Source organism: Dendrobates tinctorius, unplaced genomic scaffold (genome assembly GCF_039654945.1).
Source record: "Dendrobates tinctorius isolate UK_male_01 unplaced genomic scaffold, ASM3965494v1 ptg000095l, whole genome shotgun sequence".
Lineage (NCBI taxonomy): Eukaryota > Metazoa > Chordata > Amphibia > Anura > Dendrobatidae > Dendrobates > Dendrobates tinctorius.
In genome coordinates, this window is record NW_027361763.1 from 22,239,654 (window position 1) to 22,383,832 (window position 144,179).

Sequence of the window (144,179 nt, forward strand, 5' to 3'; positions counted from 1 at the left end):
GACGAGTATGGTCTAATATGACCCTTCTCCAACTACTCCTTAACATAGGATCGCATAGCATCATGTTCGGGTACAGATAAGTTAAAAAGCCGACCCTTGGGAAATTTACACCCAGGCATCAACTCAATTGCACAGTCATAACTCCTATGAGGGGGCAAAGACGCAGACTTACTCTAACTAAATACATCAGAGAATTCAGCCAGATAATCAGGAATATCATGAGACTGAGGAGAGATGGAGAAAACAGGAGCGTCCTTAAGAAAACACTGACAACCCCAACTCACCACAGACACAGATTTCCAATCAAAAACTGGGTTATGATTTTGAAACCAGGGGAACCCCAGAACAATAGTGTCATGCAAATTATGCAGCACCAAAAATTTACAATTTTCCTGGTGGTCAGGGGCAACTCGCATTATCACCTGGGTCCAAAACTGAGGGTTATTCTCCGCCAACGGAGTGGCATCAATACCCCTCAAAGGAATAGGTGTCTGCAGAGGTGTCATGGACAAACCACAACATTTAGCAAAGTCCAAATCCATCAGATTCAGAGCTGCTCCTGAATCCACAAAAGCCTTGGTGGAAAATGTGGACAAGGAGCAGATCAGAGTAATTGCCAAAAGGAACTTAGGTTGTATACTGCCCACAACAAATGTGTGTGCAAAACGTTGCACTCGTTTAGGGCAGACAGAAATGGTATGAGAGGAGTTTCCACAGAAAAAACACAGCTTATTACGCCTTCTAAACTCCCGACATTGCGCCCTAGACAAAACCCCATCACATTGCATAGGTTCAGACATTTGTTCAAAAGGTGGCAGCGCCTCCCGTGTATTTTTATGTTCACGTAAACGCCGATCAACTTGAATGGCTAATGCCATAGAGCCATCCAGACCAGAGGGAACAGGAAATCCCACCATAACATCTTTTATGGTCTCTGATAAACCTTTCCGAAAGAGGGCTGCCAATGCACTAACATTCCATGTAGTAAGGACCGCCCACTTTCGGAATTTTTGACAATATAACTGCAGGATCCTGACCCTGGTTTAATGCCAACAGCGTTCTCTCAGCTTGATCAACGAAATTAGGTTCATCATACAACAACCCCAAGGCCTGAAAAAATGCATCCACATTAGTCAGAATAGGATTTTCAGGTGTCAGTGAAAACGCCCAATCCTGGGGATCACCGCGCAGCAAGGAGATGACAATTTTAACCTGCTGCGCAGAGCTTCCCGATGAGTTAGGCTTCAAGGCAAGAAATAATTTACAATTATTCTTAAAATTTAAAAATTTAGACCGATCCCCAGAAAACACATCAGGAGTGGGGATTTTGGGTTCAACAGCATGTGATTGAGCGAGATAGGCGGTAATTCCCTGAACTTCAGCAAAGAGCTGCTCCACACGATCAGACAATTGCTTAATCTCCACTGAGGAAAAAATCCTCCTACGGCCCCAGAGAAAAAGAGGAAAAAATGCATATTAAAAAAAAAATTCTGACACTTTTTTTTTATTTTTTCCTTTTTTTTCCTGCTTTTGAGTACCCTAGAATCTGCGATATGACTGGTGATTCTGTTATGAACGGATAGCCAAGGAGAAAATAAAAAACAACAAAAGCTAAGTCTCAGGAAACCAAAGAGGTTGGTAACTATGCAGACTGCAGATCCCTGATTCTAACCACACAACTAGTAGCAGTCGTGGAGCGTTCCTACGTTGGTCCTAGACGCCTCGTCACAACCAGAGAGCTACATAAGCCTAAAGCAGGAAAAGAGGAAAACTAACTGCCCCAGAGCAGACCCCAAAGGAAAGACAGTCCCTCACATGTATTGATGGTGAAACAAGATGAAAACACACACAAAGGCAAGAAAATAGGCTGAGGGAACGATGGGGCCCGACTAACTAGAAAGGGCAGGAAAGGAATGACACTGTCTGCAGTCTGCCAAAAAACCCTACAAAATTTCCAACACAACTGAGAGCAAAATTAACCCTGAGGTCACTAGACTTCTCCCATTATATCAGCACTCTGAAATATTCTGAGACAGAGCAAAAAGAGGCCAATCTAACAAGGGACAAAAAAAGGCAATTTGGCAAATAAGAGTGGAAATTCAGCACAGCCCAGCCAGGCTGGCTGACCACACAAAAAACTGAAAAGACCAACAAGAGCAAGTGTGAACATTAGCAAAAAAACAAACTTATCTTGAAAGACTGGAACAGAGCTGAGTACTAGAGCTGAGAAGCAGACTGAATCACCAGCAACAGGATAGGGCGTCAGCTGTCTTATATCCAGTCTGATACTCCAGAGATCCAATCATTATCTTCCTCACCAGGTGGCAGATCACTACCACTTAAACCAACCTCACTACCTCCGGTCACCACCAGAGAGAGAACGGAAGGGGAACTCTCAACTGGTGGAGCAGAAAATGAGCTCATAACAGCGGTGTACGTGCACGCTCCTCTCTCAGTACCATGTAATGGCTGTTATCACTGCCAAATTGAAGTGTGTGACTCTGTAAGGAAAAGCCGAGGAGTTTGTCCATTCTTACAGAGTAACACTCTAGGGAGATTCCAATTCTGCCCAATTCTATATACACCTTGTAGTTTGTCATACACTAGGCAATTTCTGCCAGTCACATTGCGGTGTTATAGACACAGGGCCTTACAGAATCCAACTGTGTCCTGAAGTATAGAGAGATTCCAATTCTCCACAGTCCTCTATCCACCTTTCTTACAACATCCAGAATCTGCCTGTCACATTGCGGTGTAAAATAAACAGGGCTGGACAGAATCCAACTGTGTCCTGAAGTCTACAGAGATTCCAATTCTCCTCACTACTATATACACCTTGTACCTTGTTTTACAGTACCATACAGTTGGTGGTTTTTTGGGTACACTTTCACCAAAAATGAGGAAGTGTGGTGGAAGAGTCCGTGGAAGTGGGCGGGGGTTGGCAGCTGGTAATAATGGTGTTGGTGTTGGTGGTGGATCTGCTGGTAGTTGCAAAAGCAAAATAGCACCTAATGCAGGAGGTATTGAGCCTGCGTCATCGTCTGGCTCCACAAGGCCCCGAAGGCTCCCTTTTCTGGGAGTAGGTAAACCGCTTTTAAAGCCGGAGCTTCAAGAACAAGTTTTGGCTCACATTGCTGACTCAGCCTCCAGCTCTATCGCCTCCTCTTCTGAAGTTTTAAAAAATAAAAGCACTGAGTCACCATTGGAGGCTCATGTTCATGAACCACACCTTTCCTTGTGCCCTTCACCCCAACCAAAATTGAAGGATGCGGCAGGTCACACTACAGATTACTCCATGGAGCTGTTTTCACATACCATGCCTGGGTTATCAAGTCAAATCGTGAATTACCCAGGCAAAGATGAATCTGACATGGAGTGTACTGATGCACAGCCACTGATAGATGATTCTGCTGGTACATTCACTCAGAGCACTACATTGTCATCACAGTGTACTGAGCCAGAATCAGACGCAGATGAAACTCAGGTGCCCCTTCCAGCAAACTATTCCACCATACACGGTGACACAGAGGAAGGTGCACATGACATTGAAGAGGAGGTGATGAATGTCCCAGTTGTTGACCCAGATTGGCATCCATTGGGTGTAGAGGGTGCCGCTGCCAATAGCTCAGAAGAGGAGGAGGAGCATCCGCAGCGGGCATCGACATCACAACAGCTGTTATCTGGCAGGCCCGGAGCAGTCCAAAAACAGATTACAAAAACCAAAAGAGTTGCAGGACAGCTTGGCCAGACAGTCAAAATAGCACAGCGTGCAAGGCCTCAAAATGTCTTCCATAGTAGGAAGAGTGCAGTGTGGCACTTTTTTGAAAAAAATCCTAATGATCAGGCAAAGGTTATCTGTAAGAAGTGCGCAAAGACCTTTAGCCGAGGGAAAAATCTGAGAAATTTGAATACCAGTTGCATGCTAAGACATTTAACCACCATGCTCTTGCAAGCGTGGAAGGACTACCAAAACTCACGTACCATATGTGCTACTGGTCCCAAAGAAGGTAGTCAGCAACGCTACATTGTTTCCCCAACAGTAAGTCCACCGGTTAGCACACCACCAGCAGCAAATGTTGAGTTGTCGTCGCAAGGGCAAATCAGTCAGGGAATCACACTGTTATTGCAACGAAAGACTGAATCTAGGCCATCAGAAAGAACACCAACTCCATCACCATCATCAACCCTCTCTCAGTCCGCCATGTCCACCGCTAGTTCCACCATATGCAGCTCTCAAGTCCAGTTCACCCTACCAGAGACTATGAGTAGGATAAAAAAGTACTCATTATCTCATCCGTGTACACTGGGTTTGAACGCCCACATTGCCAAACTAATCTCTTTAGAGATGATGCCCTATCGGTTGGTTGAAAGCGCAGCTTTCCGCGAACTCATGGCCTGCGCAGTACCACGCTATGACCTACCCAGTCACCACTTCTTTTATCGCAAAGCCATCCCAGCCCTCTACCTTCATGGGAAAGACCGCATTGTCCATGCACTCAAGCAATCAGTGAGTGGAAAGGTGCACCTCACAACTGATGCACCGTCCAGTAGGCATGGCCAGGGCCGTTTACGTGTCCATCACTGCACACTCGGTTAATGTGGTGGATGCAGGGTCCACAGGGGACAGCTGTGATGGCACAGTGCTGCCTAGCCCACGGTATAGGAAACAGTTGGCTGTAGGCGTTCGACCCTCTTCCTCCAGAAGCGAAAACTCGTCCACAGAGCACAGTCATACGAGCACTGCATCCGCAGCTGACAGTGATGCACACGATGTGTCCCACTATTGATCAGCTAGTGCAAAGCATCAGCAGTCTGTGTTGCAGATGATGTGTTTGGGTGACAGACACACGGCGGAGGTACTGGCCGAATACTTTCAGCGACAAACTGAGTCATGGCTGGGCAGTCTACATCTTGATGCAGGCAAGGTAGTTAGTGATATCGCCGGAATTTTGTGGCAGCCATAGCCCTTTCAAAACTCAGACACATACCTTGCTTGGCTCACACCTTGAACCTGGTGGTGCAGTGCTTCTTCACTAATTATCCAGAGTTAACAGGCCTGCTCCATAAGGTTCGAAGACTGTGCTCACACATCCGCCGGTCGCCGGTACACTCCAGTCGTATGCAGAAGATGCAGCGATTGCTCCACCTTCCCAATCACCGCCTAATTATCGACGTTGCAACAAGGTGGAACTCCACCCTGCTCATGGTTGAGCGGCTGTGCGAACAGAGGCAGGCCGTAATGCATTTGTGGGAGGATACACGGGCAGGCACTTTGAGGGCAGACATGGAGTTGACAAGTGTGCAGTGGTCGAAGCTGAAAGACCTCTCTAAAGTCCGTCAATGTTTTGAGGAATGCACATGGCTGGTAAGCGTAGACGACGCAATCATAAGCATGAGCATCCCACTTATGCGCATGTTCATACAAACTTTGACGCACATCAAGGAGCAGGTGTCTGCAGCCGAGGATGATGAGGAAGAGGAGGAGGGAAGCCTTGATGACAGTCAGCCATTGTCTGTTCAGGGAACTGTCGTGGACGAGGTGGAGGAAGAAGAGGAGGAGGAGGATGATGATGGGGATGATTATTTAGGGGAGGAGGATACTTCTCGTAGGGCAAGAGAAAATGTTGGCGTGGCAAGGTCTGGTACTGGGTTTGTGCGTGACTGGAGGGATGTGGATTTGCCTGAAAGTGCTCCTCCACCCAGCACTCGCAGTGCATCATTGTCACCGGGAACATTGGCCCACATGTCAGATTATGCCTTGCAGATCCTAAAAAGGGACCCCCGCATTGCCAAAATGATGAACGATGATGACTACTGGTTGGCCAGCATCCTGGATCCACGCTATAAAGGCAAATTCCAAAACATCATGCCACAGGAGAACCTTGACCTAATATTGGCTAACAAACAAGCAACTCTGGTAAACCGGTTGGTTGAGGCATTCCCAGCACACAGCAGCGGTGATGGTTCTCACACGAGCCGTAGGGGCCGGGGGCAACTTGGAAGAGGTGTTGGTGGTGCACACATCAGAAGTGGCGTTGGAGACAGGGGTTTCATGACCATGTTGTGGACTGATTTTTCAAGTCCCGCTCACACGACTGGTAATACTGCATCAATTAAAAGTGACAGGAGACAGCACTATGGTTACAAACTACTTTTCCTCCCATATCGATGTTCTCCCTCACAGGTCATTCCCATTTGACTATTGGGCTGCTAAACTGGACACCTGGCCTGAATTGGCACAATATGCCTTACAGGAGCTCGCTTGCCAAGCTGCATGTGTGCTATCGGAAAGAGTCTTCAGTGCTGCTGTATCAATCCTGACAGAAAAAAGGACCCGTCTGTCGACCCAAAATGTGGATGATCTAACCTTCATTAAAATGAACCATGCATGGGTTTCCAAGGATTTTGTCACACCTTACCCTGATGACACATAGGTTGACAGAAAAATGACTTTCTTTGGTCTGCCTCTTCCTGGGACTTGACCAATTTCGCCTTTAGCAGCAGGTGAATGTCCCACATCAACATATGCCATTTTGTAAACCTCCCTTTCTGGGCTGCCTCCTCCCCCATGGCCGGGGTCACCACCTAGCGCACGCAACCGTGCGAGTGCCGTTTCCCTGGACAGGTGGGTGGGCCGACTCTTGGGCGCGGGCACTGGCACATGGTTCCTCATAGTGCAATCAAGTGTCTCTGACAGTGGGGGTGCACACCCGCCGTCAGACACACCGCCGTACTATGAGGGGCCCAGTGCCAGTACCGATGCCCACGAGTGGGCCCCCCTTGTTTGGGCAGGACCCCAGCATTTGCAATGTTTACCTCTCCCTGCTCCTCCGCTGTGTAGTCTGGGCTGTCAAATCCTTCACTGGGACTGCCACTACAAATTTGGTGAACTGATAGAAGATGATGGTTAAGACGTAGCTATGCCCTGTCCCGCTGGCCGGGATCTAGCTTCAGATGATCAATGGCTTCCATTTCTTATGGACGTCGACTCACAATGAGATGCAGTGGTGGTTTGTCATCAGCTTTCACAGTTTTCCTACCCACAGACGTGTGACATTCCAGCGCACATTTTTAAATGTGCCCTCTCATGCCAATCCAAATGAATTGCATACGGCCTGTGGCTTCTGTCTTTTGCACTCCAAAGTTACGTGACAGAGCATGATAGGCAGTGAGCACCATGTTTACATCTCTCCCTGTGATCAAAATTATATGGATATGAGTAATGGCGATGGGATCAATGGTACTGCGATACAGCAACACTTTCTTCACAAAGAAAGGTTTTCGCTGTCTCCACACACTAATTAATTGAGGGTCTGCATCGCCTCTGAGAATTGTGACGGAAGTTTATCCCATGAATAGGAATTCCTAGATTTCTGCAATAACTAGAATTTATGTCAGTAATTGTATGCATCTCATTTCCTATTGGGGAGAGTCTGGACTGTCTTACTGAGACAAAATATATATGAAGATTTAAAAATACCACCAAAAGTGTATACTGGTGTACGCTTCAAATACATTTCCTTTTTTCTACTTTTTAGATTGTTGTCTAATCCATACTGAGAACATGGAGATTTTAAATCTTTAAACTATGCTATATATACCTGCTATCCAGTGATAATGTACCCTTTCTCAACTTTGTACAAGCTGGTCAAATCCATACTGGGCCTGAGACCGTCTGAGCCTGCCTCCTGATCTATAGACATAGGTTTTTAATGTGTAAACTATGCTATACATACCTGTAATCAGGTGATACGTTACCCTTTCTCACCTTTGTCCAATCATGTCTAATCCATACTGGGCCTGAGACCGTCTGAGCCTGCCTCCTGTTATATAGACCTACGTTTTTAATGTGTAAACTATGCTATACATACCTGTTATCCAGTGATACGGTACCCTTTCTCACCTTTGTCCAATCACATCTAATCCATACTGAGCCTGAGACCGTCTGAGCCTGCCTCCTGTTATATGGACATAGGTTTTTAATGTGTAAACTATGCTACATATATACGTGTTACCCGGTGAAACTGTACCCTTTATCAACTTTCCAGAATCTTGTCGAATCCATACTGGGCCTGAGAACGGCTGCCGAGCTGTTAAGCACGCTACAGCAACTGTGGTTTGGACACATAATTTTTTGCTTTTTTTCACGAATGCCGGTTAGGCCTAATTCAGGAATTGCGGTTGACCTGCACTTACTGGGAAATCATCGTTCGCGGGGAAGAATTGGAATCACAGATCCCCATCACTAATGGTGTTCTGCTGGCTATCTGCACCTGTAAGCGACAAAAGCTGGTCCTTTCAGTGTAGCGCGCATGCAGCCCCGGACATGTAACGCCATGATAGACCATGATAGTGCCAGAGCCTCGCGTATCCCTCTAGTAAGCTTGACACGTACCACGGGGGCATGCCGGAGTCTCGGTCGTTAACGGACTAAACCTGACAAATTGCTAGCACAACTACAAACGGACATACCACACCACACACACAATCGACAAAGCTTTCAATATGTGCATATTTTCTTGAGGTGGCATGGTTGTGGTTTCCCGGGTGGAGTCCAATTAAGCCGCAGGCTCCTCTCCTGGTGGTGCCCTTTTGGACATTCCTTTAAGGTTCAGCTTTGCAGTCATACTGCCCCCGGAAAGCAAACACTTTGCCTTCATGGACGCTGTTTGGGGGTTCATGGGAATAACGCCGTCCGATCGCCAGTTGGCTTAATTTATTGGTGGGAAGTCCGACGGTATATGATCGTGTTCGATTTCAGAATTTTTTTTTTTGGTTGGTATTTTACATTTTTATTCCAGCCTTTCTCGACTTAAAAAGGGAATGACAAGCCTATATCTGTGTCTCCTCCACCTCCTCCTTTTACTCCTCCACCTCTTTTCTAAATGTAGTTGCCCTTTTCGATATGTAATTTTTGTCTTCTGAGCATTTTCTCTGCTTTGGGACACCTTTTAAGGTGTTTTGTAATTGTTTTCTATGTGTTTGTATGTGTTTGCCTGCCATTGTTTTCAATGGGGTTCGACGAACATTCGACGAACTTGCCTCCTGTGTCACGAGCCAAAACACTAGCGTGGTGGCTCAACACTACTCCTGATATATAGACGTACATTGTTAATGTTTCAACTATGCTATATATACCTGCTATCTGATGATACTGTACATTTTGTCTACTTTTTATATTCTTGTCTAATCCATACTGAACCTGTGAGCGTCTCTGTGTGACTGATGGAATATATATGGAGATTGACAATTATAATTATCCTTTGACTGAATAGAGCTGTACATTTCTGATACAGTGCCATATATCTGATGCTATTTTGTGTCTATTTTGTGCAAAATTTTGAAGTTTGGTGGAAGAGGCCGTGAATGTGGGCACGGGGGGGCCAGCTGGTGATGATGGTGGTGGTGCATCTACTGGTAGTGGCAAAAGCACAATAGCAGCTAAGGCAGGAGGTGTTGAGCCTGCGTCATGGTCTGGCTCCGGAATGCCTGGAATGATACCTTTTCTGGGAGTAGGTTAACCGCTTTTAAAGGCGGAGCATGAGGAACTGGTTTTGGCTTACATTGCCGAAACAGACCCCATCAAATATGCCCGCCTCTTCTGAAGTTTCAAAAAATGCAAGCACTGAGTGGTCAAGTGCTGGCTCCTGGTCAGGAAGAACCCCTTTCCTTTTGTCCTGCACCCCCACCCAAACTGAATGAAGCAGCAGGCCACACTTCACATTAGTCCACATAGCTCTTTCTATCATACCATACCTGGGTTATCAAGTCAAATCGTGAATTCCCCAGTCCAAGATGAATCTGACATGGAGTGTGGGTGGCCAGCCAGGGCAGTGGGGTTAATCGGTACCCGGTCAGTGTCTCACAGGGATGTGTCACGGTGGTGGTGACCCATTCCGTGGCCCTGGGCTTCCATGCAAAGGGGTGAATTATGTTTATAGGTGAATGATACGTGATGTCACCTGTGGTTTCTGACTAGAATGACCAGCTGTTATGATTGAGTCACCGTAGGAGGCAGACACAAAAATAGAAGCTACGTCCAGAAAACCAGAGAAGTTGGCAACTATCAGATTGCAGACCCCTGAACCTATCAACACAACTAGCAGTAGCCGTGGGGGGTTCCTACGGTGCCCTAGACCCCTCGATCACAGCCGGAGAGCTAAATAGCCTAAAGACAGAAAAGGAAATCTAAACTGCCCCAGAGCAGACCCCAAAGTAAAAGGCAGCCCCCAACATATAATGACGGTGAAGAAAGATGAAAAAACACTCACACAGATAGAAAGATAGGCTGAGCAAACGATGGGGCCCAAGCTAACTAAACAGAACAGGAAAGGAAGGTTGCTGTCTGCAATCTGTCAAAACCCTATCAAAGACATAAGCCAACAAGCTGATATGGAAAAAGACCCTGAAGCAGCTAGGCTTCAAAAACTAAATCAGCACTCAGGTATTTTCAGAAGACAGAGCTAAAGGAATTCAGCTCACCCCAGCAGGGAATGGCAGAAATCCAGAAAAACAAAGCAAAACAAAGTTAAAGCACAAATGCAAAAAGCCGAGCAGAAAACTTAGCTTTAGAAGAGCAGGAATTCAGACTGGTCTCCAAGGATCCCACAGAGAAATCACCCGCAGGGCAGAAGGGCGTTGGCAGCCTTATATCCAGTCAGTAACTCCACTCAGCCAGTCATCATCATTAGGCTCAGGTGTTTGATAATCAGGCTCACTACCTTTCTTTACCAGAAGAGGGAGTTCCTCGGGCCTCAGTAGTGAAGGGGAAAATGAACTCACAACACCAGCGCTGCAGTGTCGCTTCTGTGGGAAAGATGTTGTGGTGCAGCTAAGATGTAGAAGACCTGCACAGGTAGGGCCGTAGTCGCAGGGCAGATGAAAGAGTTGGGAGATGGTGTGCAGTGCAGGATGTTGCTGAGCCGTGCGCCAGGTGCAGGAGAAAGATGACAGACACAGTCATGCAGTTCCTTTACCTGCAATTGGTAGGTGCCGTCCAGGACCCAGAGTATAGATGGAGAAGGAGTTGGTCAGCCTGGAAGCCAATTTGGATTTCTCTCTCTGCAGATAGGTAGTGGGGCCTCTGTTTTAGCGCTTATCTGAGGTACTCGCAGTGCTGAGTTCAATGAAGTTCCCCCTGTTGACTCTCTTTTGGAACTTTCTCGTATGGCTGGCAGCCGTAGCCTTTTCCTTCTGGCTCACACACATTGATGCTGGGGCCTCCGAGCCTCAGTTGGGTACAGAGCATTTACAGCTGCTACTTCCTCCGGATTCTGCTGCAGGAACATCAGTGTCCCTACAAACTCGGAGACCGGAATCCAGACCATGTGCTCCAGCTAGGAGTGAGCCTTAACTCTGCTCATCAGTCTTGTTCAGAGGTCTCCCTGCTGGCGTGGAGTGGGAAATATGTTGTGTGTTGGTTTAACTGCTAGAGAGATCCTTCGTTGCACCCAAGCATGACATCACACTCCCTAGGAGGAAGGTAATGCCACTGTGGCAACCGTACTCCTGGGGACGCCACAAGTGCACTGATGCCCAGCCACTGCTAGATGATTCTGCTGGTACATTGACCCAGACCACTACATTCCCCTCACACTCTACACAGCCAGAATCTGACCCAGAGGAAACTCAGGCTCCCTTTCCCCATACTATACCACCTTACACGGTGACAAAGAGGAAGATGCAGATGAAAGTGCAGGTTCCTTGAGCTGGTGGGGGGGCATACTCATGGGCGACGGCACTGGCACAGGGCCCCTTATAGTAAGCAAAAGTGTCTCTGCAGGTGGGAGGGCCCACCTGGGAGGGCCCACCCCGGGAGGGCCCACCCCGGGAGGGGGGAGGGCCCACCCACCCACACCCGCACCCGCCGTCAGACACACGGCCACACACCACCGTACTATTAGAGGGGCCCTGTGCCACTGCCGTCGCCAACGAGTGGGCCCCCCTGCTTGCTCAGGATCACAGCACTTGCAAAGTTGAAATATTTACCTCTCCCTGCTTCACCGCCGTGACATCTTCTGCATTTCATTACAGTGACATTCTGGTCAGAGAGCGCGATGACATCAAGTCTGTATGCCCTCTGCCTAAACAGTCCAAGTGCAGTGACATGGAAGATGGGGACGACGAGGAGTCCAGACTAGTACAGGGATTCCCTAGCGAGGAGACTTATTTAATTGTTTTCAATGTTGGGACAGCAATTTTTGGAGAGCACTATACTCTGGAGAATGATATATGAGGCCCACCATACACTGGAGCATTCCAAAGGTGGACATTAGACACTGGAGCAGCATTTACAGGGCCCATTATACACTGGAGCATTAGAAACAGGGCCTATTATATATGGAGCATTATTTGGGCCCATAACAGAGTGGAGCTTCATCCATGGGGACCAACATATACTGTAGCATTATGTGGAGCTCATCATATACTGTTTCAAACATTATATGGGACCAATGATTCTGTATGGAGAAATATATGGGCCTCATTACTCTGTATAGCGCACTATGCGTTGGCCATTATACTGTATGCAGTAATATACTGTCCATTTTTGGAGCTATTAAAAATGGATATCAGTCATGAGATGTAAAAAGTGAAGTATTTTTCTTTGTACTATGCCGCTACTTCTCTACGGTATCAGAGCATTATGAGTTGTGGTATGTGTTAAAGGGGCGCTCTTTGGCCCAGGGCACATGAAAACCAGGAGCCAGCCCTACCCCCCCACAAATTTAGCCAAATAACCCCCATTTTTCAGTGCGTAACTAGTATTATGAAGTAAATTAAGGTTGAAAAGCTTCAGTAATCAGAATTGATGTTTTTGGCATTCAAAAGGGCACTGTAGGTGTGTTTCCTGTCCTCCACACCCTGCCGACTTTGCTTCCCCATTGACTTGCATTGGGTTTCGTGTTTCAGTCGGCCTTCGACTTTTCACGATAATCGGACGATTTCATTCTACCCGACGTTTGCGGAAGTCGGGTTTCATGAAACCCGACTCGACCAGAAAAAAAGGCAAAGTCGCTCATCTCTATTCTCAATGCATTCCACTATGTATGGCTACATTCACATTAGTGTTTTTGTCCCCAGCATATCATCTGCATGTGCAAACGCATGCTAAAACACATGCAAACGCAAGTTTACGCAGTGTTTTTTATTCGCATCATTTACGCATGACGTCAAAAAGCGCTGCATGTGCATGCATTTGTATGCATTTTGGCATGCATTTGCGTTGCTTATGCGCATGCTTTAGAAATTTCCAATGCTTCCCAGTAGCTTTTCCTTGATATCAGACACCCAGTAGGCGTGTCTCATGGGATTTCTATATAAATAGACACACTGCACTAATGAAATCCTCATCTTTGGCTGCTGTATCTAGCTGCAAAATGGATCTTGACATGGACAGCTTCTATGAAGATCTGGATTTACAACTGAAATTGGCTGCTGCCTTTGCTGTGGCTTGTCTAGAAGCAAGAAGAGAAAGACGGAGAAGACGTCATCATCGCTATTGGAAACACTCCATACTTGAACTCCTAGAGAGCCGTGGAGCCTACCACACTTTGTACACAGAGCTGCGACTAAACCCAGAGAAGTTTTTGGCTACACGAGGATGTCAGAACAGAGCTTCCATGACTTGCTCCTAGGATCCATCTCCAGGTAGGACACACAGCTCTGTCAAGCAATTCCTGCTGAGGAACATCTGTTGGTCACCAGGAGTTACGTAATTTGGAAAAAAGAAACACCTGGCATTAATATGATTGCTATAAAAGCCATGTGCTACACTTTCAATTCAAGATTACAGTGTCCACACTTTCTGGGATTATTGGAGACACCTGTCGTGCTTTAGGTGATATTCTGCGGCAAGAAATCCTCCCCAACCCACAACTGAAATCTGGCTGGAAAATGCTTCAACATTCCAGGATATTTGTAATTTTCCTGTGTGGGGGCTGTGGACGACAAGCACATTAGGATTGTGTAACATGCAGGAAGTGGAACAGAGTATTTCAATTATAAAAAATACTTTTCCATTGTTCTAATGGCTATTGCCGATGCTGAGTGTAGATTTGTTGCCATAGATATTGGCTCATTTGGGCAAGGAAATGACTCCCAGACTTTCAAATCTTAGACATGGGCCAATGTTTGTATGAGAATGATTTTAACTTTCGGCAGCCATGACCTCTTCCCAACACTGAAGGGCCACCAATGCATTTGTTGTGGCTAGGGATGAGGCATTCCAAATGTGTGCCAACTTCATTAAACTGTGCTCAAGTCAGAAATTAAATCACACAAAAAATTTTACAACTACCGACTGACAAGGGCAAGAAGAACTATGGAGTATGCATTTGTTTTGCTGGTATCTAAATGACGCATTTTGGACACATCCATTTTTCTAAAAATTGACACTATTGATGAGGTTGTGAAAGCGTGTGTGTTCTGCACAACAACATCCTAGTAAAAGAGCCACCAAACTTACAACCTGAGAAACCTGTTACTTTGCATGATTACCAATTTCACCCTCTGAGAACTACAGTGGAAGTTGCCCATATGAGGGATAAGTTTGACGCTTACATTGTTTCAGATAATGGACGTGTGGCATGGCATGACAAAATGATTTAAGCCGCTAAGTAAAATGTACCTGTAATTTTAAAATGTACCTGTTATGTTTAAATGTACCTGTAATGTTTAAATGTCCCTGTGATGTAAATATTTACCACTATTATTTGCCAAGTTAAATAATAAAATACATGAGATATTGTGCAAACAAAATACAAATTATATTTAAAAAAAATAAAAAAAAGTAGGGTTAAGTATCATGGTGATTGGGTTTTGCATCTGGGTTTATCTGAGGGTGAGATGGGGTGGACCTTGGGGGTGTTACAGGGGAAGGGTCTAAAGGGTAAGGGGCAACAAATTGAAGTATTTGATCATGGATGGCAGTGGAGACATTGGGGATAGATGACAAAGTGGAATCATGGGAATCAATATACAAACTGGAAGGTACAGACAAAGACACAAGGGAAGGTAGTGACAAATTGGTAGGTGAGGGTAGAGGTGGTGGGTTCAATTTGGGAATGGTTTTTTGGCTCCTGGTTTTCGTTCTGGTGGAAAGATTTCTTTGTCCTCAGTTTTATGAGGTAGTGGTGTCCTCTGTAGCAGTCATCTGGCATGGTGCTGGACTGGGCAGGGGTGCTGGACTGGGCAGGGGTGCTCGACTAGGAAGCATCGTGGATAGGGATGGCTGCAGGCGTGCTTAACTGGGCAGGGATGCTGTACTGGGCAGCGTCGTGGATACTGCTGGCTGCATGGGTGCTGGACTCTGGAGGATGGTGGATGCTGCTGGCTGCAGGGGTGATGAACTCGGCAGTGTGGTGGATCTGTGAACTGGAGGAGGTGGTGGTGGAGGATAGTTTGGTGCTGTGGGAGTTGGAAAATAGGCTGCTGCTAATATCCTCCGGCCTGTGGATTGCAGCTTTGTGACTGCTGCTGAGACTGTTGCCGCTGCAATGCATGGCTGTAAGCAGCCTGGCAGGTCTGCATGATGTTCAGCTGGAGTTGAGGCGTAAGGTTTTCTGACACGCTCTGCTCTATTGCTGAAATAAAATGTTGCACCTGTCTCTCAAGGTCGGTTTTCCAAGTGGTCAAGGCGTTTGTTGACATTCTGTTTAAGTGTTTTAGCATGGTTGAACCCACTCATTAGTCTGTCACCAAGCACCCTTATCCCATCCTGGAAGATCGAGCTTAAGTGCATTAACTCAGGCATGCCTGACCTCTCCCAGGCCCTCTACCACTGACGAGAAAGCACAACTAAAGCAGAGGATGAGGTTTGGGAAAGAGGAAAACAAGATGGACCGGCTGCCTGTTCCCCAGCCTGTGAAGCCTGCAAAGTTGCTCCATCGCTGGTGGATGATTGGGACTGCATCTGCTCAGTGGGGGTAGATGAGGGGCTGCTTCAACAGAGGATGATCCAGGTTGTGTTGTGCTGCACCAGGTTCTGTGTGGAAAATAAAATAAAAACATTAGTAAAAAAAAAATCCAGGTTGTGTTGTCCTTCTCTAGGTTCTGTGTTGAAAAGAAAAGAAAGACATTAGTAAAAAAAAAATCCAGGTTGTGTCGTGCTGCTCTAGGTTCTGTGTGGAAAAGAAAATAAAACCTTATTAAAAAGAAAAAAAAATTATATATACTTACATTTGCTGAGCAAGCGCAGGCCTCAGAAAAGCAAGGTTCCGGTGGTATTTGTATTTCTGGAACCTTTGACCAGCACCGCTTCGAACCCGAATCTCCTCTTTCATGTCCTTGTTGAAGTGATCCTTCATCGAACGCCAACCAATTTTAATTTTCTTCACTGTGAAGGGAGAAAAAATGAAAAAAATAATTGGAAAACAATGTACATACATTAACAGGTTCACTGCCGTGTCAGACCACATTTTAATACTTACCAAAATCATTTCTGGCATGTGGCATGGCACGGTCTCAATCGGCCAGCAGCGATGTTGCCACTTCACAGAGTTGTCGAATCACCACATTGTCCGAGTGCTGATGGTCACGGCTGTCGCACAATGGTACTCGCTGTTGCACAAGGTGGATTAGTTGGTCATTGTCAATATCTAGTTTGGCTTCTTCCTGTTGTGGAACCTATACATCAAATAGAAATAAAGAATTTTAAGTAAAACTGAAAAAAATTCTATTACAACTCTGGTGAAAAGACTACTTACACCCCGTCTTTCCTCCTGAGAAACAAGAGCCCATTGACCCTGGGAAGAATCATTTCCACTCAACTGCTCTTGCTCTTCACCAGTATAAGGTACCTGTAAAGAAATTACAAGATTTAACACAGGTATAGTATTGCCAGTCACTACATACCAACCTGTATAGCAAATGTGATTACATAATCTTTGTCAGATCCACCCTGGGAAGTCAGTTCTTCATTTGAGGACATGTTTGAAGAGCAGGCAGCAGTCAAGTGAAGCACTACAGAAAAGAACAGAGAAGAAAAATTAAACTTATTAAGATCCAAACACAATGTAGACAAAAAAAAGCTTTTATACTTACATAGACAGTGTTTTCCTCCCCAGGACAGAAAGCACCAGGAGACAACTGCAGCACCAGGAGACAACCGCAGCACCAGTACAGTCGACCAATCTACAAGGAACAGAAAAAGTATTAAGAGAGACAGATATTTACAAAGCTTCTATACTTACATAGACAGTGTTGTCGTCACCAGGACAGAAAGCAGCACCAGAAGACAACTGTAGCACCAGGAGACAAACAGCACCAGGAGACAACAACAGCACCAGGAGACAACCGCAGCACCAGGAGAGTCGACCAGTCTACAAGGAACAGAAAAAGTATTAAGAGAGACAAATATTTACAAAGCTTCTATACTTACATAGAGAGTGTTGTCATCACCAGGACAGAAAGCATCACCAGGAGACAACTGCAGCACCAGGAGACAAGCACAGCACCAGGAGACAACCGCTGCACCAGGAGAGTCGACCAGTCTACAAGGAACAGAAAAAGTTTTAAGAGAGACAGATATTTACAAAGCTTCTATACTTACATATACAGTGTTGTCCTCACCAGGACAGAAAGCAGCACCAGAAGACAACCACAGCACCTGGAGACAACTGTAGCATCAGGAGACAACCGCAGCACCAGGAGACAACTGTAGCACCAGGAGACAACCGCAGCACCAGGAGAGTCGACAAGTCTTAAAGTAGCAGAAAAAAAATTAGTAAAAAATACAAACTGCAGTGAGAGAGACAGACATTTTCAAAGGTTCTATGCGTACATGGCCAGTCTTGTGCTATCGTCCAGAGTTCAGAGAGTTATGGCCTTGCAGTGTCCACACTTCCTTTTATAGAGCTAGCAATTAGCAGGTGGTGAAATAACTTCCTGGACCAACTCATTAGAAGTACGCATGCATAAAGAACGCATGCTTACACATGTCCTTGCGTACACATGCGTTCCCATAGACAGAAATGCGTTTTTTTGACGGACGCACTCATCCTCATGACTGCTCATATTTGACAGATTTTTGCAGCTTCAAAAATGCAACATGTTGTGTTCGCCGGACCCCGACGCACACCAAGAAACGACGCATGTGTACGCAGTATCCCTGCGTACACTATATTAAAGATAGGTACACAAGACGCATGCGGATCTCTGCTGACAAAACGCTGCACACACAGACGCAAATGTGTAACCAGCCTTATGAATAAAGATTTGTAACTGGAATATTTCATTGAGTGATATCTAGGATGTGGTATTATAGTGTTCCCTTTATTATTTTGAGCAATGTACATACCACCAACTTGAAAATGATAGTTTCCTAAACGGTACAAATAAGAATTTATAAGCATAAGCTGCAAGGAAGATTAGCTTTAGAGAATATGTCCAGACTAAAGAATGTGAACTACATAGTTTTCTTATTGAAGTACATTTGAGAACTTTTTTTTTGTTTTCATATCTCGCTTTAGTCTAAAAAAAGTTTTTTCTTTCTCTTTGTTATCCCTTGCAGTCCTTTAGCGTCCTTCTATAGATATGTTCTTGCCTTTATTTTCGCCATAGATGAGATTAACATGAATCCATATATTTTACCTAATGTGACCCTTGGATACCATGTGACTGATTCCTGCAACAATGAAAATAAAGCCATAGAGAATGTACTACAGATCTTATCCGGTCCGGGAGACATAGTCCCCAACTATTCTTGTATCTGTAATGGTAAACTGGTGGGTGTAGTTGGCGATCAGTCATCAAAGACGTCATTACAGATCATAGAGCATTTAAATGTTTATGGTTACACCCAGGTAAGTTTCATTCTTAGGAATGATAATAAAATCATAAACAAGATTTTGGTTATAAACTGTATTGTTAATGGATTTTCATATGGCCAATCCCACCACTAACTGAAATGTCATTTTAGCAAGTGAAAACCTAGAGAAATAGTTATTAGTTTAAGATAAAAACAATTCTACATTTGGTGTCCATTGAATTGAGTTGAAATCCATGCAGTATATGGTCACCATTACAGTTGAGCGAAACAGGTCGGTCAGATTCAAAAGTTGCCGACTTTCACCAAAGTCGGGTTTCGCCGAGCGAAACCCGACCATAGCGTGAGGTTGGCCATGCGGTCGTCGACCCGAGCACCAAAGTCGGATTTCACAGAATGCTTGCACGTGACTTTTTTTTCCAGCACGTGACTTTTTTTTCAGTCAATGAGCAAGGACGCACACTGTGGGCAACGAGATGACATGTGCAGCGTCTGGGGAGAGAGAGAGAGAGATTTTGCGCACTTTAAAAACGCGGTCCGGCATGTAGGTGTGTTTACTGTCCTCCACTCCCTGCCGACTTTGCTTCCCCATTAACTTGCATTGAGATTCGTGTTTCAGTCGGACTTCTGACTTTTCCCGATAGTCGTCCGATTTCGTTCAACTCAACTTTTGAGAAAGTCGGGTTTCATGAAACCCGACTCGACCATAAAAAAGTCAAAGTCGCTCATCTCTAGTCACCATGAGTCTTTTAGAACTCACTGTAACTCTCTGTTATAATGTGAAATCCCAAACTCAAATGTCTATATATCTATATAAACTGTTAGTTTGACCATTTCTAGATTTTCTACTTACTTAAGTAAAAAATGAAATGGTGTCCCTACCTGCGGGGGGTAATTTAAACCTGCAGTGAAAAGAAAGACATTTCCTTAATTGCTTTGTGAAGTTTCACTTTTAAGTTATTCATTCATTAATATTTAGTTCCCTTGAGGGACTTGAACATGTGACCATTTGATTGTTTTTAGAACAAATCACTGTCTCCTATAAAGAAGTACAGCAAAAGAATCATTATTAGAGCAGGAATACAGCACAACAACCACTATCAGTACATGACTACCAGTTCCACTATCAGTATAAGAATACATGAAAAAAAAACATAATTAGAAAAACATCAACAGAACCACCCTTGGTATATTAATACATCACCATACCCACCATCAGTACATCAATATGTAAGTAAAACCAATATCACTACATAAAAACAACTCTAGAACCACCATCAATACAATAATTCATCACCAGAGTCACCCTCAGTACATGAATGGAGCACCAAAACATCCATCAATACATGAAAGCAGTACCAAAACAACTATAAGTTCATAAATATTCACCAGTGCCACCAGCAGCACAGGCGTACAGCTCCAGAACCATCATCAGTACATGAAACCATAATCAAATCATCATTCAGTACATTAATACATCACCAGAATCAACATAAGCATGTTAACACAGGACCAGGACTATCATCAGTACATTAATGCATCTCCAGCACTAGAATCAGTACATGAATACAGCATCAAGCTTAGTATAGCAGTCAATTGCAATGTCATGTCAGCACTTGCCATATACATAGGCTACAATTTAACATATAACTCCTAGTACGTCCTTAACAATAGTAGTGGCAGTCATAATTAAGTTATGGATCCTTCAGTAATCACAGTATTGATGAACTATAGCCTCTACAATATCTGCCCTCATCAACTATAGCCTCCATGCCATCCTTATATTTCATAACACATTATCAAGTCTTGTGATCTACAACAGTGGCAACATCTGCCCTTATGAACTACAACCTCAGCACCATCTGCCCTTGTAAATGATTGTCTCCACTCCAACCACTCTTATGGAATATAACATCTACACTGTCCTTATTTATGAAATTATAGTCACCACATTTTCCCTTAATTCAGACTGGCCACTCTCCACTGTTTCCATCTCGCTGTCCCGAACTTTACACCGACCCTCATGCTGCCCTCTCCAGTCTGTCCCTATCTTTAGTGCATCACTCTCTCTATACTTCCTGGTCTATATTTTATACTGAGACCAATCTAAACTGTGCCTCCTTTCTATGCAGCCTCCTCTAAATACTATGCCTCCTCTCTACAGCTACCCATACACATTATGATGATCCATAGCCTAATATGCAAATTATGATGGTCTACAAGGTTTTTTACACAAACATCAATCCAAACGATTATAACCTCAGATCATAAGAGATTAAACTGATGAAACTGCAGAGGCGGTGAAACGCACGTCGGGGTGCGTTACAGGCTCACACAACCAGACGGCAGCATGACTACAGGTATATTCGTAGTATATTCATGGTGACTCTCTCTGTTTTTGCACTTTGAAATTTATCTATCTACATTATATGGGGTATTTATCTCATCTTATGTGGTGCACAATGAGAACCAAAATGTTATGAGCCATTGCTGCTACATGATCAGGCTGTTGTGACCCTTTACAATTCACTTTATATTCACAATCACAACTATGTTTTTTGATAACTTGGGTGAGGTATTTACCTCCCTTTATGTGCTCTGTATCTCATATTAAGTATATGGTGTTGCTATGACATGTCTTTTTAGCCATATTTAAATAAATTTTGCATTTTTGGATCTTTTTGTTTCTTCCTTGTTTTCTCTTTTGGTGGTATGGTTTTATACAGAGTATAATGTGCCATAACCCTTTCATACATAGCTTGATGGTGACCATAACCTTATAAACACAATATGATGCCCTTCAAAAAACTTATTATTATGACAACATAAACCCCTACACATAGTATGATGAACCCACAGCTCCTCACACACAGTATGATGTTGACATGATCTATTATGCACATAAAGATGCTTTCAAACAATCAACATATGCACAATATAATAGCCACTACAGCCCCCTACATAGAATGGTGGTGATAACCATTATATTGTATGATAGCCCCATACAAACAATATTATGGACACAAAAGCCTTCTAAGTAGTATGCTTTAGAACAATGCTGTCCACCAAAGTTCACCATCCAACCTAACGGGACTGGAGAGGATCTGCAAGGAAGAATGGCAGAGGATCCCCAAATCCAGGGGTGAAAAACTTGTTGCATCATTCCCAAGAAGACTCATGGCTGTGCTAGCTCAAAAGGTGCGTCTACTCAACACTGAGCAAAGGGGCTGAATGCTTATGACCATGTGATATTTCAGTTTTTCTTTTTTTAATAAATTTGCAAAACTTTCTACATTTCTGTTTTTTTATTCAGTCAAGATGGGGTGCAGAGTGTACATTAATGAGAAAAAAAATGAACTTTTCTGAATTTACCAAATGGCTGCAATGAAACAAAGAGTGAAAAATGTAAAGGGGTCTGAATACTTCCCATACCCACTGTATCTATTATCTATTTACTGTATCTATCTATTATCTCTCTATATCTAGCTAGTATATATCTATCTATTATGTATCTATTATATATTATCTATCTATCTATCTATTATATATCTATTATGTATCTATTATTTTTTATCTATCTGTCTTTCTTAATTTTTATCATTTATCTATTATGCATCTATTATCTATCTATTGTGATGCAGTGACCCCTGTTACAGCTAGGGGGTGCTGTATGTGCTCCTCAGTATATGCATCCAGGCATTTCCTTGATTGTGATGGTGACCAGCATGATTGTAAATGGCCAGTATGTGTCGCAGTGGTCCTTTGCACTGTAATCCCAAAAATGATGTTGTTGTGCTAGGACTTGTAGTTCCATGAGTTTATTTATCTATAAGGGGGGCTTGCAGTGCATGTTGGAAAGCTGGGCGGTATCGGCTAGCCACACATACACCACCCACAGATGGGGGAGGTTTCGGATATATAATGTGACTGAGGTCTGGTCACACGGAGAAGTGTATGATCCTGATTGGTCAGAGTGCAAGGTTCTGGAAGGCCTGTGTGTTGGAAGTTGCAAACTTCCTGAATAGCACATGGTGAGGCGTTGCACCTGGAGACCTGTGTGTTGGGCAGTCCCAGGGGGGACGGTCATCCTGAAAACGCATGGAGAGGCCATGTATGCAGACTCTGTGATGCCACTACATTGGGGGAGCTACCGTCCATCTGAGTATCTGGACTGTCAGATGGTCTGGTGAGCAAAGCATTTTCCGGCACGGTGATCCCAGTTCGGCTGCTTCGAAGACAGAGAGAGTACTAACAGAAGTCAGCGTGTGGAGCAGGAGCTCCTGGAAGGTAACTCAGAGTATGGGAAACTGCATGCAGTGAGAGGGGGTCAGTTAATGAACTGTGCGGTCACCAATGGTAACTGGACGGAGTAAGGTCCAGCATGTTAAAAGACTGGAACTTAATGTCGTGTGTTGATGCCTGTTGTGTTCCATGGACATTAATGAACTGTTTGATGTGCGGTCGCCCACGGTAACTGGACAAAGAGGTCCGGCGTGTTTAGTGACTGTGTTTCAAAGCCGTATACTATGAAGTGCTAAGGACTATGTGAGGTCTGCGATGCGCAACATGACCTACAGCGGTTTATGATGCTCGAATAAACCAAAATATACTGTTTATGTAAAAAACAAATGCCTGTCTACATTTATCCTGTTGATAAGAGTGCGCCCATCCCGTGCAGTGAGCACTGCACTACACTATTTATCTATCTACAGTATCTATCTTTTACCTGTCTCCTATCAATGAGTCCAAGATAAACAAAACCACATGGAAACTGACTTACGGATGAGGCCGTAGGCAACTATGACCTCAACCACATGTCCTTGTTACACATACAAGTTCTGTCCATGTTTTTCATGGATACAAAAAGCACCTATTATAGTCTACTTGTCCACGCTTTTTCACAGACTACAGTATGCGTCCATGCAATATCCACAGAGGCATGTCTGATTTTTTCCAGCAGCCCTCATGAAAAGTAAAAATATAAGTCTTTTAGTTTGTGAAAAACTTTTGCAGCACATAAATGACGTTGACGTGCCATCGGGATGCTATTTGTCTTCAACATTGCAAAGAATAGAATTAATTTATTTATTAATCCTTATGTGAAATACACAGCTGAAACACTGAAGACTCACTGCTCCAAACACTGAAGACACACTGCTGCAAACACTGAAGACACAATGGTCCAAACACTGAAGACACACTGCTCCAAACACTGAAGACACACTGCCCCAAACACATTGGTACATTGTACATTGGTATGTGGCTGACCACCACTGTTGCCGTGCGCGCTGGGTTGTGTTCGCCATTTTTTCTGTGTTCATTGTGATGGATCTAGGCTGCTGTGCACACATACACAGCAGCCCCACCCTGCCCCAAGCTTTATTTAATTGTGCACCTGTATCTGAACCTGCATTGCCCTTCATCTATGCTTGCTGGTCAGGCAATGTGTGGAGGCTAAACCTGACACGTCTGCATTCAGACCTGGTTGGCCTTCATCCGCACTTGCCTTTTCTGGCATCATGGGAGCGATCCAGAAATGCTCAGGTACGGATTGCATTTAAAGTGGTCTTGCTTTTAATGTATCTAGGAGGCCGTAATGGCACAGTGTTTATTAAGAACGTAGAGTAGGACCCCCCACGTGAGATTGCCTTGGCGTGGCGGGGTGGCTCAATTGAATTGATCAATTTTTTTGCTAAATATCTCATTTTGAATACAGTTAGATGTTATGTGCAAATGCACTTTATGTTATGCGTTCTGACTTGGCAACGCTGGCTTCTCTTTTCTTTTTTTAAACACTGTACACACACTGCTTCAAACACTGAAAACACACTGCTCAAAACACTGAAGTCACACTGCTCCAAACACTGAAGACTCACTGCTCCAAACACTGAAGACACACTGCTCCAAACACTGAATTCACACTGCTCCAAACACTGAAGACACACGCTCCAAACACTGAAGACACACAGCTCCAAACACTGAAGACACACTGCTCCAAACACCGAAGACACACTCCTCCAAACACTCAAGTCACTCTGCTCCAAACACTGAAGACACACTGCTCCAAACACTGAAGACACACTGCTCCAAACACTGAACACACATTGCTCCAAACACTGAAGACACACTGCTCCAAACACCGAAGACACATAGCTCCAAACATTGAAGATACAGTGCTCCAAACACTGAAGACACACTGCTCCAAACACTGAAGACACTGCTCCAAACACTGAAGTCAAACTGCTCCAAACACTGAAGACACACTGCTCCAAACACTGAAGACACACTGCTCCAAACACTGAATTCACACTGCTCCAAACACTGAAGACACACGCTCCAAACACTGAAGACACACTGCTCCAAACACCGAAGACACACTCCTCCAAACACTCAAGTCACTCTGCTCCGAACACTGAAGTCACACTGCTCCAAACACTGAAGACTCACTGCTCCAAACACTGAAGACACACTGCTCCAAACACTGAATTCACACTGCTCTAAACACTGAAGACACACGCTCCAAACACTGAAGACACACAGCTCCAAACACTGAAGACACACTGCTCCAAACAACGAAGACACACTCCTCCAAACACTCAAGTCACTCTGCTCCGAACACTGAAGACACACTGCTCCAAACACTGAAGACACACTGCTCCAAACACTGAACACACATTGCTCCAAACACTGAAGACACACTGCTCCAAACACCGAAGACACATAGCTCCAAACATTGAAGATACAGTGCTCCAAACACTGAAGACACACTGCTCCAAACACTGAAGACACTGCTCCAAACACTGAAGTCAAACTGCTCCAAACACTGAAGACATACTGCTCCAAACACTGAAGACACTGCTCCAAACACTGAAGTCAAACTGCTCCAAACACTGAAGACACTGCTCCAAACACTGATGCCACACTGCTCCAAACACTGAAATCACACTGCTCCAAACACTGAAGACACTGCTCCAAACCCTGAAGACACTGCTCTAAACACTGAAGACACAGCTCCAAACACTGAATTCACACTGCTCCAAACACTGAAGACACTGCTCCAACACTGAAGTCACACTGCTCCAAATACTGATGCCACACTGCTCCAAACACTGAAGACACTGCTCCAAACACTGATGCCACACTGCTCCAAACACTGAAATCCCACTGCTCAAAACACTGAAATCACACTGCTCCAAACACTGAGGACACACTGCTCCAAACACTGAAGACACACTGCTCCAAACACTGAAGTCGCACTGCTCCAAACTCTGAAGTCACACTGCTCAAAACACTGAAGTCAATCTGCTGAAAACACTGGTCACACTGCTCCAAACACTGAATTTGCACTGCTTCAAACTCTGAATTTGCACTGCTCTAAACCCTGAAGACACACTGCTTCAAACACTTTAGTCACATTGCTCCAAACAATGAATTCACACTTCTCCAAACACTGAATTCACACTTCTCCAAACACTGAATTCACACTTCTTCAAGCAATGAAGTCCCACTGCTCCAAACACTGAAGACACTGCTCCAAACACTGAAGTTGCACTGCTCCAAACACTGAAGTCACACTGCTTCAAACACTGAAGTCACACTGCTTCAAACACTTTAGTCACACTGCTCCAAACAATGAATTCACACTTCTCCAAACACTGAATACACACTTCTACAAATAATGAAGTCCCACTGCTCCAAACACTGAAAACACTGCTCCAAACACTGAAGTCACACTGCTCCAAACACTGAACACACACTGCTCCAAAAACTGAAGACACTGCTCTAAACACTGAAATCACACTGTTCAAAACACTGAAGACACACTGCTCCAAACACGGAAGACACACTGCTCCAAACACTGAAATCACACTGCTCCAAACACTGAAGACACTGCTCCAAACACTGAAGTTGCACTGCTTCAAACACTGAAGTCACACTGCTCCAAACGCTGGTCACACTGATCCAAATACTGAAGACACTGCTCCAAACACTGAAGTCACACTGCTCCAAACACTGAAGACACTGCTCCAAACACTGAAGTCGCACTGCTCCAAACGTTGAAGTCACACTGCTCCAAACACTGAAGGCCCACTGCTCCAAACACTGAAGACACACTGCTCCAAACACTGAAGACACACTGCTCCAAACACTGAAGACACTGCTCCAAACATTGAAGTCACACTGCTCCAAACACTGAACACACACTGCTCCAAACGCTGAAGACACTGTTCCAAACACTGAAGTCACACTGCTCCAAACCCTGAAGACACACTGCTCCAAACAATGAAGTCGCACTGCTCCAAACTCTGAAGTTACACTGCTCCAAACACTGAAGTCACACTGCTCCAAACACTGAATTTGCACCGCTTCAAACTCTGAAGTCGCACTGCTCCAAACACTGAACACACACTGCTTCAAACACTGGAGACACTGCTCCAAACTCTGAAGTCGCACTGCTCCGAACTCTGAAGTCACACTGCTCCAAACACTGAAGTCACACTGCTCCAAACTCTGAAGTTGCACTGCTCCAAATACTGAAGACACACTGCTTCAAACACTTTAGTCACACTGCTCCAAACAATTAATTCGCACTTCTCCAAACAGTGAATTCACACTTCTCCAAAGAATGAAGTCCCACTGCTCCAAACACTGAAGTCACACTGCTCCAAACACTGAAAACACACTGCTCCAAGCACTGAAGTCACTGCTCCAAACACTGAAATCACACTGCTCCAAACACTGAAGACACTGCTCCAATCACTGAAGACTAGAGTTGAGCGACTTTTGTTTTTTTATGGTCGAGTTTCGTTTCGTGAAACCCGACTTTTCCAAAAGTCGGGTCGAGCAAGATCGGCCGATTATAGGGAAAAGTCAGGGTCGTCCCGAAACACGAAACCCAATGTAAGTCAATGGGGAATAAAAGTCGGCAGTGAGAGGAGGACAGGAAACACACCTACAGTGCTCATTTGAAAGCCAAAAGCATCAATTCTTCTTACTTAAGCTTGTCAACCTTAATTAACTTCATAATACAAGTTACGCACTGAAAAATGGGGGTTATTTGGCTAAAGTTGTGGGGGGGTAGGGCTGGCTCCAGGTTTTCATGTGCCCTGGGCGAAAGAGTGCCCCTTTAACACATAATACCACAACTCATCATGCTCCGATACGGCAGAGAAATAGCGGTTTAGTACAATGAAAAATACTTCACTTTTTACATCTCATGACGAGGCCCATCTATTTCTCCATACAGAATCATTGGTCCCATATAATGTTTGAAACAGTATATGATGAGCTCCACATAATGCTACAGTATATGTTGGTCCCCATGGATGAAGCTCCACTGTCTTATGGGCCCAAATAATGCTCCAAACATAATGGGCCCCATTTCTAATGCTCTAGTGTATAATGGGCCCTGTAAATGCTGCTCCAGTGTCTGATGTCCACCTTTGGAATGTTCCAGTGTATGGTGGGCCCCATCTATCATTCTCCAGAGTATAGTGCTCCCCAAAAATTGCTGTCCCAACATTGAAAACAATCAAATAAGTCTCCTCGCTAGGGAATCCCTGTACTAGTCTGGACTCCTCGTCGTCCCCATCTTCCATCTCACTGCACAGTATTTCAACCTTGCAAGTGCTGTGATCCTGAGCAAGCAGGGGGGGCCCACTCGTTGGCGACGGCACTGGCACAGGGCCCCTGATAGTACGGTGGTGTGTCTGATGGCGGGTGGGCCGAACCTGCACTTTCATCTGCAGCTTCCTCTTTGTCACCGTGTAAGATGGAACTGTATATGGGAAGGGTAACCTGAGTTTCATCAGGGTCAGATTCAGGCCGGGTAGCGTGCGAGGGGAATGTAGTGGTCTGGGTCAATGTACCAGCAGATTCATCGAGCAGTGGCTGGGCATCAGTGCACTTGTGTCGCCCCCAGGAGTACGGTCGCCAGAGTGGCATTACCTTCCTCCTAGGGAGTGTGATGTCATGCTTGGGAGCAACGAAGGATCTCTCTAGCAGGTTAACTGATTGGGCGGAGTTATTCCCACGAGTCAAGACCCTCCAAACAGCGTTCATGAAGGCAAAGTGTTTGTTTTACGTGGGCAGCACCAGGAGTGGAGCCTACGGCGTAATTTGACTCAACACAGGCAACCTCAACCATGCCAGCTACAGAACAGATGCACACATTGCAAGCTTAATTCCGTTAACGAACGAGACTCCGTCATGCCCCGCGGTCCGGGTCGGGACCGCTTACTAGAGGGACACGTGAGGCTCTGGCACATGAGATTGGCCAATAACTGGTGTGTCATGTCCTTACATGTCCGTGGCTGCATGTGCGCTACACTGAAAAGGCCAGCGTTTGTCGCTTACAGGTGCAGACAACCCGCTGAACAACGTTAGTGATGGGGATCACTGATTACAGTTATTACTCGCGAACGATGATTTCCCAGTAAGTGCAGGTCAACCGCAGTTCCGGAATTAGGCCTAACCGTCATTACTGAAAAAAATGAAAAACTTACGTGTGCAAACCACAGGTGCTGTAGCTTGCCTAACAGCTCGCCAGCCGTTCTCACGCCCAGTATGAGTTACACGTGATTGCACAAAGGTGAGAAATGGTATCGTATCCCCGGATAGCATGTATGGATAGCGTACACATTCAAAAGATATGTCTATACATCAGGAGGCAGGCTCAGACGGTGTTAGGCCCAGTATGGCTTGCACGTGATTGCACAAAGGTGAGAAAGGGTACCGTATCCCCGAATAACATGTATGGATAGCGTACACATTCAAAAGATATGTCTATACATCAGGAGGCAGGCTCAGACGGTGTTAGGCCCAGTATGGCTTGCACGTGATTGCACAAAGGTGAGAAAGGGTACCGTATCCCCGGATAACATGTATGGATAGCGTACACATTCAAAAGATATGTCTATGCATCAGGAGGCAGGCTCAGACAGTGTCAGGCACAGTATGGCTTGCAAGTGATTGCACAAAGGTGAGAAAGGGTACCGTATCCCCGGATAACATGTATGGATAGCGTACACATTCAAAAGATATGTCTATACATCAGGAGGCAGGCTCAGATGGTGAAAGGCCCAGTATGGCTTGCAAGTGATTGCACAAAGGTGGGAAAGGGTACCGCATCCCCGGATAACATGTATGGATAGCGTACACATTCAAAAGATATGTCTATACATCAGGAGTCAGGCTCAGACGGTGTCAGGCACAGTATGGATTTGACGGCCCAGACTACACAGCGGGGGAGCAGGGAGAGGTAAAGATTGCAAATGCTGGGGCCCTGCCCAAGCAAGGGGGGCCCACTCGTGGGCGTCGGTACTGGCACTGGGCCCCTCATAGTACGGCAGTGTGTCTGACGGCGGGTGTGCACCACCACCGTCAGAGACACTTGATTGCACTATGAGGGACCCTGTGCCAGTGCCCTCGCCCAAGAGTCGGCCTACCCACCTGTCCAGGGCAACGGCACTCGCACGGTGTCGTGCGCTAGGTGGTGACCCCGGCCATGGGGGGGAGGCAGCACAGTTAGGGAGTTTTAGAAAGTGGCATATGTTGATGTTGGACATTCAGCTGATGCAAAAGGTGAAATAGGTGAAGTCCCAGGAAGAGGTGGACCAAAGCAAGCCATTTTTCTGTCACCCTATGTGTCATCAGGGGAAGGTGGGACAAAATTCTTGGAAACCCATGCATGGTTCATTTTAATGAAGGTTAGATCATCCACATTTTGGGTTGACAGACAGGTCCTTTTTTCTGTCAGGATTGATCCAGCTGCACTGAAGACTCTTTCCGATAGCACACTTGCAGCTGGGCAAGCGAGCTCCTGTAAGGCATATTGTGCCAATTCAGGCCAGGTGTCCAGTTTAGCAGCCCAATAGTCAAAGGGGAATGACCTGTGTGGGAGAACATCGATATGGGAGGAAAAGTAGTTTGTAACCATAGTTGACAACTGCTGTCTCCTGTCACTTTCCATCGATGCTGTATTACCAGTTGTGTGAGCGGTACTTGAAAAATCAGTCCACAACATTGTCATGAAACCCCTGTCTCCAACGCCACTTCTGCTGTGTGCACCATGAACACCTCTGCCAAGCTGCCCCCGGCCCGTACGGCTCGTGTGAGAACCATCACCGCTGCTGTGTGCTGGGAATGCCTCAAGCAACCGATTTACCAGAGTTGCTTGTTTATTAGCCAATATTAGGTCAAGGTTCTCCTGTGGCATGATGTTTTGTAATTTGCCTTTATAGCGTGGATCCAGGATGCTGGCCAACCAGTAGTCGTCATCGTTCATTATTTTGGCAATGCGGGGGTCCCTTTTTAGGATCCGCAAGGCATAATCTGACATGTGGGCCAATGTTCCCGGTGTCAATGATGCACTGCGAGTGCTGGTTGGAGGAGCACTTTCTGGCAAATCCACATCCCTCCAGTCACGCACAAACCCTGTACCAGACCTTGCCACGCCAACATTTTCACTTGCCTCACGAGATGCATCCTCCTCCCCTAAGTAATCATCCCCATCATCATCCTCCTCCTCCTCTTCTTCCTCCAACTTGTCCAGGAGAGGTCCCTGAGCAGACAATGGCTGAATGTCATCAAGGATTCCCTCCTCCTCTTCCTCCTCGTCAACATTGGCTGCAGACGCCTGCTCCTTAAGGTGCATCAAAGTTTGCATGAGCAGGCGCATAAGTGGGATGCTCATGCTTAGGATGGCGTCGTCTGCGCTTACCAGCTGTGTGCATTCCTCAAAACACTGAAGGACTTTGCAGAGGTCTTTCAGCTTCGACCACTGCACACCTGTCAACTCCATGTCTGCTCTCAAAGTTCCTGGCCGTGTATCCTCCCACAAATGCATTATGGCCTGCCTCTGCTCGCACAGCCGCTCCACCATGTGCAGGGTGGAGTTCCACCTTGTTGCAATGTCGATAATGAGGTGGTGGTTGGGAAGGTGGAGCAAACGCTGCAGCTTCTGCATACGAACGGAGTGTACAGGCGACCGGCGGATGTGCGCGCACAGTCTTCGCACCTTATGGAGCAGGGCTGTTAACTCCGGATAATTTTTGAGGAAGCACTGCACCACCAGGTTCAAGGTGTGAGCCAAGCAAGGTATGTGGCTGAGTTTTGAAAGGGCTATGGCTGCCACAAAATTATGGCCGTTATCACTAACTACCTTGCCTGCCTCAAGATGTACACTGCCCAGCCATGACTCAGATTGCCGCTTCAAGTACTCGGCCAGCACCTCGGCGGTGTGTCTGTCACCCAAACACATCATCTGCAACACAGCCTGCTGACGCTTTCCACTAGCTGCTCAATAGGGGGACACCTCGTGTGCAACAGTGGCAGCTTCAGATGGAGTGCTCGTACGACTGCGCTCTGTGGACGAGCTTTCGCTTCTGGAGGAGGAGGAGGCTGGAACGCCTACAGCCAACTGTTTCCTATACCGTGGGCTAGGCAGCACTGTCCCACCACCGCTGTCCCCTGTGGACCCTGCATCCACCACATTAACCCAGTGCGCAATGATGGACACGTAACGGCCCTGGCCATGCCGACTGGACCATGCATCAGTTGTGAGGTGCACCTTTCAACTCACTGACTGCTTGAGTGCATGGACAATGCGGTCTTTCACATGATGGTGGAGGGCTGGGATGGCTTTGCGAGAGAAGAAGTGGCGACTGGGTAGGTCATAGCATGGTACTGCATAGGCCATGAGTTCGCGGAAAGCTGCGCTTTCCACCAACCGATAGGGCATCATCTCAAACGAGATTAGTTTGGCAATGTGGGCATTCAAACACAGTGTACGCGGATGAGAGACTGAGTACTTTCTTGACCTACTCATAGTGTCTGGGAGGGTGAGCTGGACTTGAGAGCTGCATATGGTGGAAGTAGCGGTGGACAGGGCGGACTGAGATTGGGTTGATGATGGTGATGGAGTTGGTGTTCTTTCTGATGGCCTAGATTCATTATTTCGTTGATATAACAGTGGGATTCCCTGACTGCTGTGGCCTTGCAACGACACCTCAACATTTGCTGCTGTGCTAACTGGTGGGCTTACAGTGGGGGAAACAATGTAGCGTTGCTGACTACCTTCTTTGTGATCAGTTGCACATGTGGCACTTGAGGTTTGGTGTTGTGTCCACGCTTGCAAGTGCATGGTGGTTAAATGTCTAAGCATGCAACTGGTATTCAAATTTTTCAGATTTTTCCCTCGGCTAAAGGTCTTTGCGCACTTCTTACAGGTAACCTTGGCCTGATCATGAGGATTTTGTTAAAAAAAGTGCCACACTGCACTCTTCCTACTTTGGCAGACATTTTGCGGCCTAGCACGCTGTGATGTTTTGACCCTCTGGACAAGCTGTCCAGCAACTCTTTTGATTTTTGGAACCTGTCTTTGGAGTGCTCCGGGCCTGCCAGATAACAACTGTTGCGATGTTGATGTCTGCTGTGGATGCTCCTCATCTGAGCTATTGGAAGCAGCACCCTCTTCCCCCAATGGATGCCAATCTGGGTCAACAACTGGGTCATCCATCACCTCCTCTTCAATGTCATGTGCACCTTCCTCTGTGTCACCGTGTATGGTGGTATAGTGTGCGGGAAGGGGCACCTGAGTCTCATCAGGGTCAGAATCTGGCTCTGTACACTGCGAGGCAATGTAGTGCTCTGAGTGAATGTACCAGCAGAATCATCTATCAGCGGCTGTGCATCAGTGCACTCCATGTCAGATTCATCTTGGCCTGGGTAATTCACCATTTCACTTGATAATCCAGGCATGGTATGTGAAAACAGCTCCATGGAGTAATCAGTAGTATGGCCTGCGTCATCCTTCAATCTTGGTTGTGGTGAAGGACACAAGGAAAGGTGTGGTTCATGAACATGAGCCTCCAATGACGACTCAGTGCTTTTACTTTTTACAACTTCAGAAGAGGAGGCGATAGAGCTGGAGGCTGAGTCAGCAATGTAAGACAAAACTTTTTCCTGATGCTCTGGCGTTAAAAGCGGTTTGCCAACTCCTAGAAAACTAAGCCTTCGAAGCCTTATGGAGCCAGACGATGACGCAGGCTCAACACCTCCTGCATTCGGTCCTATTTTGCTTTTGCCACTACCATCAGATCCACCACCAACACCATCATTACCAGCTGCCAACCCCTGCCCAATTCCACGGCCTCTTCCACCAGCCTTCCTCATTTTTGGTAGAAATGTAGACAAAATCCTACAAACTATATAGTAATGTAAAACAAGGTACAAGGTGTCTATAGGACAGGGGAGATTTAGATTTTCTGCAGACACTTGTGAACACTGGACACTTGGATTGTGTGAGGCCCACTGAATATCACAGCGCTATGTCACAGGCTCGATGGCACAGGTGTGAAAAAAGTGACTACAGGATAAGGGAGATTTTGAATTTCTGGGAGATTTTGAATTTCTGCAGACACTTGTGGACACTGGACACTTGGATTGTGTGAGGCCCACTGAATATCACAGCGCTATGTCACAGGCTCGATGGCACAGGTGTGAAAAAAGTGACTATAGGATAAGGGAGATTTTGAATTTCTGGGAGATTTTGAATTTCTGCAGACACTTGTGGACACTGGACACTTGGATTGTGTGAGGCCCACTGAATATCACAGTGCTATGTCACAGGCTCGATGGCACAGGTGTGAAAAAAGTGACTACAGGATAAGGGAGATTTTGAATTTCTGCAGACACTTGTGGACACTGGACACTTGGATTGTGTGAGGCCCACTGAATATCACAGAGCTATGTCACAGGCTCGATGGCACAGGTGTGAAAAAAGTGACTACAGGATAAGGGAGATTTTGAATTTCTGCAGACACTTGTGGACACTGGACACTTGGATTGTGTGAGGCCCACTGAATATCACAGTGCTATGTCACAGGCTCGATGGCACAGGTGTGAAAAAAGTGACTACAGGATAAGGGAGATTTTGAATTTCTGGGAGATTTTGAATTTCTGCAGACACTTGTGGACACTGGACACTTGGATTGTTTGAGGCCCACTGAATATCACAGCGCTATGTCACAGGCTCGATGGCACAGGTGTGAAAAAAGTGACTACAGGATAAGGGAGATTTTGAATTTCTGCAGACACTTGTGGACACTGGACACTTGGATTGTGTGAGGCCCACTGAATATCACAGTGCTATGTCACAGGCTCGATGGCACAGGTGTGAAAAAAGTGACTACAGGATAAGGGAGATTTTGAATTTCTGGGAGATTTTGAATTTCTGCAGACACTTGTGGACACTGGACACTTGGATTGTGTGAGGCCCACTGAATATCACAGCGCTATGTCACAGGCTCGATGGCACAGGTGTGAAAAAAGTGACTACAGGATAAGGGAGATTTTAAATTTCTGCAGACACTTGTGGACACTGGACACTTGGATTGTGTGAGGCCCACTGAATATCACAGCGCTATGTCACAGGCTCGATGGCACAGGTGTGAAAAAAGTGACTACAGGATAAGGGAGATTTTGAATTTCTGGGAGATTTTGAATTTCTGCAGACACTTGTGGACACTGGACACTTGGATTGTGTGAGGCCCACTGAATATCACAGCGCTATGTCACAGGCTCGATGGCACAGGTGTGAAAAAAGTGACTACAGGATAAGGGAGATTTTGAATTTCTGCAGACACTTGTGGACACTGGACACTTGGATTGTGTGAGGCCCACTGAATATCACAGCGCTATGTCACAGGCTCGATGGCACAGGTGTGAAAAAAGTGACTACAGGATAAGGGAGATTTTGAATTTCTGCAGACACTTGTGAACACTGGACACTTTTGGATTGTGTGAGGCCCAATGAATATCAGAGCGCTATGTCACAGGCTCGATGCAGCAGGTGTGAAAAAAGTGACTACAGGATAAGGGAGATTTTGAATTTCTGCAGACACTGGACACTTTTGGATTGTGTGAGGCCCAATGAATATCAGAGCGCTATGTCACAGGCTCGATGCAGCAGGTGTGAAAAAAGTGACTACAGGATAAGGGAGATTTTGAATTTCTGCAGACACTTGTGGACACTGGACACTTTTGGATTGTGTGAGGCCCACTGAATATCAGAGCGCTATGTCACAGGCTCGATGGCACAGGTGTGAAAAAAGTGAATTGTAGAATTGGGCAGAATAGGAATCTCCCTAGAGTGTAGGTCTGTAAGAACGGAACAAGTCCTCCACTTATCCTTCCACAGTGACACACAGACAGCTTCACTGTGGCTGTGATAACAGCCGTTACACGGTACTGTGTGAGGAGCGTACACTGCTGTATGGTGTGAATAAATGCACGCTCAGTACCTTAGCAGGACAAAAAAAAAATTGGGATTGCTTTTAAAAAAGCAGTTTGCAGAGCAGTGGGGAAACAGCAATGCAGCTGTCAGGAAGCCTTAGAAGGCAGCCTAACAACCAACACCGCTGATCCACCACAATATAGCCTCCCCTTGCACTGCTCACAGAGTGACTGGTGTGTTGCACAGGCAAAATCGCTAGCAGCAGAAGCAGTTTTTTTGTCTTCTTCCCTGCCTAATGCTCTCCCTACAGAATCAGCAACCTCTCCCTATGCTAAGATCGGCAGAAGTAAGATGGCGGTCGGCGTGCACGCCCTTTTATAACCCCTGTGACGCCAACCAAAGCAAGCCAATCACTTGCATGCCCTTCTGAAAGATGGTGGCGACCCCTGCCTATGTCATCACGTTGCCCACAGTGTCCGTGGATCCTGATTGGCTGAAAAAAAGCGCTAAACAAATTTTGAAACGCGACTTTGGCGCGTAAGTCGCCGACCTCGTGGCCGACCTCATCCTAGGGTCGGGTTTCGTTTCATGAAACCCGACTTTGCCAAAAGTCGGTGACTTTTGAAATTGTTCGACCCGTTTCGCTCAACTCTACTGAAGACACACTGCTCCAAACACTGAAATCACACTGCTCCAAACACTGAAGACACTGCTCCAAACACTGAAGTTGCACTGCTCCAAACACTGAAGTCACACAGCTCCAAACACTGAAGTCACACTGCTCAAAACACTGAAGTCACACTGCTTCAAACACTTTAGTCACACTGCTCCAAACAATGAATTGGCATTTCTCCAAACACTGAATTCACACTTCTCCATACAATGAAATCACACTGCTCCAAACACTGAAGGTCCACTGCTCCAAACACTGAAGTCACACTGCTGCAAACACTGAAGGGACACACTGCTCCAAACACTGAAGTCATACTGCTCCAACCACTGAAATCACACTGCTCCAAACACTGAATTTGCACTTCTCCAAAATCTGAAGTTGCACTGCTCCAAACACTGAAGACACACTGCTTCAACCACTTTAGTCACACTGCTCCAGACTCTGAACACGCACTGCTCCAAACACTGAAGACACACTGTTCCAAACACTGAAGACTCTGCTTCAAACACTGAAGTCACACTGCTCCAAACCCTTTAGACACACTGCTCCAAACAATGAAGTCGCACTGCTCCAAACTCTGAAGTCACACTACTCCAAACACTGAAGTCACACTGCTCCAAACACTGAATTTGCACCGCTTCAAACTCTGAAGTCGCACTGCTCCAAACACTGAACACACACTGCTCCAAACACTGAAGACACTGCTCCAAACTCTGAAGTCGCACTGCTCCGAACTCTGAAGTCACACTGCTCCAAACACTGAAGTCACACTGCTCCAAACTCTGAAGTCGCACTGCTCCAAATACTGAAGACACACTGCTTCAAACACTTTAGTCACACTGCTCCAAACAATGAATTCGCACTTCTCCAAACAGTGAATTCACACTTCTCCAAAGAATGAAGTCCCACTGCTCCAAACACTGAAGACACTGCTCCAAACACTGAACACACACTGCTCCAAACACTGAAGACACACTGCTCCAAACACCGAAGACACATAGCTCCAAACATTGAAGATACAGTGCTCCAAACACTGAAGACACACTGCTCCAAACACTGAAGACACTGCTCCAAACACTGAAGTCAAACTGCTCCAAACACTGAAGACACACTGCTCCAAACACTGAAGACACTGCTCCAAACACTGAAGTCAAACTGCTCCAAACACTGAAGACACTGCTCCAAACACTGAAGACACTGCTCCAAACACTGAAATCACACTGCTCCAAACACTGAAGACACTGCTCCAAACCCTGAAGACACTGCTCTAAACACTGAAGACACAGCTCCAAACACTGAATTCACACTGCTCCAAACACTGAAGACACTGCTCCAACACTGAAGTCACACTGCTCCAAATACTGATGCCACACTGCTCCAAACACTGAAGACACTGCTCCAAACACTGATGCCACACTGCTCCAAACACTGAAATCCCACTGCTCAAAACACTGAAATCACACTGCTCCAAACACTGAGGACACACTGCTCCAAACACTGAAGACACACTGCTCCAAACACTGAAGTCGCACTGCTCCAAACTCTGAAGTCACACTGCTCAAAACACTGAAGTCAATCTGCTGAAAACACTGGTCACACTGCTCCAAACACTGAATTTGCACTGCTTCAAACTCTGAATTTGCACTGCTCTAAACCCTGAAGACACACTGCTTCAAACACTTTAGTCACATTGCTCCAAACAATGAATTCACACTTCTCCAAACACTGAATTCACACTTCTTCAAGCAATGAAGTCCCACTGCTCCAAACACTGAAGACACTGCTCCAAACACTGAAGTCACACTGCTCCAAACACTGAAAACACACTGCTCCAAGCACTGAAGTCACTGCTCCAAACACTGAAATCACACTGCTCCAAACACTGAAGACACTGCTTTAATCACTGAAGACACACTGCTCCAAACACTGAAATCACACTGCTCCAAACACTGAAGACACTGCTCCAAACACTGAAGTTGCACTGCTCCAAACACTGAAGTCACACAGCTCCAAACACTGAAGTCACACTGCTCAAAACACTGAAGTCACACTGCTTCAAACACTTTAGTCACACTGCTCCAAACAATGAATTGGCATTTCTCCAAACACTGAATTCACACTTCTCCATACAATGAAATCACACTGCTCCTAAAACTGAAGGTCCACTGCTCCAAACACTGAAGTCACACTGCTGCAAACACTGAAGGGACACACTGCTCCAAACACTGAAGTCATACTGCTCCAACCACTGAAATCACACTGCTCCAAACACTGAATTCGCGCTTCTCCAAAATCTGAAGTTGCACTGCTCCAAACACAGAAGACACACTGCTTCAACCACTTTAGTCACACTGCTCCAGACTCTGAAGACGCACTGCTCCAAACACTGAAGACACACTGTTCCAAACACTGAAGACTCTGCTTCAAACACTGAAGTCACACTGCTCCAATCACTGAAGTCACACTGCTCCAAACACTGAATTCGCACTGCTCCAAACACTGAAGTCGCACTGCTCCAAACATTGAAGACACACTGCTTCAAACACTTTAGTCACATTGCTCCAAACAATGAATTCGCACTTCTCCAAACACTTAATTCACACTTCTCCAAACAATGAAGTCACACTGCTCCAAACACTGAAGTCACACTGCTCCAAACACTGAAGTCACACTGCTCCAAACACTGAAGTCGCACTTCTCCAAACACTGAATTCGCACTGCTCCAAACTCTGAAGTCGCACTCTTCCAAACACTGAAGACACACTGCTTCAACCACTTTAGTCACACTGCTCCTGACTATGAAGATGCCCTGCTCCAAACACTGAAGTTAAGCGTACCATTTTTTGCCTATGTTAAAACATGAACATCCAACACTGCGGAGACACCATCACATGTTTCTCAACGCAGTGATCTAGAGCAATGCCCCCATCCCTTATGGGAAATATGCAAAAGCATGTAAATCAACAGCCGCGGAGACACCATCACATGTTTCTCAACGCAAGCAATGACTAGCCAGGTCTTTCCCCGGGAAGGAACAACCACGGGAAGGGTAGTCTCCAATGAAGGAAACCACCTATGCCAAAACATGGTATCCATCCACAGACAGCTGTTTCGGGGTATTGCCCCTCATCAGTGTGGAGTAGGAAACTGGCTAGTAGGAGCAATGCCTAGTGAAAGGCTATGAACATAAGGATGAGTGACCTCATGGAGATCAACATCCAACACTGCGGAGACACCATCACATGTTTCTCAGCGCAGTGATCTAGAGCAATGCCCCCATCCCTTATGGGAAATATGCAAAAGCATGTAAATCAACAGCCGCGGAGACACCATCACATGTTTCTCAACGCAAACAATGACTAGCCAGGTCTTTCCCCGGGAAGGAACAACCACGGGAAGGGTAGTCTCCAATGAAGGAAACCACCTATGCCAAAACATGGTATCCATCCACAGACAGCTGTTTCGGGGTATTGCCCCTCATCAGTGTGGAGTAGGAAACTGGCTAGTAGGAGCAATGCCTAGTGAAAGGCTATGAACATAAGGATGAGTGACCTCATGGAGATCAACATCCAACACTGCGGAGACACCATCACATGTTTCTCAACGCAGTGATCTAGAGCAATGCCCCCATCCCTTATGGGAAATATGCAAAAGCATGTAAATCAACAGCCGCGGAGACACCATCACATGTTTCTCAACGCAAGCAATGACTAGCCAGGTCTTTCCCCGGGAAGGAACAACCACGGGAAGGGTAGTCTCCAATGAAGGAAACCACCTATGCCAAAACATGGTATCCATCCACAGACAGCTGTTTCAGGGTATTGCCCCTCATCAGTGTGGAGTAGGAAACTGGCTAGTAGGAGCAATGCCTAGTGAAAGGCTATGAACATAAGGATGAGTGACCTCATGGAGATCAACATCCAACACTGCGGAGACACCATCACATGTTTCTCAACGCAGTGATCTAGAGCAATGCCCCCATCCCTTATGGGAAATATGCAAAAGCATGTAAATCAACAGCCGCGGAGACACCATCACATGTGATGACATCACATCACATCACTCTAGATCACTGCGTTGAGAAACATGTGATGGTGTCACCGCAGTGTTGGATGTTGATCTCCATGAGGTCACTCATCCTTATGTTCATAGCCTTTCACTAGGCATTGCTCCTACTAGCCAGTTTCCTACTCCACACTGATGAGGGGCAATACCCCGAAACAGCTGTCTGTGGATGGATACCATGTTTTGGCATAGGTGGTTTCCTTCATTGGAGACTGCCCTTCCCGTGGTTGTTCCTTCCCGGGGAAAGACCTGGCTAGTCATTGCTTGCGTTGAGAAACATGTGATGGTGTCTCCGCGGCTGTTGATTTACATGCTTTTGCATATTTCCCATAAGGGATGGGGGCATTGCTCTAGATCACTGCGTTGAGAAACATGTGATGGTGTCTCCGCAGTGTTGGATGTTGATCTCCATGAGGTCACTCATCCTTATGTTCATAGCCTTTCACTAGGCATTGCTCCTACTAGCCAGTTTCCTACTCCACACTGATAAGGGGCAATACCCCGAAACAGCTGTCTGTGGATGGATACCATGTTTTGGCATAGGTGGTTTCCTTCATTGGAGACTACCCTTCCCGTGGTTGTTCCTTCCTGGGGAAAGACCTGGCTAGTCATTGCTTGCGTTGAGAAACATGTGATGGTGTCTCCGCGGCTGTTGATTTACATGCTTTTGCATATTTCCCATAAGGGATGGGGGCATTGCTCTAGATCACTGCGTTGAGAAACATGTGATGGTGTCTCCACAGTGTTGGATGATGATCTCCATGAGGTCACTCATCCTTATGTTCATATGTTAAAACATGGACTTTTAAATGAGTCCAAATCCACCAAACCCGAGGAAGGTGCTACATGAGAACAACTTCTTACATTTGATTTATTAAAAGAAATGAAATGTCTGCCTTTGTATGTGCTTGACATGAGGTTAGAGGAGGTAAAGGACTAAATTCTAATGCCAAGATGTGTTACTGGCTTTGTGAGCCATGGTTTTAGAGGCAAGAGAAGAAGAGTCTCAGCTTCAGTAATACACTTCAATGGTGGTGTGTGGCTAAAAGATCTTCTAGGGCAAAGTCTGTTCTGAAGGCAGATCTCCAGCAGATGTTATTATATGCGCTGTTGCTAAAGGAGGCTTAACAACTCCTTAAATGGTGAATGAAGCTATATATATTCTATAATTTATGAATTTATGGCTTTTGTACTTTTAATTTAACATTTATTTCTATTTTACTATCCATAATTACTGTTTTACTTCTTTAGATCAGCCACGGTGCCACAAATCCTCTTTTATCCAATAAGCAGATGTATCCATCCTTCTTCCAAACTCTTCCCAGTGATCAAACTCAATATCTGGCAATAGTTAAGCTTCTCAAACATTTTGATTGGACATGGATTGGCGTTCTTGCCTCTGATGATGATGGAGGTTACACACAAAGTCAGGAGTTAGTGAAACAGGCAGAAGTTTATGATATTTGCATTGAGTTTATTCTAACAATGAAAAATGATGATCTCACAAAAGAAGAAAACAGCAATGAAAAGAACAGAAGGATGTTTCAAAAATCAACCTCAAACATTATTGTACTTTGTGGCACAATTTCATTTCTCACTTTACAATTTATTGAGGAGCAAAGCATTTCAGGAAAGGTGAAGACTCTGATTATACCAGCGGGGTCAAATATTCACATTCTTTCATCAGTGAAACGTAAAGCGTCATGTGATGGCAGCCTCATATTTTCAGCACCAAATATAAAGATCCCACAACTGAAAACATTTTTAGAAGATATTAGTCTTGAACATCGTCCAAATGACCCAATACTTGAACATATTCTAATGGTATACCTGAGCTGTAAACCTTCAAACCCCATCCTAAAAATGTTAGCTGCAGAAAAGTACCCACACAAACTTAAGAATTGCAACAAAACTGTAAAACTACAAGAAATTGGCAGCAATCATTACAACACTGAAACATTCAGAACCACCTATCACGTATATACCGCTGTCTACGCCATGGCTCACGCGCTACATGAAGGCCTTCTCCATATGCCAAGAAATTTTAATTGTAAACACATGTTGAAGGTAATTTAACCCTATTATTCCAGGTGTATTAGACACTTTTCTTCTTTTATAGTCATGACGTTTTTCACATTTTTTGCATATGTAAGGTGCCCAGGTCGGTAGCCATGGATGAGCTACTGCTGCTACACACCCTGGAACTCCACAAAGAATCAATGTCCTAGTCCATCAATGCTCTTCTATATACAGGGTGAGCCATTTGTACGGATACACCTAAATAAAATGGGAATGGTTGGTGATATCAATTTCCTTTTGTAACACAAAAAACACTAGGAGAGAGAGCACAAATAGGGTCTTATCTGGTGGTGATATATATTTAAACCTTAGTTTGCACTCACCTAATTTTCACAACATACAGGCATATATGACTCATCAGAGTAAACAGCTGCCGCAGATCCACAAGTCAGGTCACTGACAGATTCAATGCAGATAAATGGAAAAAATATGGATATCACCCGCGCTGCTGTAACATTAATGATCCAGGCAAATAGATGATGAATGATGGTTATTTATTTCTCATTTCTCAATGCATTTCGAAGTCAGAGCGGCTTTTTTCTCAGGAGATGTAAGAGTGGGAGAAGAGGGTTGCATTGACAATCCAACACATTGGGCAGCACTTTGAACACATTTTATAAGTGGTCATAAACTTGTAAATAACTCATAAAAAAATAAAGTTATGTTAAAACCAAGCACATCATTGTTTTTCTTGTAAAATTTTCAATAAGTTTGATGTGTCACATGACCCTTTTCCCATAGGAAAAAATAAGGCTGGATCCAAAATGGCCAACTTCAAAATGGCCGTCATGGTCACCAACCATCGGAAAAATTTTCCCCCCTACCATATATTAATGTGCCACAAACAGGAAGTTGATATCACCAACCATTACCTTTTTATTTAGGTGTATCCATATAAATGGCCCACCCTGTACAATGCAGTGAATTCACTTTCAAGCAGGACGTTTTCTCTCTCTCTCCACGTCCTTTCATCGAGGATCAACTGCACATATCAGGAGTCATTTGTTTTGTTATTATTATTATTATTATACATGTTTATAGCGCCATTTATTCCATAGCGCTTTGCATGAGAAAGGGGCAAATATAGACAAGTACAGCAACCATGAGCAAAACAATGCACACACAAGTACAGAAGGAGAGAGGACCCTGCCTGTGAGGGCTCAAAGTCTACAGGGTTGAGTGAGGATATACTAGAAGAGGTGGGTCTTCAGGTTCTGCTTGAAGGTTTCTGTGGTAGGCGAGAGTCTGATGTGTTGCGGCAGGGAGTTCCAGAGTATGGCGGAAGCACAGGAAAAGTCATGTATGCAGTTGTGGGAGGAAGAGATAAGAAGGGAATAAAGAAGGAAAACTTGTGAGGATCAAAGGTTGCATGCGGGTAGGTACCAGGAGACCATTTCACAGATGTATGGAGGAGACAGCATGTGGATGGCTTTGTATGTCATATCTAGCGTTTTGAATTGGAGCGTCTGGACAACAGGAAGCCAGTGAAGAGCTTGGCATAGGGGAGAGGCTGGGGAATAATGGGGAGATAGGTGGATCAGTGGGGCAGCAGAGTGTAGGATGGATTGGAATGGTGCCAGAGTGCTAGAGGGGAGGCCAGAGAGTAGAAGGCTGCAGTAGTCAAGGCGGGAGATTCCTCGACTACTCAATTTCAACTTTACTGGACACTTCAGATACAACAGTCTTTAACAAGCAGTTTCAAACACAGCACTCTCCAGTTCCTGTTTCATTAGTACATTATATTTGAAGCCTCTGCTTGAGCTCAGCTTGGACAATTCATATGCTTGTTCCTCCTGTTAGCCCCAGGGATTTCACATCCAGCCCCAAAGCATTTCTGAGATCCGCTACACTTTCCTCACGTGGATCCCCATCTGGCTTCCTCTGTGGGGAAGAGATTAATGCAAACTCCTCAGTGCCTAGCTCTGGTGCTAGGTACACATGAAATTTGGTACAAGCTATTGCTGTTAGATTGATATGTACTCCACGTGCCTCCAGCTCACTGCACACTGAGTTACTGAGAGGTTGTGTGAAGTTTGGATTCAGACTCCAACTGACTAAACCTGTAAATTATTTCATGTTTTGCTCAACCTTGTCCCTCCCATGCTGGGCTGGTCTCAAACATTTACGTTTCCTCTAACCAACTCTCTCTGCCCTAGCAGTCTGTTGCTGGGGAAACATAACCTTTCACCTACTTAACTTCAATCATTTGCTGTAACAGTATGCACTGAACTTCCAATCACAGTATAATTTACTCTACTCTGGGTCCTAAACCCTAACCTATGTTTTAACCTGTGCTTACCCTAAATACGCTAGTATTCACACTACAATTTTTGTTTTCATGGAAAGTTTTATAACAGTTATTGTCACACCCTTAAACACATTTTATATATATATATATATATATATATATATATATATACTGTCTTCCAAATTATTATGCAAATGATATTTTTCTATGATTTTCCTAAATAGTCAGTACAAATGACAGTCAGTCTAAAAAGAAAATAACCCGTTAGAGTATACATCAAATTTTATTGACGAAACCTCCCAATGATAACAGTAAAATCTCCAAAATGAATAAAAACTCAAATTGCACTGTTCCAAATTATTAGGCACAGTAGAATTTCTAAGCATTTGATCTGTTTTAAAGAACTGAAAATGTTCATTTGTGGAATTTGCAGCATTAGGAGGTCACATTCACTGAACAAAAAAGCTATTTAACTCCAAAACATTCTAACAGGCCAAGTTACATGCTATCATAGGAACCCTTCTGTGACATCACCTTCACAATTCTTGCATCCATTGAACTTGGGAGTTTTTGGAGAGTTTCTGCTTGGATTTCTTTGCATAAAGTCGGAATAGCCTCCCAGAGTTGCAGTTTTGATGTGAACTGCCTCCCTCATAGATCTTTTGCTTGATGATACTCCAAAGGTTCTCTACAGGGTTGAGGTCAGGGGAAGATGGTGGCCACACCATGAGTTTATCTCCTTTTATGCACATAGCAGTCAATGACTCAGAGGTATTCTTTGCAGCATGAGATGGTGCATGTAAGAAAAAAGAGTCCTGATTTGGAGAGTTGGAAGAGCCGGACAAAATTGCAGACAATTCCTCTCGAAGCTGAGGTTGTAGTTTATTCGGAGATACACGGCAAAACAGAACAGATAGTCAGAGAAGTTGAAATATGCAGGCAAAAACAGGGATTCAGACAGGCAGAAATTCGCTAGGAAGTCTGGCGATGATAAGGCCCCGAGCTAGATTACAGGTGCCTTTTATACATTATGCAAACAAGCTGTATACATATTATAGAAAAGGGAGTATATGGTTACATCATATCTTTTTGGACAAAGGAAGAAATGGCACAACATTACATCAGTAATTAACTTTTTACCAGACCACACTAAGAAGCACATAAATCCACTATTATCTCTACCTACTGTCATTAATCTTATTACTGCTTTTAGACTAAAACCCATAAATTCATACATTTGACAATTTCAGAAGTCTGTTTCCTACTAACCCTATCATGAATACACATATTCACCATATATTCGTTGGTTTTAGTTTCTCATTGCCCTGAGGCTGATCCAATTTACCTGTATGCACATCTACTAAATTGGTTAATGGGCATGATCTCATTTTACATCCTCCATCTGCTTTTACAGAGTACATCATATTATTTCTATTGTAAAAGTTGAATATATTATTTCCTAACTTTCCTAAGATGGCTACCTCGTTGCTCATGGCAGCTCAGTGTATTATGGCTGACCATTCTCTTACAAATCCCCCTCTTGTACTCTGTCCAGAGTACAACCTTTACACATGGGTAATACGGATATGTGCATCACGAGTAGGTGTGTTGTGGTAAAAGGGATCCATTGTTTCGTATACACGGGAAGCTGAGGTAGATGGGCTGTCGGCACCTGACTCAGTAGAGGTTGGAGTGGGTCTAGGAGGATTAACAACTGTGGTGGGAAGGAGTCTCCTGTAACGTCTTACTACTGGCCTATAATTGTGGGCACAGGAGTGCAGCCTGCACAGCTCCTCAACATGGCCAATATTCCGGCGCAGGAATATTTGCTTACAACAAATACAAATAAAACAACCAAAAACAATTCCACCTACAATGAATGCCCAAAGTATGGGATGCGTGAAGAAGTGTACTGCTGCACTCCGCAGTGGGGGAAATTTTCCTGTGAAAAATTTGACAATCTCATCCCACCAAGAGATATTCACCTCATCATATTGTTTAATGATTTTCTGAATTTTTTCCTTATTGTGGGCAATGGTGATTAAAGCTCGTTGACCGGTCTGATTGTACAGTTTCTGGAAATGTTCCAGAACTTCTAGGTCCTGAATGATGTGATACAGGTCTTGACACATAGACAGATAATAATAATAATAAATTTTATTTTTATAGCGCCGACATATTCCGCAGCACTTTACATATCAGAGGGGATTTGTACAGACAATAGACATTACAGCATAACAATAATCACATACAGTAGATTATAACAAATACCAAGAGGAATGAGGGCCCTGCTCGCAAGCTTACAGTCTATGAGGAAAGAGGTAGACACGAAAGGTGGGTGGTAACAGTTGCCCTGATTGTATGGACCAGCCATAATGTTAAGTGTGTGACAGTACAGACAGAGAGGGCTAATGGATGCATAAAGCATGTGGGAACATGATGCGGGAAATCTGGTTATGGTAAAACTTTTGGCTGTGCCACACAGGGATAGATTAGGTTAATGTGTTGAGGCGATAGGCCAGTCTGAATAAATGTGTTTTCAGGGCACGCTTAAAATTGTGGGGATTGGGGACTAATCGTATTGACCTGGGAAGTGCATTCCAAAGAATTGGCGCGGCACGTGTAAAGTCTTGGAGACGGGAGTGGGAGGTTCTGACTATTGAGGATACTAACCTCAGGTCATCAGCAGAACAGAGGGCGCGGGTAGGGTGGTATACTGAAACAAGGGAGGAGATGTAGGGTGGTGCTGAGCCATGGAGGGCTTTGTGGGTGAGGGTAATAAGTTTGTACTGGATTCTGGAGTGGATGGGTAGCCAGTGTAATGACTGGCACAAGGTAGAGGCATCGGTGTAACGATTGGCGAGGAATATGATCCTGGCTGCAGCATTCATGACAGATTGGAGAGGGGAGAGTTTGGTAAGAGGGAGACCGATTAGAAGAGAGTTACAATAGTCGAGACGAGAATGAATAAGAGAAACAGTAAGAGTTTTTGCAGAGTCAAAAGTAAGAAAAGGTCGAATTCATGAAATGTTTTTGAGGTGCAGATGACAAGAGCGAGCCAGTGATCGAATGTGGGGGGCAAAGGAAAGCTCGGAATCAAGTATGACCCCAAGACAGCGGGCCTGTTGCTGGGGAGTAATAGTGGAGCCACCCACAGAAATAGCAATGTCGGGTATAGGTACATTAGTAGAGGGAGGAAACACCAGGAGTTCAGTTTTTGACAGGTTCAGTTTCAGATATAGTGAGGACATGATATTAGACACAGCGTTTAGACAATCGCCGGTGTTTTCTAGAAAGGCTGGCGTGATGTCAGGAGAAGAAGCGTATAATTGGGTGTCATCAGCATAGAGATGGTACTGGAACCCAAATCTACTGATTGTTTGACCAATAGGGGCAGTGTAGAAGGAGAAGAGGAGGGGGCCTAGAACCGATCCTTGGGGGACCCCAACAGTAAGGGGAAGGTGAGAGGAGGAGGAACCGGCAAAAGATACAGTAAAGGAGCGGTGGGAGAGATAGGAGGAGAACCATGAGAGAACAGTGTCCTTGAGGCCAATGGAATGGAGCATAGTGTGGAGGAGCTGATGATCCACAGTGTCGAATGCTGCAGAGAGATCCAAGAGAATTAGCATGGAGTAATGACCATTTGATTTAGCTGTTAGCAGATCATTAGAGACTTTAGTGAGGGCAGTTTCAGTGGAGTGTAAAGAGCGGAAACCGGATTGGAGAGGGTCAAGAACAGAGTTTTCTGAGAGATAGCGGATAAGACGGGAGTGGACAAGGCGTTCCAGGAGTTTAGAGATGAAGGGAAGATTAGAGACAGGTCTATAGTTAGCGGCACAGTTTTGGTCGAGGGATGGTTTTTTAAGTAGTGGATGTATGATGGCATGCTTAAATGAGGAGGGAAAAATACCAGAAGAGAGAGAGAGGTTAAATATTTTAGTTAGGTGAGGGATGACAGCAGGGGAAAGGGACTGGAGGAGATGTGATGGAAATGGGTCACTGGTGCAAGTAGTTGGGCGAGAAGATGCAAGGAGCCTGCTTACTTCTTCTTCTGTGACTGGTTCAAAATCAGAGAGTGAGCTAGATGCAGTGGGGGAGGGAGGACAGTGCGTGGTATGAGGTGATTGGGAGATAATTTCCTGTCGAATCTGGTCAATTTTTTCTTTGAAGTAATTGGCCAGATCGTCAGCTCTGAGCTCTGTGTTTGGGGCCTGTACTCTTGGATTGAGTAGAGAATGAAAAGTGTCAAAGAGACATTTTGGGTTATTTGACAGTGAGGTGATGAGGGTGTTGAAATAGGTTTGTTTGGAGAGGTGAAGGGCAGTGTTGTATGTTCTAAGCATAAACTTAAAATGTATGAAATCTTCGTGTAGATTGGATTTTCTCCACAGACGTTCGGCACACCTGGAGCACCGCTGCAGGAAACGTGTTTGCACCGTGTGCCAGGGTTGTCGCCGTCTGCGTTGTAGTGTTCTATTTATAGGGGATGCAAATTCATCCAGGGCACTTTGGAGTGTTTCATTGTAATGCTTCAATGCAGAATCAGGACATGAGAGGGAGGAGATAGGGGCCAATGAAGACTGCAAGTTCTTCATCAGTTTCTGGGTGTTAATGGCCTGTATGTTTCTATAAGTTTGGACAGTGGGGATGACCTGAGCAGCCTGGCAGTTCTTGATAGAGAATGAAAGAAGATTGTGGTCAGAGAGCGGGAGAGGGGAGTTTGCAAAATCATCCACTGCACAAAGCCGAGAGAAGACCAAGTCGAGGGAGTTTCCGTCTTCATGCGTTGGAGAATTAGTAAGCTGTGAAAGGCCAAATGAGGAGGTTAGAGATAAAAGGTGAGTAGCAGATGGTGAGAGGGGAAGAGCAATGGGGATGTTGAAATCTCCCATGATGAGGGTAGGGATGTCACAGGAGAGAAAATGTGGAAGCCAAGTGGCAAAATGATCCAGGAACTGATGGGAGGGGCCGGGAGGACGATACACCACCGCCACTCGCATGGAGAGGGGGGTGTAGAGTCTGACGGCATGGACCTCAAAAGAAGGGAAGACAAGTGATGGTACTTGAGGGATAACCTGAAAGGTACATTTTGATGATAGGAGCAGACCAACGCCTCCACCTGCTCTATTGTCTGATCTTGGGGTATGAGAGAAGTGTAGCCCCCCGTATGAAAGAGCAGCAGCAGCGGTAGTGTCTGACTGCTGGATCCAGGTTTCAGTAAGTGCCAGGAGGTTAAGAGAATTAGAAAGGAAGAAGTCATAGATGAAGGAGAGTTTGTTACACACTGAGCGAGAATTCCAAAGTGCACAATTAAGAGAGACAGATGGCAGGCAGGGAATATTAATCAGATTAGAGGGGTTTCTAAGTGTAGCAGTTGGGGGGGTTTGACTTTCTATAACATGGGGGACCAGGGTTGGGAGCAATGTCTCCTGCGACTAGGAGAAGGAGGATAGAAAGAGTGAGTAGATGGTTAAGTGATTTGTGAGAGCGTCTCTGATGTTGAATGGTGGGACTGACTGGATCTGTGCAATTTAACAATGTGAAAAGAGCGTGAGTGCTATACATAGGAGAGGAAAGAAGTGAGGGGCCAATATGGATGGAGTGTAGAGAGTTAATGCCAGGGCAGTGGATGTGTGTGAATGCAGCGGCCAGGATATAAATTACACAAATGCATATGGTATATATTTGTTGTACTCCTAATGTACAGGGAGTAGATGTATATAAATGTCTTACCTGTCTCCTGCCCTGTCTAACTGCCATGTTATAACTGCCAATAGTACTTTGATACATGTACTTCGATTACATGTGCATAAATGCCCCCTGCATAAATGCTCCCCCTAGCTAGGTCTGAATATATAGGAGGTTAAGGCTAAGTTTTTTTTTTCTTTTTTGTTGGCTCTCTCTTCTCGTTAATCAATCACACTAAATTGAGACACCAGGACCCAATAAAATGTTGTGGTCAAATAAACACATGTCCAGCACTACATGGATCATAAAGCACTTTGAAAAGTTTCTTGACCTCACAACATAAGGGGACAAGCAGAGTAAGTTGAAAAAAACTATATACCAGATATAAGCTTGCAGAGTTGAAAACACAGAGATGGCATTCAGGATTAACTGCTTGCTGACATTGAATGGAGACACAGGAGTGGATTCAGAGCAGAGATTGGAAAAGCTGGTTACCTGTATGAAGAGAATAGAGATGCGTGTCACATTCATCCATGTTATAACTGCCAATAGTACTTTGATACATGTACTTCGATTACATGTGCATAAATGACAGATGGGGAGAGGCTAACCTGGGAGAACGATATGTTACATTGAACTCTCTTTTCAACAGGATAACTGGCTGGAAAACCCATTTTTGTTCATCAACTCTAATATCGATAATTGGTGTAGTCGTACAGTACAAGGCTGGCTGGGCCAGGCCCGTAATCATGCAGGATGAAGTTCAAAAAGTGACATATTGTTTAGTAGGGACGTGGAAACACATTTCTCCATTATTGAACTGCCAAAACAGGGGACCTCTAAGTTCCTCGAGAATGAGAGGACAGGTAGTCTCCTCATTGTCCCAACAGCGATTATTCTGGACAGGATTAGTGACACCATAAGGGCATACCAGATCAGAGCGTTCTTGCCCACATAAGGCGATAGAAATTTTTTGGATTCCATCTGGAGTCCGGACATAACTAACAGAAGTGTCTGACTGTGTCCGAACCCATAAGTTTTGATGGACCAGTCCCATATCAACTTGACTCAGAAGGGGGTGAACAGTACCTCGGATGGGTATTAAAGCACCGAAGGTACAATCTTCCATATCGAGATTGGTACAACCCATCCACCCAATTTTCCACCAATCAACATGTTTCTTGGACAATTCAGTTATACCTGGCCACGTGCAGCCCATCTCCCATGGCCAGTGACCGTTAAGAAGGGTTTGGAGGAGTATCTTAGCATTAGTATGCATCTCCCCCTGAAGGGCAATACAACCAAGTGCATATTGGGTTACATTGCTAATTTCTCTAGTAACCTGGAACAATGCTCTAATCTGAGCTTTAAGATAATCCATCACTCGGGCTTGGTACTTTTGATTGTTTACAATCATTTGGCCTTGAATAGCACTTTGGACTAGGGCCACATTCTCAGAGTCCGTTCCAATGGCTGCAAGGGAGGATAGTCTGCTACTGAGGGTCTGGATGTCTATGGTGTTAAGAACACCTGCTGCTGTAGCAGCACCTCCCAAAAGAGTATCATACCATTCAGTTTTCTTTCTTTGTAAACCTGTTTCGGGGTCTGAACTAATTCCTGTCTTCTACGTTTTGAAGCCCTGGGATCTCTTTTGTGTTGAGTGGATACAGTCCGAGCTGTCAACCATCTTTGGAAATTCATACTGAACCGATCCAAGAATGGGGTACATGCAGGAATATGTTCTGCTAAGTCCCAGACTGACATATTAAGATGCCATGTAAACAAACCATACTGAGTATTTAAAGAGATTAAAATGGCCAGTATTGATAATACGGATTGGGTTCACTGCTCGAGTGAAAATTTTCTGTTTTCTACATGCTGGACCGGTTCCTGTGGGTTTAGACCAATTATGGTACTGGAGTGTCAATTCTAAAGGAGATATTATACTAACCCATGCTGGGTATTGAGGAGCTATGCGTGACCGTGTATAATTGGTAGATAATACAAAGAAATCAAGATAATCTGTAGTACTTTCAGGGGACAAGGTCTTAGGGTGTAATGGGTACACTGTGAAATCATTATCCCAACTCCAAGACGTCTTTCTCTTTCCCATTTCCCCCATCCGGGGCGTTTCTCCACCAAAGGGATCCCTCCACTCTTTTCCAATCATTACACGACAATTGCCCTCTGCAGTTTCATTTGTAAACTGAGTAAGTATTTGAATATGCCGTGGGGTCACAATATCTACACTAGTAGCACAAATTTGTCTTCCTAAACGTAAGGTCAGAGTAAAATTTTGTAGCAATGCATCAATATTAATGCCTAAAGCTCTATTCACGATACAACACTCCTTAACACATACAGATACTGTGGTTACATAATCTTTTCTATGTGAGAGACCAACACATGTGGATGCTACTCCATCAACACCAAAAGTAAAAGAACAAGGCCTCCCCTCTCTTGGGAATGACCCGTCCTCAAAAAAAAGATCTCTCTCCTTAACTGGTCTACTATAATGAAAAACTTGTTCCTGGGCCCGTATCGGGAGAACAAACAACCCCAGTACAAGACATAAAAGTACAGTAAAAGTCAATAACGTTTGAGTCCCAAAGTAGCAAGGGTTTCCACAAGAGTCCTTGAATGCTCTGTTCCATGTGTCCTTTTCCTCCGGTCCTCCAGTTTCTGGATCCTCGACGTCTTCTCCCTCTTTCACACTATCAGATTCCAACTGTATAGTGTGAAGCACTGTGTCAGGAAACTCCCGTGGATTCATGGCTACAGAGGCCCGTCAAGGATCTGTGAAAACAAAAAAAGCGAAGTATCAGTTCTTACCAGTGGTCTTAGTAGAATTCTTAAGAAGCTTACATTGATCAATGTGAACAACTTTGACACCCCTGTCTCTTGGTTTGCTACTTCTCCATACTCCCAAAACTGTGGGGCCTATTATCGGAGTAACAACAAAGGGACCCTCCCAATTAGCTTCCCAGGGTCCTATTTTTCTGAAATTTTTGACCATGACCTGAGCTCCTATAACAAATTTAGACTCATGGGAATTATCAGTAGGATTGACACAACTCTTCGCCATTTGGAAAGCAGCGTACTGTTGAAGGCATGTAATGTGCTGTTGCACTTGCTGTAACCATTGATCCATCTGTACTATGACTTGTTGTGGGCTGGGAAGTACAATGTCGCTGGGCAACTGGACAGGCATCTGTCTTCCTGTCATTAATTCAAATGGGGAAATGCCGGTAGATTTGGATGCTACTGCATGGATGGCTAACAGGATAGCTGGTAGATGATTAATCCAATCATTTCCTTTTTCTTGGAACATTTTGGACAATTTGGACTTCAGGGTCCTGTTCATGCATTCTACCATCCCTGCCGGCTGCGGATGATAGGGGACATGAAACCGCTGCTGGATCCCCAGCAGAGCACAGAGATGCTTCATAACCTGACCCACAAAGTGAGGGGCATTGTCACTTTCAATAATTTTAGGGAAACCCCAATGTGAAAACACATTTTTCCACAGGAGTCTGGCCGTGGTAAGAGCATTATTATTAGTGGTTGGGAGCGCCTCTACCCATTTTGAAAAGACATCTACCAGAACCAGGGCATATCGGAAACCACCTTTAGCAGGAGGGAAGGGACCAATGAAATCAATTTGGATGGACTGCCAGTGCCCCTCTGCTACTTGTATTCTGCGGAGATGGGGCTTGCCTTTTCCTTTGGGGTTATTCTGTAAACAAATAAGGCATTCATCATGTATCCCCTGGCATAAAGCTCTTAATTGGGGATGTCACATTTTTTGTTGAACAAGCTCTAATAGAGCATCTGGTCCTGGATGAGCAAAGACTGAATGGTTAAATTTGAGCAAAGACTTAATCATTGTTGTTGGGATATAAGGCACCAGCCTATCATTAATTCTTTTGTAGTACAGACACTCCCCCTCAATGGACAGGGACTCAAGGGAATTGAACAGGGATGAGTCTCCGTCCTTCTCCTGGGCCTTTACGAGATCTTGAAGAGGAGAAAAAACAAGGGGGGGGGTTCTTGGGGTGTTTTAGTGACTGCAGCGATGATTTCTTGTGGATATTTGTCATTGCCTGTGAGTGCAGCTTCCTTGGCTGCGTGGTCTACATATGCATTGCCAAGGATGTGGAGGTCAGGAATCAACCTCTGGTGCCCTTTAATTTTACAGAAGGACCATAAATTCGGGAACTCTTTGCCCCGCTGCTCAATTTGTTTTAGAATGTCTGCATGCTGCAAGGGCCTATTCTGTGAGTCAACCATCCCCCTCAATGGCCATACATTGAGATAGAGGGTGAGGGAAGAAACGACATATGTACTGTCACTGAAGATATTCATTGGCTCTGTGCACACAAGAACGACCTGTAAAGCTGCTTCCAATTCAGCCCTTTGAGCGGAGAAATGACCAGGGAGTTTATACTGCAGCAGCAATGGCTTAGCTGGAAGCCACAAAGCGAAGCCTGTGACATAATGCCCCTCATGCCAGTATCGAGCTCCGTCGATATAGGCACAAGAAATTCCTTCTTGGAAATCTGCTCAGAAGGGGGAGGGAGTGACATTAGCCTGTTCAATTTGACAATCGTGACTTTTTCCTGCATATTGCATCATCTGAGCTAAATGATATTTCTCACCCACTTCAACTTGTAAGTTTCTAGTCTCAAAATCAATGATCCATTGGGCCATTCTCTGTGAATTAATACCTGAAGCTTTTCCTTTCAGCAAAGTTTTTAAAGTGACATGCGGGGTAGGTAAAATTAAAGGAGCAAACCCCACTATATGTCTCACTTGGTTCATAGTCCAGTGCACGCCCAGTAGGTGCTTCATGCACTGAGTGAATCCTTTTTCCACGGGTGTAAGCACCCTAGAGTAGTAACCTAAGGCATACAACTGACTAGACACTTCTGGGCTTTCTTTGGGCCATTTTTGTAGAAGTACAGAAGAAATAGAGACATCACCGGTATGAGTCTGAATGTAAAAAGGCTGGGAAGGGTCAGGGTTAACCAATGCGGCAGCTGCCGTAAGGGCTCGCTACAATCCCTCAAAAGCCTGTAAGGCGGCTCCCTCCACATTGACAGGTGCAAAATCATCATTAACATCTTTCAATAAATCATACAGCGGTTTAGCCAGATAAGCAAAATCTTCAATAAATTCTCTGGAAAAGTTGATAAGACCCAAAAATTTTCTGAGCTCAGTGATATTGGTTGGTATGGGAACAGCCTGAATAGCTTTAACCCTGTCATGCATGGGTTTCTTTAATTCTGCCGAGACAGACACACCCATTAATTTAACATCTGATTTCATCAATTGTACTTTGTCTAGACTCATTTTGATTCCTGCATCTTGTAAAGCCTGACAAACATTTTCAAGGGTCTCTTTGTGTTCACATTCATCGACAGTTTGAATCAATAGATCATCCACATACTGTAAGACTTTGTCTCTGTAGTCAAGGGGTTCTAACACTTGAGCCAATGCCTGATGGAAATACACAGGAGAACTATGAAATCCCATGGGCAGCCGCGTGAACAAGTATTGCACATTCTCAAAAGTGAATGCGAAGCGGAGGGCAGATTCATGTGTTAGGGGTACTGAGAAAAAGCCATTTGCAATGTCTAAACAAGAAAACACTTTACAATCACTCCTCAGCTGTGACATAACTTCAGGGACTGATGCAACAACGTGAGCAGCTGAGGGGGTGTACTTATTTACAAGTCTCAGGTCTACCACCATTCGAAAACTGCCATCTTCCTTTTTTACAGGTAGAATAGGACTGTTACATGGGGAATTACCTTTCACAACAACACCTTGCTTTTCCAACTCACTGACTGCAACCCTTATGTAAGGGATGGCGTCCTCAGGAATACGGTACTGGCGCTGGAAAGGTGGCAGTTTTTCACCATCAATTTTAACCTGAGTTTGCATTAACCCACAATCAGTTTTCTTTGAGATCCACAATTCAGGGAACCTTTGCTTCAATTCATTTTTCAGAGCATCATTGTCAGTATTTTCAACATTTTCATTAGCACCTAATCCGAAGCTAGCAATGGGTAATTTGTGACTCCCCTCATCCTCCTCCACAGGTACAATTACAGAGCAGATAGTGGCTTCTTTGTTCTGCCACAGGACTTTGTTACATAAATCAACAACAATTCCCATTGCTCCCAAAACATCAGTTCCCAAAATGGTGGACCGTAACTGTGGGTTTACCCAAAAAGCGCATCGAAGACCCCTTTGCTTCGATCCCCCTGTGTCCTGAAATCTCAGGTTCACTGGATGACTTTTCTCTGCTTGAATACAGGAGCCTTCAAATCCCACCAACGTGGTATTCTCAGGCAGTCCAGGGGGTGACTGCAATTTGTGTCGTGTTACTGAAACTGAGGCTCCTGTATCGATGAGGATGTCTTCCCAAGGCAGCCCCTCTATTCTCCCTCTGACATAAGGTCTACCGTCCTTGCCCAGGGAAAGGGGGGCAAGGAGGGTAAGGGGAACAGGGGGAGCACTCCATCAATCAGTGTTACCTGCCGTGGGAAGCCCGAAAAATCCATCATCCCCATCTGAACACGGCTTCCGTCCAACAGCCGCCACCTCCGCCCCAAAGAGATCCTTGGTCAGGGTCTGATCCTCATGTTCCTGTAGCTCCTTGATCAGGGGAGCGTAGGGACGAGGAGGAGTGACCCCTTCCTGAATAGCATGGACCTCCGGCCGCGGATGAGTGAAAGCCGTTGGGGAAGGAACAGGTGCAGAAGGCTCCTGTGAGACTGGGTTAACCATTTGAAGACCGTTATACTGCTGATACTGCCTAGGGTCATTCACTGCTGGATACGGAGGTCTAACTCCGAAGGGTGGTCTAGAGAACTCCCGGGGCTGTTGGGGGTTAAAGGGCTCTCCCTGTTGGTCCCTATTATACTATTTCTGCTCTCATGAAATTGATGCAACTACGGTGGTATCAGGCCCTCATTTTGTGAAAAATGGAAAACTCCTGGTTGGTTATCCATCTGCTGGGTTGGGTCTCATGGAAGACCTGTTATTCCCTATTACACAATTTCTACTCTCATGAAATTGATGCAACTATGGTGATATCAGGCCCCCACTTTGTGAAAAATGGAAAACTCCTAGTTGGGTGTCTATCTGCTGAGTTGGGTGTAGTGGAACACCTCTCGGACCCTATTATTTATAATGTGGTGAAATTGATGCCACTTTGGTGGTGTCTGCCAATAATTTTTGGAAATGTGAACACTCCTGGTTGAGTGTCCATCTTCTGGGTTGGGTGTAGTGGAAGACCAATCAGTCACTATTATACTATTTAAAGTCTCATGAAATTAATGCCACTTCGGTGGTGTCAGGCCCTTTTTTTTTACATCTGAAAATTCCTGGTTCAGTGTCCATCTTTTGCGTTTGGTGTAGGTGAGGACCTACCGGTCCCTATTATATTAATTCTACTCTCAGGAAAGTGATGCCACTTCGGTGGTATCAGGTCTTCATTTTTTTAAATTTGAAAACTCGTGTTTGGGTGTCCATCTGCTGGGTTGGGTGTAGTGGAAGACATGTCAGTCCCTATTATACTATTTCCACTCTTGCAAAATTGATGCCACTTCGGTGGTGCAGAACCTCATTTTTTGAAATTGAAAAATCCTAGTTGGGTTTCCAACTGTCCATTTGCTGTGTTGTGTGTAGTATTGCAAAAAAAGGGGGAGACAAAAAGCGCAATAGGGTCTTATCCACGTTACAAAGGATAGAGCATATCATGAAATTTGATCACCTGGTTAGGATGAGATAAGAGCATGTAGGTAGCGGCTGCTGCAGATCCACAGGTCCTCAATGAGCAGAAGAAATAATATATTCAAAGGGAATTCATAGTTATATTCCGCTCTGCCACTGGGACAAATTCCAGGAGATTGCTGTAGGATTGCAGTGGTTTTATTCAACGCGTTAAAGGGATATTTCCTGATCAAGGGGGCATGAGACCCCTGAAACGCATTGAATAAAACCACTGCAATCCTACAGCAATCTCTTGGAATTTGTCCCAGCAGCAGCACGGAATATAACTACGAATTCCCTTTGAATATATGTGACGATCGTCTGCAAATCTGGGCTGCAATAGCACAGCGCCCCGAGTGATCCCAAGACCCTTAACTCCAATACAGGGATCTGGAATTATAGCAAGGCCCAGGAGTAGCTGTCTAGGGGCACAGTGGACCAGAGCAGAATGGTCGACAAGGGGTAAAAACTAAAACCCGTAATAGTGGTCAGGAGATAGGTGTACAAAAACAGCAGGCAGAGGAAGGGACAGGAATCCAAGCCAAGGTCAGCGTCAAAAAATCAGAAGAAAGGCAAAGGTACAGTCCGGCGCCTCCTAGTGGCCGAGGCCGGGACAGCAGGCCCTGAGTCTGATGGCGACGTGACAATATATTAGTGTTGTGTGTAGTGGAAGACCAGTAAGTTGCTATTATGCTATTTATACTTACATGAAATTGATGCCACTTCGGTGGCGTCAGGCCTTCATTTTTTGAAATTTGTAAACAGCTGGTTGGGTGTCCATCTGGTGGGTTTGGTGTTGTGGTAGACCTGTGTTAGTCCCTACTATACTATTTCTACTATCGTGAAATTGATACCACTTCTGGGGTGCAGTCATCATTTCTTGAAATAGAGAAATTCATGGTTGGGTGTCCAATTGTCCACATACTGCTGGCTGTCTTTTCAGCTGCAATATATCCAAATGGTAATCAAATCATTCAACTTCTTAACTGATCCGCCCTGCATGTATTCATTCCATTCTTTGTTAGCAAGCAGCCTGAATGGTACAACTCCCCGTCTCTGCTGTCTGTCTTTTCTGCTGCAATATATCCAAATGGTACAACTCCATACTTCTGCTTGCTGTCTGTCTTCTGCTGCTTTACCATTTTGCTATACATTTTAATGTGCCTGCTAAAGCTTTGGTATAATTCATTTGTTGCACTATATTTAATACTTACTGCTTTATATCCGTGACTGGGGCCTCTCTAGATCTTATCAGATCTTATCTTACCCCCTGGTGTGCTTGCCCCAGCTGCTAAATTATCCCAAACCAGCTCCCACAATCCCTCTCTCTTGACCCTGAAGTGTGGCGTATATATTTAATAGGATTCTAAGGGGTGCACGCAGTGTGGGGTACAGCACGCAAGCATCCCATAAGCAAAGCATCATAGAAGCTAAGCATCGAGCAAATGCCAGTTTTCCATGGCAGTTAGTCAGGGTAGGAGTCAGGTAACCCACACTTTGCTCTCCCTTTTAACCATGTGTTTTATTTCTATCCTCCTTTGTTCCCTTGCCATCCACATTCACCGCTCCATCCCCCCTCCACCATGACTCATACACATCAGCCTCTGTATACTTCCATCTCCCATGTACAGCTCCCATGCACTTCTCACCTTCCTGAGAAAGCCCAACTTGGCCAAACACATCACAGAAAAAAACTACTTACAATTCCAACAACTACTTGCTCTTTATCTTCCTACTCCTACTGATTTCAGGGACATTTCCCTCATCCCTGGTCCACCATCCCCCAACCTCAACCCCTACCCTACCTCATATTGAAACCATAATAATCTTATTAATATTTCTTGCACTCCCTCATCTCCTTCTTTTAATTGTGCCCTCTGGAATCCATGGTTTATATGTAACAAGCTTCCTTTCTTTCACAACTACTTTCTGAACAGCTCTCTTAATCTGTTGGCCCTCACTGAAACCTGGATTCAGGATTCTGACACTGTCTCTCCTGCTGCCATGTCCTATGGTGGCTTATAATTCTCTCATTCCCCGAGACCCACAAACAGACATGGTGGTGGAGTCCCCATAGTGCACTTTCCAGGTCATCCCCCCAGTTCCATCACTCTCATTCCCTTCTTTTGAGGTCCACACCATCAGGCTCTTCCATCCCCTCTCCCTCAGAGTAGCAGTCACATACCATCCCTCAGGCTCACCCACCCACTTCCTTGACCACTTCTCCGCCTGGCTGCTGCACTTCATGTCCTCAGAACTATCAACTCTTATTCTGGGAGACTTCAACATCCCTATTACCAGCCCTACTTCCACATCTGCATCCCAGCTTCTATCACTAAGCACTGCTCTAGGCCTCTCGCAGCTTTCAACCTCTGAGACACACAAGGACGGTAACACCCTTGACCTGATAATTGTCTGGCTCTCTTCAATCTCCCACCTAAATAACTCACCGCTTCCACTCTCTGACCACAACATTCTCTCCTTCATGCTCACAAATCCTCACCCACCCCAGCACACTCCTACCTACCACACATTCAGAAATCTACAAGCCATTAACCCTCAAACACTTTCAGACTCCCTACAATCTTCCCTGTCCCCAATCTCCTCTTTTGCCTGTCCTGATCTGGTTGTTCATCACTACATCGACACTCTTAGAAGCACCCTTGACCAAGTAGCGCCCCTCTCCATCAGAACTCCAAACACAGAGTAAAACAGCCCTGACTCACATCGCAAACTCAACTTCTCCAGTGATGCTCTAGGAGTGCTGAACGCCTATGGAGAAAAACACGCACTCCAGAAGACTTCATCCACTTCAAATTTATGTTAAGAACCTATAACGCTGCCCTTCTCCCGCCAAACAGACCTACTTCACCACCCTGATCTCCTCACTAGCCAACAACCCCAATGAACTTTTTGACACTTTTCACTCCCTCCTCAGGCCTAAAGCACAAGCCCCTATCACGGACATTTGTGCTGATGACCTGGCCTCCCACTTTATAGAAAAAATAGATAATATCCATCAGAAAATCTGCTCCCAACCACCAAGTGCTGTGACTCCCATCCCTCCCTGCATCTCCCCTGGCTCACTTTCCACAGTTGATCCCATCACAGAAGAACAAGTCTCCAGACTCCTCTCTTCCTCTCGTCTGAATACATGCACTACTGACTCCATTCCCCCACATCTCCTCCAGTCTCTCTCTCCAGTCGTCACAACTCGCCTAACTGCAATCTTTAATCTCTCCCTCTCCTCAGGCATTTTTCCATCCTCCTTCAAACACTCCATCGTTACTCCATTACTAAAGAAACCCGCTCTCGACCCATCCTGCACAAACAACTACAGACCAGTCTCCAATCTGCCCTTCATCTCTAAACTTTTGGAGCGCCTAGTTTACTCCAGCCTTACCCGTTACCTCTCCACTCACTCCCTTCTAGACCCTTCATAGTCAAGTTTCCGCTCCCATCATTCAACTGAAACTGCATTCATCAAAGTGACCAATGACCTTCTGAAAGCAAAATGTAACGGTGACCACTCTCTGCTCATTCCTCTTGACCTATCTGCAGCTTTCGACACTGTTGACCACTGTCTCCTACTCTCTAGGCTCCAGTCACTAGGCATTAAAGACAATGCTCTCTCCTGGTTCTCTTCCTATCTTTCTAACAGCTCCTTCAGTGTTTTGTTCTCTGGCTCCACATCATCTCCTCTTCCTCAGGGCTCAGTCCTTGGCCCCCTTCTCTTCTCTCTCTACATAGCCCCAATTGGACAGACCATGAGTAGATTTGGCTTTCGGTACCATGTTTATGCTGATGACACACAACTATATACGTCATCCCCCAACCTTAACTCCGCTGTAATACAGAACACCAGTGACTGTCTGTCCGCAGTCTCCAACATCATGTCCGCTATTTATCTGAAACTCAACCTCTCCCAAACTGAACTTCTTCTGCTCCCACCATCTACTAACCTCCTTAAATCTGACATTTCCCTCTCCGTGGGTGGCACCATAATAACACCCCGGCAGCAGGCGCGCTGTCTGGGTGTTATGTTTGACACCAATCTCTCCTTCACATCCCATATACAATCTCTTGCCCGCTCTTGCCACTTACACCTAAAGAACATCTCTAGAATCTGCCCTTTTCTCACCATGGAAACAACAAAAACCCTCACTGTAGCATTGATTCACTCCCGCCAGGACTACTGCAATGCTCTATTAATTGGCTTCCCCGTTACTCGACTATCCCCTCTCCAGTTCATACTTAATGCAGCAGCAAAGGTCATCCATCTGGCTAATCGGTACTCAGATACTTCCACTCTTCACCAGTCCTTTCATTGGCTGCCCAGTTATTATAGGATCCAGTTCAAAGTACTTGTTCTCACCCAAAAAGCTCTCCACAGTGCAGCACCCACCTACATCTCCTCCCTCATTTCTATCTATTAGCGTAATCAACCACTGCGCTTTGCAAACAACGTTTGACTAACCTCTGCACTAATCCGTACCTCCCACTCTCGACTCCAAGACTTCTCCCCCACTGCGCCAATCCTCTGGAATGCTCTACCTCGAGAAATTAGGACTATCCACAATTTGCACAGTTTCAGGCAATCCCTCCAAACACATGTTCAGAGCGGCCTATCACGTTCACTAATCAAAGTCATTCTATGTGTAAGTGTGCATGTGTAGCCCATTCACTATCTCCATCCATCCCTCACTCCCGCAAGATGGCTGGACCATCATTGTAAATACATCATTGTAAATACACACCTGTACTTTGTATCTCCCTCACCTCATTGTAGATTGTAAGCTCTCATGAGCAGGGTCACCTTATTTTGCTTTAATTATTGTATTGTTAATGTTGTTACCTAGGACTTGTGTTTTGAAACTTTGAAACTGTAAAGCCCTGCGAAATATGTTGGCGCTATATAAATAAAGATTATTATTATTATTATTATTATTATTATTATTATTATATACTGGGTTGAGTGTAGTGGAATACCTGTTGGTCCCTATTATAATATTTATACTGTGGTGAAATTAAGGCCACTTTGTTGGTGTCTGCCACTAATTTTTGTAAATGTTAACACTCCTAGTTTGGGTCCATCTGCTGGGTTGGGTGTAGTGGAAGACGTGTTGGCCCTTATTATACTATTTATACTTTCGTGAAATTGATGCTGCTTTGATGGTGTCAGGCTCTCATTTTTTGAAATTTGAAAACTCCTGGTTGGGTGTCTATCTGCTGGAAGAACTGTTGGTCCCTATAATACTATTTCTACTCTTGTGAAATTGATGTCACTTCCGTGGTGTCAGACTATAATTTTTTTGAAATTTGAAAACTCCTGTTTGGGTGTCCATCTGCTGGGTTTGGTTTAGTGGAAGACTTGTTGGTCCCTATTATACTATTTCTACTCTTGTGAAATTGATGCTGCTTCGGTGGGGTCAGGCCCTCATTTTTTGAAATTTAGATATAATGGAAGACCAGTCGGTCATTATTATACTCTATATACGCTCATGAAATTAAAGCCACTTTGGTGGTGTCAGGTCCTCTTTTTTTGAAATTTGGAAACTCTTGGTGGGATGTCCATCTTCTGCGTTGGGTGTAATGGAACACCTGTCGGACCCTATAATACTATTTATAATGTGATTACATTGATGCCATTTTGGTGGTGTCTGCCAATAATTTTTGGAAATGTAAACACTTCTTGTTTAGTATCCATCTGCTGGGTTGGGTGTAGTAGAAGACCTGTCAGTCCCTATTATTCTATTTAATTTGTAATGAAATTTATGCCACTGTGTTAGTGTCTGTCCTAATTTTATTAAATGTGAACACTCCTAGTTTGGTGTCCACCTTGTGAGTAGGGTGTAGTGGAAGACCTGTCAGTTGCTATTATGCTATTTATACTCTCTAAATTCTTGCCTCTTCAGTGGTGTCAGGCCCTCATTTTTTGAAATTTGAAAACCCATGGTGAGGTTTCCATCTGCTGGGTTAGGTGTAGCTGAAGACCTGTCAGTCCCTATAATACTATTTATACTGTGGTGAAAATTATGCCACTGAATCATAGAATCATAGAATCGTAGAGTTGGAAGGGACCTCCTGGGTCATCTGGTCCAACCCCCTGCTCAAAGCAGGATTCGCTAAATCATCCCAGTCAGATGTCTGTCCAGCCTCTGTTTGAAGACTTCTATTGAAGAACTCACCACTTCTCGTGGCAGCTTGTTCCACTCATTGATCACTCTAAAGTTTTTCTAATATCTAATCTGTGTCTCCTCCCATTCAGTTTCATCCCATTGCTTCTAGTCTTTCCTTGTGCAAATGAGAATAAAGTTGATCCTTCTACAATGTGACAGCCCTTTAGATATTTGTAGACAGCTATTAAGTCTCCTCTCAGTCTTCTCTTTTGCAAACTAAACAATCCCAAATCCTGCAACCTTTCCTCATAAGACAGGGTTTGCAGACCAGTCACCATTCTGGTTGCTCTTTTCAGAACTTGATCCAGTTTGTTGATGTCTTTTTTGAAATGTGGTGCCCAAAACTGGACACAATATTCCAGATGAGGTCTGACCAAAGAGGAGTAGAGGGAAATAATGACTTCATGTGATCTAGACTGTATGCTTCTGTTAATACATCCTAGAATTGCATTTGCCTTTTTTGCTGCTGCATCACACTGTTGACTCATATTCAGTCTGTGATCTATTAGTATACCCAAGTCATTTTCACATGTGCTGTTGCTTAGCCCTATTCCTCCCATTCTGTATATGCTTTTTTCATTTTTATTGCCCAGATGTAGTACTTTGCATTTTTCCCTGTTAAAAACCATTCTGTTAGTTGCTGCCCACTTCTCCAGTTTATTTATATCTTTTTGAATCCTCTCTCTCTCTTCTCTGGTATTAACTATCCCTCTTAGCTTTGTGTCATCAGCAAATTTAATCAGTTTACCCTCAATTCCTTCATCTAAATCGTTGATAAAGATGTTGAACAATACAGGGCCCAGGACAGAGCCCTGTGGTACCCCACTTGAGACATTCTTCCAACTGGATGTGCAGCCATTTACGACCACTCTTTGGGTCCGATCACTAAGCCAGTTATGAATCCACCTAACAGTTGCCTTGTCCATTCCATACTTAGTCATTTTTTCAATAAGGATTGTATGAGATACTTTGTCAAATGCTTTGCTGAAGTCAAGATATACTATATCTACAGCATTTCCTTGATCCACCCAATCAGTGATTCCATCATAGAAGGAAATTAAGTTGGTCTGACATGACTTATTAGTTACAAACCCATGCTGACTCTGTTTAATCACTTCATTCTTATACAGGTACTGACATACATGTTGTTTAATAATTTGTTCAAAGATCTTTCCTGGTATAGAAGTCAGACTCACCGGCCTATAGTTGCCTGGGTCCACCTTCTTCCCCTTTTTGAAGATAGGAACAGCATTTGCTCTTCTCCAGTCTTCTGGGACTTCTCTTGTTCTCCAAGAATTTTCAAAGAATATGGAGAGGGGTTCAAAAATTTCTTCTGCTATCTCCTTCAGTACTCTGGGGTGTAATTCATCTGGACCTGGAGACTTGAATTCATTTAGGTTAGCCAAGTGTTTCCTCACTATCTTTCTGTTTATAGATATCCTGGATTCTTCTATTCCCTTAATAGGACAGTGAAGAACAGTTGATGTTACATTTCCTTTCTGAGAGAAAACAGATGCAAAATAGGAATTTAAAAGTTTGGCCTTTTTTAACATCCTGTCTTACCATTTCATCATTTTCATCCTGCAAAAATCCTATAGCATCTTTGACTTTTCTTTTACTTTTGACATATCCCCAAAATCCTTTATTATTGCTTTTGACATCTCTTGCAAGCCTCAATTCATTGTCAGCTTTAATAATCTGATTTGTGCTTAAGTTCTGTGTTCATCCATCCTGGCTTCCTATTCTTCCCTCTTTTCGGAATTGTTAACAATTGTGCTTTGAGAATTTCATTTTTCAAGATTTCCCATCCTTCCTGGACATTTTTGTCTTTAAGGATATCCAGCCATTGGATCCCTCCAATTCTCTTTCTGAATCCCTTAAAATCTGCCTTTCTGAAATCTAACCTTGACGTCTGAGTCTTCACAGGTCTTCCTCCTCTAGTTATCCAAAATTCTAAAATAGCATGGTCGCTACCTCCTAGGGTCCCAGCCACTGTAGGGGTGTCTTCCAATAATTTTTGGAAATGTGAACACTCCTGGTTGTGTCACCTTCATGGGTGTTGCCTACAGCAGTACGTCTCCGAGACCATCAGGACTCCACTTCATTGGAGTCAACGACTCATGCTACTACTATCATTTGATTTTTCTGATAATGCTTGTCTACGAAACTTATATTGGTGCCACCTGAGTGTGGCTCAGCATGAAATCAGGTTGAGTTGTTTTATGTGGCATCAGTGCTCCCAGCACAGCAGGTCCACACCGATCTCTTACCCAATAGCTGCAAAAATAAGTGACTCGGATACACCATGTACTAGACATAAAGGAAGGCCTCATGCACATTCTGTTTAAATTGTCATGTTTTGTTAAGCCCAGACTCATAAAGGTTATGTACTTTTGTGGGTTATATACCAAGGAAATGTACTCCAGGAATAGTCTGGTTGAGCAATATAATACCGATAAGGGTATGTGCTTCATTTCTGTATCTCCTTCCAGGAAAAATGCATTTTTGAATTTCAGCGAAGTTGGTACTGAAAAATGCTACTATTTTCTGCACTAAAGTTGCAAGTCAAAAATATTTAACATGACACTTCAGGCTTCTCATTTACTTTGCTGGAATCAGGTTTTGCTTCTTTTTTTTTATAAATCAGTGCAGAAAAAATGCAACAAATTTGCAACGTTTACACACAGGAAAGAAACACACCGACACTGGATATAGTATATATCAAAATAATATGATGCACTGATCAATCATTAATAATAATAATAATAATAATAATAATAAAACATACCACCAGTGTTCAGTGAAATTAGTGATTACACACTAGTTAAGATAGATTATACCAACCAACCAATCAAAAGACCTGTTAACCATAGAAAACCAGACAGGGTGTACTTATTAAATATTATTTTTATTTGTATTGTACAAGTGGTTGTATAAAAAACAATTAAAACAAAAAAAGTGCACGTATAGGAACGATTTAACAAAATTGTAAAATAAATTGGACCCAATTACATATCAAATATGCATACCTCATATATTATAAAGTGATCATTTTTCAAAAGGATTGTAAAAAAATGCAAATGCATAAAAGTAGTTATAATAACATAACAAAAAATAAATCACAGTCATAAAAAGTGCAATGTGCAAAATTATCACATAGTGATATTATATCATATTCAAAAAAATGAAAGAAAAAGGAAACACATGTGCCTTTAAAAAAATTTTTTGTGTGTATATCCACAAGGTTTTATACAAACAAGTGACTCAGGAAAATCACATATACAAGATAAACTGCAAAATGCATGTGCAATTGAAACCATGCACATAATATAAAGCAATCAGTGCCTCCTTTTTAAAAAAAAATGCAGCCAATTATATTTTAAGAGGATTAGCATAAATGGATTCTATACCTTTAAGGGTCACCACGTCCCTATCACGCGCTCCCCGACGCGCGTTTTGGAATCCTTCCTTCATCAGGGGGTGGCTGCATGGTGGATCCAGGGGGGGTTTTATATGTGGGCAATATCAGTGCAAATCTGCTTAATGGCGTTGATGATGATAGCGGTGCTCCGGGTGTGGAGGTGGCGCCTGCGCAGTCTGGAGGTCCCACAGTCCCAATCGCCGGACCACGTGATCGGAACACACAGGAACTAAGCCCGGCTTTACCAAGGTCACGAGGACGCGGCGAGTCAGGACGTCAGGACACGAAGCACGCATGCGCTGCACCAGGAGCACTGCATCAAATTATTAAAGTGGAAATCACCACAATCAATCCATTACATATGTCCCATTGATATTAAGGATATTATAGATCTTACATAAAAGAAATATATAAGGTTTCAATTCAGAATATAATAATAACAAGAAAAAATATATAATACAAAAATAAATAATAATAAATTATATTCATTAGTGAATAATATAAGAATATATATATATATATAATAATGAATAATAAATAAAAATTATATAATAATAGTAAGAAATAATAAACAACCTTTAATCAAATAATTAATAAATCAAAAAAATAATATATATTCATAAATAATTAAAATAAATAATAAATATATATATATATATATATATATATATAAAATAAAGAGAAAAATAATAAATTATTAAATAATAAATAATTAATACATAATAATAAACAATAAATAAATAAAACAAATAATTAATTATATAAAATATATAATAATATCACAATAACCATAAATATTAAAATTATAATGAAATTTTTATATATATATATATAAACCATAATTAATAATAAAAATAATTATAAGTATATAGTCCAATAGTATCTATAGATGATAAGTCCAAACATCCAACAGATATCAGCCTCCATGATGACTTCTCAGTTCCACGTAATTTTCACGGATCCAGATAAAATATTTATTGCAGCCAGGATATTATCTGGTCATATGCAAGATAAAATAGATCTACAAAATAATAATATAAATAGAATAAAAATACTACGAAACGACTTAAAATTTATGACTGTGATTTATTTTTTGTTATGGTATTATAACTACTTTTATGCATTTGCACTTTTTTACAATCCTTTTGAAAAATGGTCACTTTATAATATATGAGGTATGCATATTTGATATGTAATTGGGCCGAATTTATTTTACAATTTTGTTAAATCGTTCCTATACGTGCACTTTTTTTGTTTTTAATTGGTTTTTATACAACCACTTGTACAATATAAATAAAAATAATATTTAATAAGTACACCCTGTCTGGTTTTCTATGGTTAACAGGTCTTTTGATTAGTTGGTTGGTATAATCTATCAACGTTTGCACACAGCCTAAAGTTTTGAAGAAGTTTTTTGAGGCTTATTTAGCAACAAAATATACCCAAGAATATTTGTCTATGAATAAGCAATATTTTATACCGCTCAATTTTTGAATATTTTTTTGAGCCTTACAGTAGGTATATAACCCTCAAAAAAAGTGTTAAAAATGTATTGGTATTATATTGCTCCTAAATAGCACAGTAAATCTTACTGGTGCATTTTGATTACTTCTTACCTTCCAAAAAAAATGTAAAATTTGTTTTCAGTATTATATTGCTCATCCATAGAGCATTACATGTTCTTGGTAAAATTTGGGGGGTATCTAACCCTCAAAAAACTGGTTCAAAAATGTTTTGGTATTATATTACTTATCCACGTATTATAATGTGTTCTTGGGTACATTTTTTTGCTTTGAATGCCTCTTAAATAGTATAAAAAATGTATTGACATTATATTGCTCATCCATAGACTTTTACATATTCTTGGGTAGGTTAGTATGTATGCCTCAAAATACATGTTCACAATTTTATCGGCATTATATTGCTCATTCATAGTCTATTACGTCTTCTATTACATGTTCATTGTTACATAAGCGTCAACATTTTTTTAAAAAATGTATTGGTATATCGTTATTTAGATTTTAACATATTATTGGGAAGGTTTCAGTGGTATATACAGTGGGTACAGAAAGTATTCAGGCCTCTTTAAATTTTTCACTCTTTGTTTTATGGCAGCCATTTCATTTTTTTCTCATTAATGTACACTCTGCACCCCATCTTGACTGAAAAAAACAGAAATGCAGAAATTTTTGCAAATTTCTTAAAAAATCGGCATAGTGATTTGGTGAGAAATGTAGCAAATTGAAATTTAAATGTTGCAAATTTAAAAGGCAACAACTGGCACACCTCATGTAAATACTGAATATTAAAAGTACTTAATGTGTTGCTGTTATCTGGTATTAAGGAAAAGTGTGGGTGGCTGCAAACGTTATCTTACTTCCAAGGCCTGGGGTAGGGACAGCTGAATGCTGTGGTGGGACAAGGAATTAAAATTGTCTGATGATGATAAGACAGAATGTGCAGGGATTTGTGCAGGGCAGAAGGCATCGGCACCAGTGTTTTCTACAGCACCTAGCACAGGGGATGAGGCAATGATGTCACCTGATGGCACCAATCGTGGATTCCGGCATTCAGCCCACCAAGTCGGGTGCTTAGATTACATGCTCTTAGCGGTCAGGACCCTGCTAATCTTGGCATGGCACGGGCTGCAAATGGCCATGTGTTTGACTCAGAACTCTCTTAAAAAAGTCCAAGACTGGGGAACACCTATCTCTTTGACGGAGAAATTCAGGACTATCGGTGCTCTGTGGAACAGTTGCCCGCCTTCTCCATCTGGTCACCTCACTGCCTCTTCCTGTCTATTTCTGTGCTGCCGATCTCTTCCCCCAACTTTACCAGCCCCACTATGCAGGCTAGCTTCCCATATTGGGTCAGTTACTTCGACATCCACCACCTCGTCTTCCACCATCGCACCCTGGTCCTGCTAACTTTGTGACGTAACAACAAGAATGGCGGCAACTGTGTATCATCATCATCTTCCTTCTTAGCCAAAATTTGCTTCTTCACTCCTGTTATCAACTTTCGGATGTGGCTGCTTTAAAATTGTCCTCCTGTCCCTCATGGAGCATGGAAGTTGATAAACCACAATCAAAAAAATGCTGCAAAACGTTCCTCAGAGTGTAGTAGTGTGGGATCACTAGTATCCTGGGACTCAACATGGTGGGAGGAAGGAGGATCAGGGTGAGGATTACATGATCCAGACATTGAGTTGGTAAGACAGGACCTTGTGGAAGACTGGCTAGTGCTGTCAAGCCATCTGTACACATTATATGCTATCAAACCAACCACCTGTTCACACTGTTCTGGTTTCAGAATTGGTGTACCGTGCATCCATACAAAGTGGAACATGAACCTATATGTAATGGATTGACATATTTCTTGTGCTCCTCAGCATCTGTGTGCACCATCATCAGCACTTCCACTTACGCATCCCTTACCGCTCACCTTGAGCAGTTTGTAATTGCTAGGTCTCTTGAAACTAAATTTAATTTTAATAAAAGAAAAAAATTGTTCAAATGCAGCAGTCAGACCCCTGTGGTTATTATTGCCAGATTGTTTTAAGCACTGCCCAGCGATCGGCACTCATAGCATGTGATCATTTCTGCTACATAGAGCAGGGCTGTAACTCTTCTCTCTGTAGCACAAGCGATGAGATGATCACAGCTTCTAGTCTCTCATGGAGACTATTGAAGTGGGTGTAAAGTAAAGGGGGTTTTACACATAGCGATATCGCTAGCAATATCGCTATAACGTCACCGATTTTGTGACACAGCAGCGATATTACTAGTGATATCACTATGTCTGATACTTACCTCCGACCGGCTCCCCCGCTGTTCATCGCTGATCGCGCGAGATCGGCCGGCTCCATTTCTCATCAGGCGCATCCTGCTGGGTTTCCTGTGGCGCCGATGAGCGACGTGTGGAGGCAGACGGGAGGACATCAGGATCGCCACGTCTGAAAGGTAAGTATCATCCGCTGCATCGCTGCTGCATCCCTGTGAGATCTGCCTGTGTGGCAGCTCACTAGCGAACATTTAGCGATGCACCAGCGATCCTGACCGGGTCATATCGTGGTCGGGATCGCTGGTGCATCGCTAAATGTAAAGGGGCCTTTAGAAAAAATAAAGTATCAAAAAAATAAAAAAACATAAAAGTTTAAATCTCCCTCATTAGGCCCATTCAAAATAAAACAACAAAAAATAGACATATTTGGTATCGCCCAGTTCAGAATCGCCCAATCTATCAATATGTAAAAATAACTAATCCGATTGATAAATAGTGTAGCAAGAAAAAAATAAAAACACCAGAATTGTGATGTTTTGGAGGCTGGAACTTTGCATTCAAATGCAATAACGGGCGATCAAAACATCGTATCTACACTAAAACGGTATCAATAAAAATATCAGCTCAGAGCACAAAAAATAAACCTTCACCCAGCCCCTAATCCTGAAAAATGGGGACAATGACTCAATTTTGTATTTTTTTTTCTAACAAATTTTTGGAGTTTTTTTTTACCATTTAACCCCTTAGTGATGGGGCCATTTTTTAAAATTCTGACCAATGTCACTTTTTATAGTAATAACTCTGGAATGCCTCAAAAAATCCCAATGATTTTGAGATTATTTTTTCGTGACACATTATAACTTATGATAATAGTACATTTAGATTGATATGTTTTGTGTTTACTTATAAAAAATATCAGAAACTTCACAAAAATGTAAAAAATTAGCAATTTTCAAACTATGAATGATTATCCCTTTAATCCAGATAGTTATGCCACAAAAAAAATTAACAGCTAACATTTCCCACATGTCGGCTTTACATCAGCAGCAATATTAAAAAGCTAATTTATTTTTATTAGCCTTTTAGGAGGTTTAAAAATGTAGCAGTAATTTTTTATTTTTTCAAGGAAATTTACAAAATTTATTTTTTGAGGAACCTATCCAGGTTTGAAGTGACTTTGGGGGTCCTATATATTGGAAAACCCCAAACGTGATACAATTTTAAAAACAGCACCCCCCTCACATATTGAAAACTGCTGTCAGGTAGTTTATTAACCCTTCAGGTGATTTTCAGGAACAAATGCAAAGTGGTATAGCAGGAATGAAAAAGTGTTTACCACCTAAATGTCGGTAACTTCTTAACTGACCGCTGTAGCTGGGAGACTCTAAGGCCACTATTTGGCCATGAACTGCTATGGCAAATATCAGGACCACACAATCATGATATCGGTGTGTCAATTAGATTAAAGTGGAAGCCCCCACAATCTATTAACCATTTAATTGGTGTAGTCACTTTTGACAGCAGCAATTAGGTGGCTAGACAGATATGGATGGTGTCATGAAGCAAGTTGTCCGATATAGTGTACAGCCGACAGCTGTTGGATTGTCACCTGTATGGGGATGATATTCTCTTATATCTCAGGTTAGTGAAAAGACGTACTGGCGGTCATTAAGGGGACTAAAAAGTGTATACATCTTTGGTATCTCTGAACTCGTAATGACCTGGATAATCATATTGGCAGGTCAGATTTAGCATTTGATGAACATTGTAGAGAAAACAAACAGTTGTGGAATTGCACTTCGCAATTGGAATTTTTTTCCAGTGATCCAGTACATGATATGGTAAAACCAATAGTGTTTTTCAAAAGTACAAGCCCTCACATGGCCATATTGATGGAAAAATAAAAATGTATGGCTTTGGGAAGAAGAGGAGCAAAACATAGAAATGCAAAAGTGAAAAATGACCTGGGAGTGAAGGGGTTAAATTTCTGCTTTCCTGGGATTTCCCTACGGGAGGTGGACTTCTCAGTGTCTTATCAGTGACTGACTGCTGTTATTTATACAAAGAAAACTGATGGGACTGTCCACTGAACCAAAAACTCCCCAAAGAGCAGCTGTTTAAATGATTAAATTACTGGTTATACTGAATCTACTCCTCTCCCTCTGCTCTACAATATGGTGCCTACAAAAATGAACGGCATTTTCCTGCTCACAGTTTCCCTTTAAAATGAATTTGTAAGCAAAATGCATTCTGGAAAATCTTGAAAACTGTTCTTGAAGAGTTTTTTTGATCAAAGTAACATAGTATCATAGTTAGTAAGGCCGAAAAAAGACATTAGTCCATCCAGTTCAACCTATATTCCATCAGAATAAATCCCCAGATCTACGTCCTTCTAAAGAACCTAATGACTGTAAGATACAATATTGTTCCGCTCCAGGAAGACATCCAGGCCTCTCTTGAACCCTTCGACTGAGTTCGCCATCACCACCTCCTCAGGCAGGGAATTCCAGATTCTCACTGCCCTAAAAGTAAAGAATCCTCTTCTATGTTGGTGGAAAAATCTTCTCTCCTCCAGACGCAGAGAATTCCCCCTTGTGACCGTCACCTTCCTTGGTATAAACAGATCCTCGGAGAGATATTTGTATTGTCCCCTTATATACTTATACATGGTTATTAGATCGCCCCTCAGTCATTTTTTTTCTAGACTAAATAATCTTAATTGTGCTAATCTCTCTGGGTATTGTAGTCCCCCATCCTCTTTATTAATTTTGTTGCCCTCCTTTGTACTTGCTCTAGTTCCATCATATCCTTCCTGAGCACCGATGCCCAAAACTGTACACAGTACTCCAACATTTCAAAATCCTCTCCAAAACTGCTTCAAAAATACTTGGAAAATTCTTCCTTTTTATTTCTACTTGAACTGCACTTTTATGTTCATATAAGGAGGGTTTTTTTCACATTTTATGTTCTTGGATTTGGAGAGGTACCATCAGTATATTGATACTATACATTCAATTTGCATCAAATACATTCAATGTAGAGATCAGCGAATCAGCAAAATTCAAGGTTGACAGTTTCCATATTTTTTCCCTTAGAAATTCAATTATTTGTATTATTTTTTAAAGCGTTTTTTGATTTTTACTGTATTTTCTAGTCTCCTTAGGGGATCTGGACCTGCGATCATCTGATCACTTATGCTATATATACTAATGCATCGGCCCTTATGGGTTTCTATTGACTCCAGCTAAACGCAGGCTGTCATGGAGAACCATTATGAAAAGCATGGAGGTCTTCATCAGACTCCCTGGGTGTAGTAGCAACCTATCAGTGCCCAACAAGCACACAAAAGCTCCAATAAGCACTTGGAATGATACACCCCTCTGATGGCTCGCATCCAATGCCGCTGTCAGAGATTGACATTTACCAGGATAACAGCCATGGGTGGAGCTTTGATCCACCTGCCACTGTTAGATGGAGATGATAGCTGATTATATTAACCATTTTCTGCTGGGTAAGATGTGAGCGCACCTCAAAGTCTGCAACCAGATATATGATGTAAATATGTTGGGAAGGAGTTCACAATTCTTTTGCAGAATGACTTTTGTGGTTTGAGTTTTTGTCTTGCTACATGATCCACATTCTCTTGAGATTACTCTGGACAGTTTCTATTTTCACTAATAAAATACAGAATTCATTATTCCATCAGAGATAGTTTCTGTCCTGGTCCTAATCCAGCAAAACAGGGAGAGGCCCTGGATAGGGAGAAATATCTACCAGTATTGGGGACATATATACCCAGAAGGGGTCGGATAGGGGACACATGTACCTGAAAGGGGCCCAGGATTGGGGATAATTAGTACAGGATAGGGGACATTACTACATAATGAGGGGCAACATGTATGTCCTTATATGATTTAGAACACAGGCAGAAAGAAGGAGGGATAGGTCTAAATTTTGCACTGAGGACCATCAGACTCTAGCTTTACCTCTGTATATGAGCCCAGTTTTTTCTCTATTCTTGTTTATTACTGTTTCCTTTGTTTCAGTACTTTTTAAAAAATCTTAATTTCCAAGATTCATTGGGAAAAGAAGTCCACTTTAATGACAAAGGAGTAATGAACACTTGCTATCACATTAATACTTTTAAAATAATGTTTCAAAATTGGTTTATACTAAATAATGTTGGAAGATTTAATCTATCTGTGCTTGATGAAGATCCGCTTTTCATAGATACTAATAAAATATTTTGGAAAAATGGCAAGGTCAGTATTATAATCTCTAATCATGTACGATCACTTTAATATATTTGGCTAATCATTCAATTAGTTATATGTTACCTAAACCTCTTTATTTAACCCTTCTTCCTGTAATCAAATTCTGTACTTTTGAAAATATATATTTCTTAAATGTCAAAGAGCTTAAGAGTCTTCATATTTTTACGTGGTAAATGGATGGAGAGGATGGTGTAGGAGTATCTAGAACTGGATATCAATACCATTAGGGAGAGTTTGGACCCTTTCACCTTTTGGCCTTCTCACCTCACACACCTTGGAGGTTTTATCATGCCCGTCAGCCAGCGTTCTCTCAGAACGTGTTTTCAGTGCTGCTGGTGGTGTCCTGATGGATAAGCGCAGCAGGCTGTCCCATGAAAATGTAGACCACCTAACTTTCATCAAGATGAACAAGTCTTGGATCTCCAAGAACTTTTATACCCCAATCGCAGACTGTATAGACTAGGTGATATTGCATTTTTTTGGTGTGCTGCATTAATGTCACATAACTGCACTCTGATATCTTTTGTGTGGCTTCTGTGCCAGCTGTGTCTGCTGCTGATGTTAACACAAATTTGTGGAAATGTGAACAGTCATGGTTGGTCTACATCTGCTGGGTTAGCTGTAGTGGAAGAAGTTTCGGTCAAAATTATACTATTTTTATTCTCGTGACCGCTATTCCACTTTGGTGGGGTCAGGCCCTCATTTGTTCAACTGTGAACAATCCTAGTTGGGTGTTCAGCTGCTGGATTGGGTTTGGTGGAGGAATTGTCAGTCTCTAACATACTATTTCTACTCTCATAAAATTGATGCCACTTTTGTGGTCTCCTTGGAAGAACTGTTGGTCCCTATTATACTATTTCTACTGTGGTGAAATTGATGCCACTTTGATTGTATTTGCCAATAATTTTTGAAAATGTGACCACTCCTGATTGAGTCTCCTTCATGCATGTTGCCTATAGCAGTAGGCCTCCGAGACTGTCAGGCCTTCACTTCCTTCGACTCAACTACCCATTTTACTATCGTTAAATTTTTCTGACAATGGTAGTCTAGAAAACTGATATTTGTGCCACCTGAGTGTGGCTCAGCTTGAAAGCAGGTAGACGTGTTGCATGTGGTATCAGGGCTCCCAGCAAAGGGGCCCTACACCGATCCCTCACCCACCTCGTCTTACTGTGACATTCAATTGAAAGCTGTAAATGCTGTCCCAGACCACGATACCTCATGCCTGGCTGATTGCTGCAGTTGCATGCTAAAATCTGTACTGTGAGCGAATTGAGGCTACTTTCCTGGTCTCTCCCTCATTTGATGTGATTTGGCAGCATTTGGGGCCGTTCTAAGGTGTTGTGCATGCGTTTGTTTTTGTCTCCCATTGACCTGAATGGCATTTGGTAATGTTTGGTGAATTTTCGACAAAATGATCAGCAAATTTTGCAAATTTATAGATCGCAATCCGAACTGAACATTGAAATATTCGCTCATCTTTAGTTGTGACACCGAGAACTCACAAGAATGTTTGGAAACAAGCTCACAGCATTGTACAGGCACCTCCATGTTAGAGATGGTGCTTTAAATATTAAGTGTCCTCCAGCTATAGACTGGGAACACTTTTGAGGAATGCACGCTGCCTTTTTAAGAGAGTGGTGCAGGCACCCTGGGAAGCAGCAGACCCAGAAGGAGCAGGATGGGGGCTGCAGTGGTGAGTACACTGGCTTCTCTGAAAGGGAGAGTGTCTGCAGGCAGAGAGGTGGGCGCTACAGGTTCGACACCTTGCACTAAACTTTGGTACTTGCTCTTGCAGAGCCAAAATGTAAGCAAAGAATGAAGCTGCATACATTTCTATAATAGCAGAATGTATTAAATAATATATTTAATATTTCATTAATTTTTATCTTCAACAATATGAGAATACATATATTGTATTAAAAAAATGTGATTGTTTATGTTCTAGATTCCAGTCTCTAAGTGCACTGAGGACTGTCCACCAGGGTATCGAAGGATCCTAATGAGTGGAAGCCATAAGTGCTGCTTCGAATGTCTGCAGTGTTCTGATGGGGAAATATCTAATGAGACAGGTATTAATTTTTATTTCAATCCCGGATAATTTGATTACATTACAATATTAACAATCTTTACATTTTATTCAGCAATTGTTTTCATGTTTTATGTTTATTTTAATACTCTATGTCTGAATAAGTACATTTATTCCTTTCTGAATGTTTTACATGTGCATTTGTGCTGTTGGCTGGGGAAATATAGAATGAATAAAAATACCTCTGACAAGTATCTGCATTTTAAATATCAGGAAATCAGCATAATAATTCAACAGCAGACACAAACAGATGGACATTAAGGACAAATGCAATCTGCCAAAAGAACAAACTGAGCAAAGCTCCAAAAAAGCGACTATAAGTCCAAAGTAAAGTCAATAATTTTTATTATTTTTATTAAGACAAATCCAGATACAAATGGGGGGAAGTGGTCAATAAAGTGCGAAAACCGCACACCACATGGATAAAAAGGGGTTGCTGTACAATCAGAACCTATGCAGTAACAAGACATACATAAAGTTACTAAATTGTCACAAAGTGCATATAGTGCATGGCAATGTATGGCAATTAAGAATGCACCGCCAAAAAGTATATATACATCTTATACCAGCTCCATCCATCAAGTAGACAGCTAAATACACAGGTCATTATCAGATAGCAGGTGATCATTCGCCATGGTTAAACAGGCATATGACGCCTAAGAAGCATAGTAATAAGAGATGAAGCATAAATTACCTAATGAAATGGCGGGCAGAGGTTCCAGCAGTCAGCAATCCACCCCAACGATCATTTTGGAGGGTTACTCCATCAGGGGGCGTGATAAGTGAGGGGAGCATCTGTGCTTAAATACCGGCAAGCCAGAAGTAGATGTGGGTGTACTGCTGACCAGGAAATGACGCGTACACAACTATGACAACCAGAACGCCGAGCAGCGTCGGTGTCATGCAGAGAGGAGTGTACCAGACAGAGTCATGGCAACCCCCTCTACATAGAGATGCCGAGAGCCACCCTGCAGCCTGGCTGCAGAGCGTGCATGGGTCAGAGGCAGCAGGGCAGCCACAGCAAAGCTGATCAGAAGCCGTATAACCCAGAGGAAATGTGCAGGAGGCAGTATAGGTTGTAATAGCTGCGTCTAGACAAATTACAACAGAAGCCGTATAACCCAGAAGACATGTGCAGGAGGCAGTATAGGTTGTAGTAAATGCGCCTAGCCAAATTCACATACCTATGGCATTGCAAGCGCTAAACAATACCAATCATAGCCCAGAACGCCGAGCAGCGTCAGCGTCATGCAGAGGGGAGTGTACCAGACAGAGTCATGGCAACCCCCTCTGCATAGAGATGCCGAGAGCCACCCTGCAGCCTGGCTGCAGAGCGTGCATGCGTCAGAGGCAGCAGGGCAGCCACAGCAAAGCTGATCAGAAGCCGTATAACCCAGAGGAAATGTGCAGGAGGCAGTATATATTGTAGTAAATGCACCTAGCCAAATGCACATACCTATGGCATTGCAAGCGCTAAACAATACCAATCATAGCTCCAAAGAGAATGCCACAATATAGTATACATTGCATGTACAAGTTCAAATATATATGTTAACACGTATATATCTGCATATGTGTAAAGAAACACATCATGATTAATATACTGGAAACATACACATGTCAGAGTTATTAAATAGTAATAAAAATGTATATACATCGTAACAAAGTATTATGAATACCAATACTGTATATACACGTGCACATGTCCCAATTCAAAATGTATAAGAAGACATGCAGAACAAAATTCAAGTATACATATACAGATGTGTTATGGCTAGCGGCCTGCAGCTCTGGATACATTTCATCTTACTGCCATAACACATCTGTATATGTATGCTTGAATTTTGTTCTGCATGTCTTCTTATACATTTTGAATTTTTTATGCTTTGGAACATGTGCACGTGTATATATTGGTATTCATAATACTTTGTTACGATGTATATACATTTTTGTTACTATTTAATAACTCTGACATGTGTATGTTTCCAGTATATTAATCATGGTGTGTTTCTTTACACACATGAGAAACTGGGTCTGAGCGGAAAAAGTTAATTAATTGTATGCAAAATGTAAATGCATATAAACACATGACCTTTACACAGAGAAAACCAAAAACAAAACACAAAACAAATATCCTGGAATAAAAAAGTAAAAAATTATATTTCAAAAATTGCATGAAGGTAGTAATAATAGTAATAAGGGTATTTAGTTAACATAATTTTGATCAAAATAATGTACAAGCCACCCCGCCACGTCCCGGCAACCCTTGTGGGACAGTCCTAACTCTTGTATTTAAAACCTTTCCACTTGTCTAATGATGTAAATGTGAACAAGGACAGAGGGACTGAACCTGACAGAGGGACTGATGTGGCGGGATGGCTTCTACATTATTTTGATCAAAATTATGTTAACTAAATAGTCTTATTACTATTATTACTACCTTCATGCAATTTTTGCAATATATTTTTTTACTTTTTTATTCCAGGATATTTGTTTTGTGTTTTGTTTTTGGTTTTCTCTGTGTAAAGGTCATGTGTTTATATGCATTTACATTTTGCATACACATTAATTTACTTTTTCTGCTCAGACCCAGTTTCTCATTTGTTTCATTGTGTATTCTGTGCATATAAGGGTGTGACCGCCCTGTTTCTGAGTTGGAAAATCCATCCTGCCTGGCCTATGCTATTACTGGTGGTTCAGTCCCTCTGTCCTTGTTCACATTTACGTCACTTGACAAGTGGAAAGGTTTTAAATACAAGAGTTAGGACTGTCCCACAAGGGTTGCCTTGACGTGGCGGGATGGCTTCTACATTATTTTGATCAAAATTATGTTAACTAAATACCCTTATTACTATTATTACTACCTTCATGCAATTTTTGCAATATATTTTTTTTCTTTTTTATTCCAGGATATTTGTTTTGTTTTTGTTTACACATATGCAGATATATACGTGTTAACATATATATTTGAACGTGTACATGCAATATATACTATATTGTGGCATTCTCTTTGGAGCTATGATTGGTATTGTTTAGCGCTTGCAATGCCATAGGTATGTGCATTTGGCTAGGTGCATTTACTACAATATATACTGCCTCCTGCACATTTCCTCTGGGTTATACGGCTTCTGATCAGCTTTGCTGTGGCTGCCCTGCTGCCTCTGACGCATGCACGCTCTGCAGCCAGGCTGCAGGGTGGCTCTCGGCATCTCTATGCAGAGGGGGTTGCCATGACTCTGTCTGGTACACTCCCCTCTGCATGACGCTGACGCTGCTCGGCGTTCTGGTTGTCATAGTTGTGTACGCGTCATTTCCGGGTCAGCAGTACACCCACATCTACTTCCGTCTTGCCGGTATTTAAGCACAGATGCTCCCCTCACTTATCACGCCCCCTGATGAAGGAGTAACCCTCCAAAACGATCGTTAGGGTGGATTGCTGACTGCTTGAACCTCTGCCCGCCATTTCATTAGGTAATTTATGCTTCCTCTCTTACTACTATGCTTCTTAGGTGTCATATACCTGTCTAACCATGGTGAATGATCACCTGCTATCTGATAATGACCTGTGTATTTAGCTGTCTACTCGATGGATGGAGCTCGTATAAGATGTATATATACTTTTTGGCGGTGCATTTTTAATTGCCATACATTGCCATGCACTATATGCACTTTGTGATAATTTAGTAACTTTATGTATGTCTTGTTACTGCATAGGTTCTGATTGTACAGCAACCCCTTTTTATCCATGCGGCATGCGGTTTTTGCACTTTATTGTCCACTTCCCCCCATTTGTATCTGGATTTATCTTAATAAAAATAATAAAAATTATTGACTTTACTTTGGACTTATAGTCGTTTTTTTGGAGCTTTGCTCAGTTTGTTCTCTGGGGAAATATAGAGTCTGAAAACTGCCAAAAGAGAATTGATAAGTAATGTCATCAGGGGCATAATGATCATAGCCACAGATGGTGCGACTACTACTGGTTCAGGGATGGAAGGAGGGCCCCCGATGCTGGTGAAGTTTTAAACAGAATGTGTATGCTGGGAAGTACAGTACAGTTGATATAAGCAGCAGCACAATCACTTGCTCCCTGAACCGCTGTAGCTATACAGGCCAATGGAGAGGCCTGTAGCTGAATTTGGAGTACCTATTCTGGGGGAAAATTACATCACTGCCATTCACCGCGCCACCACCTTGCACCAGCTATGGACCAGGAAGAGGACGCTGCTAGTCATGGGAGCAAGGACAAGTCGGAAGAATCATTTTTTTAAAGTGTTGAAGAAGAGCACTTGGACAATAATAATAGTAAGAATAATTTTATTTCTAAAGTGCTGACATATTCTGCAGCACTTTACATTTCTGAGGGCGACACGGAAGGTAGATGGTAACAATTGTTTTCGCTGTTCGGACCAGCCACAGTGTAAAAATCGGGTGTTCATGTAATGCTGCATGAACGAGTTATCAGCTTAAGTATGTAACAGTACAGACACAGAAGGCTATTAAATGCATAAAGCATGTGGGAACATGATATGAGGAACCTGGTTATGGTAACAAATTTGAATGGGCAACGCAAGTTTAGTTAGATTGATGTGTTGAGATGGAGGCCAGTCTGAACAAATGTGTTTTTAGGGCATGCTTAAAACTGTGGGGATTGGGGAGTAATCATATTTACCTGGTCTTGGAGACAGAAGTGGGAGGTTCTGATTAATGAGAATGTTAACCTCTGGTCATTGGCACAATGGAGGGCACAGGTAGGGTGGTAGGTTGAGAGGAAGGAGGAGATGTAGTGTGGTGCTGAGACATGGAGTGTTTTATGGGTGAGGGTACTAAGTTTGTACTGGATTCTGGAGTGGACGGGTAACCAGTGTAATGACTGGCACAAGGTAGTGGCATCGGTGTAACTATTGGTGATTAATATAATTCTGGCTGCAGCATTCAAGACATACAAGAGACATTATTAAGAAAAAGAGGACCTGGGATGGATATTATTAAAGAAAAGAGCCTTTATGGGTGACATTATTAAAGAAAGAGGCGACAATGAGGGATATTATAAGAGAATGGGGTATATTATTACATCATAGTGGCCAGAATGAGAAATGCTCATTATTAATTTACTGTAGTAAGTGGGGACATAATTACTGTACAAGGCGATTTGGAGTACATTTTCACTATATGGGTTCAATTAGCGGACAATATTATTGTAAGAAGGCCAGAATAGGGGATATTATTATTCCACAATGGGGGACACTAATAACATTCTCCATTGTGTTCCCTACATTATTAATTATAAACTCATGGAGCCACCACCTGAGACATTCTAATGATACATAAAAGATGGATGCTATTACTGTATGGGGACAGAAATGGTGCACGTCACTAAGGTATTATTGCCACTGGGAGAGGGAATACTATTCTATTTGGTTGGACATTACAACTGAATAAGGGCATAAAGAGGAATTGTGGAATTTTGGTATTACATGGTAGGAACTATAGAGGAGGACATATGCATTACGGTACTTCTGCCACGGAAGGGGCATTTGTAGAATAAGGAGGTAACAAAGGGAGACATCGCCGCTGTAATATATTTTATTTAAAATAATGTTAAAATAGGAGGAACAAAAGAGAGGAATTGTTATTCTATAAGGAAAAAGTCTGATGTTATTGCACTTTTTTCTTCATTTGGGCAGAGTAGAAGTGAGGGCATCAAGATGGATGGTGCCTTAGAAGTGATCAGTCATAGATGTATGTGTGTCACTTTCTGCAGAGACAAGTTCTAGCTTGAAAAAGTAATAGCGGTATATGCCAGATGAAGAAGAAAGCCTTAAAGAAATAACTTTTTTTGGATGCATTACCAGTAAGTCAATGGATTTCCCTGTGCTATATTTACACCATGTATAAAATCAAGTAGTTTTATTGTGGTTCATTAAAATCAAACAGGCAGCATGGGCGCTCGTAGGGTGCGACAGACTACCGGCAGTTTAGCGTGTGGATACACTCCTATAGGTGTGAGTACAGCGTGACATCAGTGAACTTCCTATGTCGAAAAACCACATTATATTTTAAGTACAAACTATACAATACGGACACACATAGACCTAAAAGCCCTGTCCATTTATATATAATGATTCGCGTGCCTTCCTTTGGAGTAATAATTTGTGATAATCTTCTCATTCTGGCATATTAAACACTTAAAATTCTACAAAATATAGACCTTTTGGATTAGCTGACTCGACCTAACTTATTATGTTTTATTCATTTTAGTGAATCTTTTCCCCTTCCTGTATAACAATTGTGTTTTCTAAATATTACAAATAAATGTTCGATCAATTTTCCTATAAAGAAAAATTTACAAGAGCAACAGGGGGAATAAGCTACATGTTGAGTTTTGCATGAGACAAAGTGTTTTACCCAATGTGTAATAAATTCAATACCAATGGGGTTTTGAAAAATGTGGACGCTACAAAAAATTCAATGGATACATTTAAATTTCCCTTTAGTTATTGTTCTTTCAAGCCAAGAATCCTACGTGTTTCTCAAATGATTTTGGAATAATTTATCTTTTATGTTGCTGTTTAATATTGTTTTTGTACAGCTAGATCTTATAAGTTATCATTTTCTAGTAATTATTTCTTTTCCAGTAATAGATCTTAAATTTTCATCCATTTGACTAATTTAAAATAAAAAAAAGTTTATTTCTTTTGCTTGCAGACAAGCGATCATGCATCAGGTGTCCAAGAGACCAGTGGCCAAATGACAACAATCAATGTGCACCAAAGGAGACAGAATTCTTATCATATACTGACGACTCAATAACTCTTATAATAACGATCATTGTTATTTTTCTTTTTCTTCAAACTTCATTTATCTTGGGAATCTTCTCTTTATTTAGAGATACACCAGTCGTAAAAGCATCTAACCAAAGCTTAAGCTTCTCCTTACTTGTCTCCATTATGATAAGCTTCCTCTGTATATTTTTGTTCCTGGGTCGTCCTACAAGAGTCACCTGCATGCTTCGTCAGACTTCATTTGGGATCATCTTCTCAGTAGCCATTTCTTCTATTCTGGCTAAGACTATTATGGTCTACTCGGCCTTCAAAGCCACCAAACCTGGGAGCAAATGTCGAAAATGTATTGGAGTAAAGATCACCAACTGTTTAGTGTATGTTTGTTCATTTACCCAAGTTGTACTTTGCATTATCTGGTTATCTACTGCACCGCCATTTCCAGAAAACAACTTTGACTTGTATGTGGACAAAATCATTCTTCAGTGTAATGAAGGCTCGATAGTAGCATTTTCCATTATCCTGGGTTACATTGGTTTTCTTGCTGCAGTGAGTTTCTTGGTTGCTTTTCTGGCAAGAAATTTGCCAGATAGTTTCAATGAAGCTAAATACATCACATTCAGCATGCTGGTTGTCTGCAGTGTCTGGGTGGCTTTTATCCCGGCATATTTAAGTGTCACTGGAAAAAGTTCAGTTCTTGTAGAGATATTTGCTATATTGTCTTCAAGTGTCGGCATTTTGGCCTGTATATTTTATCCTAAATGTTATATTATTATCCTGAGACCAGACTTAAATTCAAAGGACAATTTGTTAAAAAAAACTAAATATGGAAGAGAAAATCTAACCACATAAATCATGCTTAGCAACTTGATGTATTCAGATTTTTTCAATGTGTATTTTCTTTATTTTCATAATGGCCCATCATTCATTTTCCATTTTAGATCTTTGTTGCTGATCTGCGAAATGAAATCAATGGTATCAGAATTTTGGAACAGTGAAATCTTCTAAAGGACCATATATTCAAAAAAAGCTTTTAGGCAGCTAAGGAACTTATTCCAGTATTTTAGGATAATCTTTGTTTTCAAAATCTTGAAAAGAGATCTTATAACAGTTCATTAATAAGACACGACAAAGATAACTATTTGTCAAGCAAACTTTTACAATTTTCTGGTGTAAAACTGCTTGAAAAACGGCAAGTAAAGGAAATATGGGAAATAAACAGACTCACTGCTGGAATCCAACTGGTGTTTACCATGCACTGTAACCTCTTAGTTGAATGGGTAAAACTCTTAAACACACCTCCACCTAGAGATATAGCCAGCAAGGAAGTGCAGTAAAGGGTGAACATATATAGTGGGGAAAGTAAGTATTTAATACACTGACGGTTTTGCATGTTTTCACGCATTAATTCTTGAACAGGCACACTATACATAAAGACATAGGTATCTCTTCAAGTCTTGTGCCAGACTATGTAATGCAAAATAATTCACCTGGAATGGAAGAGGACAAAATTTAAAATGGAAGTGAGGGACAATTTTAAAAATACATTTCTTACCTTATGTTGCAGCTTTTTAGATTCACTTATGCTGGAGATTTTTTTCTCAATATAGGTCTGGATGTTACAATGCACGTCTGGTCCCAGTTAGGGCACAAATTTGTTTTTAGCGAAATCCATTCTCTTCTATGCCTCTTGAACTACAAATATTCATATTAGTTTATGATATATCTGGAAATCAGACTTCAAAATCTTAACATGGTGTACTAAAAATGATATCTGGTTTAATAATGCATAGATTAAGTTTAAATAGTGTCCCAAACAAAGGGAACTTCCCACGGAAAGATGTAGCAAATAGGAAATTAGGGACATGAACAGCAATGTGAAACTACTCCCCACAACAGTGTTAACTATTTAATCACCATGAAACAAGAGTTATGAGACAAGATGGATATACAGAGACAGTATGGAGTCTGTTCTCTCACAATTGTTTTGATCGTGCAAAAGTAATGGCTGCTCTATTATGATTGACAATTCATTCCTTTATTGGGATTCGCAACAGAATATCTATTCACAAAATGACTAAGCAAATATAAACTGTATAAAAAGTCCAAAAATTATCATTTTTTGTTGGCAGATGCCTGCCTTTCTGATTTTTATATGCAGACTGTGCAAATAGAAGAGGGAAGAATAGGAAGCATTTAAGGAAACCAGGATGGATGAACACAGAACTTAAGCACATGCTAAAAAGGAAGAAAAAAATGTTTATAAAATGGAAAGAGGGAGGCATATCTAAAGAAGAATATAATGCTGTCTGCAGAACCTGCAGGGCACAAATCAGATTAGCTAAAGCTGAAAATGAACTGAGGCTTGCAAGAGATGTCAAAAGCAATAATAAAGGATTTTGGGGATATGTCAAAAGTAAAAGAAAAGTCAAAGATGCTATAGGATTTTTACAGGATGAAAATGATGAAATGGTAAGACAGGATGTTGAGAAGGCTGAACTTTTAAATTCCTATTTTGCATCTGTTTTCTCTCAGAAAGGAAATGCAACATCAACTGTTATTCACTGTCCTATTAAGGGAATAGAAGAATCCAGGATATCTATAAACAGAAAGATAGTGAGGAAACACTTAGCTAACCTAAATGAATTCAAGTCTCCAGGTCCAGATGAATTACACCCCAGAGTACTGAAGGAGATAGCAGAAGAAATTTTTGAACCCCTCTCCATAATCTTTGAAAATTCTTGGAGAACAGGAGAAGTGCCAGAAGACTGGAGAAGAGCAAATGTTGTTCCTATCTTCAAAAAGGGGAAGAAGGTGGACCCAGGCAACTATAGGCCGGTGAGTCTGACTTCTATACCAGGCAAGATCTTTGAACAAATTATTAAACAACATGTATGTCAATACCTGGATAAGAATGAAGTGATTAAACAGAGTCAGCATGGGTTTCTAACTAATAAGTCATGTCAGACTAACTTAATTTCCTTCTATGACGGTATCACTGATTGGGTGGATCAAGGAAATGCTGTAGATATAGTATATCTTGATTTCAGCAAAGCATTTGACAAAGTCTCTCATACAATCCTTATTGAAAAAATGACTAAGTATGGAATGGACAAGGCAACTGTTAGGTGGATTCATAACTGGCTTAGTGATCGGACCCAAAGAGTGGTCGTAAATGGCTGCACATCCAGTTGGAAGAATGTCTCAAGTGGGGTACCACAGGGCTCTGTCCTGGGCCCTGTATTGTTCAACATCTTTATCAACGATTTAGATGAAGGAATTGAGGGTAAACTGATTAAATTTGCTGATGACACAAAGCTAGGAGGGATAGCTAATACTAGAGAAGAGAGAGAGAGGATTCAAAAAGATTTAAATAAACTGGAGAAGTGGGCAGCAACTAACAGAATGGTTTTTAACAGGGAGAAATGCAAAGTACTACATCTGGGCAATAAAAATGAAAAAAGCATATATAGAATGGGAGGAATAGGGCTAAGTGACAGCACATGTGAAAAAGACTTGGGTATACTAATAGATCACAGACTGAATATGAGTCAACAGTGTGATGCAGCAGCAAAAAAGGCAAATGCAATTCTAGGATGTATTAACAGAAGCATACAGTCTAGATCACGTGAAGTCATTATTTCCCTCTACTCCTCTTTGGTCAGACCTCATCTGGAATATTGTGTCCAGTTTTGGGCACCACATTTTAAAAAAGACATCAACAAACTGGAGCAAGTTCAGAAAAGAGCGACCAGAATGGTGACCGGTCTGCAAACCCTGTCTTATGAGGAAAGGTTGCAGGATTTGGGAATGTTTAGTTTGCAAAAGAGAAGACTGAGAGGAGACTTAATAGCTGTCTACAAATATCTAAAGGGCTGTCACATTGTAGAAGGATCAACTTTATTCTCATTTGCACAAGGAAAGACTAGAAGCAATGGGATGAAACTGAATGGGAAGAGACACAGATTAGATATTAGAAAAAACTTTTTGACAGTTAGAGTGATCAATGAGTGGAACAGGCTGCCACGAGAAGTGGTGAGTTCTCCTTCAATGGAAGTCTTCAAACAGAGGCTGGACAGACATCTGACTGGGATGATTTAGCGAATCCTGCTTTGAGCAGGGGGTTGGACCAGATGGCCCAGGAGGTCCCTTCCAACTCTACGATTCTATGATTCTATGATTCTATGATTCTAAGTCATAGCTTTTTTCAAATGAGCAGTGCAAATGGTTTCCCTGTTTGGGGAGTATCAAGAGCTTTGCACTTTGGTAACTGAAGTAATTAGAGCTTCTTAGCAACCTATCCAATACCTGTATTTAGGGAAAAGAAAGGGGCACAGTTGTGAAGGTAAAGGAGAAAAGGTTTCATAACTACACTGACGAGCAAAAGGGTAACAATGTTTTGAACTTTTGACTTTGAGGCTCCATACCTCACCATCCACTGCTTCTTGGAACGTGGGGCTACCATAATTTTATATTCAGTAACCTTGGTTATCTTTTGCATAAATTTGACTTGCAACAATTCAGCATATGATTAGTTGTGCAGATTCTTGTCATGTTTATGCAATGCTACTATTTTGCTTCTAAAAATCTAAATTTTCATTATTTTATTTTGTCAACATTTTGTAAATTTACCTGTTGCTTCCAGCACTGCCTGAATTCGTCTGGGCATGCTCTCAATCGTATTCAAACATGTCACGACTAAAATCTGATCCCAGGTCTCTTTTACTCATTCCCAAAGTTGGTGCATACTGGTCGATTCACTTGAGTATGTACACAGTTTCTTCTTCAAGTCTACCCACAGGTGTTAGATTGCATTGAGGTTTAGGGACTGTTGGGGCCAGCCAAGCACCTCTACATCTACATTGTCAGCTATCCATTTCTTCTTCAATCTTGATGTATGCTTCTGGTCATTGTTCTCCTGGGACACTATGCCATTCTTTTCAAACCATTAGTACTTGAATTTATAAAATAACTCGCCTTGTGGAGTACTCACATATAGCTCAGCATTGAGATTACCACATAGCCATTGCCTTTAACCGTGAAACAATCACCTATCATTAGGTTTTCTAACCTGAACTTGACAGTTCCTGCACTTTTTTGATCTGCTAACACCCTTTTCCCTTGTTTCTTCTAAACCCATTTGCACCTATCAGAGCCCAGTCTATTGACTTTCGTCTCATCTTTCCAAACCATCCGTTTCCAATCATCATTGTTACTTTTTTTGCTCGTAAGTTTATGTGAGGAAAATCTCTTATTTTTAAATCTGGAACAGGTTTTGTAATTAAAAAAATAATTAAACAACTTCAAGGTTTTTTATCAATCCATCCAAGCAGTATCACATTTTTAGAGAGCAGAAAAAGCTAGCTATTTTCCAAGTAAAGCAGCAAGAGCTTGTCAGTAGAGATGAGCAAATATTTCAACGTTCAGTTCGGATAACAATTGCCAAATTTACAATATTCATTGATTTATTTGTTGAATATTTGCAGAATTTAGTGGAACGCCATTCAAGTCAATGGGAGGCAAAGACAAATGCATGCACAACACCTTATAATGGCCCCAAATGCTGCCAAAACACATCAAATGAGGGACAGACACCTGGAAAGTGGCCTCAATTCACCTACAGTACAAATTGTAGCATGGCACGGCAGCAATCAGCCATACATGAGGTATCAGTGTCTTGACCAGCTTTTACAGCTTTGAAATGAACATCGAAGTGTTACGAACTGGACATGGCTGAGTCTGCTTAGCTTGCGCTCCCACATCACCAGGCCACGACGAAGTGGGGCATGCATGCCAGGTGGTAATGGAATGTGGACCCATTGTACCACAGAGGAGGACTCGGGCCTACCCGCACTAGGGAAGAGCAGCGACTGGGGTCTGTGGCAGCTGAGCATATGGGCTAGGTGGCGACATGCATGACGAGATGACACTGCACAACTTCAGGTAAGAATAAATATAAAGTCATCATACTGAACACAAGACAAAACTATGCCAGGCTCCTGATTCCGCACATCAAGGAAGGGTGAACATCACAAGTCTCCAGGTGTCAGATGATGGCAGGAGATCTTCAAGGGTTGATGCAGTCCAGGGTCATCTGGCACTGGCATATTAGGAGAATCTCTCTCAGGCCTCTGGCATAGCACTGGCACAGAAGTAGAACATCAGACACTGACCTCCGATAGGCATCATCACACGATGAACTCAAGCAGGATGATGCAAGCACCGCAGAACCGGACCGGAGCCGGATGGAACTAGAACAGCATAGCAGGCTGAACACCGTAGCAGACGCTCAGCAGGAACACCGGACTCCATCTTCAAAAGATGAACACAGGTTTATTCACAGGACACAGGTTACAGGAAACTCACTGTCACTGGGTACATGGCTCTAGACACAGAAGGACTTCAGGAACATCACAAAGCAGGAATCAGGGCAAGGGCTTTGGTAGAAGCACATAGACAGAATGGGTCCAGGGACAAAGACATCAGCTTTCCAAGAACTGGTAGCAGGCAGAACAGGAACTGAAGTCAAGGCAGACCAGGAGCAACATGGAGGACCAAACACGCATGGCTAGGTTCAGAAACCTAATGAGAAGCTTTGGCCTTGCTCAACAGGGAAGAGGAAACTTAAATTGGAACTGCCCCTCAGCAATAGGCTGGGGACAGCAATTCAAGCGCACACACCGCCCCTAATAATAACAGGGAAGGTGTGTCCGCGTCTACCTTAAGCACAGACAGAAAGCAGTACAGCATAGCCAGCACAGGAACTGAGGCCTAGGGAACCTGGCAGCGGCTGCAAGCCTGGAACACATGGAAAGTCATTCACCAGCTGCAGAGGACCTTGCAAACCATGGATAGCTTCCACAGCGGCAGCCAGGGACCGCACATGCGGATGGTCATGCAGCAGAGGAAAGACTCTACAAAACATGTATGGCTATGCAGCAGAGCAAGGAACTGAGCAGCATCCATACAGGTAATGGACAACAGTATCCCAGCTGATTAGGGGGAAAGGAGCAAAGGTAAGAGCACACACATGCAGAGTAACGCTGGTGAAACAAGGCAAAAACACACCAGCATTACACAAAGTAAGATGAGGTGGGTGAGAGATCGGTGTAGGCCTACTGTGCTTGGAGCCCTTATACCACATGAAACAGCTCAACATGCTTTCATGCTCAGCCACACTCAGGTGGCACAAATAACAGTTTGGAAGACTACTATTGTCTGAAAACTCTAAGGATAGTAACACAGGTAGCTGATTTAAAGGAGGTGGAGGCCTGTTGGTGTCAGAGGCTAACTGCTACAGGCAACACACATGAAGGAGACCCAACCTGGAGTCTACAAATATACAAAAATTAGTGGCAAACACTAACAAAGTAGCATCAATTGCAATAGAGTAGAACAAATGCAGAGGGGACCGACACCTCTTCCACTACAGCTAACCAAGCAATGTAATGAGAAAAGTGGTGGAACCACTGTGCCGTATCCCTCGGAAACCCTGTCGGGGAGTAACTAGGTGGCCATACCAAATCCCAACTTGGATAAATGACAGCATGCGAAAACTGTGAACCAAGGAGTTGGCACCAGGTGCTACTGCAGGGCTGACTTACAGTGAGTGGCAACTGACCCTCTAGAGCAGTTAGGCAGCTACGGCCGGAAGGAGGGATGAAGAATGCAGGCAAACCTTTCAGGGACTTTGGAATCATGGGTGCAGATGGGAACAGAAACAGAACAGGAATAGAACACCATTTGTGGTGTTTTTCTGTTTATACACTCACTGGCCACTTTATTAGGTACACCTGTCCAACTGTGTGTTAAGACTTAATTTCTAATCAGCCAATCACATGGCGGCAACTCAGTGCATTTAGGCATGTAGACATGGTCAAGACAATCTCCTGCAGTTCAAACCGAGCATCAGTATGGGGAAGAAAGGTGATTTGAGTGCCTTTGAACGTGGCATGATTGTTGGTGCCAGAAGGGCTGGTCTGAGAATTTCAGAAACTGCTGATCTACTGGGATTTTCACGCACAACCATCTCTAGGGTTTACAGAGAATGGTCCGAAAAAGAAAAAAAATCCAGTGAGCGGCAGTTCTGTGGCCGGAAATGCCATGTTGATGCCAGAGGTCAGAGGAGAATGGGCAGACTGGTTCGAGCTGATAGAAAGGCAACAGTGACTCAAATTGCCACCCGTTACAACCAAGGTAGGCAGAAGAGCATCTCTGAACGCACAGTGCGTCGAACTTTGAGGCAGATGGGCTACAGCAGCAGAAGACCACACTGGGTACCACTCCTCTCAGCTAAGAACAGGAAACTGAGGCTACAATTTGCACAAGCTCATCGAAATTGGACAGTAGAAGATTGGAAAAACGTTGCCTGGTCTGATGAGTCTCGATTTCTGCTGCGACATTCGGATGGTAGGGTCAGAATTTGGCGTAAACAACATGAAAGCATGGATCCATCCTGCCTTGTATCAACGGTTCAGGCTGGTGGTGGTGGTGTCATGGTGTGGGGAATTTTTTCTGGGCACTCTTTGGGCCCCTTGGTACCAATTGAGCATCGTTGCAACGCCACAGCCTACCTGAGTATTGTTGCTGACCATGTCCATCCCTTTATGACCACAATGTACCCAACATCTGATGGCTACTTTCAGCAGGATAATGCGCCATGTCATAAAGCTCGAATCATCTCAGATTGGTTTCTTGAACATGACAATGAGTTTACTGTACTCAAATGGCCTCCTCAGTCACCAGATCTCAATCCAATAGAGCATCTTTGGGATGTGGTGGAACGGGAGATTCGCATCAGGGATGTGCAGCCGACAAATCTGCGCCAACTGTGTGATGCCATCATGTCAATATGGTCCAAAATCTCTGAGGAATGCTTCCAGCACCTTGTTGAATCTCTGCCACGAAGAATTGAGGCAGTTCTGAAGGCAAAAGGGGGTCCAACCCCTTACTAGCATGGTGTACCTAATAAAGTGGCCAGTGAGTGTATATATATATATATATATATATTGATCTTACATTTGATTACGTGAATAAAGCTTGTTTGCCTTTTGAATCTTTGTCTCTAAGGTTTTTCTCACTATACCTTTTTGGTACTTATTTATTTTGCAGTACATTGATGAAGGTCGTTTGAGACTGAAACGTTCGTACTTATTTATGGACTGCAATTAAAATCAAGAAATTTGTTCCAAAATTCCTTTCAGTGCCTAGTTTTTGAGATATTTAATTGGTTTTGCACCCTACTTGAGCATCAATTCAGGGGTGATGTCATTTTTCTTCATAATATTGTGGTGCAGGCACGAGTCCATATTTCCTAATAACAATTGTTTGGGCTAATATTGGGGGCAGGCATCAGACCCTATTGTCTATTTAAAATCATTTTGACTAATATTGGGGTGCAGGCACCAGGCCCAATTTCCCAATGAAAATTGTTCAGGCCAATATTGGGGTGCAGGCACCAAGCTCCATTTCCTAATCAAAATCGTTTGGGCTAATATTGGGGTACATGCTGTAGTCCACATTTCCTAATCAAAAATGTTTGGGCTAGCATTGTTGTGCAGGCACCAATTCACATTTCCTAATCAAAATCATTTGGATTAATATTACAATGCAGGCAGGAGTCCAAATTTCCTAATCTAAATCATTTTGGCTAATGTTGGTGTGCAGGCACCAGGCCTCATTTCATAATCAAAATGGTTTTAGCTAATACTCTGGTACAGGCACCACACCTCATTTCATAATCAAAATCGTTTGGGCTAATACTCTGGTGCAGGCACCAGGTCTCATTTTGTAATCAAAATTAATAGGGCTAATACTCTGGTGCAGGTACCATGCCTCATTTCATGATCAAAATGGTTTGAGCTAATTCTCTTGTGCAAGTATTAGGTCTCATTTCATGATCAAAATCACTTGGACTAATAATGTGAGCAAGGCACTAGACCACATTTTATAATACCAATCCTTTGTGGTAAAACTGTGGTTCAGACATCAGGCCTCATTTCATAAACAAAATGGTTTTGACTAGTGTTGAGCATTCCGATACCGCAAGTATCGGGTATCGGCCGATACTTGCTGTATCGGAATTCCGATACCGACTTCCGATATTTTTTCAATATCGGAATTCGGCATCGGAATCGGAAGTTCAGTTGATTGACGGCCTGACGTCATCATGATGCACGGTGTGTGCGCATCATGATGCGCCGTCATTTCGGGCCTTCCGGGGGTCTCTGCCGGCCTGCCGGGGGGCTGTGTGGACTGCCCGGGGTCTGTACCGGCCTGCCGGGGGGCTGTGCTGGCTTGCCGGTGGTCTGTGCACCCTGTGGGGGTCTGTACCGGCCTGCCGGGGGGCTGTGCCGGCCTGCCGGGGGGCTGTGCTGATGTCCGGGGGTCTGTGCAAGCATCGTCCGATGGGACTACAAGTCCCATCGGGCGATGCCTGCTACCATGACAGTGATTGACACATTAGCCAATGATGGGACAGTAGTAGTCCCATCATCCGGCTAATGTGTTAAAAAAAAAAAAAAAAAAAAAAAATACTACATACATACTACATGCATGCTACATACATACTACATGCTACATACATACTACATATATACTACATACATGCTACATACATACTACATGCATGCTACATACATACTACATGCTACATACATACTACATGCATGCTACATACATACTACATATATACTACATACATACTACATACATGCTACATACATACTGCATGCTACATACATACTACATACATACTACATACATACTACATGCATGCTACATACATACTACATATATACTACATGCATGCTACATACATACTACATGCTACATACATACTACATATATACTACATACATACTACATACATGCTACATACATACTGCATGCTACATACATACTACATACATACTACATACATACTACATGCATGCTACATACATACTACATGCATGCTACATACATACTACATGCATGCTACATGCATGCTACATGCATGCTACATACATACTACATGCTACATACATACCACATACATACTACATACATACTACATACTACATATATACTACATGCATGCTACATACATAATACATGCTACATACATACCACATACATACTACATACATACTACATACATACTACATACATACTACATATATACTACATGCATGCTACATACATACTACATGCTACATACATACCACATACATACTACATACATGCTACATATATACTACATGCATGCTACATACATACTACATATATACTACATGCATGCTACATACATACTACATGCTACATGCATGCTACATACATACTACATACATACTACATGTTACATACATACCACATATATACTACATACATACAATACATTCATACAATACATACATAGACATACAGTACATATAACATAGAGTAACATACTTACCAATACTTGTCACATTGTTCCCCGAAGCCATTGTCTTTTCCGGAATAAATATTAACATAACAAACCACAAAAATACTCACCCACGATCCGAAGCAGTCCACGAGTGTGTCCCACGACGATCTTGGGTAGAGAACTGCAGCATCAGATGATGCTGCCGTTCTCTACGGGCTGCAGGAATCCAATGACGGAAGGTAGGTATCCTTCCGCACTGTATTCCTCCGCCACTTAAAAAAAAAAAAGTCCCTAGTCTCACTTTATATGTACTGTATGTCTATGTATGTATTGTATGAATGTATTGTATGTATGTAGTATATATGTGGTATGTATGTAGCATGTAGTATGTATGTAGTATGTATGTAGCATGCATGTAGCATGCAGTATGTATGTAGCATGCATGTAGTATATATGTAGTATGTATGTAGCATGTAGTATGTATGTAGCATTCATGTAGTATGTATGTAGCATGCATGTAGTATATATGTAGTATGTATGTAGCATGTAGTATGTAGCATGCATGTATGTAGCATGTAGTATGTATGTAGCATGTAGTATGTATGTAGCATGCATGTAGTATATATGTAGTATGTATGTAGCATGTAGTATGTATGTAGCATGCATGTAGTATGTATGTAGCATGCATGTAGTATGTATATGGTATGTATGTAGCATGTAGTATGTATGTAGCATGCATGTAGTATATATGTGTTATGTATGTGGCATGCATGTAGCATGCATGTAGCATGCATGTAGTATGTATGTAGTATGTATGTAGTATATATGTAGTATGTATGTAGCATGTAGTATGTATGTAGCATGCATGTAGCATGCAGTATGTATGTAGCATGCATGTAGTATATATGTAGTATGTATGTAGCATGTAGTATGTAGCATGCATGTAGTATATATGTAGTATGTAGCATGTAGTATGTATGTAGCATGCATGTAGTATATATGTGTTATGTATGTAGCATGTAGCATGCATGTAGCATGCATGTAGTATGTATGTAGTATATATGTGGTATGTATGTAGCATGCAGTATGTATGTAGCATGCATGTAGTATATATGTAGTATGTTGCATGTAGTATTTATGTAGTATGAATATAGCATGTATGTAGTATGTAGTATGAATGTAGCATGTATGTAGTATGCATGTTGTATGTATGTAGCATGTAATTTTTTTTTTTTTTTTTTTTACATTTAACACATTAGCCGGATGATGGGACTACTACTGTCCCATCATTGGCTAATGTGTCAATCACTGTCATGGTAGCAGGCATCGCCCGATGGGACTTGTAGTCCCATCGGACGATGCCTGCACAGACCCCCGGAGCCTGCACAGACCACCGGCAGGCCGGCACAGCCCCCCGGCAGGCCGGCACAGCCCCCCGGCAGGCCGGCACAGCCCCCCGGAGCCTGCACAGCCCCCCGGCAGGCCGGCACAGCCCCCCGGCAGGCCGGCACAGCCCCCCAGCAGGCCGGCACAGCCCCCCCGGAGCCTGCACAGACCACCGGCAGGCCGGCACAGACCACCGGAGCCTGCACAGACCCCCTGGCAGGCCGGCACAGCCCCCCGAAAGGCCCGTACAGACCCCAGAGAGGCTGTACAAGGGCAGGAAAGGGTTTTTCTTATTCCGATACCGGAAGTCCCATAGACTTGAATGGGACTTCCGGTATCGGAATCGGCGATACCGATACTTTTTTTAAAGATCGTCCGATACCATCCGATACGATACTTTGAAGTATCGGACGGTATCGCTCAACTCTAGTTTTGACTAATATTCTGGTGCAGGCACCAGGCCTCATTTTATATTCAAAATGGTTTTGGCTAATACTCTGGTGCAGGCACCAGGCCTCATTTCGCAATAAAAATGGTTTTGGCTAATAATTTTGTGCAGGCAACAGGCCTCATTTTACAATCAAAATTATTTGGGATAATATTTTGGTGCAGGCAGCGGTCCTCATTTCATAAGCAAAATCTTCTGGGCTAATACTCTGGTGCAGGCACTAGCCCACTTTTAATAATACTTTAATAATACACTTTCCTATGCTCCTGAGTGCCCCATGTGAACTGCATTGTATTTTATATGGTATGCATAGCTTACCCATCTTCTAGTTTCCATAATTGTACTCCATCTTGTTATCTTTGCCACACATCTAAGTGGTCTGTATAACCCCTTCCCCCTTTTATGACCTCTGCTTAACTCTGTGCATTTAGCCTGGGCAGTCACACCCCACTTTCACTCACACCTGATTGTCTTTAGCTGCACATATATTCAGCACCATGGGTCTGCTCCAGTCGTTGTCATCTCCATCAATTCCAAAATCCTTATTTCAAAGTACTGATTTCTAAGTACTCTGAATTAGACTAGAATTCCACTGGAATTTACTGTAAGGTAACGGACTATAACACCACAACCATGTTTCGCCTTCTTTTTACTATCACCCCATACTACTCTATTTCTCCCTAACTCCTGCAATCCCCCTCCTAGTAAGGAACTATTCATCTCCCCCTCCATTCTCCCCAGCCACCTAACCTTCTCTTCACAACTGTTCCTCCCCATACAATCCATTTTCTCCAGACACGCACGGCCACATCATGTCCTATCCTGCTCCCACCTTCTAATGCTCTGTCTGCTACTCCTTATTGCTGGCGACGTATCCCCAAATCCTGGCCCTCCTCAACACATCCCTACACTCACTTCTAACACCCTGCCACGATCCTCTACACGTCTTCGCAACCATGATAACCTCATACCCATTCATCCTGCCCCCACTCCCTCAACCCCCTTACCTGGAGCCCTATGGAACGCACGCTCTGTCTGCAACAAGCTATCATTTATCCATGACCTCTTTATCACCAACAAATTCTCCTTCCTCGCCATCACTGAAACCTGGCTCACTCCCTCTGACACAGCCTCCCCAGCTGCGCTTTCCTATGGCGGATTCCATCTCTCTCACACCCCTCGGCCTAGCAATAAATGAGGTGGAGGAGTTGGCTTGCTCCTATCTGATACCTGCTCCTTTACCCCAATTCCTCTGCCACCCTCCGCTACTCTTCCCTCATTCGAGGTGCCCTCCGTCCACTTCTATTCCCCCTTCAACCTCCAACTGGCTGTCATCTACCGCCCCCCAGAACTAGCCATCTCCTCCTTTCTCGACCACTTCACCACCTGGCTACTCCATTACCTTTCTGTTGACATCCCCATCATCATCATGGGTGACTTCAACATCCCCATTGACACTTCCACCCCGGCTGCCTCTAAACTTCTATAGCTCACCGCTTCCATCGGTCTCACTCAATGGTCCTCTGCGGCCACTCACAAAGATGGTTACACGCTGGACATTATCTTCACCTGTCTCTGTTCCCTCACTAATCTCAATAACTCACCCCTCCACCTGTCTGACCACAACCTACTGACATTCTCTTCCCTCTCCTCTCCTACTGCACCACCCCCGCTCCATTAACTCGCTTACCCTCGCAGGAATCTCAAACACCTCAATTTACAATCACTCTCTGAATCCCTTCTCCCTCTTACAGACATAGCTTCCCTTCATGACACAGATGCTGTTGCCACTTTTTATAACACCACAATAACAGCAACACTTGATTCGGCTGCCCCCCTCACGCAGAGTAAAACTCGAACAATCAACAGGCAGCCCAGGCTGACCAGCCTGACCAAAGAACTGAGATAGGTTTCCAGGGCCGCTAAGCGGAGATGGAAGAGAACCCATTCTACTGAGCACTTCAACGCATACAAGCAGTCCCTTGCCAGCTTTAAGTCAACGCTCTCTGCCGCAAAACAAACTTACTTCACATCTCTCATATCCTCCCTGTCTCACAACCCTAAACAGCTCTTCAACACTTTCAATTCTCTACTCCGTGCCACAGCACCTCCTCCCCCTCCTCTCATCTCTGCTGAAGACTTTGCCTCCTTCTTTAAGAAGAAGATCGACACGATCAGACAAAACTTTGGCCAGCAGCCCCCAATGCCCCTCTTAGCCGCTCAGCCCTGTTCTGCAAAAGCCAGCTTCTCCACCATGACAGAAGATCAGCTCTCCAACCTTCTGTCAAGATCACACCTCACACTTCTTCCCTTGACCCACTCCCGTCTCACCTCATCCCTAAGTTGGCCACAGTCCTCATCCCATCTCTAACACACCTTTTCAACCTTTCACTTACAAATGGTGTCTTTCCCTCATCCTTCAAACATGCCTCAATCCCACCCATCCTCAAAAAGCCCTCCCTTGACCAATCCTCTGTGTCTAGCTATCGCCCAATATCTCTTCTCCCTTACGCCTCAAAACTACTGGAACAGCATGTATATCTTGAACTGTCCTCCCACCTCTCCTCCTGTTCCCTCCTTGACTGGTTACAATCTGGCTTCCGACAGCATCACTCCACTGAAACTGCCCTAACTAAAGTCACTAATGACTTACTAACCGCCAAGAGCAAGCAACACTACTCTGTCCTCCTTCTCCTGGACCTGTCCTCTGCCTTCGACACCATAGACCATTCCCTCCTGCTACAAACTCTCTCATCTCTTGGCATCACAGACCTGGCCCTATCCTGGATCTCATCATACCTAACAGACCGAACATTTAGTATCTCCCTCTCACACACCACCTCCTCACCTCGCCCCCTGTCTGTCGGTGTTCCCCAAGGCTCTTTCCTAGGACCCCTACTATTCTCCATCTATACCTTCAGCTTGGGACAGCTCATAGAATCCCACGGTTTGCAGTATCACCTCTATGTCAATGACACACAGATCTACCTATCTGGACCCGACCTCGCCTCCTTACTGACTGAAATCCCACAATGTCTGTCTGCTATCTCAGCCTTCTTCTCTTCTCGCTTTCTCAAACTGAACATGGACAAAACATAATTCATCATCTTTCCCCCATCTCACTCTACCCCTCCACCAAACCTTTCCATCAATGTCAACGGCTGCTCTCTTTCCCCAGTCCCGCACGCTCAGTGCCTTGGGGTGATCCTCGACTCTGCACTCTCTTTCAAACCACATATCCAAGCCCTCGCCTCCTCCTGCCGCCTCAAACTCAAAAATATTTTCTGGATCCGCTCATTCCTCAACCACGAAACCACAAAAACACTAGAGTATGCTCTTATCTCCCGCCTCGACTACTGCAACCTCCTCCTCTCTGGCCTCACCTCTAGCACTCTGGCTCCGCTCCAGTCCATCCTGCACTCTGCTGCCCGACTAATCCACCTGTCTCCCCGCTATTCCCCAGCCTCCCCCCCGTGCCAGGCCCTTCACTGGCTTCCTATTGCCCAGAGGCTCCAATTGAAAACCCTAACCATGACATACAAAGTCATTCACAACTTGTCTCCTCCATACATCTATGACATGGTCTCTAGGTACCTACCTGCACGCAACCTTCGATCATCTCAAGATCTTCTCTACTCCTCCCTTATCTCTTCTTCCCACAACCGCGTACAAGACTTCTCCCGTGCTTCCCCCATACTCTGGAACTCCCTGCCGCAACACATCAGACTCTCACCATCAACGGAAACCTTCAAGAAGAACCTGAAGACCCACCTGTTCCGACAAGCCTACAGCCTGCAATGATCCTCGGTCTACTGAACCACAGCACGACCTGCTCTACCCTCTCCTACTGTTTCCTCACCCATCCCTGTAGACTGTGAGCCCTCGTGGGCAGGGTCCCCTCTCCTTATGTACGTGTGTGTCCCTTGTCTTACACATGTTTATTATACTTGTCTATATTTCCCCTTTTCACATGTAAAGCTTCATGGAATAAATGGTGTTATATAAATGAATAATAATAATAATAATAATAATAATAATAATAATAATAATATAAATAATTTGTGCTAGTACTGTGGTGCAGGCAACAGGCCTAATTTCATATTTAAAACTGTTTTGACTAATACTCTGGTGCAGGCACTAGGCCACATTTCATAATCAAAGTCATTTGTGCTAATTCTTTATTCCCTTTACCAGTCTACATTTCATCATCTAAATCCTTAGTGCTAAATTTATGGTCCAGCCACCAGTCCACATTTCAGCATGTGAATCTTTTGTGCTAATTTTGTGGTCCAGCAATGCGATTTCAACTATTAATTACTGATTAATTTAGTGACTGGTGGCTGACAGGTCTGGATATAGGGTTGGTAAATAGCTGGTTAAGGCTGGTTTCGCATTTGCGTCTTATCGCGCAGCGCATTGTGCGATATCGGTCGCACGTGCATTTGCCTCCTATATTTAAAATGGCATGTGCAGTGTCTAGTGATTGCACGCAGGCCTCAGCGTTTCAGTGCGCTGCGCATTTTCTATGTCTGCAATCAGACACGCTGGATGCTACATGTTGCATTTTTGCTCCGCCCAACGTCGTAAAAAATGCGCATGTGCGCGTTAGCGCACGCAATGCGCAAAAAATAGTGTTACAGTCTATGTGCGCGCTGACGTGCGCTGTATAGTGCGCATGTCAGCGCTTTGCGAGCGCGTGCGATTTCAGTGTAAACAATGTCTAGACACAGTCTAAATCCAGACCCTCAACAAGAAACATTGTTTTGGAGCATGGGAGATAAAAGAAGGGCTTTGTAGTGCCTCATTATCACTCTCCAGACATACTGCAAGAAGAAAAGACACCCACCCAGCCAGAGATCATATCCTGGATCGCAGCAGCTTAATCTGAGTATAATTTTTCTGTGAGCCTGTGCTTTCAAATATATAATGTGTAGTAATGTTTTATTTTTTGCTTTTGCTAGAATGTCTTCTGGATCCGAATACTCACCAGCAGCGGAAGAATTGGCAGAAGCAGAGCGTGAGGTGAGTAGTTTGCTCTCTTTTGAAGTATACCCGCCTGTCCAAATGTTTAATTATTTATTTTCTTTCACAGACCTCAGCATCGGACCAGCCATGTGAGGGTGAGCAGCCGGAGCAGAGTACACAAAGCACAGCGGGAAGGAGACGCACGGTAGGAAAGTTTTTTCTTTATTTATTTATATTTTTACTTTTTTGGATTATGGTTTTTCTGTCCAGCTTTTCTCCCCTGCTTTTCTCCCCCTTTTTTTTTCTTCTATATCACCACTCTCCATAAATGCAAAGATTATAAATGTATTTCTTTTCTAGGTTCCACAACGGGATGAGGACGTCTATCTAGACAATGAGCAACTCATCAGCCTTGTCCAGGAGCGTGACCAGCAGTACGAGGACATTGTGGTGACCCAGCGGCTATGGAATGAAGTGGCTGCAGCATTGATGGAGGGCTGGGACAGCGCCTCGGCAACTGTCAAAAAGGCGTTCAGTAAGTATTTCTCTGTTGTGTGATGCTGCATTGACTCTTGATCCTGATGATACATGTGTGTTTACTGCAAAAGATCTGCTTGCAGTAAACACACATGTGTCCTCAGGTTCAATAGTGTACGCATTGTGTATTGTCATGCTGTCTATTTTTTATGGTTCACTCTTGATCCAGATGATACATGTGTGTTTACTGAAAGAGACATCCTTGCAGCATACACACATGTGTCCTCTGGTTCAATAGTGTACGCATTGTGTATTGAATGCTGTCTCTTTTGTAGGGTTCACTCTTGATACTGATGATACATGTGTGTTTACTGTAAGAGATCTGCTTGCGGTAAACACACATGTGTCCTCAGGTTCATTAGTGTATGCATTATGTATTGAATGCTGTCTCTTTTTTAGGGTTCACTCTTGATCACGATGATACATGTGTGTTTACTGCAAGAGATCTCCTTGCAGTAAACACACATGTGTCCTCTGGTTAAATAGTGAATGCAATTTTATTTGAATTATTTGGGATTCAGCATTGATGACAACTCAGGTGTATGTGGTAATACAGATACCATCATTGTGTTGTACAACCTAATTTTTTTGTTCTTTTCCATTGATTCAACAGTGAACAAAGTCCGCACACATTGGCGCTCGATGAAGGACCGTTTCAACACTGATGCTCGTACTGAGGGACAGGTTCTCAATGGCTCTTCTGCAAGGACAAGAACCAAGTACCGCTATCATCGCGCCTTGGAATTCTTACGACCAGTACTTGCCTCCAGAGCTTAAGTATTTATTTATTTTTTTTTTATTCTTTTTGGATTAACCCTAATTTTTATTCTCCAGCTGATCCGTCTTGTTAATGCTGGATACTAGAGTTGAGCGAAACGAGTCGAAAAAATTCAAAAGTCGCCGACTTTTGGCAAAGTCGGGTTTCATGAAACGAAACCCGACCCTAGGATGAGGTCGGCCACGAGGTCGGCGACTTACGCGCCAAAGTCGCGTTTCAAAAGTTTGTTTTGCGCTCTTTTTCAGCCAATCAGGATCCACGGACACTGTGGGCAACGTGATGACATAGGCACGGGTCACCACCATCTTTTAGAAGGGCATGCAAGTGATTGGCTTGCTTTGGTGGGCGTCACAGGGGGTATAAAAGGGCGTGCACGCCGACCGCCATCTTACTTCTGCCGATCTTAGTATAGGGAGAGGTTGCTGCTGATTCTGTAGGGAGAGCGTTAGGCAGGGAAGAAGACAAAAAAACTGCTTCTGCTGCTAGCGATTTGGCCTGCACAACACACCAGTCACTGTGTGTGCAGTGCAAGGGGAGGCTATATAGTGGTGTATCAGTGGTGTTGGTTGTTGGGCTGCCTTCTAAGGCTTCCTGACATTCCTGCATTGCTGTTTACCCACTGCTCCGCAAACTGCTTTTTTAAGAGCAATCCCAATTTTTTTTTTTTGTCCTGCTGAGAAGAAAAAAAAACTGCTTCTGTTGCTAGCAATTTGGCCTGCACAACACACCAGTCACTGTGTGTGCAGTGCAAGGGGAGGCTATATAGTGGTGTATCAGTGGTGTTGGTTGTTGGGCTGCCTTCTAAGGCTTCCTGACATTCCTGCATTGCTGTTTACCCACTGCTCCGCAAACTGCTTTTTTAAAAGCAATCCAATCTCCCTTATCCTCTAGTCACTTTTGTCACAGCTGTGCCATCGAGCCTGTCACATAGCGCTTAGATATTCATTGGGCCTCACACAATCCAAAAGTGTCCAGTGTCCAAAAGTGTTTGCAGAGATTCAAAATCTCCCTTATCCTCTAGTCACTTTGGTCACAGCTGTGCCATCAAGCCTGTCACATATCGCTCAGATATCAGTGGGCCTCACACAATCCAAAAGTGTCCAGTGTCCAAAAGTGTGTGCAGAGATTCAAAATCTCCCTTATCCTCTAGTCACTTGGTCACAGCTGTGCCATCGAGCCTGTCACATAGCGCTCAGATATCAGTGGGCCTCACACAATACAAAAGTGTCCATCCAGTGTCCAAAAGTGTGTGCAGAGATTCAAAATCTCCCTTATCCTCTAGTCACTTTGGTCACAGCTGTGCCATCAAGCCTGTCACATAGCGCTCAGATATCAGTGGGCCTCACACAATCCAAAAGTGTCCATCCAGTGTCCAAAAGTGTGTGCAGAGATTCAAAATCTCCCTTATCCTCTAGTCACTTTGGTCACAGCTGTGCCATCGAGCCTGTCACATAGCGCTCAGATATCAGTGGGCCTCACACAATCCAAAAGTGTCCATCCAGTGTCTAAAAGTGTGTGCAGAGATTCAAAATCTCCCTTATCCTCTAGTCACTTTGGTCACAGCTGTGCCATCGAGCCTGTCACATAGCGCTCAGATATCAGTGGGCCTCACACAATCCAAAAGTGTCCATCCAGTGTCCAAAAGTGTGTGCAGAGATACAAAATCTCCCTTATCCTCTAGTCACTTTGGTCACAGCTGTGCCATCGAGCCTGTCACATAGCGCTCAGATATCAGTGGGCCTCACACAATCCAAAAGTGTCCATCCAGTGTCCAAAAGTGTGTGCAGAGATTCAAAATCTCCCTTATCCTCTAGTCACTTTGGTCACAGCTGTGCCATCAAGCCTGTCACATAGCGCTCAGATATCAGTGGGCCTCACACAATCCAAAAGTGTCCATCCAGTGTCCAAAAGTGTGTGCAGAGATTCAAAATCTCCCTTATCCTCTAGTCACTTTGGTAACAGCTGTGCCATCGAGCCTGTCACATAGCGCTCAGATATCAGTGGGCCTCACACAATCCAAAAGTGTCCATCCAGTGTCCAAAAGTGTGTGCAGAGATTCAAAATCTCCCTTATCCTCTAGTCACTTTGGTCACAGCTGTGCCATCGAGCCTGTCACATAGCGCTCAGATATCAGTGGGCCTCACACAATCCAAAAGTGTCCATCCAGTGTCCAAAAGTGTGTGCAAAGATTCAAAATCTCCCTTATCCTCTAGTCACTTTGGTCACAGCTGTGCCATCGAGCCTGTCACATAGCGCTCAGATATCAGTGGGCCTCACACAATCCAAAAGTGTCCAGTGTCCACAAGTGTCTGCAGAAATTCAAAATCTCCCCTGTCCTATAGACACCTTGTACCTTGTTTTACATTACTATATAGTTTGTTGGATTTTGTCTACATTTCTACCAAAAATGAGGAAGGCTGGTGGAAGAGGCCGTGGAATTGGGCGGGGGTTGGCAGCTGGTAATGATGGTGTTGGTGGTGGATCTGATGGTAGTGGCAAGAGCAAAATAGGACCGAATGCAGGAGGTGCTGACCCTGCGTCATCGTCTGGCTACATAAGGCCTCGAACGCTTAGTTTTCTAGGAGTTGGCAAACCGCTTTTAAAGCCAGAGCATCAGGAAAAAGTTTTGTCTTACATTGCTGACTCAGCCTCCAGCTCTATCGCCTCCTCTTCTTCAGTTGTAAAAAGTAAAAGCACTGAGTCGTCATTGGAGGCTCATGTTCATGAACCACACCTTTCCTTGTGTCCTTCACCCCAACCAAGATTGAAGGATGACGCAGGCCATACTACTGATTACTCCATGGAGCTGTTTTCACATACCATGCCTGGATTATCAAGTGAAATGGTGAATTACCCAGGCCAAGATGAATCTGACATGGAGTGCACTGATGCACAGCCGGTGATGGATGATTCTGCTGATACATTCACTCAGAGCACTACATTGTCCTCGCAGTGTACAGAGCCAGATTCTGACCCTGATGAGACTCAGGTGCCCCTTCCCGCACACTATACCACCATACACGGTGACACAGAGGAAGGTGCACATGACATAGAAGAGGAGGTGATGGATGACCCAGTTGTTGACCCAGATTGGCATCCATTGGGGGAAGAGGGTGCTGCTTCCAATAGCTCAGATGAGGAGCATCCACAGCAGACATCGACATCGCAACAGCTGTTATCTGGCAGGCCCGGAGCACTCCAAAGACAGGTTCCAAACATCCAAAGAGTTGCTGGACAGCTTGTCCAGAGGGTCAAAAGATCACAGCGTGCTAGGCCGCAAAATGTCTGCCAAAGTAGGAAGAGTGCAGTGTGGCACTTTTTTTTACCAAAATCCTCATGATCAGGCCAAGGTTATCTGTAAGAAGTGCGCAAAGACCTTTAGCCGAGGGAAAAATCTGAAAAATTTGAATACCAGTTGCATGCTTAGACATTTAACCAGCATGCACTTGCAAGCGTGGACACAACACCAAACCTCAAGTGCCACATGTGCAACTGATCACAATGAAGGTAGTCAGCAACGCTACATTGTTTCCCCCACTGTAAGCCCACCGGTTAGCACAGCAGCAAATGTTGAGGTGTCGTTGCAAGACCACAGCAGTCAGGGAATCCCACTGTTATATCAACGAAAGACTGATTCTAGGCCATCAGAAAGAACACCAACTCCATCACCATCATCAACCCTCTCTCAGTCCGCCCTGTCCACTGCTACTTCCACCATATGCAGGTCTCAAGTCCAGCTCACCCTCCCAGACACTATGAGTAGGTCAAGAAAGTACTCAGTCTCTCATCCGCGTACACTGGGTTTGAACGCCCACATTGCCAAACTTATCTCGTTTGAGATGATGCCCTTTCGGTTGGTGGAAAGCACAGCTATCCGCGAACTCATGGCCTATGCAGTACCACGCTATGACCTACCCAGTCGCCACTTCTTCTCTCGCAAAGCCATCCCAGCCCTCCACCATCATGTGAAAGACCGCATTGTCCATGCACTCAAGCAGTCAGTGAGCGGAAAGGTGCACCTCACAACTGATGCATGGTCCAGTCGGCATGGCCAGGGCCGTTACGTGTCCATCACTGTGCACTGGGTTAATGTGGTGGATGCAGGGTCCACAGGGGACAGCGGTGGTGGGACAGTGCTGCCTAGCCCACGGTATAGGAAACAGTTGGCTGTAGGCGTTCGACCCTCCTCCTCCTCCTCCAGAAGCGAAAGCTCGTCCACAGAGCGCAGTCGTACGAGCACTCCATCTGCAGCTGCCACTGTTGCACACGATGTGTCCCCCTATCGAGCAGCTAGTGGAAAGCGTCAGCAGGCTGTGTTGCAGATGATGTGTTTGGGCGACAGACACACCGCCGAGGTGCTGGCCGAGTACTTGAAGCGACAAACTGAGTCATGGCTGGGCAGTGTACATCTTGAGGCAGGCAAGGTAGTTAGTGATAACGGCCGTAATTTTGTGGCAGCCATAGCCCTTTCAAAACTCAGCCACACACCTTGCTTGGCTCACACCTTGAACCTGGTGGTGCAGTGCTTCCTCAAAAATTATCCGGAGTTAACAGCCCTGCTCCAGAAGGTGCGAAGACTGTGCGCGCACATCCGCCGGTCGCCTGTACACTCCGTTCGTATGCAGAAGCTGCAGCGATTGCTCCACCTTCCCAACCACCTCCTCATTATCGACATTGCAACAAGGTGGAACTCCACCCTGCACATGGTGGAGCGGCTGTGCGAGCAGAGGCAGGCCATAATGCATTTGTGGGAGGATACACGGCCAGGAACTTTGAGAGCAGACATGGAGTTGACAGGTGTGCAGTGGTCGAAGCTGAAAGACCTTTGTAAAGTCCTTCAGTGTTTTGAGGAATGCACACGGCTGGTAAGCGCAGACGACGCCATCCTAAGCATGAGCATCCCACTTATGCGTCTGCTCATGCAAACTTTGACGCACCTTAAGGAGCAGGCGTCTGCAGCCAATGTTGATGAGGAGGAAGAGGAGGAGGGAATCCTTGATGACATTCAGCCATTGTCTGCTCAGGGACCTCTCCTGGACGAGGTGGAGGAAGAAGAGGAGGAGGAGGATGATGATGGGGATGATTACTTAGGGGAGGAGGATGCATCTCGTGGGGCAAGTGAAAATGTTGGCGTGGCAAGGTCTGGTACAGGGTTTGTGCGTGACTGGAGGGATGTGGATTTGCCAGAAAGTGCTCCTCCACCCAGCACTCGCAGTGCATCATTGACACCGGGAACATTGGCCCACATGTCAGATTATGCCTTGCGGATCCTAAAAAGGGACCCCCGCATTGCCAAAATGATGAACGATGATGACTACTGGTTGGCCAGCATCCTGGATCCACGCTATAAAGGCAAATTACAAAACATCATGCCACAGGAGAACCTTGACCTAATATTGGCTAGTAAACAAGCAACTCTGGTAAATCGGTTGCTTGAGGCATTCCCAGCACACAGCAGCGGTGATGGTTCTCACACGAGCCGTACGGGCCGGGGGCAGCTTGGCAGAGGTGTTCGTGGTGCACACAGCAGAAGTGGCGTTGGTGACAGGGGTTTCATGACAATGTTGTGGACTGATTTTTCAAATACCGCTCACACAACTGGTAATACTGCATCGATGGAAAGTGACAGGAGACAGCAGTTGTCAACTATGGTTACAAACTACTTTTCCTCCCATATCGATGTTCTCCCACACAGGTCATTCCCCTTTGACTATTGGGCCGCTAAACTGGTCACCTGGACTGAATTGGCCCAATATGCCTTACAGGAGCTCGCTTGCCCAGCTGCAAGTGTGCTATCGGAAAGAGTCTTCAGTGCAGCTGGATCAATCCTGACAGAAAAAAGGACCCGTCTGTCAACCCAAAATGTGGATGATCTAACCTTCATTAAAATGAACCACGCATGGGTTTCCAAGGATTTTGTCCCACCTTCCCCTGATGACACATAGGTTGACAGAAAAATGGCTTGCTTTGGTCCACCTCTTCCTGGTACTTCACCTATTTCGCCTTTTGCATCAGCTGAATGTCCAACATCAACATATGCCACTTTCTAAAACTCCCTAACTGTGCTGCCTCCCCCCCCATGGCCGGGATCACCACCTAGCGCACGACACCGTGCGAGTGCCGTTGCCCTGGACAGGTGGGTAGGCCGACTCTTGGGTGCGGGCACTGGCATAGGGTCCCTCATAGTGCAATCAAGTGTCTCTGACGGTGGTGGTGCACACCCGCCGTCAGACACACCGCTGTACTATGAGGGGCCCAGTGCCAGTACCGACGCCCACGAGTGGGCCCCCCTTGCTTGGGCAGGGCCCCAGCATTTGCAATTTTTACCTCTCCCTGCTCCTCCGCTGTGTAATCTGGGCCGTCAAATCCATACTGTGCCTGACACCGTCTGAGCCTGCCTCCTGATGTATAGACATATATTTTGAATGTGTACGCTATCCATACATGTTATCCGGGGATACGGTACCCTTTCTAACCTTTGTGCAATCACGTGCAATCCATACTGGGCCTAACACCGTCTGAGCCTGCCTCCTGAGACATATATTTTGAATGTGTACGCTATCCATACATGTTATCTGGGGATACGGTACACTTTCTAACCTTTGTGCAATCACGTGCAATCCATACTGGGCCTAACACCGTCTGAGCCTGCCTCCTGAGACATATATTTTGAATGTGTACGCTATCCATACATGTTATCAGGGGATACGGTCCCCTTTCTAACCTTTGTGCAATCACGTGCAATCCATACTGGGCCTAACACCGTCTGAGCCTGCCTCCTGAGACATATATTTTGAATGTGTACGCTATCCATACATGTTATCTGGGGATACGGTACCCTTTCTAACCTTTGTGCAATCACGTGCAATCCATACTGGGCCTAACACCGTCTGAGCCTGCCTCCTGAGACATATATTTTGAATGTGTACGCTATCCATACATGTTATCCGGGGATACGGTACCCTTTCTAACCTTTGTGCAATCACGTGCAATCCATACTGGGCCTGACACCGTCTGAGCCTGCCTTCTGAGACATATATTTTGAATGTGTACGCTATCCATACATGTTATCTGGGGATACGGTACCCTTTCTAACCTTTGTGCAATCACGTGTAATCCATACTGGGCGTGAGAACGGCTGGCGAGCTGTTAAGCAAGCTACAGCACCTGTGGTTTGCACACGTAAGTTTTTCATTTTTTCAGGAATGACGGTTAGGCCTAATTCCGGAACTGCGGTTGACATGCACTTACTGGGAAATCATTGTTCGCGGGTAATAATTGTTATCAGTGATCCCCATCATTAACGTTGTTCAGCGGGTTATCTGCACCTGTAAGCGACAAACGCTGGCCTTTTCAGTGTAGCGCACATGCAGCCACGGACATGTAAGGGCATGACACACCAGTTATTGGCCAATCTCATGTGCCAGAGCCTCACGTGTCCCTCTAGTAAGCCGGACTCGGACCGCGGGGCATGACGGAGTCTCGTTTGTTAACGGAATTAAGCTTGCAATGTGTGCATCTGTTCTGTAGCTGGCATGGTTGAGGTTTCCCAGGTGGAGTCGAATTTAACCGTAGGCTCCACTCCTGGTGGTGCCCTTCTGGACATTCCTTTAAGGTTCAGCTTTGCAACCATACTGCCCACGTAAAACAAACACTTTGCCTTCATGAACGCTGTTTGGAGGGTCATGACTCGTGGGAATAACGCCGCCCAATCAGTTAACCTGCTAGAGAGATCCTTCGTTGCTCCCAAGCATGACATCACACTCCCTAGGAAGAAGGTAATGCCACTGTGGCGACCGTACTCCTGGGGGCGACACAAGTGCACTGATGCCCAGCCACTGCTCAATGAATCTGCTGGTACATTGACCCAGACCACTATATTCCCCTCGCACGCTACACGACCTGAATCTGACCCTGATGAAACTCAGGTTAACCTTCCCATATACAGTTCCATCTTACACGGTGACAAAGAGGAAGCTGCAGATGAAAGTGCAGGTTCGGCCCACCCGCCATCAGACACACCACCGTACTATCAGGGGCCCTGTGCCAGTGCCGTCGCCAACGAGTGGGCACCCCCTGCTTGCCCAGGATCACAGCACTTGCAAAGTTGAAATACTGTGCAGTGAGATGGAAGATGGGGACGACGAGGAGTCCAGACAAGTACAGGGATTCCCTAGCGAGGAGACTTATTTGATTGTTTTAAATGTTGGGACAGCAATTTTTGGGGAGCACTATACTCTGGAGAATGATAGATGGGGCCCACCATACACTGGAACATTCCAAAGGTGGACATCAGACACTGGAGCAGCATTTACAGGGCCCATTATACACTACATCATTAGAAATGGGGCCCATTATGTTTGGAGCATTATTTGGGCCCATAAGACAGTGGAGCTTCATCCATGGGGACCAACATATACTGTAGCATTATGTGGAGCTCATCATATACTGTTTCAAACATTATATGGGACCAATGATTCTGTATGGAGAAATAGATGGGCCTCGTTATGAGATGTAAAAAGTGAGGTATTTTTCATTGTACTATACCGCTATTTCTCTGCCGTATCGGAGCATGATGAGTTGTGGTATGTGTTAAAGGGGCGCTCTTTCGCCCAGGGCACATGAAAACCTGGAGCCAGCCCTCCCCCCCCACAGTCTGTAGCCAAATAACCCCCATTTTTCAGTGCGTAACTTGTATTATGAAGTTAATTAAGGTTGACAAGCTTAAGTAAGAAGAATTGATGCTTTTGGCATTCAAATGGGCACTGTTGGTGTGTTTCCTGTCCTCCTCTCACTGCCGACTTTTATTCCCCATTGACTTACATTGGGTTTCGTGTTTCGGAACGACCCCGACTTTTCCCTATAATCGGACGATCTTGCTCGACCCGACTTTTGGAAAAGTCGGGTTTCACGAAACGAAACACGACCCTAAAAAACAAAAAGTCACTCAACTCTACTGGATACTAATGTTTACCTTTTTTTTCCACAGCACCTGGAGCAGCACCCTGCAACCTGTCCCGGGAGCGGTTCTTCATCGATCGACCTCGGACCTGTCCCAGCCATCTGACAGCCAGGAAGCAAGTTGCAGGTCAGCAACACAGACAGCTGGTGACCAGGAAGCTGGTCTATCAGATGTTCCCCTGTCCCAGGTCTCTGCCACTGGTTATGCGGGCACTACCCGCCAGTGGCAGAGGGCCTCGAACAAGCCTGTCTTGCCCGAGTTCATGTACTTGAGCGAGGCCTTTCATGCCAGTCTCAAGATGCTGTCCGAAAGAGTGGAAAGTGGATTTTCTCTAATGGAACGTGGTTTTAACTACATGGAACACCTCTTCCACTCTTCCGCACAGCGCCTTGACCGGCTGGAGGCCGACCTCAATAGACCAGTGTAGGATTTTTTTAGTAAAATTGAACAGGGCATGGCGGATCACCTTAGTCCTGAGCAACAGCTGACTGTGTTACACGCCTGCATCAACGCTTACTTGCAGGCTATGCAGCAGAATCAGTATGTGCAGCAGTCAGTGTTGTCATTCCCACCTGTGCCACCACTGACTCGCTTCACCACAGTACCGACTTCTGCTGCATATCACTGCACAGCCACCTGCATTCCTAGCCAAGCCAGGCACCACTAGACCACACCAATGTCGAGTGCTGCTGGACACTCCACCCCCGCCGCCACCACCATGTCATGCGCTGCTCCTGTCTGGAGCACCAGTACTGCCACCGTTACCACATCTTGACGCACCTCCAGCGCTAAATCTCGTTGGGCCACCACCTCTTCATCTGTTGGCACAGAAAGAACATCATCTCCGGATCTGAGCACCTCCACTTCTCCAATGTATGAGAGCACAATCACAACTCCGCACCATACAAGGAGCACCCCAACCACCACTCTTCAGAGGACCACCACCACTACCACATCTCCTCATAGGAGCACCACCACCACTACTCTGCAGAGCATCACCGCCAACACTTCGCCTCCTCATGGCACCGCCAAAACACCACATCAGAGTAGCACCGCCACCACTTCACCAGATCAGAGCATCGCCCATACTTCTCCCACCAGAAGCACCGGGCGTAATTCACCTTCCATGAGCACCGACACCACCATTTCACCTTCAAGGAGCACCGCCAGCGCCACCACCGAGCACCCTAGGGGAGACCCTCATTCTGTTTTTTTTTTCAAATCGTCCACGAACCAGCAGCTCTAGGCGGTCAAGCCATGGAAGGCGGTCACACGGTGATAGTCGGTCCAGGCATGTGACTCCTGCCCCAAAGAAGAAGAAACAAAAGACTTTGTTACTTAATCCCCCTCTCCTTCCAATGTTTCACAACCTTCCTCCTTTATCATGCCTGACCTCCCTTCCCCCAGTAATTTAGTAGCACCTTCACCTAGAACCCCTTCCTCATTTTCCAGCCGCTCCTCCTCTCTCCACACCCCCAAAGTATCAAACACTTCGCCCAAACATCCTTCAAAGTGAAAATAATTTAAAAAAAATAAATAAATATTGAATATTTTGTGTTCAAATAATGTTAGGTTAATGTGTCTTTCGCCGCCTACACACACTGCGCCATACACACACTGCGCCGTACACACACTGCGCCGTACAATTTTTTTTTGTGTGAACATATAGCTCCAGAAATGACACATGTTTCGCGTGTCAATTTTGGAGATATGCATTTGCAAACAAGAAAAATCTATATGATGTACATTTTTTACATGCCCTCAGTGTCTTTGCTTTGGTAAGACGTAATAGATGATGGTGTTGATTGCAAGGACTATCTATTGTTACCTTGATGAGTATCCTTATCAGTTAATCTACTATGGTGTTTTCTAACTTCATTTAACTGTTTGGAATACAATCCAAGGTTATTATAGATAGACCTGGTAAATCAGGGTTCCCCAACTCAGTCCTCAAGGCCCACCAACAGATCATGTTTTCAGGATTTCCTTAGTGTTGCTCACGTGATAATTGCATCACCTGTGCAATACAAAGGGAATCCTGAAAACATGATCTGTTGGTGTACCTTGAGGACTGGAGTTGGGGAACCCTGTTCTAAATAACCTCATACTCTATTTAATGTGTGTTTACAAATTGAGGAGATGCTGTAGAAAATACACGTCATATGGTCATGAACCTGGCGTTGTATCATACTTTGTAATTTGAAGAAAAAACCATACAGGTATAAACACAGGCTTTTTTATTAACATACACAACACATAAAAAGTATGTGAAAGTATGAAAAAATTCAGTATCTGAAAGTATGTGCTACCCAGCTTGCCCCTATACTGACAAATATATACAATGTGTCACTGAAAGAGTGCGTTGTACCTCAGTGTTGGAAAAATTCCACAATTATCCCTGTCCCCAAGAAAGTTGGATCCTCTGAGTTGAACGACTATAGACCAGTAGCACTCACATCTGTAGCTATGAAAGTCTTCGAAAGAATTATGATGTCCCACCTGATAAAATTCACGCAGAAGCTATGGGACCCGCTTCATTTTGCCTATAAGGAGAATCGTTCGGCAAACGACACTGTCAATCTGGCACTGAAGTACATTTTGGATCATACAGATGAACGGCACTCATATGTCCGGATTCTTTTCATGGACTTTAGCTCAGCGTTCAATACCATTGATCCGAATTTACTTCATAAGAAAATGGTAGCTCTTGGAGTCCCTCTCAACTTATGCTTGTGGATTTATAACTTCCTGACAGCCAGGATACAGAGTGTAAAAGTTGGACCATTCACTTCGGACACCTTGGTCACAAACATCGGGGCACCTCAGGGGTGTGTTTTGTCACCGTTACTGTTTTCTCTCTATACGAATGATTGCATCTCTTCAGCAGACTCAGTAAAAATCTTGAAATTTGCCGATGATATGACACTGATTGGTCTCATCAGGGGAAATGCTGAAGACTTGTATCGGAGTGAGGTGGAAAGAATATGTGACTGGTGTAAAGCCAATAATCTTGTACTCAACACTAAAAAAACTGCTGAGATGGTTGTGGATTTTAGGAAAGATCAACATGAGATACTTCCAATCTACATCCATGACGAAGTGGTTCTTAGGGTCACAGAGACCAAATTCCTTGGTGTTATCATCTCTCATGATCTTAAATGGGGGAAAAACGTGGATGCTGCTATAAGAAAAGCACAACAGAGGATGTTCTTCCTGCGTCAGCTGAAAAGATATGGTTTGTCTAAGAATCTGCTGATCTTATTCTTTAATGCTGTCATCAGATCTGTGATTTGTTCCTCTCTGATAGTCTGGTATGGGGGAGCCACTGCGCATGACAAACTCCGCTTACAAAGGACTTTCAGAACAGCAGAGAGATTTATAGGCTCCCCCCTGCCTAAAATCCAGGATCTTTATGATAAGAGTATTCGATCCCACGCATTGAAAATTTCATCCGATCCCTCTCACCCGGGACACTCCTCATTCCAACTACTCCCTTCAGGATGTCGCTTCAGAGTCCCCAAATGCAGCACCAACCGCCATATGAACAGCTTCTATCCACTCTCTGTTCAACAATTAAATCGTCATGTGTAGACTATATACTGTATCTGTCTTGTTAGATGTTACTTGTTGTATCTGTTGTTATATATTATGTTTCCTCTTTGCCACAAAGAATTCCTTGTATATATGTAATATGTACTTGGCGATAATAAATTTGATTGATTGATTGATTGATTGATAAAAATTAGGTTACACCATTTGCTCTTGCCAGGCCACCCGTCCAACATCACAGGTGAAGTAGGCCGCAAATTGGTCCCTCATTTGCTCTACTTCAACAGATGACCGGAGAGGGTGCTAAATTCAGGCAAGGGGTTAGGAGAGGAATCATCTAGTTCAAAACTAGAGTGCTCTCTATCCATCACAAAATTATGTAGAACAACACAGGCCTTCACCACCTCATCCACAGTTTCTAGTTTAAGATTAATGGCTGTGGAGAGAATTCGCCATCTGGATATTAGTATACCAAAGGCACACTCTACAGTTCTTCTGGCCCTGGTCAACCTGTAATTAAAAATTCTTTTAGTGTGGTCCAAGTCCCCGCTGGAGTATGGTTTGAGCAGGTGTTGGCACATCTTGAATGCCTCATTCCCAACCATTGCAAAGGGCTGTGGCGGACCTTCGGTGTTGGGAAGAGGCCGTGGCATGGGGAAATTGAACTGGTTGCCATACAACCTCCGTCCCATGTCTGAGTTCTTAAAAGCCTGTGAGTCATTTCCACGCCCAAATGCACCAATGTCCACTGCAACAAACTTACAGTCTGCATCAGAAATGGCCATTAGTACTGTAGAGAAGTACTTTTTATAGTTGTAGTACTCTGATCCAGTTCTCTTGGGTTTTATAATCCTGATATGTTTACCATCCACCGCATCCAAACAATTAGGGAAATTGCAGACTGTCCAGAATCTTTCTGCATTTTCAAGCCACTTTTCCACGGTGGGCAGGGGCATAAATTCTGGACAGAGAACATCCCACAAAGCCCGGGAGGTGAATGCAACTATTCCAGACAAGGTGGATATTCCAAGACGGAACTGGAAGTGCAAAGAAGAGAGGGTCTCTCCAGTAGCCAGGAATCTGGGACACAGAGAAATAACAAGAATTTATATTTGTGTATAGGGATTTTTAACACATCAAAACAAAGGGCACACCAATAAATAAATATGCATCCTTTTCTTTAAAAAAAGGGCCTCAAACCAATGCAGCATACTTTTGTTAAGTACATGGCAGATCAAGAATTCTGCCAGAATATACTAGTACATCAAAGAACCAATACTATCATGCAGTCAGTGGTTTTGCTTACGTACCGTAATGTGACCAGGAGCCGTTCCTCGGGAGGAATCGCACGACGGAGCTGTGTGTCCTGTCTACGGATGACATCTTGTACACGACCAAGTAAATACATGAAGCTTTGTTGGGACATCCGTGTGTAATCTGTAAATTATCCAGGTTTGCCTGTAGCTCGCTGTAGAGGGTGTGGTACGCTCCACGGCTCTCCCGGAGTTCAACAATAGGATGAATCCACAAACGCCGCCGTTGCCGTCTTCGCTGTCTCTCTCTCTCTCTTTGTTCATGACAAGCAACTGCGTAAGCTTGAGCCATCCTAATGTCCAGATCCAAGTTGAAGTGAAAGCTCTTCCAGCGCAGATCCATGTCTTCATCAAAAAGTGCTAGCAACTGGGAAGAAAAGCTGTAAACTGGATCTAGATAAGGAATTCCAATAACACACGCCCACTGCTGTCCAATTGGTGGAGTATGAGTCACTAATTGGTCAATGATTTCTAATCCTGTGATTGTGACATAATGCGCAATAATCACGCAAACGCATGCAAAACGCTTACAAACGCATATAATCGCTGCTTTTTTTGGCTTACCGCGCATGATTATGTTCCAAAAAAGTGCTGCGTTTACAAGCGTTTGTAAGCATTTTTTTATGCGTTTCATGTGCGCTCCAAATGCAGCTCAAAAAACTGCTAGTGTGAAACTAGCCTGAAAGAGGGGAAGATTCCATAGAACATAAGTGGGAAAAAGCAAAGTTGTGGTGGAAGGGTGAATAGACTTGTAGTTTGAGGTGTACGTGGGGTATGTGGTAACGTTACTTAAAGCTCTACTGAACAAAAACCGGCTTGTCCTATCCAAAGACTGCTGACAATCTCTGTTGCTCGATGAGCTGCTTGACTCCCTTTCTGTGGCTGCTACATAGCTGTATGGCTTGTACAGTAAATGAGCGTCAAAAAAGCATGTGCTCCAGTGGATGAAAAGCACTGCATTAAGTAACCTCTCCTCCACTTACTCAACTCGAGCATCAAACACAGAACAATCCTCCATCACGATTATCCTTGAATCCACCCGCATCACAACTCTCTAACAGCCCAACTGACCCAGAGTACAAATATTATAATTGCACAGCATGGATGCATGGGGGAGTGCCTGGGACAGGGCTTTCATGAGTATTTCTAGTTGAAACATTGACCAGTAACACATGGATGAACCACAGTTCTATGCCTGGTGCTCTGAGAGCTCTGACAAATTCAGGCAACACATATGAAGGAAATCCAACTTGGAATCTAAACATTTAAAAACAATTAAGGGCAGACACTACTAAAGTATTATCAGTTAGTAGAAATAGAATAATGCGACCCTGACACCCCTTCCACCACAGGCAACCCACGAAATTGAGACCCAACTTGGAGTCACCACATTTTTAAAAATTGTTAGTAACATCAGAAGCTGTAACGACAGCAGGCACAGAAGTCACAACAAAGGTGTCACAGATTGCAATAGTACAAGATCATTGCAGCATACTAAAAACTACACCATCGCCTAGTCTGCCCAGTTTGCAACTGAGGTGTAAAGGTTATTGAAGATCATGACTTATTCATCTTGATGAAAGTTAGGCAGTCTACACTTACAGGGGACAGCTGAATGCACTTATCAGTCAGGACACCACCAGCAGCACTGAAGACATGATTTGAGAGAACACTGTCTGTTGGGCATGAAAAAAACTCTATATTTATATACAGGAATATGTGGAATATGTTAGCGCTATATAAAAATAAAAATTATTATTATTATTATTAACACATGACAGGTGAGCTCAAGCCATTCTTCTATGTTTGAAGACCAAAATGCAAAAGGGTTGAAGAACCCTCAGCTGGCATTGATATTGAACTCGAAATACTCCTAACTCCTGCACCATCCTCTCCAGTCATTCACAAAATATCAAACTTGTACTCTGTTCTCATGGTGCATGACCTGTCCAAAAATTCTCTTAAACAAATCACAGAAATTGCTTCTGCCACTTACACTGGTTTTGCATTGACTAATCAATGTTCCGAGGGTTGTAAGTCTATAACTGTGACGCAGGCTGTGTGCCTGGATTCTGTCTTGGGAAAAAACACTCTTAAGTTTGTATACAAGCCTGTTTTGATACTCTAGCATGTACAGGTCCCTTTCCAAGGGGGAAAGCATCTGGCAAAATGTACTTTTGCACCGTGGATCTAACAGATTGGCAACCCAGCAGTCAGCACTATTTCTAATCCTAATATTACGGGCATCATGTTGCAGTAAGAATGTGATCATATGTCAGGCACTTACATGAGGTACAAGTCTATGAGGTGTTGATGGCGGGGTAGCACTCAAGCATGCTTCCTCTGTCCCCTCCTACCAACCATGTATAACAGAGAGGGCATCATTATCTTCTTCATCTCCTGACTGTTGAGTGTCCATCACCTCTTTCTCCTCATCCTGCTCCTTGTTCCTCAGCTCCTGGACCTTCACTAACAGTTGGTATGGTAACACGAGCCCCCCTTGATCGCTGTAACCCACCCTCTCATGGCACTCGCATGTGAGATGACAGTCCAGAACTTAGAGATATTATTATCCCTTCTGTATCCTCCTTCAGACTAGGCAGAGTTGGAAGATAACGTGAGTTGGCTCGTACTTTTCGGTCTCTAAAAAAGGCCCAGGCTAGGCAACCCTTGCTAACCATGCAAGCTGCAGATCCGTGAATGCTGTTGGTCACAGCAAGAGCTGTGGCTGAGGATGCAGGGCTTGTCATGGTTGCGCTCACTCCGTATCTGTGCGACAAGCTGCAATATGACCTCCTCATCTTCCTCAGTCTCTACCTCCTCTGCTGAACTACTCAGCTGTGTGCATCTGGGTGCACAATAAGTGGGATCTACAACCTCATCATCATTCTCTCTGTTCTTCTACTCCTAGCCTTGTGAGTCACCCTCCTCCACATCCTTTACTGACAGCACACTTCAGTCCATGTTCGCCTCAGGTATCTGACTTTCTTCAGTATCATCTCCACCTCTTGATGTCTAGAGGTTTAATTCCCCATTGTCTAGTGTCTAGCGGTTTATTTATCCAACCCTAGATGTTTAACAGTTTAGATCTCCAAATCTGGTTGTCCAGTACTTTAGTTCTCCATCTTTTAGTGTGTAGTGGTTGAGTTATTCAACCCTAGGTGGCTAGTAGTTTTTTTCTCTAACCCCTGTTGTCTAGTATTTTAGTTCTCCATCCTCTGGAGTGTAGTGGTTTAGTTTTCCATCCTCAAGTGTCCTGCAAGCCTTGAAGATTCTAATACTTGTTGAGCAGACCCTTCCCCACCTAGCCCAAAGCCATGAGAGTCACCCAGTGCCCAGTTACTGAGATGTAATGCCACTGGTAATGCTTGCTCATCTAGGTGACAGTTGTTAAGTGCACCGTGGTAGACATAAATGTTTTAAAGGAATGGGTGATGTTTTCTTTGACATGCTTTCTTAGATAAGTAGTCGTGACTGGAAAACTAGTACTGAGAAACTGCGACGGCAATCAGCTGTCAGAAAGCCAAAAAGAAGAAAAAAATCCCAGCTTCTAAAAGATCCATTTATTGAGTAGAAAATTGTAAGTCAGATTTCACATGAATGTCTCAATGACGCGTTTCGAACACCAGAACTGTGTTCTTTATCAAAAAGCTGACAATAATGCTGGCAGGTAACATTTTATGCACAGCTTCAGCCAATAGACAACAATTATACACATGTGTCACATGAGATTGATTAAAATTACCATTTAAAGGTAAAAAAAACATTGCTATAGACATATAAGACAGCATATAACAATGAAAAACACAATTTTAAAGAGTGATCACAAAAGAGAAAACACTACACTAATTGAGAAAATTTGCACATTAGTAATGATATCAAAGCAAGTTATATACAACAGGTGGATGAACCACAATTTAATGATTCCTTGGAGAAAATCCAACAAGGCATCTCTAACCTGGAAAACACGATTATGTCCCATAAAAAAACAAAATTTCAACGTGATCTTAAGGATTACCAGGATGACCAGGTGTATGAAAGGAGGAGGTGGCAGAGAAATCCGAAAACCACCCGATCCATTCTTAAACGTGCCAGTAACACCTCAGATTCCCCTGGTTTGAGTGTATCTTTTAGCTCAAATGAGCCTGAATCGTTTGACAGTAGTTCACATGATGTCTCTAACGATATTTCCTTAGATGACAGCACATATTGTAGATGACCAAAAAAGCAATTTTTCTCAAAAAAACATCCAAATCGGTGTGCGGGTCGTAAACACCGACACAACCACAGGAATGATATCTCATCATCGCAAGAAAAATCAAAGGACTGTTTTTCCAATGTTTTGAACCTTTCCAGTTGCACATTTACTGATGATCAAATGTATGTTCTCTCCTTGGGATTGAATTTTGCACCGGACAGACGTTTTGATTTGTTTAACACCATTTTGGATGTGAATAGATTTGTACGGATCCTTACAATCAAAAGACATTTTTTTTCTTCAGATAGCACACATGTGGATCCATCGGACGCAATCAACAATGAATACCGCAGGTTGTCTTTTACTGAGCAGGTGGCCCTGAAGAACTTACAAGAATTGAATCATGAGGTTGCATCAAGGGTTAAAAATGTTCATCGATCTGATAGATTTACCATTAAAAATCCTGATTTCTATCCTGTTAATTCTATAGCTGACTGTATGGATCCATTCCAAAATGTAATTGAAAGAGAATTAAAAAATCTAGATAAACAAATTGAGAACAACAGGTATGCCAATTTAACTCCTTCTCAATATAAGGCATTAAATGAGATCAAAAATATGCCAGATTTAGTTGTAAAAATGGCAGACAAGGGAGGCTTAGTAGTGGCAATGGATTCTTCTGTCTATCGCAATCAAAATAATCTCTTACTACAGGATAGCACTACCTATACTAAAGGCCCCTTTACATTTAGCGATGCACCAGCGATCCCGACCATGATACGACCCGGTCAGGATCGTTGGTGCATCGCTAAATGGTCGCTAGTGAGCTGCCACACAGGAAGATCTCACAGCGATGCAGCAGCGATACAGCGGTCGTTACTTACCTTTCAGACGCGGCGATCCTGACGTCCTCCCGCCCGCGTCCACGCGTCGCTCGTCGGTGCCACAGGAAGCCCAGCTGGAAGCTCCCGACGAGAAATGGAGCTGCCCGATCTTGTGCGATCAGTGACAGACAGCCGGGGAGCCGGTCAGAGGTAAGTATCACACATAGCGATATCGCTAGCAATATCGCTATAACGGCACAAAATCGGTGGCGCTTTAGCGATATTGCTAATGATATCGCTATGTGTAAAACCCCCTTAAGTTGAAAGGTGATCCCACAGTGCAGTTTCAGAAAGAAACATTTAAACTGATTAATGAGGGATTTTCCTTAGGTGTTATTAACAAATCTTATCTTAAGATTGATTGCCCTGTACTTCCAATCATGCATGCTTTACCTAAGGTTCATAAGGGTGCTTCACCACCACCAATGGGCCCCATTATTTCTGGCATAGGTTCTGTCACAGAACATCTCAGCCAGTGGCTTGATTCCATATTGCAACCCCTTTGCATATGTACACCGGGTTTTCTTAGAGATACCAAAGATGTTCTTGAACAACTCTCTGATGTTGTATGGAATGAAAATTTTTGCTGGATAAGCTGCGATGTAACTGCACTATATACATGTATACCTGAAAATGTTTCTATTATGGCTGTAGAATATCATCTGTACAAATATAGTGAGTACACTACTGATCTTTCTCAGTTTGCTCTGCAGGTGTTACATTTTTTATTGCATCATAATTATTTTTCGTTTGATCAGAATTATTATCTCCAGTGCAGAGGAGTATCCATGGGCGGCAAACATTCCCCGTCGGTAGCAAACCTGGTGATGTCTTATTGGGAGGAATGTTTCCTCTATTCTTCATCCAATCCTTTTGTCTTCCATATTCTGGTATGGCAGATATATCGATGATACCCTCCTTATTTGGAGGGGTGATATATCTGCCATACCAGAGTTTGTCAATTATTTGAATAGTAATGACTAGTGTTGAGCATTCCGATACCGCAAGTATCGGGTATCGGCCGATATTAGCGGTATCGGAATTCCGATACTTAATTCCGATACTTTTGTCATATCGGATTCCGGAATCGGAATCGGAATAGGAAGTTCCCATCATGCTATGAGCCTGCTTGCTTTGATTAAGCCAATGGGAATCCTCCGAAGTGTGGGCACATCCTGTTAGGCATGTAGGCATGTTAACTATTGGCATGGCTGTGATTGGCTGCCGAAATGATGTCTTGATGCACTATAAAAGCCACCGCAGCCGCCATTTCTGGTCACTCTGCTGTGAATTCAGTTAGGGACACGCTGCTGTAGAAGACTGTGAGGGACAGTTAGAAATAGCGATTCCACCAAACATCTAGTGCTTTACCCAGGCTACATAAACCACCACTGTAGCCTTCTTTGCCCTAGCAGCAGTGTTCACAGCTGTCTGCAAGGGCTGTGTGAGTGCAGCTCACGCTGTGGAGTGGGTCCTGCAGCCACGTCAGGCTGTAGGCCACCCAGTGTGATCACTGCTGCCTCATACATCTTTTATTTTTTGAGCTGCATTTTTTACATAATTTCAATCTAGTGTGCTTCCATCCGTATCCATATACGTTGGTTGCAAACACTAGTAGTAGACAGCGGAGCCTTTCTGCAGCCTTTCAGTGCTAGTGTCCACTTTGCTGCACTGTTCATGGCTGTCTGAGAGGTCTCTGACTGTGTGTGAGTGCAGCTCACGCTGAGTAGTGTGTCCTGCAGCTACGTCTGGCTGTAGGACGCTCAGCGTGCGTCAGTGCCTCACACATATTTTTATTTGAGTGCAGCTCATTTTTTCTTCTATTAGTGTGCATCCATCCGTCTCCATCTACGGTGGTTGCAAACACTATAAAGGAGTACACAGCGGAGCCTTTCTGCAGCCTGTCAGTGCCAGTGCCCACTTAGCTGCACTGTTGACGGCTGTCTGAGAGGCCTCTGACTGTGTGTGAGTGCAGCTCACGCTGAGTAGAGTGTCCTGCAGCTACGTCTGGTTGTAGGACGCTCAACGTGCGTCACTGCCTCACACATATTTGTCTTTGAGTGCAGCTCATTTTTTCTTCTCCTATTAGTGTGCATCCATCCGTATCCATCAACATTGGTTGGTTGCAAACACTATATAGGAGTAGATAGAGGAGCCTTTTTTTCTGGCTTGTGCCCTGCCGGCGCAGCCAGATTAGTATTACCCAATTTTTTTGGAGCCTCATCTTTTGCATTGTAGGTTACCTGCCTGCATTGTAATAGCTCCAAAAAGTTGGTGATACTATCAGTTTCAATTCTTTGTTCACATACTTTGAGTTTGTTTCCAACAAAGAAACCACAAAAAAAGTTCACCAAACACTACATTTTGAACTTGTGTAGGCCACATCAGCTCCTATTAAAGTCTAGTCCACACACACACACACTTCATAATATTAGTGTTTCTTGTACCTGTAACCAGCTGTTCAGGAATAAGCACACTAAGGCCCCCCTTTGTACTTTTTTGCCTATCTTAAGCAGTCTTGCAAGTTGAAGAAGGCAGGGAGTAAGGCACGTGGGCGTGGGCGTGGGCGTGGAGTTTCAGCAGGGAGAGGACGTGGGGATTCTGCAGGGAGAGGACGTGGGGATTCTACAGGTAGAGGACGTGGGGATTCTGGGCCTGCTGCGGGCACCAGTGGATCAGCATCCCCCAGTTTTAGCAGGCAACAGTCCTTTATGCGCAGCTTTGTAGGACCTCAACGTACCCCACTGCTGCGGGAGGAACAAATTGAAGCCGTTGTCGGATGGATGGCAGCTAACGCATCGACTTCAATTACTTCCGCATCCTCTCAGGGTCAGAGCACCGAAGAGCAACCATCTGTCTCTTCACCACCTGCCAAAGTGCCCAGGCAGTCAGAGAGACATGGACAGGAGCCATCACAGTCTCTACTTCTGTTCTCGGAATCTGTTGGCTTGGAAAGAGGGGGCCAGCCAAGCAGCATTCCTGAATGTGAAGAAGAGGGAGTATGCAGTGATGCGCAACTTCTTTGTCCCTCTGAATCTGAAGAGGCGAGTGGGCCAGTGCCTATGGTCAGCACACCTCAGTACGCATCAGATGATGACGAGACTCAGTTGCCACTTTCTGGTGCGTACGGTGCTGGCGAGACAACCCCGGAGAAGCAGCTGTTTGAAGAGGGGAGGGAAGATGATGAGGTCCTTGACCCATCATGGCGTGAGCAACAGGAAGGTGGTGGGAGCAGCTCGGAGGAAGAGATTCCCCTACCGGCCAAAACAGGAGGCAGAGGGAGGGGGAAGACTTGGTTGCCTGTACCCTCCACTTCGGCACCCGTTAGGAGCATTCCTCCTTCCAAAGGCAAACCGGGCGCTCACAAGAGTTGCAGTGCGTGGTCCTTTTTTGACACAGTTGCAGATGACATTTGCTTTGTCAAATGCAAGCTGTGTCATCAGAGAGTCAAAAGAGGGAGAAATGTCAGCAACCTCAATACCACAAATATGTGGAAACATTTGCACACCAAGCACGAGTTGGAGTTGCAGAGACACCCTGAAGACGTAGGCCAACGTACAGCACCACCTACCACCTCTTCAGTTCGTGTTGGGCCCTCTTCCTCCAGCTCACACACTGCTGGTTCGGCTTCCTCACAGGATCGCCAAGGAAGAACCTCTGCCACTGTTGTCCGGAGACCCTGTCAGATTACACCCATAGCAGCACGTTCCCATCCATCACAGCCATCGGTAGCACAGGCATGGGATAAAAGGCGCCCTTACTCGGCAAACCATCCCCGAGCACAGTCTCTGAATGCTGGCATTGCCAAACTTCTGGCAGTTGAAATGCTGTCATTCAGGCTGGTGGACACTGACACCTTCCGGGACTTAATGGCATTGGCAGTCCCCCAATACAACGTGCCCAGCCGCTTTTATTTCAGCAGGCGAGCCGTCCCTGCCCTGCAGAAACATGTTGAGGGCAAAATAAAACATGCGCTACTAAACGCCGTTAGTAGCAAGGTCCACCTGACCACCGATGCGTGGACCAGTAACCATGGACAGGGACGATACCTTTCCCTCACTGCCCACTGGGGCAATGTTGTGGAGCCGGGTACGGATCTGGAGAGTGGCGCTGTACGTGTTCTTCCAACGCCACGGATTGCAGGACTCCAGTCTGTACACATAGACTCCTCCTCCTACTCAAGTTCCTCAGAAACAGCAGAGCAGGAGCCTGTTACGACCGATATGAGCACAGCCGTGGCCAAACGTCAACAGGCTGTACTCAAATTAATTTCTTTGGGGAATCGAAGCCACACAGCGCAGGAGCTCTGGAATGCTATCAAGCTGGAGAGCGATGTGTGGTTTGGGCCAGCGAATCTCCAGCCGGGCTTGGTAGTGTGTGACAATGGCCGAAATCTGGTGGCAGCTCTTGGCCTAGGCAACCTCACACACATCCCATGTCTGGCACATGTTCTTAACTTGGTCGTGCAGAGCTTTCTGAGGGACTATCCGGATCTTGCTGCACTGTTGCACAAGGTCCGCATAGAGTGCGCTCACTTGCGACGTTCCAGCACGGCAAGATCGCGCCTCGCTGCTCTGCAGCGACGATTTGGCCTTCTGGAACATCGCATCATATGTGACCTACCCACCCGGTGGAATTCAACGTTACATATGTTGGAGCGGTTGTGTGAGCAGCAGGCAGCAGTCATGGAGTACCAGCTGCATCAGGCGCAAACAAGTCGCACTGTGCGCCGTTCACACTTCAGCACCATTGAGTGGGCCTCTATGAAGGACATCTGCCTCGTTTTGCGTGCCTTCGATGAATCCACGCGGATGGCGAGTGCAGATGATGCACTAGTCAGCATGACTGTCCCCCTTATCTGCCTGCTTCAACAAACACTGCAAGCACTAAGGGATGAGGTTTCAGAAGAGGTGGAGGATGAGGAGTCCCAAATGCCATCTGCTTCTGGACAGTCTGCGCTACGTGTTTCCTCACAAAGGCCTAGGCAGGGGACACTTTGTGAGGAGGATGAGGAGGAGTCGATGGAGGAGGAAGACATCTCTCCAGAGGAGGGAGGTACACAAACCTCTACTCAGTATGTACAGCGAGGGTGGGGTGATGCAGAGCAGGCCGAGGTCACGCCTCAAACAGGGGACAGCGGTTCTTTGGCAGTTGGGAGTCTGCAGCACATGGTTGATTTCATGCTGCAGTGCCTGAGAAACGACCGCCGCATCGCCCACATTCTTGTCTCGGCTGATTATTGGGTGTACACCCTCCTAGATCCTCGCTACCGGGACAGCGTACAAAGGCTCATACCAACGTTGAACCGGGAGCGTAAAATGCGGGAGTACGAAGAGTCACTGGTGCAGTCCATAATGTTTTCCATTCCACCCGACAGCATTGTTGCTAGTGCTTTACAAAGCAGCTCTGTGCGTCGAGGCAGTGGAGGAAACTCTGCACAAAGAGGGAGCAGAGGCAGCGCCGCAGCACAAGGCAAGACCACTATGGCCCAAATGTGGCAAAGTTTTGTGTGTCCACCACAATTGTCTACACCATCAGCGACGCCTCGAGTCAGCAGGAGGCAACGCTTCCGTCAGATGGTGTCAGACTACATGTCTTGCCCTGTCGCTGTACTCCCAGATGGCTCTTCCCCCTTCAAGTTTTGGGTCTCTAAGCTGGATACATGGCCAGAGCTTAGCCAGTATGCATTGGAGGTGCTGGCTTGCCCTGCTGCCAGTGTATTATCGGAACGTGTCTTTAGTCCCGCAGGTGGTGTACTAACAGACCGTCGCACGCGACTATCTTCCGATAATGTTGACCGGCTGACTTTTCTGAAAATGAACAAGGCCTGGATCTCCAAAGACTTTGCCATTCCTCTTACAGACTAAATTAGTGGTTGGCAACTGTATCCAGGTCTGCTGGTGTGTTCATTTTTCTACCACCTGAACTATAATCCCTGTGCTTCAACACAGCCAGTTGTCGCTCAGATGTGTCGTCTGCACAGAGAAACACACTAGCTCCTGTGTTAGTGGGGTTCAGTAATGCCAGCTGATCCCCTGCTGTGTGGACGGCAAAGTCACCAGCTCCATCAACATTCAAACCACTACTGATTTTTAACCGTGCCCAACTTAGGTCTCTGGCTCCACTGTCTCTACTATTTCCCCTGACCTCCAACCCCGCCATCTACATCTCTGAAGTGGCGTCAGCACAATCTACACTTGTTCCTGTGTTCCTGTGGCTCAGTCCCATCAGTTTATCCCCTGATGTGTGTCCGGCAAGGTCTCCTGCTCTGTCCACATTCCCATAACCAGTAGTGGGAATGAGGACAGAGCTGGCGAACTTGCCGGACAAACATCAGGGGATCAACTGACGGGACTGAGCACCAGTAACACAGGAACAAGTGTAGATTGTGCTGACGCCACTTCAGAGATGTAGCTGGCGGGGTTGGAGGCCAGGGTAAATAGTAGAGACAGTGGAGCCAGAGGCCTAAGTGGAGCATGGTTAGAATCAGTAGTAGTCCACAACCTCCATAAAAACCGCTGCCCATTGGCCTCTGCATGCGGCATGCGTAATCCTGGGCTCCAACAGCTTCAGTTGGTGTTCAGAAGTGTCGTCTCCACAGAGCCAAACACATTCGTTAGAGTGTTAGTGGGGTTCAGCACTGCCAGCTGTTCCCCTGCTGTGGAGATGGCAAGTCTCCTGCTGCCTTCACCTGCCAAAATCCAGTAGGCCCCAGCCTGCTCCTCGCCTAATCCTGGGCTCCAACAGCGTCAGTTGGTGTTCAGAAGTGTCGTCTCCACAGAGCCAAACACCTTCGTTAGAGTGTTAGTGGGGTTCAGCACTGCCAGCTGTTCCCCTGCTGTGGAGATGGCAAGTCTCCTGCTGCCTTCACCTGCCAAAATCCAGTAGGCCCCAGCCTGCTCCTCGCCTAATCCTGGGCTCCAACAGCGTCAGTTGGTGTTCAGAAGTGTCGTCTCCACAGAGCCAAACACCTTCGTTAGAGTGTTAGTGGGGTTCAGCACTGCCAGCTGTTCCCCTGCTGTGGAGATGGCAAGTCTCCTGCTGCCTTCACCTGCCAAAATCCAGTAGGCCCCAGCCTGCTCCTCGCCTAATCCTGGGCTCCAACAGCGTCAGTTGGTGTTCAGAAGTGTCGTCTCCACAGAGCCAAACACCTTCGTTAGAGTGTTAGTGGGGTTCAGCACTGCCAGCTGTTCCCCTGCTGTGGAGATGGCAAGTCTCCTGCTGCCTTCACCTGCCAAAATCCAGTAGGCCCCAGCCTGCTCCTCGCCTAATCCTGGGCTCCAACAGCGTCAGTTGGTGTTCAGAAGTGTCGTCTCCACAGAGCCAAACACCTTCGTTAGAGTGTTAGTGGGGTTCAGCACTGCCAGCTGTTCCCCTGCTGTGGAGATGGCAAGTCTCCTGCTGCCTTCACCTGCCAAAATCCAGTAGGCCCCAGCCTGCTCCTCGCCTAATCCTGGGCTCCAACAGCGTCAGTTGGTGTTCAGAAGTGTCGTCTCCACAGAGCCAAACACCTTCGTTAGAGTGTTAGTGGGGTTCAGCACTGCCAGCTGTTCCCCTGCTGTGGAGATGGCAAGTCTCCTGCTGCCTTCACCTGCCAAAATCCAGTAGGCCCCAGCCTGCTCCTCGCCTAATCCTGGGCTCCAACAGCGTCAGTTGGTGTTCAGAAGTGTCGTCTCCACAGAGCCAAACACCTTCGTTAGAGTGTTAGTGGGGTTCAGCACTGCCAGCTGTTCCCCTGCTGTGGAGATGGCAAGTCTCCTGCTGCCTTCACCTGCCAAAATCCAGTAGGCCCCAGCCTGCTCCTCGCCTAATCCTGGGCTCCAACAGCGTCAGTTGGTGTTCAGAAGTGTCGTCTCCACAGAGCCAAACACCTTCGTTAGAGTGTTAGTGGGGTTCAGCACTGCCAGCTGTTCCCCTGCTGTGGAGATGGCAAGTCTCCTGCTGCCTTCACCTGCCAAAATCCAGTAGGCCCCAGCCTGCTCCTCGCCTAATCCTGGTCTCCAACAGCGTCAGTTGGTGTTCAGAAGTGTCGTCTCCACAGAGCCAAACACATTCGTTCAAGTGTTAGTGGGGTTCATCATTGCCAGCTGATCCCCTGCTGTGGAGATGGCAGTCTCTCCTGCTGTCTCCGCATTACAAAGACAGTAGGCCTCTGCCTACACCCTCCTATTTCCTGGGCTTCAACACAGCCAGTTGTAGTTCGGAAGTGCCGTCCACACGGAAAGAGATACTTGCTCCCGTGTCTCAGTGGGGTTCAGTAATGTCAGCTGATCCCCTGCTGTGTGGATGGCAGTCTCTCCTGCTGTCACCTCATTCAAAATACAGTAGGCCTCTGCCTACACCCTCCTATTTCCTGGGCTTCAACACAGCCAGTTGTAGTTCGGAAGTGCCGTCCACACGGAAAGAGATACTTGCTCCCGTGTCTCAGTGGGGTTCAGTAACGTCAGCTGATCCCCTGCTGTGTGGATGGCAGTCTCTCCTGCTGTCACCTCATTCAAAATACAGTAGGCCTCTGCCTACACCCTCCTATTTCCTGGGCTTCAACACAGCCAGTTGTAGTTCGGAAGTGCCGTCCACATGGAAAGAGATACTTGCTCCCGTGTCTCAGTGGGGTTCAGTAACGTCAGCTGATCCCCTGCTGTGTGGATGGCAGTCTCTCCTGCTGTCACCTCATTCAAAATACAGTAGGCCTCTGCCTACACCCTCCTATTTCCTGGGCTTCAACACAGCCAGTTGTAGTTCGGAAGTGCCGTCCACACGGAAAGAGATACTTGCTCCCGTGTCTCAGTGGGGTTCAGTAATGTCAGCTGATCCCCTGCTGTGTGGATGGCAGTCTCTCCTGCTGTCACCTCATTCAAAATACAGTAGGCCTCTGCCTACACCCTCCTATTTCCTGGGCTTCAACACAGCCAGTTGTAGTTCGGAAGTGCCGTCCACACGGAAAGAGATACTTGCTCCCGTGTCTCAGTGGGGTTCAGTAACGTCAGCTGATCCCCTGCTGTGTGGATGGCAGTCTCTCCTGCTGTCACCTCATTCAAAATACAGTAGGCCTCTGCCTACACCCTCCTATTTCCTGGGCTTCAACACAGCCAGTTGTAGTTCGGAAGTGCCGTCCACACGGAAAGAGATACTTGCTCCCGTGTCTCAGTGGGGTTCAGTAACGTCAGCTGATCCCCTGCTGTGTGGATGGCAGTCTCTCCTGCTGTCACCTCATTCAAAATACAGTAGGCCTCTGCCTACACCCTCCTATTTCCTGGGCTTCAACAAAGCCAGTTGTAGTTCGGAAGTGCCGTCCACACGGAAAGAGATACTTGCTCCCGTGTCTCAGTGGGGTTCAGTAATGTCAGCTGATCCCCTGCTGTGTGGATGGCAGTCTCTCCTGCTGTCACCTCATTCAAAATACAGTAGGCCTCTGCCTACACCCTCCTATTTCCTGGGCTTCAACACAGCCAGTTGTAGTTCGGAAGTGCCGTCCACACGGAAAGAGATACTTGCTCCCGTGTCTCAGTGGGGTTCAGTAATGTCAGCTGATCCCCTGCTGTGTGGATGGCAGTCTCTCCTGCTGTCACCTCATTCAAAATACAGTAGGCCTCTGCCTACACCCTCCTATTTCCTGGGCTTCAACACAGCCAGTTGTAGTTCGGAAGTGCCGTCCACACGGAAAGAGATACTTGCTCCCGTGTCTCAGTGGGGTTCAGTAATGTCAGCTGATCCCCTGCTGTGTGGATGGCAGTCTCTCCTGCTGTCACCTCATTCAAAATACAGTAGGCCTCTGCCTACACCCTCCTATTTCCTGGGCTTCAACACAGCCAGTTGTAGTTCGGAAGTGCCGTCCACACGGAAAGAGATACTTGCTCCCGTGTCTCAGTGGGGTTCAGTAACGTCAGCTGATCCCCTGCTGTGTGGATGGCAGTCTCTCCTGCTGTCACCTCATTCAAAATACAGTAGGCCTCTGCCTACACCCTCCTATTTCCTGGGCTTCAACACAGCCAGTTGTAGTTCGGAAGTGCCGTCCACACGGAAAGAGATACTTGCTCCCGTGTCTCAGTGGGGTTCAGTAACGTCAGCTGATCCCCTGCTGTGTGGATGGCAGTCTCTCCTGCTGTCACCTCATTCAAAATACAGTAGGCCTCTGCCTACACCCTCCTATTTCCTGGGCTTCAACACAGCCAGTTGTAGTTCGGAAGTGCCGTCCACACGGAAAGAGATACTTGCTCCCGTGTCTCAGTGGGGTTCAGTAATGTCAGCTGATCCCCTGCTGTGTGGATGGCAGTCTCTCCTGCTGTCACCTCATTCAAAATACAGTAGGCCTCTGCCTACACCCTCCTATTTCCTGGGCTTCAACACAGCCAGTTGTAGTTCGGAAGTGCCGTCCACACGGAAAGAGATACTTGCTCCCGTGTCTCAGTGGGGTTCTGTAACGTCAGCTGATCCCCTGCTGTGTGGATGGCAGTCTCTCCTGCTGTCACCTCATTCAAAATACAGTAGGCCTCTGCCTACACCCTCCTATTTCCTGGGCTTCAACACAGCCAGTTGTAGTTCGGAAGTGCCGTCCACACGGAAAGAGATACTTGCTCCCGTGTCTCAGTGGGGTTCAGTAATGTCAGCTGATCCCCTGCTGTGTGGATGGCAGTCTCTCCTGCTGTCACCTCATTCAAAATACAGTAGGCCTCTGCCTACACCCTCCTATTTCCTGGGCTTCAACACAGCCAGTTGTAGTTCGGAAGTGCCGTCCACACGGAAAGAGATACTTGCTCCAGTGTCTCAGTGGGGTTCAGTAACGTCAGCTGATCCCCTGCTGTGTGGATGGCAGTCTCTCCTGCTGTAAACTCATTCAAAATACAGTAGGCCTCTGCCTACACCCTCCTATTTCCTGGGCTTCAACACAGCCAGTTGTAGTTCGGAAGTGCCGTCCACACGGAAAGAGATACTTGCGCCCGTGTCTCAGTGGGGTTCAGTAATGTCAGCTGATCCCCTGCTGTGTGGATGGCAAAGTCTCCTGCTGCCTACACAGTCGTACCACTACTGATTTTTAACCGTGCTCCAATTAGGCCTGTGGCTCCACTGTCTCTCGTATTTCCCCTGTCCTCCAACCCTGCCAGTTACAGCTCCGAAGTGGCGTCTGCACAATCCACACTTGTTCCTGTGTTACAGGTGTTCAGTCCGGTCAGTTAATCCCCTGATGTGTGTCCGGCAATGTCGCCTGCTCTGTCCACATTCCCATTATGGGAATGTGGACAGAGCAGGCGACATTGCCGGACACACATCAGGGGATTAACTGACCGGACTGAACACCTGTAACACAGGAACAAGTGTGGATTGTGCAGACGCCACTTCGGAGCTGTAACTGGCGGGGTTGGAGGACAGGGGAAATACGAAAATCAGTGAAGCCACAGGCCTAAGTGGAGCTTGGTTCAAATTAGTAGTCTACAACCGATCTTAAAATTTCTTCAATGCAGCCTAAGCCTGCTCCGTGCTTGTCCCTGGGCTTCAACACAGCCAGTTGTTGCTCGGAAGTGCCGTCTTCACAGAGTAAAACACTAGCTCCTGTGTTTGTGGGGTTCAGTAACGTCAGCTGTTCCCCTGCTGTTTTGATGGCAATCTGTCCTGCTGCCTCCCAATTGACAGCACATCAGGCCTCAGCCTGCTAAGTGCTTGTCCTGGGCTCCAACATCGCCAGTTGCTGCTCATAACTGACTTTGGCACGGGTACTCCCTCCTGCCCAGCTTGGTTCCAGCCCTGCCTGCTGTTTCCGGGAAGTGTCAATGTCAGTTTGCCACCCCAAGTTGCCATGTCGTGTTGCGGTTGGGTTAGCCGAGGCTAGGGTGCCAGCAGTTTAGGTGCTTCCTATGTGGACTGCGGGTTCTGGTAAGAAAGGTTTGTTCCATAGTGCCAGTAGGACAAGCACCCCCTGTAGGACTGTGTGATTCGGTAACTGCGGCCAGCTTGCGGCATGCCAACTTTGCTTTTCAGGGGTAACTTCTGATACCCCTCCGGGTTCCAGCACCGTCAGCTGGTTCTCATCAGAGCCTTTGGCCTAGGTGCCTCCATCTCGGTATCCGAGTTCCGGCAACGTCTGCTGGTCCTTGGTAGTGCTTTGTAGCACAGGTACCTCCTGCTTAGTAACCGGGTTCCAGCACCGTCAGCTGGTCCTCGGTTGTGCCATTGGCTCTTATTCCTTCTGCTGCCCCTCCGGGTGCCAGCACTGTCAGCTGGTCCTCGCTATTTCCATTTGCTCTTGCAGCTTATGCTACCCCTCCGGGTTCCAGCACCGTCAGCTGGTTCTCGTCAGAGCCTTTGGCCTAGGTGCCTCCATCTCGGTATCCGAGTTCCGGCAACGTCTGCTGGTCCTTGGTAGTGCTTTGTAGCACAGGTACCTCCTGCTTAGTAACCGGGTTCCAGCAACGTCAGCTGGTCCTCGGTTGTGCCATTGGCTCTTATTCCTTCTGCTGCCCCTCCGGGTGCCAGCACTGTCAGCTGGTCCTCGCTATTTCCATTTGCTCTTGCAGCTTATGCTACCCCTCCGGGTTCCAGCACCGTCAGCTGGTTCTCGTCAGAGCCTTTGGCCTAGGTGCCTCCATCTCGGTATCCGAGTTCCGGCAACGTCTGCTGGTCCTTGGTAGTGCTTTGTAGCACAGGTACCTCCTGCTTAGTAACCGGGTTCCAGCACCGTCAGCTGGTCCTCGGTAGTGCCATTGGCTCTTGTTCCTTCTGCTGCCCCTCCGGGTGCCAGTACCGTCAGCTGGTTCAAGAGGACAAAGAACAGGAAGACAACCACCAAGATGCAGAACAACAAGAGAGAGAAGACAAAGAAGCATAAAAAAAACAAAGCAGAAGAACATTAAGCATAAGACTAATACTCTGAGCAAATGATATTATCTTATTTATAAGCAGAAGAAGACTAAGCAGTGTATGGGGGTGAGTCCGTTCCTCCTCGTGGTGCCCCTGGAAAAGGCCTGCTGCTGCAGGCCAAACTGAACGCGGACAAATCCTGTTGTAAATCTTTTGTGACAGGCAGAACGGAAGGTGTAAACTTCTAACTTTTCTAGATAACAACTACAGGAATGCCTGACACAAACAAGAATATGATGAAGAAGAATAGGAAGAAGATGAAGAAGCTGAATATGTAGAATAATAATTGTTGAATAAGAAGAATATGAAGAATGTAAGAAAAGGAAGAAGAAGAAGAAGAAGAAGAAGAAGAAGAAGAAGAATGTAAAAAAAGGAAGTAGAAGAAGAAGAAGAAGAATGTAAAAAAAGGAATAAGAAGAAGAATGTAAAAAAAGGAAGTAGAAGAAGAAGAAGAAGAATGTAAAAAAAGGAAGTAGAAGAAGAAGAAGAAGAATGTAAAAAAAGGAAGTAGAAGAAGAAGAAGAAGAATGTAAAAAAAGGAAGTAGAAGAAGAAGACATACATGTCTGGCAAAATATAAATGAGGCTAACATAGTCAATATCTTTGTAACTCCTAACATCTTTAAAAAAAAAGTTTAATTCCTGCTATTCCATTTGATTGGGCTAAACCTCTATGGCTTTAATGTCTCCTCCACCTCCCACAATACATTCTACATTATTCTTAGTTGTTTTTCTTCATGTAGAATTAACCTACAAGGAAAGAAAGGGTTTTTTTTAATTCCGATATTTTGGCCCCATTGACTTGCATTGGTTCCCGGTATCGGAATCGGCGATACCGATACTTTTTTTAAAGATCGGCCGATCCATTCCGATCCGATATTTTCAAGTATCGGCTGGTATCGCTCAACTCTAGTAATGACTTTAATTTGCAGTTTACTTATGAATTTGACAATTCTTCAATTTCTTTTTTAGATCTCACATTGCGGGGTCATGTTGGTATGTGTGTTTCTGCCTCCACTTTTTCTAAACCCATGTCTGAGAATAGCATTCTGCATGCCCATAGTGGTCATCCCCACCATACAATCAGATTTATCCTTGTGGGGGAAGTAACCCGAATATCCAGAAATTGCAATAATCCATTAGAAACAAAGAAACAGATGGAATTATGTTGCAATAAATTATGAAAGAGTGGGTATCCTGATTAAATAGAGGTACTAATATTGTCCAGAAGAAAAACAGGTGCAATTTTTTTGCTCCCAAGAGTAATAAACTGGATGATCAAATGCATAAAAAATGGTGCTATCTGTACAATATAGCCCACAATTTAATTCTATTAAATCTATTATTCAACAGCATCTCCCCATTTTATACGAAGATGAAATTTTATCATCTATTTTGTCATCTGGCTGCCATATAGTAGCCAAAAAGGCAACCACTATTGGTGACATGATTTCCCCTAGTTTATTCACTTCGGATAAAACTCACAAAACGTGGCTTAACCCCTTCACCCCCAAGGGTGGTTTGCACGTTCATGAACAGGCCAATTTTTACAATTCTGACCACTGTGCCTTTATGAGGTCATAACTCTGGAACGCTTCCATGGATCCCGGTGATTCTGACATTGTTTTCTCGTGACTAGTGTTGAGCATTCCGATACCGCAAGTATCGGCCAATATTAGCTGTATCGGAATTCCGATACTTAGTTCCGATACTTGTTTCATATCGAATACCAGAATCGGAAGTTCCCATAATGCTATCAGCCCGCTCGATTTGATTCAGCCAATGGGGATCCTCAGAAGTGTGGGCACATCCTGTTAGCAATGTAGGCATTTTAACTACTGGCATGGCTGTGATTGTCTGCTGAAATGATGTCATGATGCACTATAAAAACCGCTGCCGCTGCCATTTCTGGTTCACTCTGCTGTGAATTCAGTTAGGGACAGGCTGCTGTTGAAGACTGTGAGGGAGAGTTAGAAATAGCGATCATCAAAAATATCTATTGCTCTACCCAGGCTACATAATCCACCACTGTAGCATTTTTGTAGCCCAGCAGCGTTGTTTTAATAGCTGTCTGCAAGGGCTGTGTGAGTGCAGACCCACGCTGTGTAGTGTGTCCTGCAGGCACGTCTGCTTGTAGGCCGCCCAGCTTGTGTCTCTGCCTCATACACATTTTTCTTTTATTGCTGCTTTTTTTTTCTCCTGTATAGTGTGCTTCCATACGTATCCATATACGTTGGTTGCAAACACTAAAGGAGTGGACAGCGGAGCCTTTCAGCAGCCTTTCAGTGCTATAGCCCATTTCTCTGCACTGTTTTTTGCTGTCTGATAGGTCTCTCTGTGTGTGAGTGCAGCTCACGTTGCAGTGTGTTCTACAGCCACCGCTGGTTGTAGTCTGCTCAGCGTGCGTCACTGCCTCATACACAGTCCTTTTTTTTTATTTAGAGCAGCAAATTTGTCCAGATTTTTGCTCCTATATTAGTGTGCTTCCATCCGCATCCATTGTCATTGGTTGGTTGCAAACATTATATAGGATTAGATAGAGGAGCCTTTTTGCTGGCTTGTGCCCTTCAGGGCCAGCCAGACTAGTATCACCCTATTTTTTGGAGCCTCATCGATTGCATTGTAGGTTAGCTTCCTGCATTGTAATCGCTCCAAAAAGTTTGTGATACTATAGCTTTCAAACTTTGGTCACATCCTTTTATTTTTCTCAAAAAAAAAAAAGAAGGAAGTAAAGTTCACCCAGCACTCCACTTTAGAGTTGTGTAGGCCACATTAGATCATATTAAAGTGTAGTACACACACTCTTGTCAAAATTAGTGTTTCTTATACTGGTTAGCAGGTGTTCAGGAATAAGAACTCTAAGCCCCCCCTTTTTTACTTTTCTGCCTATCTTTATCAGTCTACCAAAATGAAGAAGGTAGGGAGTAAGGCACGTGGTCGTGGCCTTGGAGTTTCAGCAGGGAGAGGACGTGGGGATTCGGTGCCTGCTGCGGCCACCAGTGACCTGGCATCCCCCACTTTTACCAGGCAACAGTCCTTCATGCGCAGCTTTGTAGGACCTCGCCGTACCCCACTGCTGCGTGACGAACAAATTGAAGCCGTTGTCGGATGGATGGCAGCTAACGCATCCACTTCAATGACTTCCGCATCCTCTCAGGGCCAGAGCACTGAAGAGCAACCATCTGTCTCTTCACCACCTGCCAAATTGCCCAGGCAGTCTGAGAGCCCTGGACAGGAGCCATCTCAATCTTTACTTCTGTTCTCCGAATCTGTTGGCTTGGAAAGAGGTGGCCAGCCAAGCAGCATTCTAGAGCGTGAAGAAGGAGTATGCAGTGATGCGCAACTGCTTTGTCCCTCTGAATCTGAAGAGGCGGGTGGGCCAGTGCCTATTGTCAGCACACCTCAGTACTCATCTGATGATGATGAGACTCAGTTGCCAATTTCTGGTGCATACGGTGTTTGCGAGACAACCCAGGACCAGCCTGTGCTTGAAGAGGGGAGTGTAGATGATGAGGTCCTTGACCCATTATGGCGTCAGCCACAGGAAGGTGGTGGGAGCAGCTCTGAGGAAGAGATTCCCCGAACGGCCAAAACAGGAGGGAGAGGGCGGGGGCAGACTTGGTTGCCTGTAGCCTCCACTTTGGCACCTGTGAGGAGCAATCCTTTTCCCAAACACAAAACGGGCGCTCCCAGGACTTGCAGTGCGTGGTCTTTTATTGACACAGTTGCAGATGACATTTGCTTTGTCAAATGCAAGCTGTGTCATCAGAAAGTTAAACGAGGGAAAAATGTGAGCAACCTCAATACCACAAATATGTGGAAACATGTGCGTACCAAGCACGAGGTGGAGTTACACAGACACACTGAAGATGTAGGCCAACCTTCAGCAGCACCTACCACCTCTTCAGCTCGTGTTGGGGCCTCTTCCTCCAGCTCACACACAGCTGGTTCGGCTTCCTCACTGGAACGCCATGGAAGAACCTCTGCCACTGTTTTCCAGAGACCCAGTGAAATTCCACCCACTGAACCACGTTCTCAGTCATCATCACACTCCCAGGCCACTCACCAGCAATCGGTAGCACAGGCATGGGAGAAAAAGCGGCCATACTCGGCAAACCATCCCCGAGCACTGGCTCTGAATGTCGGTATTGCCAAATTACTGGCCCTTGAGATTCTGTCATTCAGGCTGGTGGAGACTGACACCTTCCGGAACTTGATGTCATTGGCAGTTCCACAATACAATGTGCCCAGCCGCTTTTATTTCAGCAGGCAAGCCGTCCCTGCCTTGCAAAAGCATGTGGAGGGAAAAATTAAAAATGCGCTACTAAACGCCGTCAGTAGCAAGGTCCACCTGACCACCGAAGCGTGGACCAGTAGCCATGGACAGGGACGATACCTTTCCCTCACTGCCCATTGGGTCTATGTTGTGGAGCCGGGTACAGATCTGGAGAGTGGCTCTGTACGTATTCTGCCAACTCTAAGGATTGCGGGAATGCAGTCTGTACATATTGAGTCCTCCTCCTACTCTAGTTCCTCAGAATTAGCACTGCATGAGCCTTTTAGGACAGATATGAGCACAGGTGTGGCCAAACGTCAACAGGCCGTACTTAAATTAATTTCTTTGGGGAATCGGAGCCACACAGCACAGGAGCTCTGGAATGCCATCAAGCAGGAGAGCGATGTGTGGTTTGTGCCTGGGAATCTCCAGCCAGGTTTGGTAGTGAGTGACAATGACTGAAATCTAGTGGCAGCTCTGGGCCTAGGCAACCTCACTCCCATACCATGTCTGGCACATGTGCTCAATTTGGTCGTGCAGAGCTTTCTGAGGGACTATCCGGAACTTGATGCACTGCTGCACAAGGTTCGCCTAGAGTGTGCTCACTTGCGGCGTTCCAGCATGGTAAGATCGCGCATTGCATCTCTGCAACGCCGATTCCGCCTGCCAGAACATCGCATCATATGTGACCTCCCCACCAGGTGGAATTCAACATTACATATGTTGGAGCGTTTGTGTGAGCAGCAGGCAGCAGTAATGGAGTACCAGCTGCATCAGGTGCAAACAAGTCGCACTGTGCGCCGGTCACACTTCACCACCAATGAGTGGGCCACTATGAGGGACATCTGCCAAGTTTTGCGTGCCCTCGATGACTCCACGCGGATGGCCAGTGCAGATGATGCACTAGTCAGCATGACTGTCCCCCTTATCTGTCTGCTTCAAAAACCTTACAAGCACTAAGTGAGGAGGTTTTTGAAGAGGTCGAGGATGAGGAGTCAGAAATGCCATCTGCTTCTGGCAAGTCTGCGCAACGTGGTTCCACACAAAGTCCTAGGCAAGGGACACTTAGTGAGGAGGATGACGAGGAGTCAATGGAGGAGGAGGAACACATCTTTCCAGAGGAGGGAGGTACACAAGGCTCTAGTAGTCAGTGTGTACAGCGAGGGTGGGGTGATGCTGAGCAGGCTGAGATGCTGCCTCAAGCTGGGGACAGTGTTTACGGTCCAGTTGGCAGTCTGCAGCACATGGTTGATTTCATGCTGCAGTGCTTGTTAAATGACTGCCACATCGCCAACATTCTCCACACGGCTGATTATTGGGTGTACACCCTCCTAGATCCTCGGTACTGGGATAACTTACAAAGCCTCATACCACAGTTGAACCGGGAGCGTAAAATGCGGGAGTACCAACAAACACTTGTGCAGGCCATCATGTTCTCCATTCCCCCCGCGAATGTTGCTGGTAGTGCTTTTCAAAGCAGCCATGTGGGTAGAGGCAGTGGAGGAAGCTCTGCACAAAGACATAGCAGAGGTAGTGCCGCCGGACAAGGCAAGGCCAGTATGGCCCAAATGTGGAAAAGTTTTGTGGGACCGCCACAAACGGCTACACCATCACAGACGGCTCCAGTCAGCAGGAGGCAACGTTTCCGTCAGATGGTGACAGACTACTTGTCTTGCCCTGTTAGTGTACTCCCAGATGGCTCTTCCCCGTTCAAGTTTTGGATCTCTAAGCTGGAAACATGGCCAGAGCTTACCCAGTATGCATTGGAGGTGCTGGCTTGCCCTGATGCCAGTGTATTATCGGAACGTGTCTTTAGTACTGCAGGTGGTGTGGTAACAGACCGTCGCACGCGACTATCCGCAGATAATGTTGACCGGCTTACTTTTGTGAAAATGAACAAGGCCTGGATCTTACCTGAATTTGTCAGTCCTCTTCCAGAATAAATAATTGGCTGGCAACAGGATCCAGGTCTTCTGTTGTGTTCATGTTTCTATGACCTGAACTGTAATTCCTGGGCTACAACAACGCCCGTTGTTGCTCAGAAGTGCTGTCCACACAGACAAAACACCCACTCATGTGTAAGTGGGGTTTGGTAACGTCAGCTGATCCCCTGCTGTGTACATCAAACTCTCCTGCTGCCTACAACTTCTGACTACCTCTGATTTAATATGTTCTCCGATTTGCCCTCTGTCTCCACTCTGTTTTGAGTATTTCCTCAGGCCTCCAACACCGTCGGTTTCTGCTCTCATGTGCCGTCTGCACAATCAACACTTGTTCCTGTGTTACCATGGTTCTGTAACATCAGCTGATCTCCAGAGGTGAGTCCAGCAGTGTCTCCTGCTTTGTCTACATTCCCCCTACTTGTAGTGGAAAAGTGGACAGAGCAGGAGACATTGCCTGACTCACATCTAGGGATAAGCTGCTGTTACAGAACCCCAGTAACACAGGAACAAGTGTTGGTTGTGCAGACGGCATTTCAGAGCAGCAACTGTCGTGTTTGGAAGCCTGAGGAAATACTCGAAACAGAGTGAAGACAGAGGCCTAATTGGAGTACGTTGACAGTAGTAGTCTAGAAACAACCTACCGTGTTTCCCCGAAAGTAAGACCCTGTCTTACATTAATTTTACCCCAAAAAGTCCCACCCTGTCTTACTTTCGGTGGAGGTCTTACATTAGCCGAAAAAAAATGACAATTTCTTTTTAACCAATAAATTAACATTTATTAACATGCTGTTATACCCCATAACAGTGCCGTATCCCACTGCACACAGCCCCACACCCCATAACAGTGCCGTATCCCACTGCACACAGCCCCACACCGCATAACAGTGCCGTATCCCACTGCACACAGCCCCACACCCCATAACAGTGCCGTATCCCACTGCACACAGCCCCACACCCCATAACAGTGCCGTATCCCACTGCACACAGCCCCACACCCCATAACAGTGCCGTATCCCACTGCACACAGCCCCATACCCTATACAGTACATGTTTCCCTACTTGGTTTTTAAATGCTGGACGTTTTCCTCTGCGGTGCGGCTGTGGGTGCGGAAGGCCTGTGCTGCAGGGAACGCTGTGCCAATCAGCAGGGAAACAGCGGTGACGTGGGGCTGGGGCGGACAATTACAGCCCGAGCTGCTGGACCAATCAGTGCTCGAGCCGGGGGCCGGCGGTGACGTGGGGAACAGGGGCGGCCAATGAGCTGTTGAGCTGGGCGGATTGCGGGGTTAACACGGCGAGTTAACCCCATGAGCGCTGGACCCGCCCAGCTGCACCTGAGGACACCTCTGGAGCCTGGGGACCCAATGGGGGACAGCGGCGGCCCAAAGGTAAGGGCCTTACATTTCACAGCGGCCCCCAACCCTGCCTTACATTCGGGGGAGGCCTTACATTGAAGGACCCCCCTGTAACCCCCACCCTGTCTTACTTTCGGGGGGGTCCTACTTTCGGGGAAACACGGTAAAACTGCCACCAAGTAGGCCTCAGCCTACTACCTGATTTTCCCTGGGCTCCGACAACGCCAGTTGGTGCTCAGAAGTGCTGTACGCACAGCAAAAACACTTGCTCATGTGTAAGTGGGGT

At 44.6% G+C, this 144,179-nt stretch overlaps 1 protein-coding gene across 1 annotated transcript; it reads left to right on the plus strand.

The window, feature by feature from the left end:
* Positions 1-18,569: 18,569 nt before the first annotated feature.
* LOC141098821 (vomeronasal type-2 receptor 26-like) lies at positions 18,570-85,914 on the plus strand. The gene is made up of 4 exons (XM_073586794.1): positions 18,570-18,800; positions 41,989-42,804; positions 78,140-78,263; positions 84,989-85,914. Exons 1-4 carry the CDS (start codon positions 18,570-18,572, stop codon positions 85,912-85,914), a joined length of 2,097 nt encoding a protein of 698 aa, XP_073442895.1.
* Positions 85,915-144,179: the final 58,265 nt, after the last annotated feature.

Bases quoted from the DNA above. Each gene is read 5' to 3' on its own strand.
- LOC141098821 (XM_073586794.1), top strand. From the start codon at position 18,570: ATGAATCCATATATTTTACCTAATGTGACCCTTGGATACCATGTGACT. The intron at 18,801-41,988 runs GTAAGTTTCATT...TTACTTCTTTAG, and splicing joins ATGTTTATGGTTACACCCAG to ATCAGCCACGGTGCCACAAA. The intron at 42,805-78,139 runs GTAATTTAACCC...TTTATGTTCTAG, and splicing joins ATTGTAAACACATGTTGAAG to ATTCCAGTCTCTAAGTGCAC.